The following is a 144,179-nucleotide window of genomic DNA, read 5'->3' as shown; positions in this document are numbered from 1 at the left end:
AGGTTTTCTTTGCTAGAAAATTACTTAGAACCCCCAAACATTATATATTTTTAAAGCATAGGCCCTAGCCTAAAGAATGAATTGGTGGGTTTTGCAACACTTTATATTACACGGTATTTGCACAGCTATTTTTCAAAAACAATTGTTTGGGAAAAATACACTTCTTTTAATTCTAATACAAAAATACACAATACATAGCCCAATTTTTTTGTAAAAGATGATGTTATACTGAGTATATCTATACTAAATATGTCATGCTTTAAAATTAAGCATGCTCGTGCAGCGGCAACATAACGTTTTACTATCCAAAGGCAACACTTTTAAAGCCTTTACAGGTTACCACTTTAGATTTACAGAGGAAGTCTGATGCCCATGGAATTATTGCCCATGATCTTATGTTTGCAGTGATACCTCACATGTGTGGGACGATCGCTGTTTGTGTGCGTGAAGGCTGACGCAAGGATTTGCCTTTGCACGCAAGCATGGGGGAGCAGGGGTACTTACATTTTGTTTTTAATTATTCATTTAATTTTTCATTAATTCATTTAATTTTTTTCATTAAATTTTTCTACACTGTTGCTTTAATGTTTTATTTCATTTTTATTACTTTTATTTCTGTCACAAGGATTTTTACATTCTTTGTGACAGCAATAAAAGTAATAAAAGAAAAAAAAAAAATAGGCATGTGACAAGTACTCTTTATGGAAGGATCTGGGGTCAATAAGGCCCCAAATCCCTCCTCTGGACTTAAAAGCATTCAAAACACCAAGATTGGTGTTTTTAAATACATTTGATTTTTTGAAAATGGTAATGATGGCATCCAGGTAAGCCGTAAGTGATGTCAGGTCATTGCTTCCGGGTTAGCACAGCGGAGACCCAATGAAAGTGGATCTCGCCTTTCTACGGCTGTCTGACCAGCCAGCAGCGGTGGGACGGGAGAGCACGAGCAAGCCATGGAAGTTGTTGGGGGGGCACTTAGTTAGCCGCTTCGATTGCTATTACAAAAGAGCCGACCACTGGCTCTAAAAAAATGTTACAATTTTGGTAGAATTGCAGTTGTTGATTGTTCATTTTAGTCCATTAAAAAATCCCACATAGTATTATTCTGCTTGCATGGTAGGGGTGTGGTACTGCCCAAAAAAGGGTTTGGAACCACATCTATAACTGTATTACCATGCAACTCATTTGAATTATGCCAGGGGGCTGTATGTTTATTCATAAAACACTTCATTTGAGACCCCTTGCACTAAACTGGACCAAGAGTATGTACCGGTATGTCCTCCTTTATTGGGTGCTCGTGTGCAGCCTTGGGGCCATACAGCAGCACAATATGTGATCACTGTGTCCAATGGACACAGGGGAACCCAGTTCAGGGTACAGGGCCTGTACCAAGTGATCAGTGTGACCAATCACAGAGATCACAATGTAAATACAGGCTGTAATGCTGCAGCCTGTAAAGTCTCTCCTTTCACAGCGATCAGCTGTGAAAGTAGAGAGAGTATGCAGTACAGTGCTGGGAACTGTACTACACACTGAAAATTGTAAAAAAAGAAAAAAAGAAATCTGCCAACATTCTCTGTCACTAGAGCAGTGCAGTGTCACTATGGTAACATTGTACTGCTCTGGTTAGTGATCACAGACAACGTGGAGTTGAGTTACTAAAACTGGAGAGTACAAAATTTGGTGCAGCTCTGCATAGAAATCAAGCAGCTTCCAAGTATTTTGTCAAAGCTTAATTGAACAAGATTAAATTAGAAGCTGATTGGCCACCATGCACCGCTGCACCATATATTATACTCTCCCGTTTTGGTAAATCAACCCCAGTGGTCATTGCAGCATACAGTGTATCTAATAATTGATCAGAACAGTGCAATGGAACAATGTCACCATAGTGACACTGCACTGCTCTAGTGACAATGTTTTTTTTGTTCAGTTACAGCGTGGACCCATTCACTTTAATGGGTACTAGGAGTATAAATTCTACTACGACATGTGTACACCCTTAGGTGCTACCTTCCCAACTAAAGAGGGGGCGGTTGAGGGGCACTAAAAATGTGGCTTAGCCGCTGGGTTTTATTGCTCCCAACCGCAAGTGTAAATGAGTCCTAACACACCAGACACAGTGTCACCATAAGGCCTCATTCACACGGGTTGTATCATTGTATACTCCATGCAAGGGCAGTGTTCACCCACAGGTGTTCTGTGCATCCCCATACAGGCAGTCCCAGCTAAATCAAATTGGGACACAGTGAGTGGCTGTACGGGCACAGCCATAGCTCCCAATGTGACATCCTGCCTGGATCTACCCTTTGCCTATTTATTAACCACATCTCTGCCTGCCGGTTGAACTGACCCATCCTGTGTGTTCCTGCGAGACACCAGTCCCAGCCTGTGGACAACTGCACTCTTGGGACTATATGAACTCTTTTGTTCAGCCTCTTGTGCCTCCTGCCCAGTGAACATTGCATTCCTGGGGCAGCCACATACCAGTAGGCTAAGCTTATTTGGCTTATAGGAATGGAGACTGCTATAGGAGACCCTAAACTAAGCTCTCTTCCCTGACCACTTGTACAGAGGCAACCACTACAGTACATTGTTTTTTAACACTTTGTTGATTTTTTGTGAAACGGGATGCAATATCTGGTACATAATCAGTCCAATATTGAAAAAAAAACAGGTGGTTTCACATACTTGGGAGGAGTAGCAGAATGCGTTTTGAGGTGTAATTGTAAGTATGCCCATGTCATGTGTGAAAACTATTTTATAGAGCTGACAACTTTGTATAAAAAAAATAATTTTCATTTTCTTGCAATAATCTGCATTTTCTAAAAACTTGTGGAAAAAAAAATAAGGTCTTTAAAAGACTTGCACTGCCTCTAAAAAAATACCTTGGGGTGTTGATTCTCCCCTGTCTCTCCTCTCCACCTATATGTGTGTGTCATACAGAGTAACGATCTCCCATTGTATCATGGAGCTTGGATCTGAAATGTTACGCGCCTTCTAGACCGGCTCCTGTGATAGACGACACACTGACCCAGTACTGGGAAATTGAATCAGTGTGATGTGTATCATAAGATCCGTTCTAGGAGGCAGGACTTTCTTACAGCGGCCACCCAGGCAATTCAAATTCAAGCTCCGTGACACAGCGGGAGATCACCGCTCTGTGTGATCCAGGCACTGGCAGGCTGCATTTAATGGGCCCTGGTAGGCTGCATTTGATGGGCACTGATAAGACTGCATTGATGGGCAATGATAAGGCTGAATTTGATGGACATTGATAAGGCTGCATTTGATGGGCACTGGTAAGGCTGCATTTGATTTGCACTGATGAGGTTGCATTTAATAGGCACTGCAAATGTTGCATTTGATGGACACTGATTAGGCTGCATTTGAGTGGCACTGAAAAGGCTGCATTTAATGGGCAGTGATAAGGCTGCATTTGATGGGCTCTGGTGTGGTTGCATTTGATGGGCACTGATGAGACTGCATTTGATGGGCACTGATGAGGCTAAATTTGATGGGCACTGATGAGGCTGAATTTGATGGGCACTGATAAGGCTGCATTTGATGGGCACTAATGCATTGATCTCTTGCTTCATGTCTGCAGTCTCTGACTATCTCTTGCATCATGTTTGCAGTCTCTGACCAGCTCCTGTAGTATGTCTGCAGTCTCTGACTATCTCTTGTATCATGTCTGCAGTCTATGACCATCTCTTTAATCTTGTCTGCAGTCTCTGAGCATCTCTTGCATCATGTTCTTGGTCTCTGACCATCTCCTGTACCATGTCTGCAGTCTCTGACCATCTCTTGTAATATGTCCCCAGTCTCTGACCATCACCTGTATAATATCCTTAGTCTCTAACCATCTCCTGTAGTATGTCTGCAATCTCTTACCTAAAATTAAAAACATTGCTATATGTATTAGCAATCTGTTTATTCTCAAGGAAGGACTGTGCAGGGGAGGCATAGAGTGAAAGGGGGCACTGTGAAATTTGTGAAATGAATATTCTTGAAAACATTGCAAATTTTTGTGGGTGTTTTCACATTTTAAAGTTGGGGGTGCCAGATATAGGATCCAGCCCGGGTGCCAAATGCGCTAGTTACGCCCCTGGCTCCAGGGCCTCCAAAATTGGGAAAAGTAGTCAAGAAATTAGATGCATAATATATGCTCCTAGAAAGCCTTAAGGTGCTACTTGGATTTTGGGCCCCCTTGGGCCCCTTTGTGTGGCTGTAAAAAAGCTTTGGAGATGGTATCCTTATACCTAGGAGGAGTAGCAGAATGTATTTTGAGGTATTATTATTATTATTATTATACAGGATTTATATAGCGCCAACAGTTTGTGCAGCGCTTTACAACATGAGGGCAGACAGTACACTTACAATACAAATCAATACAGGAGGGATCAGGGGGCCCTGCTCGTTAGAGCTTACAATCTAGAAGCGAGGGTCAAGTTGAATCAAAAGGTAATAACTGGGGGGGATGAGCTGATGGAGAAAATGAAAATACAGTTTTTAGGTGTGAGTAGGGTAGGCTTCTCTGAAGAGAAGGGTTTTCAGGGTGATCGTCTAAAAGCGAATAAAGTAGGAGATAGGCGGAAAGATTGGGGTAGGGCAATCCATAGGATTGGAGAGGCTTTGGAAAAGTCCTGGAGGCGAGCATGGGAGGAGGTGATGAGGGAGCTAGAAAGCAGGAGGTCTTGAGAGGAATTAAGAGAACGAGTAGGTTGGTATTTTTATTACTAAGCTAATGATGTAGCTGGGGGCGAAATTGTGGATGGCTTTGTACGTAGTTGTTAGTATTTTGAATTTAATTCTTTGGCCGAGCGGAACCCAGTGGAGGGATTGACAGAGAGGGGTAGCAGACACAGAGCAATTGGTAAGGTGGATGAGTCCGGCAGCAGCATTCATGATGGATTGAGGAGGTGATAGACTATGTAGAGGTAAGCCAATGAGAAGGGAGTAAGGATGAGCTGAACACCCCCCCGTTCGGTTTGCACCAGAACCTGCGAACAGGCCTAAACTTAAACTTCATGTGAACTTTAGAACCCTATTAAAGTCTATGGGACTCGACCGTGCAAAATCTAAAGTGCTAATTTTAAAGGCTAATATGCAAGTTACTGTCCTAAAAAGTGTTTGGGGACCTGGGTCCTGCTCCAGGGGACACTTATCAATGCAAAAAAAGTTTTAAAAACTGCCGTTTTTTCAGGAGCAGTCCCCCCCAAAGCACCATGTCCCCATATTGATGAGGACAAAGCCCTCATCCCTACAACCCTGGCCGGTGGTTGTGGGGGTCTGCGGGCGGGGGGCTTATCAGAATCTGGAAGCCCCCCTTTAACAAGGGGACTCCCAGATCCCGGCCCCTCCTCTGTTTGAAATGGTAAGGGGGTACAAAAGTACCCCTACCATTTCACAAAGAAAGTGTAAAAAATAATTAAATAAGACAAACACACTTTTGAAAAAGTCCTTTATTAAAAATAAAATAAAAATAAAAAAAGATTCCAGCGGTTGTAATCCACTCTTGCTATCCAGCGACGGATGATCATCTCTCCGGGGTCCAGCGATGGCTGATCTGATCCAGCGATCAGATGGATCGCAAGTGTGCAGGATCCCGGCAGCCTGACGTTTCTTATATGAGGAGGGCGGGGCCACCCGTCACCTGACCCTGCCCCCTCTGACACAAATGGGGAAGCCTGGCTTCCTCAATGACGTGTGGGTGACCCCGCCCCCCTCTGATGTAACAGAAACCTGCGTTACATCAGAGGGGGGCGGGGTCACCCACGCATCATTGGGGAAGCCAGGCTTCCCCATTTGTGTCAGAGGGGGCGGGGGTCAGGTGATGGGTGGCCCGCCCTCCTCATATAAGAAACGTCAGGCTGCCGGGATCCTGCAGTGTCTCCGCCAGTGGAGACAGAGGACGGATGGATTGTGCTGCGCTGCGCTGGACTGAGAGATCACCCGTCGCTGGATCAGATCAGCCATCGCTGGACCCCAGAGAGATGATCATCCATCGCTGGATAGCAAGAGTGGATTACCACCGCCGGAATTTTCTTTTTATTTTTAATTTTTTTTAAAAAAGGACTTTTTCAAAAGTGTGTTTGTCTTATTTAACTATTTTTTACACTTTCTATGTAAAATGGTAGGGGTACTTTTGTACCCCCTTACCATTTCAAACAGGGGGGCGGGATCTGGGGGTCCCCTTGTTAAAGGGGGCTTCCAGATTCTGATAAGCCCCCCGCTCGCAGACCCCCACAACCACTGACCAGGGTTGTGTGGATGAAGCCCTTGTCCTCATCAACATGGGGACATGGTGCTTTGTGGGGGACCCCAAAGCATCCTCCCAATGTTGAGGGCATGTGGCCTGGTACGGTTCAGGAGGGAGGGGGGCGCTCTCTCGTCCCCCCCTCTTTTCCTGCGGCCTGCCAGGTTGCATGCTCGGATAAAGGGTCTGGTATGGATTTTTAGGGGGAACCCCACGTAATTTTTTTTAAAAAATTTGACGCAGGGTTCCCCTTAATATCCATATCAGAGCTGAAGGGCCTGGTAATTGAATTTGGGGGAACCCCACGCTTTTTTTTTATCAATGACTTTCAATGAGTGTTCTCTGTATTACGGGAGCCGACAATTCATTATAGCCGCAAGTGATTTTAAATGACTTTTTTTCCTGCAGAAATGACACTTTGTGCAAGGACATGTTGAGGCCTGAGACCATCCTCCCATGTGGCCTAGTACGGTTCAGGAGGGGGGGGGGCGCTCTCTTGTCCTCCCCTCTTTTCCTGCGGCCTGCCAGGTTGCATGCTCAGATAAAGGGCCTGGTATGGATTTTTAGGGGGAACCCCATGTAAAAAAAAAATTTATTTGACGCGGGGTTACTCTTAATATCCATACCAGACCTGAAGGGTCTGGTATGGAAATTTAGGGGGAACCCCATGACTTTTTTTTATTTGATGCGAGGTTCCCCTTAATATCCATACCAGACCTGAAGGGCCTGGTAATTGAATTTGGGGGAACCCCATGCTTTTTTTTTTTATCAATGACTTTCAATGAGTGTTCTCTGTATTACGGGAGCCGCCAATTCATTATAGCCATGACTTTTTTTCTTGCAGAAATGACACTTTGTGCAGGGACAGTTCTAAACACGGGAAACATGTGCCCCTTCCCAGGCATACTATACACACCCCCTAGGTACGAAATTTAAAGGAATATTACACTTTTATTGTTTCAATTTAATCATTATTAAAATCACTGCTCCTGAAAAAAATGCAATTTTTGAAACTTTTTTTGCATTGATACATGTCCCCTGGGGCAGAACCCAGGTCCCCAAACACTTTTTAGGACAGTAACTTGCATATTAGCCTTTAAAATTAGCACTTTAGATTTCTCCCATAGACTTGTACAGGGTGTTCCGCGGCTTTTCAAATTTGCCGCGAACACCCCAAATTGTTCACTGTTCGCCGAACAGGCAGTGTTCGAGTCGAACATGAGTTCGACTCGAACTCGAAGCTCATCCCTAGAAGGGAGTTGCAGTAGTCAAGGCGAGAGATTACCAGCAAATTAATTAAGAGCTTTGTTGTGTCATTGATACATTAGAAAGGGGCATAGGGGGGTTAGAAAGGGGCATATTTTGGAGATGTTGCGGAGGTTGAGGCGGCAGGATTTGGACAGTGATTGGATGTGTTGCTTGAAGGAGAGTTCAGAGTCCAGGACTACACCTAGAACCTTGGCATGTGGGGATGGGCTTATGGTTGTGTCATCGATTTTGACAGTGAGATCTGGGGAATGGGCATATGGGGAGGAAAAATTATAAGTTTGGTTTTGGATAGAATGAGTATGAGGAAGTGGCGTGACATCCAGACTGATATATCTTATAGTAAATTAGTGATATGTGAGGAGACAGAGGGAGTGAGCTGAGGGGTAGAGAAATAGATTTGGGTGTCGTCAGTGTAGAGGTGGTATTGGACGCAATGGAAGGCTATCAGTTGACCCAGGGAGGAGGTGTAGATTGAAAATAGGAGTGGTCCAAGAACAGAACCTTGGGGGACCCCAACAGAGAAAGGAAGAGGAGAGGAGGAAGTAAAGTTGTAAGAAATGCTAAAGGTGCGGTTGGATAAGTAGGAAGAGAACCAGCGAAGAGTACAGTCACGGAGACCAAAGGTGTGGAGTTTTTTGGGAAGGAGGGGGTGGTCAACCGTATCAAAGGCAGCAGAGAGGTCCAGGAGTAGGAGTACAGAATAATGTCGATTGGTTTTGGCCATTAGTAGATCGTTTGTTAGTTTTAGGAGAGCACTGAAAGTAATGACAGCGACAATTCTGCAACTGAGCAAATTTCAGTATTTTTGATTTGATTACATTATTGAATAATTTTTATTATTATTATTATTATTATATTATTATTTGTTATAATTATTTATAGTTATTTATTATGTAATAATTTATGATTTCATGTTTCAAACTTTATCATACTCGGGATGTCTACAAGACTCTTGTTTGACAGATTTAAGTAAGTTATTCCTAAGAATTACAGGCCTACGATATAAAACGCCAAATTTTCATGCCAAATAATTGTACCGCTTTCAGCATCAAAAATGAAATAATCATACCGCCAGGGAGATGCTAACAGTTATATAGTTCCGAACCAAGACTTTCCTAAACAAAAAAAAAAAATGCTTTGGGACAGAAAGGGATTAAGAGAAAATAGGCCCTGGAACTCAAGAAGTTAATATTAGAAGGCATTATCGGGTTCCTGTATAAGTTTATACATTTTCTTCCCAGGTTTCCTATTGCTAAAAGTACAATATGTTTCCAAAATATTATTGCTTCAAGCAGACCTATGGCTTCCTGTTACCGGTCACGGCATTGTGAGCATGATTCCTGCTTCCCCAAAGTAGATAAGTGTACAAAATAGCCACAAACCACTTTTTCTTTCAATTAAAAAAAAAAGCTTGATTGTCCATAGAGGGTGACTCCTCCAGCCAGACTCCAGCTCTTTTCCACTGTCCTGTTTCATCCCATTAGGGAGTTAACCATAGAGGTCTTTATGATTTAGTCCCTAAAGATGACTGGGGTCTGACAGGAGGTGTCATCCTCTATAAACAATACAGCTTTTACAAATTGAAATAAAAAGTATACAGGGATGTGCAGCTACTTATACTATATGCTAGATGCACAAGCAGCAGTTATGGTCAGTGGTCTAATAAACAGTACAGTTTTGAATAATGTCCTGTGATTTCATACTGTGGAACAAGAAAATAAAGCAGATTGCTGCATTCACATTCACCCTACAGTCCATATTCATTGCAGTAGTTCCTTTTGTACACCCAAAAGTGGAACCTCCACTTTAAGTTCTTCTTACCCCCTGACAGGTAGCCAGCTCCCACTTTTGCTCGGGCCACCTAAATGACTCCTGCTCTCCCCCTAGGTGGCCTCTCCCTTCCTGCAATCTTCTGGGACATGTCACAGGTCGCAGAAGAATGCATGGCCATTCAGCACATGCAGTGCGTCTCTCGCATGTGCAATGCGCACCCGGCCACGAAGCCGCAAGCTGTCACAGACGTGTGCCCACAGTAGTAATGCCGGTGCCGCGAACAGGCGGGAGAGAGAAGTGAGACTTTGGGCACTCGAATCGCTGGACCATGGGACAGGTGAGTGTGTGTTTATTAAAAGTCAGCAGCTACACTTTTTCTAGCTGCTGACTTTTAATAAACACAGATTCGGGGTGGAGCTAATTTCTGGAGAACATTTTTATGAGCACCAATGATGCTTTATTGTGGATAATTGTTAATATGTTTCACAGAAATGTAATAGTAACTCAACTTTTTTTGAAAAAAAAACAAAAAACATTCCCCTATGGGAAATCAATGCACATCACAGGGATTTTGACAACCTTTATTGCAGGGTTCTACCTGTTTCTGATCTGAAGAAAAACCTGTTTGTAGTCTGCAGAGTGAATCTAAATGGTAGTGACTTTTTCATTATAATCGGCTGATGAAAGTGCAGTGTTCCAATGAGGAAAATGCAAGATCTGCATGCCTTTGGAAGTGATTAACCCTGCAGAGAATGCCTAAAATGTGACTTGTATCTTAGTTCAGACTTCTGGGAAAATAAATGTTCAAAGGAATGCTTCCAAGTTGACATATGGCATTGACTTTTACAGAAAATGACAGAGCTGCAAATTGAAAATGAAAGGTCATTTTTAATAACATTCGATTACAATTTGACTTGTGTAGCAATTGTATATGCTATGTTTTATTTGCTATTTTTTCCCACAAAAGTGGAGTAACCATTATGCTACTTTGACCTGCTAAAGAAAGTAAATGCTCTAAGGTTTGCAAGCCACTGTTACTAATGGATAAAAGATTTGTCCATGAAATTGTCAATGAACTTTATAACAGAGAAACATGTATCTTACTCTGCCTATCCTTTTTACCATACTTAATCCCCCATCATACATTCTATACCCCTGCAATGGTTTCATTATGCTTTTTATCATAGGCCACCCCTTCTCTTCTTCCTATTATATCTAAATACCAACCTACTCATTCTCTTCATTCCTTTCAAGACCTCCTCTCTAGCTCCCTTATCACCTCCTCCCATGCTCACCTCCAGGACTTTTCCAGAGCCTCTTCAATCCTATGGAATGCCTAAGGGTCCTTTCACACGGGGCGGATCAGTGCTGATTCGCCCAGTGGATATCCGCTTGCTCAGAGGGGATCGCCAGAGCGATCTCCAATGAGCAGGAAGATGACAGGTCTGTCTCTGTACACTGTGCAGGGATGGACCTGTCACAGCGCCACTCTCCCCTATGGGAGATTGGGTGATGACGGACCGCAGTGTCCGTCGTCACCTGATCCAATCTGGTGACGGATGGAAAAATAGCTTTTTCCTCCGTCACACTTTTTTGGATTGGAGCGAGTCGGATGTCAGTGGACATGTCACCGCTGACATCCGATGCTCCATAGACCTCTATGGAGCATCCGTTCAGGTCCGCCTGAAAAACTGACAGGCGGACTTGAACGGATCGTCCATGTGAAAGGGGCCTTACCCCAATCTGTCCACTTATTTCCTACTCTATTAGCTTTTAGACGATCCCTGAAAAACCCTCCTCTTCAGAGAAGCCTATTCTACCCACACCTAATAACTGTATTTTCATTTTCTCCATCAGCTCACTCCCCACAGTTATTACCTTTGGTTCCAATTGACCCTCCCTTCTAGGTTGTAAGCTCTAATGAGCAGGGCCCTCTGATCCCTTCTGTACTGATTTGTATTGTAAGTGTACTGTCTGCCCTCATGTTGTAAAACACTGCAAAAACTGTTGTCGCTATATAAATCCTGTATAATAATAATAATAATAAATGAAGAAGCCAAAAGCCACTGAGAAAATGTATCTCTATAGTTAGACTCCCATAGCTAGAGAAAAATGGGACATCTAGTTTTCTATAGTACAACTTTTTCTATCTGGGCTAGAAAACTACAGAGTTCATTAATAATAATAATAATAAAAAAAAAGAGGTTTTAATGTTTATTATCTGAACTAGAGATGGTAATTTTCCAGCAAAAGTGTCAGCTTGTGTAAAGTAATACAAAAAAATGGACAATACATTATTTAAGTGTTTGTTTGTGTTAGGTATCTGTTGTATACCATTGGGTTGAGGGTATATTTATTTTCTCTTTTTCATATTTTGCATGTGCTATGGTTGTCTGACAATCATCAAACATTTTTTTGAAGATCAAAGAAGGTCCAATGTATAAGTCTATTGAACGTCTTGTTGTAATAAGTGTTTACTGCATGAGTGACAAACATATTACATTTGACTTATAGCCAAAAAAAACCACTTCATCATAGCAGTTTAGACCAGAAATCATCCAAGCCAGAATCCTAGTGAATATGAGCTATGAATTGTTAACTGCTCCCTAATGCAGTCACCGCTTGTATAAATCTCTCATATACAAACCACTGATGATGTTATTTATGGCTTTGAGGCATGAAGATCGATGCAATTAGAAAAAAGACTGTTATATTCATCATGTTATGCATTGCCATGAATATTCAGTGTTCTCAAATATATGTGATCTTACTCATAACATAGACATATTGTATGTATTTACCAAAGAAAGAGATCAATAGAATAAATATGAAAAAAAAATGCACAAAATAAAAACAGGATTAAAAAATAAATAAATAAAAAACAGGATTTCTTCCACAAAAAAAAAGTTATTCTATTCAGTTCACACTGGTGTGACTTGTCATGCGATTTGACGGTTCAAAATTGCATGTCAAGTTGCACCCCATTGTTGGCAATGCAACCACTCATATCGCCGCGACTCGTGTCCCAACTATTATGAAAAAGGTTCCTACACTACTTTTTACAAATGTCATTGCAACTTGCATACACTTCTGTTTAATGAAACCGCAAGCCGTGAATAAATCGGCAGAGCAAATCGCACTGATGTGCGGCTTTGAAATCACACTGAAGTAGCGCGATTTCAAAGCTGCACCAGTGTGAACCAGGACTTAGGCCGCGTACACACGCGGGGACTGTTCGCTCAACTTTGTCCGCTGAACAGTGTTTCGGCGGACAGTCCGCTCGTGTGTGGGCTTTCAGCGGACAGTTTCAGCGGACAGTCTGCTGAACAAAGTTTTTCGGAAATTCCGAAAAACTGTCCGCTGAAACTTTGTTTCAGCGAACAGTTCCCTCGTGTGTAGGCTTGTTCGTCAAACTAAGTTCCGCGCATGCTCAGAAAGGATTTACACGCCGAAGTTTGCATTGCAGTGTATAGGACGTCGTTTTCTAGTCCCGTCGTACGTGCCGTTCACGTCATCGCGCACGGTTTCAGCGGACTGTTCGTTCGTCGTGTGTGGGCAAGTCCGTCCATGCTAATTTTGAGCGGACTGTCCGCTGAAACTGTTTGACGGACAAAGTTGAGCGAACAGTCCCCGCGTGTGTACGCGGCCTAAGTGTTTATATTTTAGAGAATAAAAATACAAAGCACTAGGTATGGGAATCTATTAGAAAGTGCCAATGAAAATAAAAACTTTTTTAATGCTGCTAAAATGAAAAATCAATAAAACCCTCATAGGTTACCTAACACTTTACCCAACACTACCTTGTCCTAAAATGGACAGCAAAACCTTTCATCCATATTTTATTTGTTCCATCTTAACAACTGTGGTCACAGCAAAAATAGAACAGTATAACCCTTTTACATTATGTAGGTTAAATTTTGCATTTCTCAGTTATGAAATGCATTACCAAGATTATTATTTTCAGTTATCTAGGGGGGAGGGGGGCAATTACTCTTGTGTGTTGTGGCAACTCATATGTGTTGCTACAATGCATAGCAACACACCTGCTCTATGTGTGGTGCTATTCATTGTGAGTGGCATCTCACCACATTGTACAGCAGAGTACATTGCACCATAGCACACTATGTGTTATTTTAAAAAAGAGTCATGCACATTTTTGCATTCATTGAAGTGTATTGGAAGTCCTATTGTTAAGAATAGGTTGCCTTAACACGGTGCTATAAAACAGAAAATTGTATACTCACCTTTCCTTAAATTTGATTCTTCCGCCCCCAATCAACTCACAGTACCACTTTAACTCTATAAATAAAAGAGTTGTTCCCCTCCACTGGTATTCTTGTAGCTAGACCTCAGAACATTAAGGATTATTGAAGGGAGAGTGTATGCTGCCATGGGTAGGTAGTGATGGACGAACTTCCGATGGAACGCGGCCAAAAGTTCGCGAACTGCAAAGTTCGCAGCGGGCCCCATTGACTTTAATGGCAGGCGAACCTTAAAAACCTCCAGGTCATATTTTCAGCCACAAAATACTTACTACCTGTGCACACATAGTCCCACCACATGGACACTGACATAACAAAAGTATTAAGTGAATCTGGGATCGACAACGACAAGCATTCTTTTTTTATCTGTGAAATTTTGACAATTCAGGAGTGCATGAAGGCCATGGAGGGTAGGAAAGGTCAGGGCTGGCTATGAAGAGGGTGCAGGAGATGATCACCAGCACCGTGATAGAGAGCACTGACACCAGCACCGTGATAGAGAGCACTGACACCACACCAGCACCGTGATAGAGAGCACTGAGCCCACACCAGCACCGAGATAGAGAGCACTGACACCACACCAGCACCGTGATAGAGAGCACTGACACCAGCACCATGATAGAGAGCACTGACACCAGCACCGTGATAGAGAGCACTGACTTCAGCACCGAGATAGAGAGCACTGACACCACACCAGCACTGTGATAGAGATCACTGACACCAGCACAGAGTTAGAGAGCACTGACACCACACCAGCACCGTAATAGAGAGCACTGACACCAGCACCGAGATAGAGAGCACTGACACCACACCAGCACCCTGATAGAGAGCACTGACACCAGCACAGAGATAGAGAGCACTGACACCACACCAGCACGTTAAAAAAGCCCACACTGCGGAGCCATGTGCCGGCATCCTGGGAGCGCCAGATGGGACCGTACATGGTTGATGCCCAGCTCCGGATACATTAGCAGTCTGCTTTGTCCCTCCTGTTCAATCTAAGTTCCGCCTGCTTCTCCTCCCTATGTGCTGGTTCATATCTCCCTCTGAACTCCCCTCCTCTTCCTCTCTTGTGGGCACCCATGTGACATCACTAGACACGTCATCTTCGACGTCCCCTTCCCCACTGCTATAATTAGAGATCTCGGAGTAGGCAGCAACAGCGGGGACCAACCTTCTCCTTGGGCTGATCTGTGTACTGTTGTCAGACTGCTGAGTGGCGGTTGTTGCTACCTCCTCTTCCTGATCCAATGCCAAGAGTGGCTGCGCATCGGCAATGTCTTGTGATGGATCGGAAAATAATTCCTGTGACTCAAGCGGAAGGTATATGGCGGTGGTGGTGTTGGTGGTAGTGTCTTTGGGGGTGCACACAGCAGAGAGTGAAGAGGGTGCAGATCGAGAGGATAAGGAGGGTGCAGAAGAGTAAGGCTGAGTGAGCCACTCAACCAAGTCTGGTGCGTCCTTTGACGTAATCGCACGCACCTTCTGCAATTTGCCACTTTGGTTCAAGTCTGTTGCTCCTGCCTTACCCCTAACAAGTGCAGTATGTATGTGGAAGAAGGTATATAACACCCTGTATCAATCTGTCATTTTTGGGGGTCACTGGTCTATCACACCAGTTATAATACTTTTTTTGATTTCATTTGTCACTCTTTGTAGTATCGCTGCAGAACCACTCAGCAGTCACAATGCTGCACAGTGGAAATGCAGTATACTATGCTTTCTATATGTGCAAGTATTGTATACGTGTATTACACACCTATATACTGCACACCAAATAGTACACCTTTACCAGTCCTTAAAAGGACCTTTGTGGACCTAGTAGCTAGTGATTTGCAGACTGTCCCTCAGTCCCTACACTGATAAAAGACAGCTGCAGAATCGGTCAGCTGTCAAGTATAATATTCTTTCTATATTTGAAAGAAAGTAGATTATACGTGTACAACCCTATATACTGTACACCTATACCAGTCCTTAAAAGGACCTTTGCGGACCTAGTAGCTAGTGATTTGCAGTCTGTCCCTCAGTCCATACACCTATACCAGTCCTTAAAAGGACCTTTGTGGACCTAGTAGCTAGTGATTTGCAGACTGTCCCTCAGTCCCTACACTGATAAAAGACAGCTGCAGAATCGGGCAGCAGTCAAGTATAATATTCTTTCTATATTTGGAAGAAAGTATATCATACGTGTACAACACTATATATTGTACACCTATACCAGTCCTTAAAAGGACCTTTGTGGACCTAGTGGCTAGTGATTTGCAGACTGTCCCTCAGTCCCTACACTGACAAAAGTCAGCTGCAGAATCAATCAGCAGTGCACTCAGCAATCATCACCAGCACAGCAGTCAGCAGCAGTGCACCAGCACCCTATATACTGTAAACCTATACCAGTCCTTAAAAGGACCATTGTGGACCTAATAGTAATAGCTAGAGATTAAACTGACTGTCCCTGTTCCACACAGCGTCCTATCCCTACACTGACAAAAGACAGCTGCAGAATCAGTCAGCAGTGCACTCAGAAATCACCAGCACAGCAGTGGACCAGAACCCTATATACTGTGCACCTATACCAGGCCTTAAAAGGACTTTTGTGGACCTAATAGCTAGCCATTTGTGTCACTACAGTCTGTCCCTGCTCCACACAGCAACCTTTCCCTACACTGACAAAAGACAGAATGTAAAATGGCCGCCAGATCAGGTCTATTTATAAGGTAGGGGGAATGTCCAATTGTCCATGTGCTGAAATGTCTCAATTGGCTGTCCTGTACCCCATGATGGATGTGTCATCATGGGTCAAAGTTCTTTCACAATGTAAACGCATATGTCCGCCGGGTGAACAGCGCCAGAAGTCTGCCGGTTTGGCGAATCACGAACACGCAAAATTCGCCGTGAACCGACTGCCTGGCGAACCGCAAGGCCATCTCTATGGGTAGGTACCAGGAAAGGAAAATTACGGAAAGGTGAGTATACAATCTTACATTTTCCGGGTGCCTCCATGGCAGCATAAAAATGGTAAATAACTCTCTTACAGGGAGGGTACTGCAATAAGAAATGAAATGAAAACTACAGCACAGATAATTGCAAGATCTTTTCCCCAAATTCTCAGGAAGCAAGAACTGCTGGATCTATACTATAGTGTGACATGAACGTGTTGAAGGACGATCAACTAGCCGTTCGGGAAATTGTCTCGGGGGAGACCTGCGCCAAAGCTGCCCAAGAAGAGGCAATTCCCCATGTTGAGTGAGCATTGACAGCATCTGGAACTGGAAGACCACTAGCCCGATATGCACTTTGGATTAATTTCATTATCCAGCTAGCCAAGGTCGTCTTGGATGCTGCCATTCCCTTTTTTGCGCCCTTTGGAAAAACAAATAGTCATTGCTCTTTTCAGAACTGTTGTGTCAAATTCAAATAGTGCCTCAGGGACCTCGCTACGTCCAACTCATGCATCCTAGAAGAGGTTGGGTCCTCCTTAAATTCTGGAAGAACCCATTCCTGGTTGATATGGTAGACTGAAGGCACCTTAGGAATGAACTGATGAATGGGCTGCAAAACCACCCTGTATGGAAAAAAGGTGATCTAGGGTTCCTGTGTTCCTAGCGCTTGGATCTCCGACATTCTGCAACCTGATGTGATGGCGATCAGGAAAACAGCCTTCAAAGTAATATCCTCCAAGCCGCATTTTTTCTGTGAAAGCAAAAGGAGGATTTGATAGGGCATTAAGAACAATAGTTAAGTCCCATTTGGGGTATAGCAATTCCCTAGGAGGTCGCAATCTTAGGACTGCCTTCAAAAAACATTCTACATGAGGGTTTAATGTCCACCATGTGTCCGTTAGAGCTGACAAGGCTGACACCTGGACTTTAAGTGTGTTCAGGCCCAAACCTAAGTCCAATCCACTCTGTAGGAAGAGAAGTACATTCTGGACTCCGGGTTCCAGGGTATTGAAATGGTTAAGCTCTGCCAGTTATGTAAACGTTCTCCATACTCTGTAGTAGGTGGAGTTAGTGGATGATTTTCTTGCCTGTAATAGTGTTTGTATAACACTATGCGAGCATCCTAACTCGCCCAACCTCTTCTGCTCAACTTCCAGGCTGTCAAGTCTAGGATCTCTGGGTGTGGGTGAAAGAAATCGTCCTGAGACAGAAGGTTGTTCATGCCTGGAAGGGAAAGCGGCTTGCAGAGGGCCATCCTGACTAGGAGCGCGATCCATGGTCTTTTCGGCCAGTACAGGATCACCGCCAGAATTGTGACTTTCTCTGTTGTTAGACGTTGGAGAAACCTCAGTATCAGAGGGGTCGGAGGAAACGCATATCCACTCTGAAAGTTCCATGGCTGGACTAGGGTATCCACCCCTGCTGACCTTGGAGATGGGAACCTTGTGAAAAATAGAGGCATCTTTGCATTGAGTGGGGAGGCAAAGAGGCCTATCAGGGGAGTGTCGCATTGCTGGCATATCCAGTGGAAGACCCTTGGATTCAGAGACCATTTGTTGTTGTTGCTGAATGAGTGAACCAAAAGGTTGGATGGCCTTGTCCACCAGATCAGTATCCTCTGTCCCAGGTGATTCTTCCTCCACTGTGCCAGAAAACCCAGCTGAATGCCACTTGGCCCATTTTACCATAGGTGTACATGAAGAAAGGGACCCTAGGAGTCTCAGACCGTCTGATGCCGACATGGAATGGCTCGCCAGTGCCCTCTTCACTTTCCCTATCAGTATAGGGGTCTTTTCTGATGGGAGTGAAACAGCTTTTTCTGAGGTGTTGAAGAATGTTCCCAGAAATGTAATTTGCTGCATAGGTGTGAGCTGACTTTTGGAATAATTAATCAACCACCCGAACTTGATCAACGTGTCTAGGACCATAGGGGAGCTAAGATTGCCACTAGCACTTTGGTGAAGGTCCTGGGTGCCGTAGAGATCCTGAAGGGAAGGCATTGAAACTGGAGGTGTAACTCTCCTACTTTGAACTGAAAGAACGGCTGAAACTGACGTTGGATAGGTAAATGAAAATAACTGTGTTTAAGAATTCCATCTTGAAATGCTCCACATGAATGTGTTCAGTCTCCTCAGTGTTCAGGCTCCCCAGGTCCAGCATGGGCCTCCACCCCCAAATTCTTGAGGACTAAAAAGACTGGGGAATAGAATCCTGAGTGTTTTTCCTAATCCGGAACTAGCACTACTGCCTGTTGAAGAAGAAGAAATTGAACATACTGAAGAAGCGCCTCTTTATTCTCCTTGGAGGTTGGAATTTTGGTGGGCTGGAAGGAAAAGGGTGGTGGGTGACTTCTGAACTTACAGAAATGTCTTTGAAGGACCGTGGAGACTTCCCACTGGTCTTTGCAATCTTCCACCCAAACCTAGGCAAACGCCCTGAGACAAGCTCCCACTGGACTGGTTTGAGTGGATAGGGAGTCAAAAAGACTTCTTGCTCTCAACCGTGGATGTTGAGGCTTTAGGCTTCCCCATCTTCAGAAAAGTGGCCTGCAAACCCCCAGCCTTTTCTGTACCCCCTACCTGGGTGGTACACCCTGGAATCCTTCGCTCTCTGTTGGACAGCTGGGTGTGTTGCAAATCTCTTCCTCTTGTGTCTGTCCTGGGGAATTAAACCTCTTTTCCCCCCTGTGATTCTGGAAATTGCTGCATCTATCTTATTGTCAAACAGAGCTTTCTCATCATATGGAAGATGACACCAAGTTTGTTTTGACGTTGGGTCGGCCGACCATGACACTCTTCTGACCGTGATGGAGTACAGCATAGCTCTGGAGGAACATTTTAGGGCATCAATGACCGCTTCTGCCATGAAATCTGAGGCCAATTTCAATTGGTCCAGTCCCTTGATGATTTCATCTGAGCCCACTCCTTGTCTGTGGGTTGTTTCGATGTTATCTGACCACACCCTAGTAGCGCTAGAAATCAAGGTCAGAGCATGGTTTGCATCTCTCCTGCTGCTTGATAAGTTTTCTTTAAGTCTGAATCAATTCTTTGGTCAAGGACATCCTTAAATGAGACTATGTCTTCTAATGGTAGTGTTATGTTTCTGGCTAACCTTATAATTGAGGCATCTACAGTTGCCTCAATTATAAGGTTAGTCTCTACTCTACTTTGAGAAAACGATTGTAGGCGATGGGCCTCTTGTCCACCTTCTGCCATTCATCTGTCACCACCTTCTTGATTTCTTCCATTAAGGGGAAGGCTGATAGCTTTTTCTTTAGGTGTGTAAAATATCTCTTTGTTTTAGATGGAGGCTCTGGATCTTCCTTCTATTGAATCGCATCCTTAACTGCGATGATAAAAGGTTCGACAAGAGAGAAGTCAAATACCGAAGCATTTTCCTCCGCCACTTCTGTCTCGTCTTCAGAATTAACTTCTGAATCAGGTTGAGTAGTGGGTGTATCTACTACTGTTTCGCTTGAGGGTGGGGGTTACTTGGTCTTGGGATAAAGCCAACTTCCGAATAGAATCCTTGATCATGTTTTTAATTGATTTCATGGATTTCTATTTGTCTCTTTCTTTGTCCTCTGTGGCTTCTAGGAGGCATGCGCTGGGAGTCCTGCCTACTTGAGGTATGTCGGGGTGACCTCCGATCACTGCGGGAGGCATGAGCCGAGGATGAGTGAGAATGACCCCTTGACCTCCTATCTGGAGAATTTCTATGGGATGACCTGCAGGATGATCCGTGGTGCGGGCTATAGTGAAGAAAACAAAAAATTTGAAACAAAAAAGATGCTTTAACTTGCCCGAAGTGCTCTTTTAAAAAAAGAAAAAAAGTACCTGATTGTTGCAGCCCTTACCTAGTGAAATGTTGAGGATCTTTTTGATGCGGCATCATGCTACTAGGGGCACCTGGGAATAAGAAAACATTTATTTGATGAAAACGTTATATATATATTAGACATGTGCAGAGTAAAATATTTCGTTTCGGAATTTAGTTTTCGTCCGAAAACTTAATTTATTTAGTTACTCCCGAAATTTGTTTTTATTTATTTCGTTTTTCGTTCAAAAATTGCATTCGTCCGAAAATCCACATGAATTACGGTCGAATCTGTCTTTGAAGGCTTATGGTGTCTGTCGAATGTATAAAGAAGATTCGACGGAGCTAGTATATAGCATACTTTAGAACCCCTGTTAAAGTCTATGGGACTCCAACATTCAAAATCTAAGTGCTAATTTTAAAGACTAATTTGCAAGTTACTGTCCTAAAAAGTGTTTGGGGACCTGGGTCCTGCCCCAGAGGACATGTATCAATGCAAAAAAAAGTTTTAAAAACTGCAGTTTTTTCAGGAGCAGTGATTTTAATAATGATTAAAGTGAAACAATAAAAGTGTAATAATCCTTTAAATTTCGTAGGGGGGGGGGGGGGGGTTGTCTATAGTATGCCTGTGAAGGGGCTCATGTTTCTGGTGCTTAGAACTGTCCCTGCACAAAGTGTCATTTATGCAGGAAAAAAAGTCCTTTAAAATCACTCGCAGCTATTATGAATTGTCGGCTCCGTAATACAGAGAACACTCATTGAAAGTCATTGATAAAAAATAAAAATAAATAAATAAATAAAAAAGCGTGGGGGTCCCCTAAATTCAATTACCAGGCCCTTCAGGTCTGGTATGGATATTAAGGGGAACCCTGCCTCAAATTTAAGAAAAAATTTGACGTGGGGTTCCCCCTAAATATCCATAACCAGAGCCTTCAGGTCTGGTATGGATATTAAGGGGAACCCCGCGTCAAATTAAAAATTTTTTTTACGTGGGGGTCCCCCTAAAAATCCATACCAGACCCTTTATCCGAGCACGCAACCTGGCAGGCCGCAGGAAAAGAGGGGGGACGAGAGAGCGGTCCCCCCCTCCCTCCTGAACCGTACCAGGCCACATGCCCTCAACATTGGGACCACTCGGGCCACCCATCACCTGACCCCGCCCCCTCTGATGCAAGGGGAAACCCGGGGTTCCTTGTGACGTATGGGTGACCCCGCCCCCCTCTGATGTAACGGAAACCTGCCTGTGTTACATCAGAGGGGTGCGTGGTCACCCATACGTCACAAGGAACCCCGGGTTTCCCCTTGCATCAGAGGGGGGCGGGGTCAGGTGACGGGTGGCCCCACCCTCCGTATATAAGAAACGTCAGACCGCCGGAATTCCTGCAGTGTCTCCTCCGCAGAGACAGAAGAAGGATGGATTCGCTGCGTTGGGTGAGATGAGCCATCGCTGGAGAGATGACCGTCCGTCGCTGGATAGCAAGAGTGGATTACCACCGCTGGAATCTTTTTTTTATTTTTTATATTTTTAATAAAGGAATTTTTCAAAAGTGTGTTTGTCTTATTTAACTATTTTTTACACTTTCTTTGTGAAATGGTCCCCTTACCATTTCAAACAGGGGGGGGCCGGGATCTGGGGGTCCCCTTGTTAAAAGGGGCTTCCAGATTCTGATAAGCCCCCCGCCCGCATACCTCCACAACCACCGGCCACGGTTGTGGGGATGAGGCCCTTGTCCTCATCAACATGGGGACAAGGTGCTTTGAGGGGTCACAGACCCCCAAAGCATCCTCCCAATGTTGAGGGCATGTGGCCTGGTACGGTTCAGGAGGGAGGGGGGGCGCTCTCTTGTCCCCCCCTCTTTTCCTGCGCCTGCCAGGTTGCGTGCTCGGATAAAGGGTCTGGTATGGATTTTTAGGGGGGCCCCCACGTAAATTTTTTTTTTATTTGACGCGGGGTTCCCCTTAATATCCATACCAGACCTGAAGGATCTGGTTATGGACATTTAGGGGGAACCCCACGTCAAATTTTTTCTTAAATTTGAGGCAGGGTTCCCCTTAATATCCATACCAGACCTGAAGGGCCTGGTAATTGAATTTGGGGGACCCCCACGCCTTTTTTTTTATTTTTTTTTTATTTTTTTTTATCAATGACTTTCAATGAGTGTTCTCTGTATTACGGAGCCGACAATTCATAATAGCTGCGAGTGATTTTAAAGGACTTTTTTTCCTGCATAAATGACACTTTGTGCAGGGACAGTTCTAAGCACCAGAAACATGAGCCCCTTCACAGGCATACTATAGACAACCCCCCCCCCCTACGAAATTTAAAGGAATATTACACTTTTATTGTTTCACTTTAATCATTATTAAAATCACTGCTTCCGAAAAAACGGCCGTTTTTAAAACTTTTTTTTGCATTGATACATGTCCTCTGGGGCAGGACCCGGGTCCCCAAACACTTTTTAGGACAGTAACTTGCAGAATCTTTTCTCTCTGTCAAATCTTTTTTCTCTGTCGAATATTTTCTCTATATAATCTTGGACTAATAGAGGTAAGGTTAGGCACATTCGACCACAGGTTCTATAGACACAGATTGTTATTGTCAGAGTCACGTCGAATCTCCTATTCTATATCGAACTGTTGTAACAATGAAAACGAAAATAAAGCATTTATTTATGTCGGATCTTTCGTTTTTCGGATTCTGTGCTTTCGTTATCGTTTGTCAAAACGAAAATAGCTGAAATTCGGACGAAAACGCATTCGGACGAAAACGAATGCACATGTCTAATATATATATACACACACACACATACATATATATATATACATACACCTGCACATGCATGCCAACCCCCCTCCCCCAAGTACCTTGGCTAGGCTCTATTATTTCTGAACAGAGGAGAAAAGCAGAGAAGACAGAAGATGTATTTCCTTTGGCAGCTGGCCCCCAAATGAATACAACACTCTCCTTTTATTCTGGGTGTACCAAAATGGCCGCCAATGGCCTCAATGCACTACTGAGCATGTACCACGATGTCACGCCGTGCCGCAGAGCATAGTCATGCCGCAGAGCAGAGCTGAACGCCCCCAAAAAAGATGCATAGAAAAAACGGCTCCGATATTTAACTGGTGCCTTTAGCAGCCCAAGCAATGGGACTCCATACTGCAGGAGAGCATGAACCTGCAACGGTCACAACATATAGCGATGAGGTAGGGCCGATCTTGATCCTGCAGGAATGAGGACAGAGAAAAGAATACAGGTGGAGGGGAACAACTCTTTTATTTATAGAGTTAAAGTGGTCCTGTGGGTTGGTCAGGACGAAGCAACCAACCCTTTGTATACTGCCATGGAGGACCAGGAATGTGCATTAAAAGATGTGCAATAACGGAGCACAGCAGAACACATGTGTGATTGGGCCCTCAATGTTAGATGCATGAGAAGGTGTTGTATTTTTCATTATAGCAAGCAACCAGAATCTTAATTTAATTTACATATTGTTTGATTTGATATTGTTGGGCTATACAGCATGCAAAAAAAGTATGATTTCACTGGTGTTTGCCTACAGCCACGTGCAGCAGTCTGTTCATATCAAGGATCAGCTGACAGATGGCTAAACATACTTTCTGCATGTGCAGTAGGAAACCGGCTGTGAAGTGGAGATGGCGGCGACAGCACCCAACAGCTGATTGAAAAATCGGCACAGATGAAGACACCGCTGGATTCCTGGACAGGTAAGTGTCCTAATATTAAAAGTCATCAGCTACAGTATTTGTAGCTGCTGACTTTTTTTTTCTGACTTCTGAATTTTTCAGAAGTCAGCAATGGCTGCACCCATGCTTCTTAACTACATATTGTTTTCAAGTTGTCAGATTGCCAGCCAGGGCCTAAATTTTATATTTGAAAGTGGGCGACCAAAAGGTTCCCTATCGAAAGTGACATATTCCTGAGGATCCCAATTAGCAGTAAATGATAGTAGGAAAATACAATTCTGCATTCCATTGGTGTTACATTTATCTAGACAGATACCTTAGGCATCTTACTTAAATCTGACCTACAGGCAGATGGGCAAAAACAGCAATTCATGTAGGTATGTGTTCATTCAAAATTAAGTATATCTTTGAAAGTACCCAGTCTAAGGCCTGGTTCACACCTATGCATTTTTTTTGTGTGTTTTCTGTTTTGCAGAAACACACTACAGTCCATTTAACTTGGTTTCCCATGAATGTAGTTCACATCTGTGCATTTTATGGAAAGGGCCAGGGACTTTATTCTGGTTTTTGGTTCCATAGACTTCAATGGATCAAAAGCGTGTATTGAAAAACGCGAAATGCACTTGGAATATGCAAACGGCAACCTGCATATGTGTGAATCAGTTCCATATTGTTCCATTTCCCCTCTATTACTTTTCTGGGGACAACCCAAAATTTGGAAAAAAATTTACTTTCACTTTTAATAATAATGGTAAACAAGACAAATAGAGAGTGAATCTCCTCTTTTAGGCACAGACGGCAATAAAAACTGGCAAATGATCTAATCCCTCTCTACTCTGTCCAAAACAAGAAAAAAGTTTTGCCTTTAGTTATACTTTATTGCATTCTCTGCAATAAGGTCAAAACCTTTTAACAGTATAACATCCTGCAGGCCCACTTAATGTGGTACTAAACCCAGAACCTGCATTCACTATATCTGGTCTACCACAGTACACAGAACATGGAAATGCAATTATTTTAGTAAATACAAACTGATATATACCTTTACTCATCAGTAGTATATAGCAGTCTTGTGACTTGTATCAGTTCCTAGTAAAGCTTGAAGGAGGAGTTTTCATTCTCCCCTAATCCTCTGTCTGGACATGTCTGGACAGTGCTGATTGGCCCGGTGCTGATCACATGTACCTTCCCAAGAAAAAAAAAAGTCTCTAGCAGTACACACCTAACTGAGCATGTGCAGCCGTTCCCTGGCTCTGTAAATATGGGGTTATTTTTTGGGGACAGTGGAAGAAGAAGAGGATCAGAGAAGACAGGATCAAACAGCATTTCTACACAATGCAAAGGATTAACCCCTTAGATTCAACAGTGAGTATAACAAGCATGCTTTACTGCATATACAGACTGATTTTACTGTTGTGGGTTTAGTAACACTTTAAATACACACCCAATCTCAATCCTGAGCTGTGCAGATCTGCAGCAGCTCTTCTCCCCTCTCCCCTGTCTTCCAAGTTTGGCTGAGAGCAGCTGCTTCGGCTGTCAGTTAAAAAGTTCTAAGCAGGGTGCAGGGGCGGTGGGGGTGCAAGCTGAGATGTGTGTCTGAATAGAGGCAACAGCCCAGTTTGGGATTGAGCACACACGTGCCCCTATAAGAAACGGCTTGCTATGGGGCACTGAGAAGGTCGGAGGAGCCAAGAATGCCAGTAGGGGACCCCAGAAGAAGAGGATGGGGGCTGTTGTGTGCAAAACTATTGCACAGAGGAGATAAGTGTACAATGGGGGTTATTTATGAAAGGCAAATTCACTTTGCACTACAAGTGCACTGCAGTTGCTGTAAATCTGAGGGGTAGATCTGAAATGAGTGGAGGCTCTGCTGATTTTATCATCCAATCATGTGCATGCTGTTTTTTATTTTCCTTGCTTATACCCCTCGGATTTACAGCGACTGCACTTCCAAGTGCACTTTCAGTGCAATTTCACTTCCTTTCGTAAATTTTCGTAAAGCCTTTCGTAAATAAACCCCCAATGTTTATTTTTTTCGATTTTTTTTGATTTTCAAAGAGTTTTATTGAAAATGATGAATAAAGTACAGATTGAGACATGGAAATTTTTTTCAATTTTTTTAAAGAAAGCTTTACAATCACTTTAAGGCCGGGTTCACACTGCTGCGGGGGGAGATCCGGATGTGATTCGCACCGCACTGCAGTGCAAATCACATCCGATCTCCGTAGCGATGCAAGTTCAGCCATACAGATAGTATGGCTGAATTCGCATCGCTCCCGCAGCAAACTCGCACGACACCCTTTTTTTGGTCCGCAACAGAATCAGATCGCATGGGTGTTCACACCATGCGATCCGATTCCTGTGCGAGTCGGCAGATCGCACTGCGATATGCGGACGGATCTGGGGGTGTCATTAACATATCATTGACACTCCCAGCCGTCCGCATAGGGCAGTGTGAACTGCCGGCGGGAGGTGTGCGATGCGGGAAAACGCCGCGGATTCGCGGCGTTCCCGCATCGCAGCGGTGTGAACCCGGCCTAAAGAACATGCTGTTAGGAGGATTGAGCAGAGGAAAAAAATGAGAGCTTATCAGTCTGCTGCTTCTTTCATTCTCCAGTCACAAATCAGGTCTCCAGGCTAGGTAGGACTGGGTAATTCTGAACACTAAATTGATAGGGAAAAATAATCCTTTCACACTTAAAACAGCTTTCATATATGTATTTTTATCTGTGCATTTAGCCGTTTGCATGCAGTTTAACTTTTACCAAAATATCCAGATTCTTGAGAGGCAGCAGGCCGCATTGCCTGAGATTTCTAAAGGGAGAGCACAACAGAAGCTGTTTGCCCGTAGGCAACTCTGAATGAAACTTCCTATGGAGCCCTAATAATAGGCACACTGGGAGAGGAATGAGCCATTATCCTCTGTAGACAGCAGAATTTTTCAACAGAGGAATTAGGGAGAGCCTGAAAAATGTATTAAAATCGGTCAAGGCCTCCACCTGTTGAGAAGCAAAGGCCACTTGTCCTGCAACCTTGAGTTTGCCTGGGATTTGATTATTTTACAGTGTCTCTAAAAAAAATAATAATGAGGGCTGCATATTAAACTTCTTTGTGAACCTTCCTCTTGTATGATGGATGAGATACCAGAGATGGTGACAAAATGCTGTTGGAACCGTTTGAGAAAAGGTAGATATTGCCAGACTTTTTCAAATATGACAGCAGCCCCAGTAGTCAAACCAGACATGAAGCCCTGTGCGATATTCATTAATACTGGATAAGCTACTGACAATGTAATCTGTGAGTTGAACAGAATTATTCTGTAATTAACACAATCATTTTACTTAAAGGCAATTTGCTAAAGTCCTCACCATTTATATGCCAAATTAATGTTTTAGAGGTCACTTAAGAAAAACAACATCTGGCATACAATGTGTGGTAACATTTTGACTCAAGCGTTTTATGCATGTGATATTACATGCTGTACTTTCATTTATTTTTCCTTTTCACCACCTCAAACACGTGAATACAACTGGACCATTTACAATTCACTCAGGATCAAACACTTTAAGCTGCCTTCTAAAGTTATTATTTCTTTCCCATTCATTTCCTTTAAAATCCCCTTGTGTGAAATGTGAAAAAAAAAAGCTGTCAGGTGACAATAAATTAACTATAATGGCAACAATCCAGGAGAGATGTGTTTATAACAAGGGGTTTGTTATTTGTGGTATTCAGAGCCATCAGTTTGAGCTGCTTTTTTTTAACATTTAAGCATTATCGGAGTTTGCTGTCCATCAAACGTACATTATTCATGCCTTAGGTTGTCACTTTTCTAAATGTAATGCTTTTATTCCTTATTCCTTGGTCTTGATATCACCATTTGTTTTCTCCAGTGCTAGTATATTTTTTCTTCCCTGACCTTAATGCAGCTGTTCTACTGCGAACGGGTCTTTTCTGTATGAAGACTGCCCAATGTTCTGTAACATATTGGTATTTCATTATTAATAAGGTGTTTTTACAGATACTAGCCATGTGTCCTGTCACCAGAGGTGTTAATTTAGGCAAACTACAGACTGAATGCTATTTTGTTTTTTCTCATAAAACCAAGCTGTGCTTTCTTTGTTGTAATTAAATAAAATAGAAAAAGTCTTTGTATTGAGAGAGAATACAAATTATTGTCCTTTTTAAAACCACAACAGGCTTCCAGTCAATGCCATGGTCAGTTCAATTAACAATTCTATAGAAAGTTGAAATTGTTACCGAATGATCTTTTAGGAAAAGTAAACAACTGGCGAAGCTAAACAAATGCAAAATGAATAGAGGTGATTGAAAGCAGTTTAATCTATATGAAGCAGCCAACTTATTTAAAAAGAAGACTATAATGGTTTGGGGTTATTTTACTTTGATTTTTTGATTTTTGTTTTTGTAAATAGTTACAGTGGGGGCGGAAAGTATTCAGACCCCTTTACATTTTTCACTCTTTGTTATATTGCAGCCATTTGACAAAATCATTTAAGTTCATTTTTTTCCTCATTAATGTACACACAGCACCCCATATTGACAGAAAAACACAGAATTGTTGACATTTTAGCAGATTTATTAACCACTTCAGCTCCGGACCAATAAACACCTTAAGGACCAGAGGTCTTTTTCCAATTTCGCACTGTGCTGCTTTAACTGGTAATTGCGCAGTCATGCAATATTGCACCCAAACGAAATTTGCGTCCTTTTCTTCCCACAAATAGAGCTTTCTTTTGATGGTATTTGATTGCCTCTGCGTTTTTTTTTTTTTGCGATATAAATGGAAAAAGAGCGAAAATTTTGAAAAAAAAAGATATTTTCTTCTTTTTGTTATAAGAAAAATCGAATAAACTAAATTTTAGTCATACATTGAGGGCAAAATTTATTCAGCCACATGTCTTTAGTAAAAAAAATGTCAATAAGCGTATATTTTTTGGTTTGCGCAAAAGTTATAGCGTCTACAAACTAGAGTACATTTTCTGGAATTTACACAGCTTTTAATTTATGACTGCCTATCTCATTTCTTGAGGTGCTAAAATGGCAGGGCAGTACAAACCCCCCAAATGACCCCATTTTGGAAAGTAGACACCCCAAGGAAATTGCTGATGGGTATGTTGAGCCCATTGAATATTTATTTTTTTTGTCCTAAGGGATTGAATAATGACAAAAAAAAAAAGTTGTCACTAAATGATATATTGCTCACACATGCCATGGTTATATGTGGTATTGCACCCCAAAATATATTCCGCTACTTCTCCCGAGTATGGGGATACCACATGTGTGGGACTTTTTGGGAGTCTAGTCGCGCACGGCACCCCGAAAACCAATCACCACCTTCAGGATTTCTAAGGGTGCAAATTTTTGATTTAACTCCTCACTACCTATCACAGTTTCGAAGGCCATAAAATGCTAAAATAGCACAAAACCCCCCAAAATGACCCCATTTTGGAAAGAAGACACCCCAAGCTATTTACTGAGAGGCATGTTGAGTCCATGGAATATTTTATATTTTGCCACAAGTTGCGGGAATATTACAAACTTTTTTTTTTTTGCACAAAGTTGTCACTAAATGATATATTGCTCACACATGCTATGGGCATATGTGAAATGACACCCCAAAATACATTCTGCTGCTTCTCCTGAGTACGGGGATACCACATGTGTGGGACTTTTTGGGAGCCTAGCCGCGTACGGGACCCCGAAATCCAAGCACCGTCTTCAGGATTTCTAAGGGCATACATTTTTTATTTTATTCCTCACTACCTATCACTACCTATCACAGTTTTGAAGGCCATAAAATGCCAAGATGGCACAAAACCCCCCCAAATGACCCCATTTTGGAAAGTAGACACCCCAAGCTATTTGCTGAGGGCCATGTTGAGACCATTGAATATTTTTTTTTTGTCCCAAGGGATTGAATAAGGACAAAAAATAAAAAAATTTTTTTTTTTTTTACAAAAAGTTGTCACTAAATGATATATTGCTCACACATGCCATGGTTATATGTGGAATTGCACCCCAAAATATATTCCGCTGCTTCTCCCGAGTATGGGGATACCACATGTGTGGGACTTTTTGGGAGTCTAGTCGCGCACGGCACCCCGAAAACCAATCACCACCTTCAGGATTTCTAAGGGTGCACATTTTTGATTTAACTCCTCACTACCTATCACAGTTTCGAAGGCCATAAAATGCCAAAATAGCACAAAACCCCCCAAAATGACCCCATTTTGGAAAGTAGACACCCCAAGCTATTTACTGAGAGGCATGTTGAGTCCATGGAATAATTTTTGTGCAAATTTTTTTGCACAAAGTTGTCACTAAATGATATATTGCTCACACATGCTATGGGCAGAAGTCAAATTGCACCCCAAAATAAATTCTGCTGCTTCTCCCGAGGATACCACATGTGGGGGACTTTTTCGGAGCCTAGCCACATACGGGACCCCGAAAACCAAGCACTTCCTTCCGGATTTAAATATAAAATGCTACCAAAAAAACTGTTAGCGATCGCAGGGATCAGGCCTGACTCTGCGATCGCTGCAGTTATGTGTTTAGTGTTTTGTAAGTGACAGTGATCGATCGATACTGCACTTGGGTGGGCTGGGCAGAGGGGCAAAACGCAGGTGCTAGCAGGTATCTGGGCTGATCCCGCTAACAATGCGTTTTTTTGGAACCCTAAACTGCTGGGGATGCTAGTATAGATCTGATCAGATCAGATATTGATCTGTTCAGATTCTATACCACTACGGGAGGTGTATGCTTTGCGCATGGGTGTTAGCGGTACTGGCACTAACCTAGCGCTGCCTGGGGCGACACAGACCCTGACCCTAAAACCTAATTGATATCACCCGCCGGGTGATCAGGGGGTTAAACCTTTATTGGGTAATAAATGGTGGGTGCCCTGATGCTATAAAAAGCAAACTAACCAGAGTCACCCGTAACACTTATACGGTGATCAGTGGTGAAAGGGTTAACTAGGGGCAATCAGGGGGTTCAAATTTTTATTAGGTAGTATATGGGGGTCCCTGGCACTATATAAAAACCTGATGGGGAACCTAAATAACTAACTGGCTAACCAGCGTCACCAGTGACACTTATACTGTGATCGCTGGTGAAAGGGTTAACTAGGGGCAATCAGGGGGTTAAAACCATTATTGGGTAGTATATCGGGGTACCTAGCGCTATAAAAACCTGGCGGTGAACCTAAAAAAATAACTAGCTACCTAGCGACAGTAGCGACACTGATGCAGCGATCAGAAAAATTATCGCTTAGTGACACTGGCAAAAGGGGGTGAAAGGGTTAACTAGGGGCAATCAGGATGTTAAAACCATTATTGGGTAGTATATCGGGGTACCTAGCGATATAAAAACCTGGCGGTGAACCTAAAAAAATAACTAGCTACCTAGCGACAGTAGCGACACTGATGCAGCGATCAGAAAAATGATCGCTTAGTGACACTGGCAAAAGGGGGTGAAAGGGTTAACTAGGGGCAATCAGGATGTTAAAACCATTATTGGGTAGTATATCGGGGTACCTAGCGCTATAAAAACCTGGCGGTGAACCTAAAAAAATAACTAGCTATCTAGCGACAGTAGCGACACTGATGCAGCGATCAGAAAAATGATCGCTTAGTGACACTGGCAAAAGGGGGTGAAAGGGTTAACTAGGGGCAATCAGGATGTTAAAACCATTATTGGGTAGTATATCGGGGTACCTAGCGCTATAAAAACATGGCGGTGAACCTAAAAAAATAACTAGCTACCTAGTGACAGTAGCGACACTGGGGGGCGATCGGGGGGGGATCGGGGGGGGGGGTTTGTGTACCTACGTGTACCTATGTGTCAGTGTAGTGTTTTGGTGCACTTACTTTGTGTCTTCTCCTCGTAGTCCGGTCAAAAAGACCGCCCCGAGGAGAATGACATCACTTCCTCCTTCCTGTGTAAACAATACACAGTGGGAGGAAGTTCGTCATTGGCCAGGAGCGATCGAGAGGGGGGGGCCAGAAACCAACGGCCATCCCCTCATCACGGATCGCTCCCGGACCCCCCACCCGCTGGAAGGCAGGCACGTACATCTACGTGCTTGTGCCTGCCTGTGCCATTCTGATGACGTAGAATGGCAATACGGCGGTCCTTAAGTGGTTAAAAAAGAAAAACTGAAATATCACATGGTCCTAAGTATTCAGACCCTTTGCCGTGACACTCATATATTTAACTCAGGTGCTGTCCATTTCTTCTGATCATCCTTGAGATGGTTCTACACCTTCATTTGAGTCCAGCTGTGTTTGATTATACTGATTGGACTTGATTAGGAAAGCCACACACCTGTCTATATAAGACCATACAGCTCACAGTGCTCACAGTGTCAGAGCAAATGAGAATCATGAGGTCAAAGGAACTGCCTGAAGAGCTCAGAGACAGAATTGTGGCAAGGCACAGATGTGGCCAAGGTTACAAAAAAATTCTGCTGCACTTAAGGTTCATAAGAGCACAGTGGCCTCCATAATCTTTAACCACTTGCTTACTGGGCACTTAAACCCCCCTCAGTCCCAGACCAATTTTCAGCTTTCAGCGCTGATGCACTTTGAATGACAATTGCGCGGGCATACAACACTGTACCCAAATGAAATTGTTATCATTTTTTTTCCCACAAATAGAGCTTTCTTTTGGTGGTATTTAATCACAGCTGGGAGTTTTATTTTTTGCTAAACAAACAGAAAAAGATGCAAAAAAAAAAAAAAATCATGTTTAATAGTTTGTTATAAAATTTAGCAAACAGGTCATTTTTCTCCTTCATTGAAGTGCGCTGATGAGGCGGCACTGATAGGCTGCACTGGTGGGCACTGATGGGCTGCATTGGTGGGCACTGATAGGCTGCATTGGTGGGCACTGATAGGCTGCACTGGTGGGCACTGATAGGCATAGTTAAGGCGGCACTAATAGGCACAGATAAGGCGGCACCGATGGGCACAGATAAGGCGGCACTGATGGGCAAAGATGGGCACGGATGGGTGGCACAGATGGGTGGCACGGATGGGTGGCACTGATGGGCACTGATAGGTACCACTGATAGATGGGACTGATGGGCACTGATAGGTTGCACTGATAGGTGGCTCTGATAGGTGGCACTGCTGGGCACTGATGGGCGGCACTGCTGGGCACTGATGGGCACTGGTAGATGACACTGATGGGCACAGATATGTGGCACTGGGGTGCAGCACCTTTGTTGAGGCAGATTGTGGGCACTGCTGGGTGGCACTGTGGGCACTGCTGGGTGGCACTGCTGGGTGGCACTGTGGGCACTGCTGGGTGGCACTGTGGGCACTGCTGGGTGGCACTATGGGCACTGCTGGGTGGCACTGACGGGGGGCACTAATTTTTTATTATGTATAGTTATGAGGGGGCAAGTGGGCACTGGCAGGGGGCAGGTGGGCACTGGTAGGGCTGGCCGTGATCGGGACTGATGTCTCGATCACGGCCGCCGGTGATCGGCTTTTTTTTTTCTCTCCTCGCGCTGAGAGCGCGAGGGGGAATAATAGCCGATTACCGGCTCCGTTATATCACATGATCAGCTGTCATTGGCTGACAGCTGATCACGTGATAAGGGTCGGGATCGACCCCTTGCACGGATCGGTGATCAGGCGAGTCTCATAGACTCACCGATCACAGAGCGCGCCACGCGCGCCCCTCAGTCGGGAGATGGGAGAAAGTTGTAAAAAGTCAACCATTAGACCCCTTTCACACTGGGGCGTTTTTCAGGCGTTTTTCAGGCACTTTAGCGTTACAAAAAGCACCTGTAAAGCGATTCAAAAGAAGCCTCATCTGCAATCCCAATTTGAAAGCCCAAGTGCTTTAAGGGCCCTTTCACACTGCCAGCAGCCAAAAAAACACTTGTAAAGTGCTGCTTAAACTAGCGGCGCTTTACCAGCATTTTTCTAGCGCTAGTGTGGCGCTTTTAACCCCTGCTAGTGGCCAAATAAAGGGTTAAAAGCGCTGCTGCCAAAAGCACTTTGCAGGCGCTTTTCAGGCGTTTTGCAGGCGCTTCCCATTGATTTCAATGGGAAGGGGTGCTTTAGGAGCGGTGTATTCACCGCTCCAAAAGCGCTGCAAAGAATCTGCTTGTAGGACTTTTTTTGATGCCCTGCCAGCGCAGCGCCTCAGTGTGAAAGCACTTGGGCGTTCACATTGGGATTGCAGTTGGGGCTTCTTTCAAGCGCTTTACAGGCGCTTTTTTAACACTAAAGTGCCTGAAAAACTCTTGAAAAGCCCCAGTGTGAAAGGGGTCTTACTGCAGCCCTCCACCAGTCGGGGCTTTATGGCAGAGTGGCCAACATTTCCAACTTGCCAGTAAAATTTTCCGACAAAATGCTCCAATCGGGCATACTCCGATCATGTGTAGCCTACTCCGACGGACAAAGTGTCACGCATGCTCAGATCAAATTCCTAGACCATTCCTGGCCGCATCTGCTGAACGCGGCCAGACGTCTTATACCAATCTACTGGAAGCAGACCAGAATCCCCACACGGGAAGACTGGGTCAAAAAAGTTAACGACATTAGAGAGGCCGAACATTGGGTAGCAACATGTAGAGGTACAAGGACTAAGTTTGATATCATATGGCAGTCATGGACTTGGCTCTTCTGGAGCTAGCAGAACCATCTCTGAGATTCCGCACAGGAAATGGCTTTATTGCCTAGTAACTATTTTTCACCTCCTTGCCCCCTGGATGGAGAGGCAAACCCGCTGCTAAGACTCGCCTGGCGCTGGACTGCTGCACTTCCCTGAGATGTCAGGTAGGCTCCTTCCCCCTTCCTCACCCCCCCTCCCAACCCCCCCTATATCCCTTTTCCTCTCCCTTCCACCCCCTTTACTGTTCTTTTCCGCCCTTCTTCTCTATATTCTACACTTCAAGAAGTTACTCTCTATTGATCTCTGTGGTATTGAGATGTGGTCGAGCATTAGGTTTCCTGCGGGCTAGATGGTCCTGCGGCCACCCTGCTTAGCTGGCGAAGGGGAATCCTTCTGTCCGGAGGGGCCCTTACAGACCCACCCCTCCTGGGCGGTGGGATTGCTGAGGGCCTGCTTCACCCCTGGGGGAGGCCCGGGAGAGGTAGATGGAGGCAATTTAGCCCCCCTCTCCTGGGTAGCCATCGGGGGTGGCCCCATGCCTCCCCGACCCCATGCATATAGGGGGGAGGGGGATTGGGCATCGGCCTATCCCCTACCTTGAAATTAGAGGCACTCTGGGGCAGGGCCCTAGCTCAGGGAAACCAGATTAGGCATGGGTATGCAAGAGACACTACAGGCGTTAGTTAGGAGTCGAGCACCAGACTTATGTGTCCGACTTAGACCACCAACTCTCTGCCACCCAGAAAAGGATCTACGGGTGTCATTGTTTCTTACAGTTTATTTGTCTTTTATTTGGTCCTGATACACCTGTCTAATGTATACTCAAGTGTATTCTTCTGTTAAAATGTTTCAAAATAAAGATTTTACAAAAAATAAAAAAATGGTTTGGTGCCCCCAACTATTATACATTATACATAACTCTGTGCAGTGGATATCGAGTGGATGATTTAACCGCATTGATACTCTGTTCAGGTCCTTGATATGGAAAAAAAGAGTAGCCAGAATAAGCCTTTCCACTCTGCAATATGGCAAAGATCAGGGAGGAGCCACAGTCCTTAACCCTAAACTCTATTTTTATGCTTTTCAACTACAACACTTGTGGCTTTGGGTTACTGGGCGAATCTGACTCAATCAAAAACCTATTGCGGACCGGAAAGCAGAAAATCTCAGTACTAGCGAGTTTGGAGGTGGTGTTACCTCACCTGCCACAAACGGTACTGTTGTTCTCCTTAAAAAACTCTGGACCATGGTCAGGTCTGGCTTGAAGATCTTAGGATTTCCGGCAGAAACTCCATTATGGGACAATCCTAATTTAGTGTAAGTATTCAAATTGGACGGCTTTCAGGCATGGAGATTGGCCGGAATTTTCAATATCTACCAATTATATAACCAAAACATACTAAAATAATTTCTGGACCTACAAACAGAATTTAACCTCCCCAGGCATCAATTCTATAGATACCTCCAGGTACGACATGCTCTCCAGGCTCAGAGTCAGACCTCCACACTCATACTTTCCAGTCATTCCCTAATAAAGGACGTTTTCTTCGCTCAGGAGAAAAAGCGCCTAATATCCCACATCTATTCCTGTCTGTTGTCATCCATACAAGATTCGGCAGCCCTGCCGAGTAGAAGGGGCTGGACAGAGGACCTTGGAGAAGTAAATGACAAGACATGGGATACATGCTTACAGGCATGGCCGATTACCTTGCTTTCACAATTGCACAGACTGTCTCATTTATTCTTGCTGCATAGGGCCTACCGCACACCTATACAACTACAACTATGGGGAAGGAGAGACTCTTCTATATGCCCCAAACATTGTGGGGAGGAGGGGTCTCTAATTCACCGGATGTGGCGCTGCCCCACGTTGCATCGGTATTGGAGTGATATCACTAAGGTTATTTCCTCGGTCTATCAGATTACGGTCCCGCTGGATCGCCTAATATGCATCTTGGGAGCGGTAGACGAAGCGATATATCCCCCCTATTAACATAGCGGTGATCAGATTATTGTATTTAGCTCATAAGCTAGTGGCAGGGTTTCGGTTATCTATACATGTTCCAACCAAAAAATAATGGATAAAACAGGTCAACTATATCCTTATTGAAGAGCACCTAACATATCAGCATAGAAATGCAGCTCGGAAATGTTATTCCATATGGCAACCCTGGCTGGAAACCCCTGGGTTGGCACCCCTGCGATTGATTATGCATCAGTTATTACAGGTATAAATGGTATTTATGGTATGGTAGAGGGCGGAAACCTGATTTGAGTATACACCAGATGGGCAAGGTAACATGCGCACACGCCCTCTGATTAAAGAGGGTGTGGGTTCATAGGGTTGGGCAAGCTGTGGGCAATATTGTTTACTAGATGGCCCATTGGCCATATGTTCGGCTGTGTTGGGTCGGAGGTTATATGCTTGCCCGTCTGACATAGCTCTCCTTTCCCTTTGTATTACGATGTGTCAAAGTAATTTTTTTTTTGGTGCCACTGTTTTACTGATCCTTATGCCGCGTACACACGATTGGACTATCTGGCGGACTTAGTGCGCCGGACAATTCGACCGTGTGTGGGCTCAGGTGGACTTTTTCTTCCCAAAAGTCCTGCGGACTTTGAAAGAATTCTTGACTCAAAAGTGTCTATGATTGACAGTGTTCCTCTTCCAGTGGTTCACACAGAACCCTCCCTTCCCTGAACATCACTATGAGAGCAGAGGAGGGTGTGGGAGATGTGCACAGCCACTTTAGCCCCATGGCAGCAGCTCCTCCTGAAGCCTGTACACTCCTACTCTATTTGTTTTAGCTGTTCTTCTACAGCAGCTCCTCTTTCCTCTTTCTAGTACTCTCTAGGTGGGGATAAAGGATCTGGGGGTGAGTGGACAGCTCTGTACTGGAAAGGAAGAGGATTGGGGGGGAATTTGGGGTGAGAGTATTGTACTGGGGGTTTGGGGAGAATTGGAGAATTCCCCACACTCCTGAGCTCTGCACCCGGTATGTAGCGCCTTCCTGAACCCTATGCTTTATATGCAATGCACTTCTAAACTCCACATCCTGTATGTAGCACACTTCTGAAATTTGCATTCTGTACATAGCACACTACTGTACACTGCACTCTGCACGTAGCACACTCCTTACATTTTTATCCTGCACATAGCGCATTCCTGGACCCTGCACCCTGTATGTATTGCACTCCTGAACTCTGCACCCTGCACATAGCGTACTCCTGAAGCTTACACTCTGTAAATAGTGCACTCCTGAACTCTGCACTCTGTACATAGTGCACTCCTGAACCCAGCACACTGTATGTAGCGCACTCCTGAACCCTGAACTCTGTATATAGTGTACTTCTGAACCCTGCACTGTGTACTTAACACACTCCTGAACTCTGCTGTCTGTACACAATGCATTAAAAAACCCTGCACTCTGTATGTAGCACAGGCCTGAACTCCAATGCACTCCTGGTATTTAGCAATGCATTTTTACCCTCCCACTGATTTTCCACAGCCACCCCTTGATGCAGTGCGCTTTACTCCTGTGGAGGGTAATGGGGGGATGGGCTTTGTGTGGGGGGGGCATGGTTGAATTCCTGCACCTTTTGTCTGGGACGAAAACCCAGGATATACTACTCATTGGTTAATAACTCCCAATCCCTTTTTGTATAAGCTTAACAGGCTGTGATTAACTGGTCTGATGGGTTTGCACTACTGGTAGCACTTGTCTTCATGTCCTGAGTTCCGAGAGGCAAGCAACCTAATTATGGTTTCATTTATAATACTAAAGCCCCATACACACGAGAGGACTTATGTCCGACAGACTTCCGAAGGAGTTCTGCCGGAGTTCTGCCGGAGTTCCGACTGACTTTTCGACTGAGCGGACTTGGCCACACACAATCACACCAAACTCCGACGGATTCGAACGTGATGACGTACGACTGGACTCGAATAAGGAAGTTCATAGCCAGTAGCCAATAGCTGCCCTAGCGTCGGTTTTAGTCCGTCGGAATAGCATACACACGAGCGAATTTTTCGGTAGGAACTGGGTCCGGCGGAGTTCCGTCGGAAAAATTTGAAGCATGTTCCATTTTCTAAAGTCCGTCAGACTTTTGCGAATCAAAAGTCCGTTGCAGCCCACACACGATCGAATAGTCTGACGGAATCATTCCGTCGGACTTTGGATGTTGAAAAGTCCGCTCGTGTGTACGGGGCTTAAGGCTGAGACAGATGGGAAGTCTATACTGCTAAGACAATATAATGTTCTAGTTCAACCGGTTCAACAATAGATACTGTAGATAGATAGATAGATAGATAGATAGATAGATAGATAGATAGATAGATAGATAGATAGATAGATAGATAGATAGATAGATAGATAGATAGATTGATTAATAGTAGATTTAATATAGTTGTCACTCTCATTAAATCTCATAAATGTTCACACAAGCTGTTTGGCTATCTCTCTATCCTATTCTTGCCCCAGGGATTCCTTTTAGCGTGTATGCACCAGTGAAGACTACACAGAATGGATTTAATAATACAAATTATATTTTAAGTACTTGCTTACTGGGCACTTAAACCCCCCTCCTGCCCAGACCAATTCTCAGGCGACACTAATAGGCACAGAAAAGGTGGCACCGATAGGCACAGATAAGGCAGTACTGATGGGCACAGATAAGGCGGCACTGATAGGTGGCATGGATGGGTGGCACGGATGGGTTGCACTAAGGGGCACTGATAGGTACCACTCATAGATGGGACTGATGGGCACTGATAGGTGGCACTGATAGGTGGCTCTGCTAGGTGGCACTGCTGGGCACTGATGGGCGGCACTGATGGGCACTGATGGGCACTGGTAGATGACACTGATGGGCACGGATATGTGGCACTGAGGTGCAGCAATGTTGTTGAGGCAGATTGTGGGCACTGATAGGTGGCACTGTGGGCACTGATAGGTGGCACCGTGGGTACTGATGTATGGCACTGTGGGCACTGATGTATGGCACTTCTGGGTGGCATTATGGGCACTGATGGGTGGCACTGCTGGGTGGCACTTTTTTAATTCTCTGGGGGTTACTGGCAGGGGGCAGGTGGGCACTGATACACTGGCCGTGATCGGGACTGATGTCCCGATCACGGCCGCTGGTGAACCGCTTTTTTTTTTCTCCCCTCGCGCTGTCAGCGCGAGGAGGAAAAATAGCCGATTGCCGGCTCTGTTTTGTCACATGATCAGCTGTCATTGGCTGACAGCTGATCACGTGGTAAGGGGTCGGGATCGACCCCTTGCTTGGATCGGTGATCAGGCGAGTCTCATTGACTCGCCGATCACAGAGCGCGCCGCTCGTGCATGGGACGACGTCAATAGACGTCGTCCCGGCAAAGGAGGTCCGCGTTGTAGCCACCATTCGGCTATAGCGCGGATCTCAAGAGGTTAAATAATTACAAATATATAGTATATGGTTGATATAGTTGTTATTATTCACATAGGTAGTAATATGCATTATACTGTATGTCCATTTTAGAGTTTAGTCTCAATATCTTTCCTGAAGAATCAGAGTTCTGTTTTGAGAAACATGTTGAGAGTATGTCCCACCCTGTCACCTATCTAAGCCCTTGTACACACGGTCGGAGATTCCGATGGAATGTGTCCGGTCGGACCGTTTTGTCGGATATTCTGACTGTGTGTGGTCTACATCGGACTGTTTCCATCGGAGTATCCGACGGACCAAGTTTTCCAACTTGTTGGTAAAATTTTCCGTCAAAATGCTCCGATCGGACATACTCCGATCATGTGTAGAGAATTCCGTTCGGACAAAGTGCCATGCATGCTCAGATCAAATTCCTACACCAAAGCTATTGGCTACTAGCGTGAACATAGTCCCGTCGTAACGAAATAACGTAATCACGTCAGATTTTCCGACAACTTTGTCCGACCGTATGTATGCAACAGTTTCGGACAAAATCCGTCGGACAAAATCCGACGGATTTGGTTGTCGGAATCTCCGACCGTGTGTACAAGGGCTAACAGAGTTGAAATGCATAATGTTTACAATTTTGAACCAAGTGTCATGCATAATGCCTATAAGCTGTGCATATAGATATTGGATGTTTATGGGTATGGGCCGTGGACAACAAAAATTATTGAGACTTAAAATCTGTAATTTTGTTGTGAGCACTAGTTTTTAATATATTTTAACTGTAATATCAATAAAATCCTTATTGGTTTTATAATACTATTGTTGTGATTTCATACCCTAAAGTTTCACCACAATGTGGTACCTGTCATATGTTAGCTATTGTTTTAAAATGTAAAATATGCAAAAGAAAAACTTCCCTACAGGTGCATTTATGACAATAGTTTTCTAAAGAGAGAGCAAAGCAAAGAGCTTTTTGCATTTGGCTCTCATTCTGAATGGAACTCTCTACAAAAGCCATCTTAATAGACAAAGTGGAATGGAGACAAAGTGGAATGGGGTAGGAAGAGGATAATTAACTGCCCCAACACGTTCAATCATGTGTGTAAATTTCAGCTAGAGCTACTCAGCTTTGTAAACACAATGCTTTTTTTTAACAGAGAGGAGTTAAGAAGAGATTGGAAAACAAAGAGCAAACCTGCTGGTTGGATATGAGAATACAATGTTTATAAGGTGATTTGCCAGTTTAAGTTATACACTGTGCATGAATATCTATATATCTATAATATACAGTATCTATAATCTATAATATCTATATATTCAATAAAATATTGAAATAAAAGTCTCAGCAACATTCAGAATAGTTGTAATGCAGTGAATGTTGAATGTTCCCAAGGTCATCCTGATGGCCTTGATTTCACCCTCCTCTCACCCAAGTCCTCTCTGGAATGCAGTGGTGCACAGACATGCACATATCCTCCTCTGACATTTCAGCTCTCTCATTGTGGAGAAAGAGCCTGGTTATGCCTACAAAGGTTAGGAGTGCAGCAAGGGGAGAGATAAATACATCAGCAAAAGTGATGATCCAACCCTTTTTCATCCTGTCCACATCCACTAATATAGATAGGTTGAAAAGGAGAGAAAGCAAACACAAGACCTCTGCAAAAAGCCTCCAAAACAGGTATTTTTAACTAACTTTTTAACTGTCTGTGGGCAAATAGGATTACAGCTTTCTGAATACTTAATACTTTTTCATTTTTCTTCTAGCCCCGCCAGCTAGTAGCTAGTATAGCAGGTATTGCTGGCGCATTAGGTAACACAGACTGGCCATAGATATCAAAGCGTAGCATTAAATGTGAGCATGGGCCGCTACATAAATAAATGCAAATGCTCAGGTGACCCGAGGATTCATGTTTATGCTGTCAAATAGGAAAGGCACATGTAAACTCTTATGCTATAAAGATGTAATCTGTTCCATGCTTAGACCTATAATTACAGCACTTGGGAGAGGAAAGTCTTTTAATACTGATGTACTGCAGCTCTAACATGTCCTATAACTTTATAAAGAGGAGTGGAAAAATAAGACACCAGTGACAGCAAAGCCACAAAACCTACTATGCCCTAGGGTATTTACAGTATGGCAGGTTAACCAAAATCCAAAGAGACTGAGAGGTTTCCACGCCATCATCTAAAGCCATAATGGGAAACATCTAAGCCATTCCAATGTAAACACTGCAGAACACACCAATACAACATTCAACTATAGCAAACTTTAGATGGAAGGGGGTGTAGATTGTTCTATATAACCAAGTTATCTTTTTAACGGTATTACTTGACATGGTGGTTGTGGTTTTATTTCACTGTGTTGCTGAATTAGTGCTTGCAATAGCTGTACTCATTCTTTACAATTTTGGGGAAAACCCCATTTATTTCCTTTCTGTTCTGTATCTTTTTTTTTTTTTTTTTTGCAACATGTTTCCTTGCAGAATTTAACAGATGCTCCAATTGCACAATTGACTGTACAATGTATACATATGCATTTGTTTGTTAAAGTGGTTGTAAACCCTTACATATACCCAGTGAAGTGACTGGTCTCAGGTGATATACAGAGTTGCAACAAATCCTCCTACATAACTTGTCTGAGCTGTCAGAAAGCAGAGGGCGGAGAACTGAAACTACACTCTGCAGAACTCAGTGAGGAGAGCTCTGATAGCTGATTGGAGGGAAGGGACCCCCCCCTTTACACAGCACGCAGGACAGAGCTGAGAATGTCAATCTGCTGGAGGTTCCTCCTCTGTGACCTTTTTTCTCTTGCTTTCAGGAAAACTTGTCAGAAGTGATTCATGCTTATAGCAGAGGAACAAAGCAGCAGACATAAATGACACTTAGTGCTCTTAACCACTTCAATACAGGGCATTTTCACCCCCATCCTGCCCAAGCCATTTTTCAGTTTTCAGAGCTGTCACAGTTTGAATGCCAAATGTGCGGTCATGCAACACTGTACCCCACAAATAGAGCTTTCTTTTGGTGGCATTTGATCACCTCTGTGGTTTTTATTTTTTGCTCTATAAACAAAAGAAGAGCGACAAGTTTGAAAAAAAACACAATATTTTTTTTTACTTTTTACTATAATAAATATCCCAATTTAAAAAAAAAATGTCCTTTGTTTAGGCCAATATGTATTCTTCTACATATTTTTGGTAAAAAAAAATCAAAATAAGCATATATTTATTGGTTTGCGCAAAAGCTATAGCGTCTACAAAATAGGGGATAGTTTTATGGCATTTTTATAATTTATTTTTTTACCAGTAATGGTGGCGGTCTGCGATTTTTATCATGACTGTGACATTGTGGCGGACAGATACAGCGATCAGTGCTACACAAATGCATTGATTACATTATAAATGTCACTGGCAGGGAAGGGGTTAACGCTAGGGGTGATCGAAGGGTTAACTGTGTGTCCTAGGGAGTGATTCTAATTGTAGGGGGAGGGGACTCACAAGGGGAGGAGCCTGATCTGTGTTTCTCTGTACTGGGAACACATGATCGGTCTCCTCTCACCTGACAAGACATGGATCTATTTACACACACAGATCCATGGTCCTGCTTGGTTAACGGGCAATCGCGGGTGTCCGGCAGACATCGCAGTCTTGGGTCCTAAGTGACGTGGCGGGGAAGCTCAGGACATCATATGACACCCGACCAGGATGGGAGATCCCTCCAGCAAACGTCATATGACTATATGCGGGATGTGAAGTGGTTAATTGAGACAAGTACATACTATGGAAGGATATGCTTTGTTATTATTTGATATCTGAGGTTTACAACCTTTACAATGCTGCTCCTCCATAGACACAGTATGCTGAATGATTGTTTTTATCATAGGACAGAAAGTATGTTAGTGGCAGGATCACCGGATGAAAATAAAAAATGTATTTATTTCTTGCTCTTAGGCCGCGTACACACGCGGGGACTGTTCGCTCAACTTTGTCCGCTGAACAGTGTTTCGGCGGACAGTCCGCCCGTGTGTGGGCTTTCAGCGGACAGTTTCAGCGAACAGTCTGCTGAACAAGGTTTTTCGGAATTTCCGAAAAACTGTCCGCTGAAACCTTGTTTCAGCGAACAGTCCCCTCGTGTGTAGGCTTGTTCGTCAAACTAAGTTCCGCGCATACTCAGAAAGAATTTACAGGGCGGAAGCGCTCGGTCTTGTAAAACTAGTGTTCGTATTGAAGCTAGCATATTCGTCATGCTGCTAATTTTGTGGTTTTTTAATATAGCCCGTTCTTTTCTTCTTCGTAATGCAAGAAAAGTGAAGTAGCTTTGCTGCTTATATTCACACAGAGTTATACTACATGTTTTTATTCATCCTCATCCTATGATTAATCTTCCAATTATAGAAAAAATATATTCCAAATTAAAAACAAAACAAAAAAAAAAAAAAATATATATATATATATATATATATATATATATATTTATTTCAGAAAAAAAAAAAAAAGAATTTATCTATTACTATATATTTTTGGAACTACTATTGTCATTTTTTTTTTTTTTTTTTTTTTGGTGGGGGTTTTGAAACAAGATGGACTTGCATTTTTTTGGGCCAAGCAGGACTATGCAAGTAGAGATAGATAGATAGATAGATAGATAGATAGATAGATAGATAGATAGATAGATAGATAGATAGATAGATAGATAGATAGATAGATACCCAAACCAGCATTTTAGCCTACACATGATTGCATGTTCAAAATCAGCAGAGCTTCCCCTCATTTCAAATGTTAAGCCTCAAATGTACAGCGACTGCACTTCCAAGTGCACTTGCAGTGCTTTAAAAATTGCACTTGAAGTTAGCATATTTACATGAACGTGTGTTTTGTAAATAACCCCCAGAGTCTTTTGACATGTATCTGCCTACTCACAAATAAAGTTTGTTTTTTAACCCAAAATTATACAAAAATATTGATAAAAAAAATAAAAAAATTAAAAACATACAAGATTTTTTGGAAATAATAAATTTTTATTTTTCCTCAGAACCAAAATAAATCAAGAGGGAGGCAACACTGGAGATAATTTTGACGTTTGTGAAGCCTTTTGTCCCCCAGGCACACATCAAGTGAGTGGACACCAAAATTCCGAACCTGCGTAGCATGTACATAGGGAGCACAACCAGGTCCTAGAATCCCAAAGACCAGGAACAGCAGCAGATGAGATCTATGTCCCCAGACTGTGGTACTACAACAGCCTGCGTCTTCTTTCAGAGCAGACTGAAGCCAGGCAGTCACTTGCGACTCTTCCGTCTAGCCTTCCCTCCACGCGCCGCTGGAGGCTGTGCCTCTGGTGGTGGAGTTGTGGTAGGAGGAGGAGGAGGAGGAGGAGGAGCAGTAGGGTCTGTGTTGTAAAGCCTAGTGGTGGGTGTGAGCTCACCCTTCAGACCCCGTTGTATGGCATCAAAAAAGATTGCCTCACACAAGTTTCTTTGTGGTTTGTCCATTTCTTGGAGCTTGCTAGCCAGATAAGTGGCATAGGCCTCCTCCGGATTGGGGGGTTTGGACAAAATCTGCGTGGCTTGCCGTATCAGCACCAAGGACTCCTCCTCTGTACGGCCCATCCTCCTGGGCCTTTTGCTGGCTAGGCGGAGGGGAGGGACCTGGCTCTCAGTCTGACTCCTGCTGGGCCCAGCTAGCTCTTGTGTGTGGCTGGTCCCGGCCTCCTCCTCCATACCACTGGTCCCGGCCTCCTCCTGGGTGAGCTCATCCTGTGTAAAAAAACGAAGCACTCAATAACTAAAATATGTCTATATTTAGAAATCATCAATCACTAACAATTTTACAGTTCTCACTTGCAAATACATTTGTCTTGAAATACAAAAGGCTATCATTTTGACACCATCATTTTTCCATCAGTTCACCAAGATTTGAGCCACATTTGTGGAAACTACTGTATCCTTCTATCTAATTTAATTTGTGATGAAATCCTAGATTTGAAAGCAATTCAAACATTGAACTTGACACCATTAATATTTGAGCAATCCAAACGTTAGAAACTAAAATATACCTGGTTCCAGCTGGGCGCATCAACTTCGTCCAGCAAGGAAGGGTCTGGATCTTCCAGGGATGGCTCACCTGAGGTGGAGGGAAGGGTGGAGGGACGGGTAGACGGAAGAGTCGAAAGTGGCGGCCTGGCTTCTGACGTGTCATCCAGAAAACGCAGCCTGTCATAATACCACAGCCTAGGTACATAGACCTGACCTGCTGCTGATCCTGATGTTTGGGACTGTAGGATCTTTCTTTGCTCCCGCCTATACACACTACGCAGGTTCTTAATTTTGGCGTTCACAAACTCAGTGTCTGCCTGGGGGAGTCGGGTTTTCACAAACGCCAAAACTGTCTCCAGTGTCTTCTTCCGGGCAGCACGGATTGGATATTGGGGGTGTTTTGTATCCCACAGATTGCTGTGCGACTCCACTAAATCTAGAAAGGTTGAGAGGAAGGCCTCCTCCTTAAAGGGGTCTGCAGTATACCTTTGCATTTTCTGAAAAAACAAAAAAACAAAAAAACAAAACCAAAAAAAAAAGAAAAAAGAAAAAAGAAAAAAAAAAAGTCAGACCAAATGCACACTATATTGTGACAATGTAGGCGAGACACACACTACTACACACGCTACCCCACACACACACACACACTACCCCCCCCCCACACACACACACACACACACACAGTACCCCCCCCCCCACACACACACTACCCCTCCCACACACACACTACCCCTCCCACACACACAAACACTCCCCCCCCACACACACACACACTCTACACACACTACTGCCCCATACACACACACACACACACACACACACACACACACACACACTACCCCCCCCCCCACACACACACACACACACACACTACCCCTCCCACACACACACACACACACACACACACACACACACTAGCCCCACCCCCCTATACACCCACCCCCACACTACCACACAAAACACCAAGCCCACTCAACCACCAACCCACATAGAAATCAAGTAAACATCAATAAGAATAAAATTCAATATGCACATCCCTAACGCAGGCTTTAAATTAACCGAAAATAAAATGATAACTATCTTACCGTCGCGTGTAGCACTCGCTGCTTCCGTTCGGACAAGCGTACGGCCTCGTGGTAACGCTTTATATACAGCGCATGCGCTCAGGCTCCGCCTGCGTCGCCCGCCCCTGACGTTCCTTGCGACCGTGTTTCCCCGCCCCTTTTACCCTCCTTCCGCTGTGGGTGTATGAGAGTAGAAAATGGCGGACGCAAATTCGAGGAGCAGCGTGAGCAGCGCGGAGGAAAGCCATGGGCCCCATGCTTCAGGAGCAAGGAGGAGATATAAGGCCACCAATATGGCCTTCGAAGAGATGGTGGAGATGGTGGCTATCTTAAAAAGGGAGGATTATGATGGGGAACATGGCCCTTACCCAAAACCTAATGTCCGGAAAAGCGCCATCTTGGACGAGGTAGTCACAGCCTTGGAGACAAAATTTGGGGTACGAAGAGGAAAGGACCAGCTGCGGAAACGATGGTCGGACATCAAGTCCAGGGAGCCGGACCAATATTACCGCATCAAAAAGGTCCTGAAAAAAAGTGAGTAAACTCCGCGTTTCTCGTGACTGTCGGACATAATCGTTTGATGTGATCGTAATCGTTCGTGTAGATAGTGTATGTAAATCTGGCGGATTTGATCGTAATTGTTCGTGTAGATAGTGTATGTAAAACTGGCGGATTTGATCGTAATCGTTCGTGTAGATAGTGAATGTAAATCCGGCGGATTTTATATTAATCGTTCGTGTAGGCGGTGTATGTAAATCTGGCGGATTAGATCGTAATCGTTCGTGTAGGTAGTGTATGAAAATATGGCGCATATGGTTGTTCGTATATGTGGGCGTAAATAGATTAGATTTTAATTAGTTATTATTTTTTTTGTATTGTTCATGATAAACTGAATTGTCACGCTCAGTTTATAGGATATAAATTTTTACTAAAGTTTCATAAATTTATTCAGTGCAATGTAGACTCAATTAAAAAAATGAGATAGATAGATAAAATGCTGGTTCAACATCTGGACTAGGAAACTTTTATAAGTGTAGTTTGGGCCTTCATAGAACATTTTTGACATAATCACACACAGGTACTCCTGGCGTTGATTCGAGTGTGTCCGTCTGTGAAACTTGGACAAAAGATATACAGTATCACAGTTTGGTTAAAGGCTAGGTTCACATTGCTGCAATGTACGAGATCAAATGTGATTTGCACCGCACTGCAGTGCAAATCACATGTGATCTCTGTGTGATGCGATTTCAGCCATGCATATAGTATGGCTGAATTTGCATCACATCCGGACCAAACTTGTACATGGCCCTTTTTTTAGTCCACAGCCGAATCGGATCACATGGGTGTTCACACCATGTGGTCCGATTCCTGTCCGAGTTTAAAGATTGCGCTGTGAAATGAGAACTAATTTGGAGGTGTCAATCAAACTTTACACTGACACTCCCAGCAGGTCACATAGGGCAGTGCGAACTGCGCATGCGATGCGTGAAACCACAGTAGATTTGCAGTGTTCGCACATCGCAGCAGTCTGAACACAGCCTAACTAAAAAAAAGTCATTTTAAGGATGTATTAAACTAGGAGCTTGTAATAACCAGCTAATAATTGTACACCACTTCAAACCAATGTTTCATATTCAAATTTTGGAACTCAAATATCACCATGCTTACAAGTATTTATTTTATTTTTTATTTTTTATTTTTTTTTCATTCTCATAGGGGAACAACAACTCAGACAAGAGGCGGAGCAGCCCAGGACCCCCCGACCTCGCCAGCCTGATTGGGCAATTAGCCCCAGCCCCAGCCCCAGCCCCAGCCCCGCGTCGCTATTGGAGCTGCCCAGCCCAGTGTCGGAGAGGGAGCAGCCAAGCTCGGTATCCTCCGCTGGACCAAGCTCCGTAGCTCCACTGGATGAGCCCAGCCCAGGGCTAGATGTGGAGGAGGAAGAACAGGTGGAGTTACACACCCCACAAAGTGAAAGTGAGTGTCTGACAACCCAGCTTAAGGTAAACAATTAATGGCTGTATATTTTAACCAATTTTTTATCTACACATGTTTTTAGGTGATGATCTGGTGGTGGTAGGAGAAGCTGCGGAGCCATTTTCAGCGGACAGTGCCCACAGGCTGATAGGGCAGATCATGGCCTGGAATGCCAGGATCGACTTAATGGAGAGCAACATCCAGGCCATGCAACAACAAATCCTGGCCACGCAACAACAAATCCTGGCCATTCAACAACAGCTGGTCCCTATGAGGCAGGAAATGAAGGACATGATCGATGTTTTAGGGAGAATATAAGCCCCTTTTCCCCTAAAACACAATCGATCATGTTCTTCATTTCCTTGCCAAAAAGTTTTTAATGTTTTTACTTGATTTTTAGAGGCCAAATTTTGAAGATGCACACGGTGTGTCAACATGTGCTATGTGCCATCAGAGGATCGCAATGGACGCATTTGGTGTTTGCAAACCCTTCCTCTAACTAGTATGTGAGAGGAAGGGATTGCACACACCAAACACGTCCATTGATCACTCATGATGGTACATAGCACATGTTGACATTACCAATTTTTGGTGTGCATCTTCAAAATTTGGCTTTACCCCTTGTTTTATGTAAATAGTTAAAAATCTGATTTTATTTTTTTATTGTTGTGATAATTGCATTTTTTATCTATCTATATATTTCTATGTTTACCAAAAAAGAAAAAAAAAGAAAAAAAAAAAAAAAGAATTTATAAAAAATATATATATATATAAATTTTTTTTTTTTTTAAAAAAACCAATTTCCCCAAAAAAAATAAAAAAGGAATTTATATATAAAAAAAAAAAAAAAAACACAAAAACCAAAAAAAATCTAAATAAGAGGCACTGGTTTGAATGTGCACTATTAAAAAATCATAAAAAAAAGGTGTGTGTGTGTGTGTGTCTACTTCTTTCAATGCACAATACCAGTTTGGGAAGTCATTTTGTGTTTTCTGTCACAAAGGGCCTTATTTCCTATTGTCAAAAACCACTTTGCTATACAAATGCACTAGCACAGGAATATGCAATTAGTGGAAATCCAGCTGTTGCAGAACTACAAGTCCCATGAAGCATAGCAAGACTGACAGCCACAAGCATGAGACCCAGAGGCATGATTGACTTGTAGTTTTGCACCAGCCGGAGGTTGGCCAATTGCATATCCCTGAATTAGGAGAATGTAGGATACAAGCAACGTGAAAAGCAAACAAGAACCAAACTTCAAAATTTGAACAGACAAGACATATTTCAAGAAAAAGATTTTTTTATTGGTCAGCTGGCATTGGAATAGTCCCCCTACCATTAAAATAGCTGACATAGCGGTCACGCACCTCACGTGCTGTTTGGGGGGCTAAGCCAGGAAGGGCATGATCCAGCCCTGTCAGTTCTGGAAGCCTGAGTCCGGCCTCAGGCCCAATAGGCTGCAGGTACTGGTTACCGGAAAATTTCCTTAGAAAATTGTGAAGAATGCAGCAGCACAGAATAACATAGTTGAGTTTATATTCTGCCAGGTTGATGGCTGTCAGTAACAGACGGAACCGGCTGGCCATAATGCCAAAGGCACTCTCCACAACCCTTCTTGCTCTGGCCAGCCGGTAATTAAAAATCCTCCTCTCCGGGGTGAGGGTCCTTTGGGGGAAGGGTCTCATGAGATGTTCACTCAGACCGAACGCTTCATCAGCCAGAAAAACAAACGGGAGCCCCTCCACATTTTCGGCATCTGGTGGCAAGTCCAGGCCACCAGTGGTAAGACGGTGGCAGAACTCGGTCTGCCTAAAGACTCCTCCGTCAGACATCCGGCCGTTCTTCCCCACATCCACATAAAGAAAGTCACATTGTGCCGACACCACCGCCATTAGCACCACACTATGGAACCCCTTATAATTCCAATAGTAGGACCCCGAATGGGGTGGGGGCACAATCCTCACATGTTTCCCGTCGATGGCCCCTTCCGCAGTTGGGGAAGTCCCAACGGGCAGCGAACTGGGAAGCCACAGTCTGCCATTCCTGTGGCGTTGAAGGAAGCTGGGGAGTCAAACACATGAAACAAAAAAAAAAATTGTCATTAAATAAAAACAATTCATAACAAATAAAATTCAAAAACATTTTGGAACAACAGTTAAACAGAAATCTTGCAAATTTGTTTTCTGCCAAAAAAAAAAAAAAGTAGGCGGACCAATTCACAGATTAATCAGCCCTCTGATGGACCAGGGGACATAAATTAGGTGGGTAAGTGGGGTGGGGGGGGGGGGGACTAATTACTAAGTATACAACCAATTTGAGTGGGGTGGGGGGGGGGACTAATTACTAAGTATACAACACATGAAACAAATTTGAGTGGGGTGGGGGACTAATTACTAAGTATACAACACATGAAACAAATTTGAGTGGGGTGGGGGACTAATTACTAAGTATACAACACATGAAACAAATTTGAGTGGGGGGAATAATTAATGAGTTGACAATCCATATCTCTATCTATATATCTATATATCTCTCTCTATATATCTCTCTCTATATATCTCTCTCTATATATCTCTCTCTATACATCTCTCTCTATATATCTATCTCTATATATCTCTCTCTATATATCTCTCTCTATATATCTATATCTATATATCTCTCTCTATATATCTATATCTATATATCTCTCTCTATATATCTCTCTCTATATATCTCTCTCTATATATCTATCTCTATATATCTATCTCTATATTTCTCTCTCTCGATATCTCTCTCTATATATCTCTCTCTATATATCTCTCTCTATCTCTCTCTCTCTCTCTCTCTCTCTCTCTCTCTCCACACACACAGGGTGTATACACAAAAAAGGTAAAAAGCTAAAAAAAATGACACAAAAAAAAAAAAAAAACATTTAAAGAAAAAAAAATGACACAAAAAAATAAAAATAAAATTGCATGCATTCATATAAAGGGGACATTCACATCATATTCCTGTCATGGATATTAAAAGTCATGATGAAATTAATACAAACATACAATGCAATATTAAAAGAACAAACTTACCTTCATATATTCCTTCTGCAGGACCCGAATAATGGCAGAACAGGTCTCTGGAATAATGATCCCCAGAGCCTGGGGGGAGATGCCTGTCGAGAACTTGAGGTCCTGAAGGCTTCTCCCTGTCGCCAAGTAGCGCAACGTGGCGACGAGCCTCTGCTCCGGAGTGATGGCTTGCCGCATGCAGGTATCCTGCCTGCTGATATAAGGGGTCAGCAAAGCCAGCAGACGGTGAAAAACGGGGTCCGTCATCCTGAGATAATTCCTGAAATCATCAGGATTATTCTCACGGATCTCACGGAGTAAAGACATATGCGAGAATTGGTCACGCTGGCGCAACCAATTCTTTGTCCATGAACTCCTCCTCACCCTGTTCACAGACTGGGCTCGGGTCAAAGTATTAACCCCAACACCGAGCCCCCATATAGCACGAACTCGTTCCCGAGTACGTCCACACTCCATGGCTTTGAAACGGTCGGCTGGACAAACAAGCTCAACTGAACGCACTGAAGAACAGCCAGACCTATGAAGAACGACCTGAAACCCAGAAACGAGCGGACCAGAAGCGCCTAATAACAGGTACAACTGATCCACGCGTACCGAAAGACAGATACAAACCTCACAGGTAGACTGCGCCGCAGTGAACGGACAAATTAAGCTGAAGTCTGAAAAGCGCGAATCGTCTCTAACCAAACTTCTACTAACGCAAAGTCAGCAGAAGGAGCCCAAAGGGTGCTTTGCTGTGTCTTGGACCTCCTATTTCTAGTCCCGTCATACGTGACATACGTCATCGCGCACGGTTTCAGCGAACTGTTCGTTCGTCGTGTGTGGCCAAGTCCGTCCATGCTAATTTTGAGCGGACTGTCCGCTGAAACTGTTTGACGAACAAAGTTGAGCGAACAGTCCCCGCGTGTGTACGCGGCCTTAGGCTTAGATAGGCTTAGATACACTTTAAGATACACCAAGGTCATGGCCTTGAGCATCTGCATTAGGAAATGTATGTGAGTATAAAGACAGCATACCTGATACAATAGATATTTCTGATAAATTAAAACTGCAAGCAGCAGAACCTTTAACAGAACTCTTCAATCAATTCAAGCTAAATTCTGGGCAAAAGTTGTTTTCGCAAGGGGCTGTGCCCACACTGCATGTGTTAATTTCTCCTTTTTTTCTATTGGAGAGTAGAGCAGATGTACGGTTGTGCTCATAAGTTTACATACCTTGACAGAATTTATGATTTCTTGGCCATTTCTCAGAGAATTTGAATGATAACACAAACACTTTTCTTTCACTCACGGTTAGTGTTTGGCTGAAGCCATTTATTATCAATCAACTGCGTTTACTCTTTTTAAATCATAATGACAACAGAAACTACCCAAATGACCCTGACCAAAAGTTTACATACCCCAGTTCTTAATACCGTCTATTGCCTCCTTTAACATCAATGACAGCTTAAAGTCTTTTGAGGAATTTGTGGATGAGGCTCTTTATCTTCTCAGATGGTAAAACTGCCCATTCCTATTGGCAAAAAGTCTCCAGTTCCTGTAAATTCTTGGGCTGTCTTGCATGAACTGCACGTTTGAGATCTCCCCAGAGTGGCTCAATGATATTAAGGTCAGGAGACTGAGATGGCCACTCCAGAACCTTCAATGACAGGTTGACTTGGCCTTGTGTTTTGGATCATTGTCATGTTAGAATGTCCAAGTATGTCCCATGCACAGCTTCCTGGCTGATGAATGCATATGTTTCTCCAGTATTTTTTGATAACATACTGCAGTCAACTTGCCATCAATTTTGACCAAATTTCCTGTGCCTTTGTAGTTCACACATCCCCAAAACATCAGGGATCCACCTCGTGGTTCACAGTAGAAATGGTGTACCTTTCATCATAGGCCTTGTTGATTCCTTTCTAAATGAAGCGTTTATGATTGTGGCCAAAAAGCAAAATTTTGGTCTCATCACTCTATGCCAGAAGGTTTAAGTCTTGTCTCATTTTGTAAGAGGGATACTTTATGGCATTTGGGTAGTAATGGCTTTCTTCTGGTGACTTGACCATCTAGCCCAGTGATATGCAATTAGCGGACCTCCAGCTGTCGCAAAACTACAAGTCCCATCATGCCTCTGCCTCTGGGTGTCATGCTTGTGGCTGTCAGAGTCTTGCTATGCCTCATGGGACTTGTAGTTCTGCAACAGCTGGAGGTCCACTAATTGCATATCCCTGATGTAGCCCATGTTTCTTCAAATTATTGTGCATCTTGAAACATCCACACCACATGTTTTCAGAGCATCCTGTATCTAAAGTTATTTGTTTGTTTTTCTGTGGATCCCGGACAATTTTCCTGGCAGTTGTGGCTGGAATTTTAGTTGGTCTACCTGACCGTGGTTTGGTTTCAACAGAACCCCTAATTTTTCACTTCTTGATTAGAGTTTGAACACTGCTGACTGGCATTCTTAATTCCTTGGATATCTTTTTATGTCCCTTTCCTGTTTTATGCAGTTCAACTACCTTTTCCCGCAGATCCTTTGACAATTCTTTTGCGTTCCCCGTGACTCAGAATCCAGAAACACCAGTACAGCACTGGATGAAAGATGGAAGGGTCTGTCAGAAGTCCAGAAACACATTGACCTTTTAAACACACACGCCAATTACAAGCAAACATATCACAGGTGAGGATGGTTACCTTTAATAGCCACTCCAACCCCTTTGTGTCAACTTGTTCTCAGGCCAAAATCACCAGGTTATGTAAACTTTTGATCAGGGTCATTTGGGTAGTTTCTGTTGTCATTATGATTTAAAAAGAGTAAACACAGTTGATTGATAATAAATAGCTTCAGCCAAACACTAACCATGAGTGAAAGAAATGTTTTTGTGTTAGTATTCATATTCTCTGAAAATTGGCCAAGCAATCATAACTTTTGGCAGGGTATGTAAACTTATGAGCACAGCTGTACTTACCTACTCCTCCGATCCTCCCAGCACAAGACTGGTCCATGTGACTGGATTGTGGGAGAGTGCCATTTGCTGCTGGAGTGGAGGATTAGGTGAGCATACAGCTTTCTGGTCATTCCTGCACAAAAAAGCAGTAAAACCAAGCAGTAGGGCTGTGCCCGAAGTCATTTTCATTATGTGAAAATCTTCCTATAGATTGAAATGTATGGTGACTAATAGTTGTTTTTTGCCATAGATAAATAAGCACCAGTGCTACTACCGCGTTTCTTGAGTCCTCCTTGCTATTTGTTACTTTACTTTGTACATTATCATTGTTCAATCATTTCCCAACTCCAGTCAGAAATTAAATGTAAAAAGCACATGGTACATCAATTATCTTTCTCCTCAGTCTTGATTCCAAACACATTCTCTAACTGGTCCTTTCCCTGCCCCTTTGACTTCTCCTGCCTCTGGAGCCTATGAGAGTGAACCCAACTGCTGGAAGTGTCACCTCCACTAAAAGGTGTCCACATCATGAAAGCCGTGATGTGGATACCCAAAGAAGAACCACCGGAAGTAAAAAAAAAGGCTAGCTGGATTGTAATATGGTCTGGCCTTAGGTAAATCAAATGGGAATTTGGATTTTTCTTTTTTTCATACCAATAGTTAATTGGTGGGGGTTGCTAATATCCTAGAATTGGGCTTTACATAAGCCTAAACAATGAAGTTACTATATGTGTAACAGACTGGTTACATTCAAATCTTTATTACCTTTAATGAACAGTCTCATACACAGCAATTTTACTATGAATTGTAACTCAAGCAGGTTCCTAGAAGCAGACAAAATTATGTATTTGTTACAGTAAATGGAGAAATAATCATTGACATTTATGTGCCCTGGTTTACAGTTGTTTCAGTCTGCAGGTTGGATGACTTCCTCTAGTGTCCCCCCCCAGGCGTGGGTGTGTGGGTGTTCCTTTATTTATACCGAGCAGAAGGGAATCCTTTATACACATGTACAAAGTTTACTTTCTGTTTAATATGAAAAAGATGTGGGTAGAAGCTTAAGCAGTTAGTAATATCATTACTGGTAAAGATTCTCTAAAGGGGGTTTTCTTAGTGTGGGGGTGTTTTGAATTGATATGTACCTTTCCAGCAATTACTTTATCATCAACATGAAGTTTGAAATACTCACAAATTAGTATAGCGATTGCTTCTGCCGAAGACAGGATGGAATATAAAAATGTAAGTTTAATTTATCATATACTGTACTTTTTTGATTTGATCTTTTGTTGGTTTACATTGTAATTCTTTATCAAATTATCTATTTATGAGTATAACATGGTTTTATGGTTGTGTCCTTTTACACTCATTGCTATTTCTATACAGTGTACATGTGCTTGTTTTTTATCATTAAAGTCGGTTGCTCGTGCATTACTATGTAAGCTTACATGCAATTTTTTTCTAGTTCAATGCAATCACATCCACGTGAAGTGTGATGGGTAGATAACCAGGGTTGGCTGATGAACAAACCATTTAATTTGCCCGCTCAGCCAACAGCAAGCAGCCAGAGTTGGCGGCAAACCCTATGTCCCCACAAAGCTGAACCTCATCTCTAGTGTTGAATAACGTGTAACATTAAATATACTTAGGGTGTGACAAGGTGCCTTCATTTTCCTCCACGTGTCACTTAATAGGTGATGGCATTTTCATCTTTTCTGTAGGCACACACATTCATGCCTGATTTAGATATTTCAAAACATGCTGCCAAGCTAACCTTTCAATCTCTGTGACTTTTTGGTTGGCATACTGATACACCCTGGCAGGACACCAAAGGGGTAAAAGAATGCATGTTTGGGAGGGTAGGGAAGGCACTGAGAGGGGAAAAAGAAACACAGTACAAGGATACATTGAAGGAGGAGGAAATAATATAGGGGGACTCAAGGTGAAGGAGAGGAACATTATAAAGGGATGCAATCTTTGGAGGAGGAGCAGTACATGGAAGATCATTAAGGTGGAGAAAATAAGCAATACTGCAAAAGCACACTGTATAAGGAGGCCCTGTAAATGGAAAGGAAAACCAGTACAGAGGTAGCTGGAAGTGGAAGAGAATTGCAGAAGCAGTATAGGGGATGGAGGCGCACTGTAGGTCAATGAGAGCAGTAATAAAGAAGAGAGGTAAACTTGCAGTTTAGATCATCCAAATACATTCCAGTTGTATGAGAACAAAAGGTATGCAATATATTACAGTTTGCTTTTCTTTCTAAAGCAGTTACAACATAACAAAAGCATATTCCTTGCCATTAGCTGCAGAGTGAGACCCTTGCTCTTTGTGGGGAAGAAGTACCGTATTTACCGGCGTATAACACGTGCTGGCGTATAACACGCACCCTAAGTTTAGGGGGGAATTTTAAAGAAAAATACTTTTAGGAGGGAAGTTTAAGGAAAAAAACTTACATTTAAATGCCTATCAAGGAAGCCTTGTCAGTGTAATTTGCAGCCTTGCATTGCAGCCTTGTCAGTCATTTGCAGCCTTTCATTGCAGCCTTACATGTCATAAACAGCCTTCCATTGCAGCCTTACATGTCATTAGCAGCCTTCCATTGCAGCCTTCCCAGTCATTTGCAGCCTTCCCAGTCTTTTGCAGCCTTCCACTGCAGCCTTGTCAGTTCCTTTTGGAAGGTTTTTGTTTAAAAATGGCGCCGCCAAGATACAGAGCGGATGTCCTGTGTATCTTGGCGGTACTCGGTAGCTTTTGGCCGTTCTCGGCTATTTTCGGCCACACTCGGCCATTTTTGGCTGTTCTCGTCGGCTTTCGGCCAGAAATAGCCGAGAGCGGCCGGAAATAGCCGAAAACTGCCGAGACCGTCAGAAAAGGCAGAAGAGCTCGCAATCAGCAGGTGATCGGCCTATAACAAGCTCCCACGATTTTCCCCTGATTTTAAGGGGAAAAAGGTGCGTGTTATAAGCCGATAAATACGGTAATCTCTCTGCAAAGGTCAAGCACACTGCCTATTGGGTCAGACCTATAGTTGTGCAATCAGCATAGCTCATACTGTCTACTGATTGTAGAGTTCTGACTCAGTAGGGTGTATGTCAGTTCTCTGCAGTGAGATCACTGCTTCTCCACAGACAGCATGGGCCCCATTCAGCAGCATGTTGTCAGAACACAGGCTTTGTATTCATGATGTATTTGCATTTAACTATAAAATATATTTTGTTTTATGCTCCAGGAATATATTTAGCTGATTTAAATGAATAGCTCAATTGAGTTTTAGATATGTTGCACATACAGACTGATAATGGCAAGACAGTAGATAGGATAGACAACAAAATTATGGAAATTTCACCAAAACCGAAATTGTCAATTTCACTCACTGAGCTGCTCAGATTTAAATTGTCTTGAAAAAAATCAGCTTAAAAAGGTTTGGTTCTTTGGGCTTTATTTGAGTTAGTTCAGTTTATTTCATTAAGTATACTTTGCATTTGTATTTTTACCTTTGTTTGGGTGTATTTGTTAATTGTGCACTTTAATTATGTCTTTTTTTGTTTAACTTTTCACTGCCTGCTTTTTTGTTCTTTTTCTGAAAAAAGTAAAATAAAATAAAGAAATCAAAGAGGGAACATTTTTGGGACAATGTCTAAAGCCTCTGGGACTTTAAGGGTAAATTTGAACCTCAGTGGATGCGAGTGAATCCTTGCAGGCCAACTAAAACCATCAATTTAGTTGATTGCCAATGGCCCGTACACACGATCAGAAAATTGTAGAAAATACAGCGTTCAAAGCGATCATACAATAATCTGATCATTAGTACACAGCTTTCGAGAGCCAATCATGACAATTCATGTGAAATTATCCGATGGGACTAGCACAAAAAAAATTCTCGTACGATACCAGATCTTACAATTTTCATTTAATGAGTACAGACATACAGTATATACATTATTAATGTAAGTGCTACCAACACATTGAACAGAAATGTACTAAGTATGTAGAATTATTTACATGAGATCATGTGCATGAAGCATCTCAAATCTACTTACCACAAGCACTTAATCGCATTAAGCCTGAAGTTAATATAGGAAGATGGAAGGTGCCTTATACTAGTGATAGGCAGAACACCCCAGGGTTCTGTTCTACTCCAGAACAGGGAAAAAGTTCTGACCAGAACCCTATGGGGCCTCTATGGGGCAGAGCTCAAAAAATCAAAAGTCCCAATTTTTAAGACTTATATGCAAGTTATTGGCCATAAAAAAGGGTATGGGGGCCCTGGTATTGCCCTGGGGGACATGTACCAATGCAAAAAAAACTTTAATGATGCTTGAAGTGAAACAATAAAAATTAAAAATTTATTTTAAATATAATGCCTGGGGGAAGCCCTTAGTCTGCCTGTAAAATAACCCATCTGTACCGTGTACAGTATAGAACCTGCTGCACCAAAACTGACATTTATAAAGAAAAAACTGACATTTAAATAGATTTTTCCTGCAAGTTTTCTTTCTTTTGTAAACAAGGGTTTGGGGAGCCAGTCTGTATGATGAGGTCACATTTTAGTGCACACAGATGCTGCTGGCCCCCTCGTAATGGCATGGGAACATCTGCTTATTACACAAATTTATTAGATAATAGGAAATGGGTGATTGGATGAACTATGGTGCACTATAAACTGTGTACAATTGCACACTACCACTGACACAAATTAAAAAAATTACTTTTTTTTTAAAGTTAATAAAAAAAAGGGGAACACCAGCATCACAGTAGGACAAACTGTGGCTGGCAATTTAAAAAAAGGGGACAGGGTAAAAACAACATTACAAAAAAAAAAAAAGGGACACAGTGACAAGAAAATTTTTTATTGTGGTGCTTGGTGCAATACAAACTGTGTACAATTGGGGACTGCCATTGATACTAATTGAAAAACAAAAAAAACAAAAAAACGAAGAAAAAAAGGGGGAACACCAGTGTCGCAGTAAGACAAACTTCGGCTGACAGTTTAAAAAAAGGGGAGGCAGGGTAATAAAAATAAACGCATGGACAAAAAAATTAATTAAAATAAAGTGTGTATACAGCACTGTAAAACAGCACTAAATGTAATGCTGTTAACCACTACAATACAGGACACTTTCACCCCCTTCCTTCCCAGCCCAATTTTCAGCTTTCATGGCTCTAGCGCTTTCAGTGACAATTGCGCGGTCATGCTAGACTGTACCCAAATGAAATTGTTATCATTTTGTTCGCACAAATAGAGCTTTATTTTGGTGTTATTTATTCACGACTCCGTTTTTTATTTTTTGCGATATAAGCGCAAAAAAAGCGGAAATTTGGAAAAAAAAACAATATTTTCTTTTTTCTATTTGAAAAGAAATCCAATAAAATCTAATTTTGTCATAAATTTAAGCCAAAATGTATTCTGCTACATGTTTTTGGTAAAAAAAATTCCGCTAACTGTATAATAATTGGTTTGTGTGATCACGGACATATGTATGCAAATGATCATGTACATATGTGTGCAGGTGATCACGTACATATGTGTGCAGATAATCATTGGGACATGTGATTTTAGTGGGACATATGTGGGGGACATGTTTTTATTATTAGGGACATGTGTTTTTATTATTTGGGGACATGTATGTTTTGGGGACATGTGTGTTTTGGGGACATATGTGGGGACTGTGTTTGTACTGTGTGGTGTGTTGTGTGTTGACACTAGACTGATGATCAGTGAGTAAAAAGCTGTAAAAAGCAGCCCATACTCACTGATCATCAGCCGGCTGCAGCGTTCTGCTCTCCTCTCCTCAGCGGTGACTTCCGTGTGAGGAGAGGAGAGCCGATTGCCTAGCAACCGGATGTTTGTTTACATCACATGACGGCCGTGATTGGACACGGCCGTCATGTGATCAGGAGGGCCAATCACAGAGCCCTCCTGCCGATCTCAGATGTGCCGTGTCCGGGTGACACGAGCACATCGGGATCGCGCCGCTGCGCGGGCACGCGCGCGCGCGATCCCGCTACTTCTGAATGACGTTCAGGAACGTCCTATCAGGAGTAGACGGCTCCCACCCGGCCAATGCATATAAACACTTCACTACACTGACACTACACTATACTCACACTACACTGAAACTAAACTATGCTCACACTATTCTGACACACACTCACACTACACTACACTACACTACACTACACTACACTATACTTACACTACACTGAAACTACATTATGCTCAGACTATACTGACACTACACGCACACTACACTACACTACACTATACTCACACTACACTCACACTACACTAACAATCTACACTACAGTCACAATAACATTAACTATCACTGAGCCCTGCTCTTTCTATCTCCAACAACACACTGGAAAAGGTTCCTGTTGGAAGGAACCAGTGTTGCCAACCTATGAGATTGAAATTTACTGACACAGCACCCAAAAGTTACTGGCGCGTTTTTACTGGCATTTCCAAAAGTTACACACTTATAGTTTTAAGTGCACATTTAAGTAGTTTGGCAACAAATAAGTACAATATGAAATTAGCAATGTGATATATGGTAGATATTAAGGCAAACAACATATTTATCCTATTTTGGAACACACACACGATACTGATTCTCACAGTGACACTGACAGTAGTGTGCAGCAGCACAGATCACGACACCACACACCCCCTCCTGAGTCACAGTGGCAGTCTCTTTCCACTCTAGGTGGTCCCTTCAGTCCACTCCAGTGCAAACATTTCCGCTACTGGCTTGCCTTGCTCCTATCCCGCAGACCTGCACACAAAGCTCTGGCCACGCCGCTCTGTTCCCTTGTACCATGACATCACACAACACACCAGTGCCCCCTAAACACAGGCACTGGAATGGTATCCATATTTTTTTACTAGCAACCTTTTCCTGTTACTGGCATTTATTGGCAGGAGAAAAGTGCCTGTTTTTACTGGCTGCCAGTAAAAATACTGACGGTTGGCAACACTGGAAGGGACCTTTTATAGTGTAGGGTGGGACTATGAGCACTGCATCTTGATTGGACAAAGTCATCATGACTTTGTCCTATCAGGGCTCTGACAGTGTTCTGGGTTCTTATTGGGCAAAGCCTTACACCTGACTAGCGACCAGGTGCATTACTTCAGCCAATCAGGGCCCTAGAATGTACTGTGCAGCACACAGTGCATTGTGGGTCGTTCCATGAGCAAATATCCTGCCGAGTGCCTCTCAGATTCAAACCAATGCTCAGCTCGAACAGCTCGCCCATCTTTACTTATAACCAACTAGTATATCCTGGCATTGTGGAAATAAACCAAAGTTCCTGCAGTGATAAGCATACAAATTACACTTATCTTTCCCTATGTTTGACTTAGCAGAGGAACAAATCTCCTTCCTGAATGCACACTGTCTGTGTTTGGGGCCATACACCTGCATCCACATGCCTGTGAAACTAAGACCTGCGGCTATGTTCCTACAGTTGCTGCATCCCCAAAGTGTAACATAGGCTACCTGCACACAGCTTTAACCACATAAAAAATAAATCTGGTCCACACTGTACAGACCGCATCACCCATGTGAATGAGCCCCAAGACCTCATTTACATAGAGAGCTTTCTTTATTACCTCTATACAGTTTTATCTTTTAGATTTAGCAGGAATTTTATGATGTGGAAAGCCAGGGACATTATGTTGTGTTTTTGCCCACTAATAATGACTTTATTGTAAATAAATATATGCAAATGAAGAGCTGAAATAACTCTTTAGCCACTTGGAGTATCTTGGCACATGGTGGAAGTATCTTGGAGCCTGGTGGGCCTTCTAGCTATGCCTCTGGGTACACACATTGATGCCTGATTTAGATATTTCAAAACATGCTGCCAATCTAACCTCTCAATCTCAGTGACTTTTGGCTGGTATGCTGATACAACCTGGCAGGACACCAGAGTTGAAGAAGAAATGCATGTAAGGGGCATTAGAAGGGGAAAATGGAGATAGTACAGGGGAACACTGAAGGAGGGGGAGAGAGAATGCTGGGGAATACAATGTGAAGGAGAAGAGCATTATGATGAGATGCTTGAGGTAAGGGTGAGGACTGGTACATTTATAATAAGTAAGGTGGAGAAAAGAAACAGTACTCTATAAGCACACTGTATAAAGAGGCATTGTGGATGAAAGGGAAAATCAATATAGAAGGGGTTGGAAGGGAAAGAGTAGCAGGAGCAGTATGGGGGTGCAGGGGCAACGTAGTTTAGATCAGCCAAATACATTCCATGTGTATGAAAACAAAAGTATTCATACCCCAACAAGTATTCATACCCCTTGAAATTTTCCACATGTTGTTCTTACAACCAAAAACATAAATATATTTTATTAGGATTTTATGTGATAGATCAACACAAAGTGGCTACCAGATTGCCCTGTATTTGGCTTCATCCATCTTCCCATCAACTCTGACCAGCTTCCCTGTCCCTGCTGAAATAAAGCATCCCGACAACATGATGCTGCCACCACCATGCTTTTAAATGTAAACTATATTTTGTTTTATACATTTGGAATATATTTAACTGATTTAAATGTATAGTTCAATTGGGTTTTAGATATGTTAAAAATATTTTCATGACAATAGATAGATAGATAGATAGATAGATAGATAGATAGATAGATAGATAGATAGATAGATAGATAGATAGACATTATACTAAGAACTTCAGAAAATAGACAGTCTGTCTCTGTATAAAATTGAAAGTGCAGCAGATAACCTCAAGATGGAGTAATATTATAGGGTGAGTTGAAAGCTTTAAGTTCACTTCCTATTGTTCCAGAAATAAACCAACTTTGTGTATGATGTGTAAGCCATCAGAAGACTGTTATGACCAGAAGTTACAATGCATAAAAATCTGGTAGGATGTGTGGCTAACTAGGCATATCTAGAGCTTTAATATTTGAAAGGTACACCTTCAGGCTGATACTAGCGTAATGAAATGTGTATTTTTTTTGTAGCCACTACACAAAGCAGAAAAAAATAATTTTCAAAGGTATGAACTGAAGATAAATGGAGAAACTGTGGACTCAGAGAGGTAATTATTTTTATGAATATCTATATATTAAAAAAAATAATAATTTAGCTTTGAAAAGAGTAAGAAAAGGGGTGAGGATGCCTGTCAGCCGAGGCATGTGTACACCTCCTTCCAGCTGCCTTTACAGCTTATAGGAGGGCAGTAAAAAAAAGTGTCTCAACTGCTTGGTTTTACCCCTCACCCCTACCCGCCAACCACAAATCTAAAAAAGCCCTAGGACTCTGCGCTGCCATATTTGTATGTGTGAAAACAAATTCTGCAAACATTTTCTATTTTTTTATTGATTTGAGCACATAAAGTTTTGATAACCTGACTAGATATTGCATATTGTTACAGTTCACCTGACCTCCTTCCCCTTTTTTAATTTTTAGTGTACATAATTTCTGAGCCAGGAATGCAATGGCCCCAGTGTGTGTTACGCGATGCCCTGTGCTCACCAGATGCCTATTGAATAACATTGGGCATCCTTTAGATGAAGAGGGACACAACTGTAGAACCGACCACTCAGTGGGGGGTAGAACAGTTTAAAGGGAAGCAGAAAAGAGTTTTTATTTTAAGACTTGGGCAAATTATTTAAATTTTTAAAGTGAAGCTAGAGATGAAGAAGCTAATTAATGCCGCATACACACGAGCGGAATGTCTGACAGAAAAAGTTCAGACGGGAGCTTTTCATCGTATATTACGATCGTGTGTATGCCCCATCTGACTATTTACGTCTAAAATTCTGACGGACCTAAAAATGGAACATGTTCTAAATATTTCCGACGGAACCAATTCCTATCAGGAAAACTGCTCGTCTGTATACTGTTCCGACGGACCAAAAACGATGCATTCTCTGAAGTACGAGACGGAAGCTATTGGCTACTGGCTATTGAACTTCCTTTTTCTAGTCTCGTCGTACGTGTTGTACATCACCACGTTCTTGACGGTCGGACTTTGGTGTGATTGTGTGTATGCAGGACAATTTCAGCGGAATTCTGTCGGAACGCCGTCGGAAAAACCTTCAGAGTTTATTCCTACGGGAAAACCGGTCATGTGTACAGGGCATTATTGTACAATGAAAGATATTTAAGACTGGCTAAACAGAATTACAATAATTGGTAGGTGGGGAAAAGGTCACATATACAGTATTTTAGTAGATGAGGCATATATAACAACGCATATGTTTTTCAAATGTGCCTTTGGTGTTTGTCTGGGCTTCTGCTTTCATTTTGTTGTGTTAAAATTATGATCTATTTCAACCAATTACATACTTGTTATATACAAATAGGTGTGAGAGTGCTGAACTAAATGAGGATATCAGAAGATGGATTCAGCAGAAAAATATGTTTGATAAAGCAGAGGAAGCTTTGCTTGTTTCTAGAACTCAAACCCTATACCAAAGGAACTCATGTCACTATGGAATGCCCACACAGGTAATGGCTTATTTTTATGTGTACAAACTTTCAGTGGCAAAGGTATTTTACATTGTATAAACGACTTTTTTGTTTACATGAACTTGCACTTAGACCATCTTCACGCTTGCAATTAGGACCGTCTGTGAATATAGGCAGCACAAATCTATGCAGCACTTGGAGTCATAGATATTTGCCAAGAACTGTGGCAGCTCAGCCAAAGCAGTAACAGGCTGACAAGAGTCAGAGATGTACACCGCTCTTCACATGTATTTACACATCCAATAAACTGCAATTAGAGACAAATGACTGGCCCTGGACACAGGCAGATTGCATCCATGACCAGTCACCTGTCCTTAACTGCAGGTAAACATTGAATGTGCACATACATGCAATCAGACACAGACTGTTACGGCTCCAATCAGCATGTCATTGCTTTGAACAGACTGAGCAGCCAGAGTTGTTGGCACTGTGAGTCCAGGTACAGATATCTACGAGATATTACCACAGGAAACCCTTTAGGCCCATTCACACGATAATAAAATTTGAAGTAAAATTTTGGCCGTTTAGCTGGTCGTTAGTATAGTGCTTTTGACAGCCATTTTAGACTTTTTGGACGACAAAACCTGAAGGTGCAGGTTATAACATTTTTATCGTAACGTTTTATCACAATGTCTAATTGTTTAATTAGTACAGTATTCATCCGAAAAAAATTGTAAGAGCAAGACTATGCGTGCTTGAAAATGGAAGAATACATTACAAAACAATTTAACACATTACATCATTTCCAAAGTTGTATTCTGTTGTACAATCATTTTCATACATTGAGTAACCTGTTCATTTTCTATATGAGACTAGCATTCAACAAAAAACTGATGATTATTCGTCTGATAATCTCATCGTGTGTACCAGGCTTCAATCACAATTTTGAATATGGCCTAAAAGTACAGTAAAACTTTGGATTGCGAAACTCATTCCTGAAACATGCTTGTAATCCAAAGCACTTGTATATCAAAGCAAATTTTACCATAAGGAATAATGGAAACTCAAATTATTCATTCCCCAACCATTTATTCATAGGTCCTTCCGTTTTTAGTCCATTTAAAAAGGATTATAGCAATGTGATAGGTTATGTAACCATAAAATGTCCATCCACAAATGGAAGCCTCCACAAGGGGATTAGAAGCAAAATCCAGCCGGAGCTACAGAGTATAAAAGAGAAGAGAGGTGCCTCTAAGTGTAGCAATATGTTTCTTAATGTTTTACCTTCATTAAAAGAAACCATATTACACTTAGAGGCGCCTCTCTTCTCTTTTATGCTCAGTTGTGACATGACGCTACTTGTATATCAAGACATCGCTTGCAAATGTAATAACAGCAATAATGCGCTTCAATCATAGTGATGCCCTAATAACCATGGTGCCGGGATAGTTGAAGTGCTAACATCAGGTCTTTGGAGTATCACGAAGTCAAAACGTTAGATGATTCATCCCTTAATACTGGAGAGGAATTATCTGCAGGCATATAGGATTTAGAGGCCCAAAGTTTGTGCTTGCACTGGGCCCCTCACTTAGGTTTGGCTTTGGCAAATTCTAGGAGAAACATAAGGATGTCTTTTGGCTTCAGCTGTATAAGAAAATTTTCCAATTTAAGCTTAGGCTTCTTCTGCTGGGGTAATGTGAAAACTAGATTCAAATGATAGTGCTTTTAAGGACAAAGACACATGCTTTTCTTCTTTTTAAGGGCTTTTCCTGCCCAATTTTATTAAAAGGAAGTTCAAGGTTCCAGAAAATTTAAAATGAACAGGTTTCCTTTTCAGGGGTTTTCAGCATTTCCATCCAAAGACTTACACATGCAGCACTCCTTCTCTGGCCTTACCCTTTATGCCTTTTTGTCTGTCTCCTACAGACAGCCTTTATATATAATTCTGTGCACATAACTTTCAGCCCCTTGCTGCTCTGGCTCCCACCAGTCTCACCTAGGTGGAGCCCTCCTGTCCTCTGGCAGTGATCCCCTCTGTCCACAGGGGTGGAGCATAGAACCATAGTCAGGTCATTCCTAAAAGCCCAGCACACACCTGCCAAATTAGTGTTTTGGAGCGTCTCAAAACATGGACCCAGAATTGAGATTTCACCCTTCCCAGATATGTAAGAAATCCCTGGGCTCCAGGTCCCAAACAGAGTTTTACCAACTGATGAGGAAACTGAAAAAACAGCTTTCTTTGAATGATACAAGTTCCCTGGAGCCCATCAACCTGCCTGAATGAGATTCCTGGGTCATTGATTCTTTTTACAGCATGGCAGGGCACAACATTGCTACAGGTAAATATGTACATTTAGTATGAGTGATATCCAGCAGAGCACCAAAAAGACATTCGCCATCAAAAGGCATGGGCAACAAGCATTTGGCACATTTCTGTTCTGCAGACTAATATTTTAGCCACTGAGGTCCCTTTATGTTGACAAACAGAAGGGAGATAAGTTGTATTTTTTCAGTTACACAACTTGCAAGCTTGCCCACTGTTCATGCAGGGTGCTGTAGTAGATTGGTGGATGGCACCATCGTGCAATGAAAGGAAAATAAGGATCTTCAGTCACCAGCAAACCTTAATTTAGTGATAGTGTTGGTCATCATGCACATAAAGCAACAGGCATCACAGGCTGGTGATTCAGGGCCTTTGATGATCCCTTTTTCAAGGCAGACTGACACGCTAACATCAGTCATAGAGCCTAAATTGTACACATGTACAGAGCATTGATGTTATAATGACCTCATAGCTTCTCCCTCTCCTCTTCTACACCAAACGGGTTAACTTTTGGTGAGAGAGGAGCAATGAGGTCATTTTGACATCACGACTTACTACATGTGCCTTTTTCTGATTGTCTGTTGGCATTATTTAGGCTATATGGGGTTGATTTACTGATGGTAAATAGGCTGTTCACTTTGCAAGGAAGCTGCATTTTGCACAGGAATTTACCACAAGCTTAGTGAATGAGGAAAAGCTCTGCTGACTTCTATCATCTAATCATGTGCAAACAAAAATGCTTTTTTATTTTCTTTGCATGTGATTTGGATATTCTTTACAAAGTAAAAAAAAAAAAAAAAAAATCCCCATTTTCACTAAGTTCTGGTGCAAATCCCCTTGCAAATGTTATACCTAGCTGGTCAATCGCCTTGTTTGGCTTTGCCAAAGCCTCATATAGGCAACTGTAAAACCAAACCCAATTGCCTCAGGTTAACATAGGTTGGACTTGATGGACTTGTGTCTTTTTTCAACCTTATCTACTATGTAACTATGTAACTGAATCCCATGCTCCTTGATATGGGATAAAGAAATATACCTTTTAACTTTTATTAACTTTTATCTTAGGTTTTTAAATAATGTTACCTTAAAGAGGAAGTAAACTCTCTCACTCTGATGCTTCTTTTCATTTAGTCCATTATAATAAGTAATTATCAGTAATTATCATTATAAGTATAGCCACTGTAATCCAGCCCAAATCGCATATTACTTACTGTTTAAAGAAACATTAAAAAACTTGTTTCCAGGGGTTAGGCAGCGCCATCTTAAGTATTGTTTTCTGAGTCCACAGTGGGGTATTTCCGCCCTTACATTGAGCACTTCCTGTACTGTTAACCAAGCATCCTTCTCAATCCAACGTTTCTATGGCAACCCTGCTTCCCTGTTCATAGCTTACTTGTTTATTTCATAGTATTTACTTGAGCCGATGTCTAATGTTTGTCTTTGTCAGACTTATCAGCTTCAGCTGATAAGACTGCAGTAATGGCCAAGTTTAGACTGTATGTGATGTCACATGGTGTGTAGGAGGAAGCTCTGAGTGATTAGCAGAGTTCAGTGGTGTGCCGTAGGAAGTCCTGATAACAGATAGATAAGACAGAGAGTGTGCCATAAATCAGGGGAGAGCTGGGCATGCTCAGTGACTTCATTCTACAGAACAACAAGGATTACAACAATACTAAGCAAGTAAGGAGATATCTACAAGCAGTGTTCATAAGGGACAAAGTTGTGGGGGAGGGTTTACAACCACTTTAACTGGTGGCTGCTGTATTGTTACGATCAGCTTTAGTGTTACAGACTAAAAATATTCACCTATTGACTGATAAATGTTATGGCACAGTGCAATAGACTTTTGCTTTCATGTGTTAAATCAAGAACCCCTAAATGATAGCTAGCAGATAACTATATGTATTTTGATTTCCTGTACGTATGTATAACAGTTATTCTATAAACACTATATGTATAATAGTTTAGATGCCCAGGTGATTTATTTCTGTGAAATAACACACTATCCTCAAAATAATCCTTTGCATGTGCCTTGTTTCCAATCTGAACCTTTATTTTATGAAATTACTGCTGCCTCAAAGAAATAAATGAAATTTTAGATAGAAATCTATGGCAGAAGATAGCATTAGCCACAGAAATGTGTTGACATCATGGGAAGTCCCAGTCCTGCCTACATTACTTGTTAAGAAGCTAAAGGAAACACTGCAAACTTCATAACGTTTAATTTGTTATAAGTCTCTCTTGCACCCTGCTAATTTTTTTAAATTTAATTTTAAGAAATAAGTGACTGGGTATAATATAGCATTTAATGAAACAAAGGTAAGTGCAAAACTTTTGTATGGGCTATTGCACTAAATAGCTCAATCTACATTATGCAGATATGCAAAGTATTTGTTTAGGAGTGTTTTTTTTTATTTTACATAGAAGACATAATGAATATAAAACTTCAGGATTATAAATTTGAACACTGTGGGGGAGATTTACTATAACGGTTGCACACAGAATTTGGTGCAGTTGTGCTTAGTAATCAGCCAAAAAGTTGGAAGCTGATTGGGCAATAAACTTTGAGTGCACCGATTTTAGTAAATCTTCAATTTTCTGTGATTTTTAATGACATTCTTGCCTACTATATTGTGTATGGAAATGGGGAAATCCCTCAAGGGTTGGGGCTATAGCGGCACTGGTAGATTTTTTTTTTTTTTTTATTTATTCTTTATTTTCAGGTTTTTCCAAATATACAGGCATAGACCATTCCACATAATAATAAATACAACACCTTTTCTTTAAGAATAATCTACCTTATCCCTCCCTCCCCTCCCCCCTCACTCGGTCCCCCCCTTTATTAGCAATCAAGCAGCTTTAGATACCCTTCAGTTTCTCTAAATTGTATCCAAAGTCGCCATTTATACTGATATCTCCCTTCTGAGTTATCCAGTTTATACATTATCTCCTCAATGTTTCGTATCCTTTCTAATCTTTCTACCCACTCCTTCATCGAGGGGGGGTCGGATTTCCTCCAGCTTCGCGGGATCAGTGCTTTAGCAGAATTCAATAAGCCCGGGACCAGGGATTGCCCATACTCTCTCTCACTTTTTTCAGAATCATGGAATAAGCAAACCCATGGGTCTCTTCTAATCCCTTCCCCAGTTATTTCAAGGATAGCTTTTATAATCTTCTCCCAAAATACCTGTATCTTAGGGCACTCCCACCATATATGGGCGAAGGAACCCACTACTGAACAGCCTCTCCAGCATAATGGGGAGGTCTCACTGCAGATTTTATTTCCTTGCTGTGGGGTTATATACCATCTTGTTAAAAGTTTATATGCCATCTCCCTAGTTTGGAGGTCTTTGGCAACCGAGTACGTTCGTCTAATTATCCTGTTTCTATGAAGGTCGTTATCTAGCGGTCCCAATTCACTTTCCCACTTTTCTATATAGAGGGGGAATTTTTGTTCTTCTACTTCCCCTAAAATTTCATATATTTTTGAGATCCTTTTTACCAGGCATTGGGGATTCCCTATCCACTTCTCCAGAGGTCTAAGTTGCTCCTGTCCTCGTAGTGGTTGTGGTAGAGACTGAGTAAAATGATATAGTTGTACATATCTCCACCTATCTAGGGGCTTGTGGCCCCACTTTCCTATAATTTCCTCATATGTGCATACCCTATTCCCTTCCATAACCTCTTGTAGTTTAATTTTATCTTTCTTAGCCCATCTACTATAATATATATATTCCTCTTGACCTGGTGGAAAAGTTTTAGTGTCTAATAGTGGCCTAAATGGTGAATTGTGCTCCCACTTATTTCTCTTATTTATTGTATCCCATATTCGTAGTACCCCTTTTGTCAATAAACTTGTGTTAATCCCTAATTCTCTATGTTTTGCAGGTATCCATATTATCTCCCCTAGCTCCCTTCTACTTAACCTAATTTCTAATTCCACCCAATCCTTCCCTTTTTTGTTATGTGTCCAGTCTGTGATTCGTGAAATTACTATAGCCTCGTGATACCTTTTAAAATCGGGCATTGCTAATCCTCCTCTGTCTTTAGTTCTTGTCAAAGTATTGAGGGCCACCCTCGCCATTTTTTTTTCCCATATAAATCTTTTGATCATCATATTTAATTTATTTAAATATCCCTGTGGTAATAGAATGGGGACCATTTGACAAATGTAAGTAAACATTGGTAGAATGAACATTTTTACTGTGTTTATTCTCCCTATCCAAGATAAAGCTTTATATTGGGTCTTATCTAAGTACTGTTTGATTTTATTAAGTAGGGGGATGTAGTTAGCTTCAAACAGGTCTTCTCTCTCTGCCGTAAGCTTTATACCCAAATAGGCCAACTCCCTCCCACACCATCTAAAGGGGTATTTGATTTGCAGGGTTCTTTGCTCTTCTACTGGGATATTTAAGTTTAGAATTTCAGATTTAGTTGCATTAACCCTAAAGTTGGAGACTTTTCCGTATTTTTTTATTTCTTCCATAATCCCTGGTATAGAGGTCCCCGGCCTAGAGACATAGAGCAAGAGATCATCTGCAAAAGCAGCAACCCGATACTCCCTCCCTTCGGCCCATATTCCGTGGATATTTTGGTTCTTTCTAATAGCCGTCAGGAGAGGTTCTAGAGCCAGAACAAATAATGTTGGGGAGAGCGGGCAACCCTGTCTTGTCCCGTTGCACAATTCAAGGGGGCAGGACAGGGCCCCGTTTATTCTTATTTTGGCTTTAGGTTTGGTATACAGAGCTTCAATCCACCCTCTCATCCTCACTCCTAATCCATATCGCTCCAGCACTTCGAATAAGAACCCCCAGCTAACCCTGTCAAATGCCTTTTCAGCATCTATAGACATGAGTATCGTGGGGGTCTTCTGTCTTATGGATTCCTGGCTTAGCATAATAGTCTTTAATGCGTTATCCCGACCTTCTCTCCCTTGAATAAATCCAACCTGATCCTGCTGTACCCACTCTGGCACGTAAGGTCTTAATCGTTCAGAGATAATTTTTGCAAAAAGTTTAATATCTGAGTTTAGCAAGGAGATTGGCCTGTAGCTTTCCACTGCAAGTGGGTCCTTTGCCTCTTTCAAGATCAGGACCACATGTGCCAGTAGTGTCTCTTCTCGAAATTTTTCATCTCTCCCCACTGCGTTGAAATACTCGCATAATTTTGGAACTAGCTGTTTTTGGAATTCCTTGTAGTATGAGATCGGGAAACCATCTGGCCCGGGGCATCCTCCCTTAGCTGTATTTTTAATAGCCCATTCAACTTCCATCTTTGATATCGGGGCTTCTAATGCTTCCATTTCTATTTGTTTAGCCCTGGGGATCTCTATCCCTTTCAGATAGTCCTTTATTACATCTCGGCCTCTATTCTCTGAGCTATCCTGTTGGATATTGTATAGGGTCCTATAATATGTAAAAAACGTATTTTCGATATCCTCCGGCATATTTTGTATGTCCCCTACCTCATTTCTTACCCTCGGGATAAAAGTTCTACTTTTCTTATCCTTCACTCTCCTGGCTAGCCATTTACCAGCTTTGTTTCCCCATTGATACCTCTCTGTTCCCAAAATATAATAGGCGGCCATCCTGTCCTGCTCTAAGTAATCTTCTAGTTCTCTTTTTTTTGTTACTAAGTCCTGAGTGTCATAGAGTCCCCTTGGTCTACTACCCATCTCCAGCCTCTGGATTTCTTCATACAGTAGGGTTTTCCTCCTTTCTCTCTCTCTCTTTTTCCCCGCTCCGATCCCTATAAAGACCCCTCTAATTACCACTTTGTGCGTTTCCCACAATATGGGGCTGGAGATATCAGGTGTATCGTTTAATCTAAAAAATTGTTCCATCTCCCTCTCCACCCTACTTACAGAGTCCTTATCCTGTAACAGAGATTCATTCAATCTCCAAATTCCCCTCGGTCCATGATCCTCCCCTATCTCCAGCTTAATCATAACTGGCGCATGATCTGACACAGTTCTACTTTTTATTTCCGCCTTCTTTAGTGCTTTCAGGAATGAGTGTTCCAGAAAAATATAATCTATTCGAGAGAAGGAACCATGGACCGAGGAGAAGCATGTGTAGTCCCTATCCTTTGGGTGAAGTGCTCTCCAGGTATCCTGTAGCTGATATAGAGCCAGGGCCCTTAAAAACTTTTTCTGCTTATGTACCGATGTCCTGGGACCTCCCGTTGAGGTATCAATTTTTGGGTTTATGCACCAGTTAAAATCTCCAGCAAGGATTAATTTTCCCTCTTTGAAATCCTCTATTTTATTCAATGTTTTCCTTAGAAAAACTTCCACATTCTCATTTGGGGCATAAATATTTACGATTGTACATTTAAGGTTAAACAACATTCCCTTTAGACACAGGTATCGTCCCTCCGGGTCCACCAGTCGCTCCTCTAGATTAAACCTCATTGTTTTACTAAAACCTATTGCAACCCCTCTGGAGTATGAGGATGGGGAATCCCCATAAATCCATAACGGAAACTCATTCGAATTCATTCTAACCCCAGAGGTGCAAGTTATATGCGTCTCCTGGAGACATACTATATTTGCTTCCATGTGCTGTAACTCATCATTTATTCTGTATCTTTTCCTTTTTGTGTTTAAGCCCCTTACATTATAAGTAATAACGTTAACTATCCCCATACCTCTCTTCTAGTGAGGGTTTCCCCTCTTTTGTTGGAGCCTCTAGTGAACCCGTTGGAGACCATACCTACTGCCCCTATAGGGGGACCGAGTGAGAGCCCATAAAAAAACCCCACATAGCCAAAACCTCCCTCCCCCCCCCCACCCCCCCCCTGTCCTATAACAAAACGTCCCGTAGGACTGGGTAGGACTCCCCTTTTCTTGTTAAACCTATGGGGCTGGAAGGCCAATAACAGTGGTCTCCTCTCCCCCATAGTATCCCTGGGGTTCAGCCCCATGTCCGTCCGAGTCCCCCCAACCCCCTCCCTCTCCTCCCCCCCACCTCCCCTTTTAGGCCCCCTTCCTAATTCATCTCAGCTTCAGATAATTGGATTCTTTCGTCTCCAATCACTCGGTCTGTCCTGTCTCTTATTTCTTTGGGTCATACTCCCTGCTCCTTCTAGATCCTCTTCACTGTCCCATTCTATCTGTGGGGTAGGGTGTATTCCTAACTGTTCACAGAACTCTCGGAGATCCTCCGGGAAACGTAGAACCGCAGATCGTCCGTCTTTTTTCCCTATGAGACATGCCGGGAATCCCCATTGATATGGGATATCGGCTGCTCTCAGTAGTTCCGTTAATGGTTTCAGTCTTCTCCTTCTTCCAAGCGTCTCTCCTGCTAAGTCGGAATAGATCTGCAATTCCACGTCCCCGTAGGTCACCCCTGGCTGTGTTCTAATTTTTCTCATTACCTGCATTTTTTCCGCTACGTGGTGAAATCTTGCTATGACATCACGGGGGGTTTCTGATCTAATTCCAAAAGGACGTGTCATCCTGTGTATTCTATCTAACTTTAATGGGGCTGTGACTTCTCTGTCTAATAGGGGGTTAAAAATCTGTTGAGCTATCTCTCCAAGGGTAGATGCGCTATTTGTCTCAGGGAGACCTTTTATTCTTAGGTTCTTTCTTCTGCTTCTATTCTCCTGATCTTCTAATTTATATCTAATTATTCTATTTCCCCTACGGAGAGCTGATACCTGTTCTAAGATTCCATCTATTCTATGTTCCTGGGCCTCTATTTTGTTTTCCGCCTCCTCTACTCTCCCCAAGACCAGGCCTATATCCTCTCTTATAGTTGCGATGTCTGCCCTTAAAGAGATCTCCATTCTCATGAACATCTCTGATAGCATCTCCCTGATCTGTGGGGACTGGGGGGTTTCTCCGTGTCTGTCCAGACTCCTTTCTCCTGCCCTCAGATGTTCTGACCCCTCACTTCCTTGAACTTCATTCTGACTAATATCGCCACTTTGTGAGTTTGCACTATTTTTTTTTTCAGTTGGCTTAATAACCGAGGTTTTTGTCCCTCTGCTATCTTCTCCCTTCTGCCTACTTGGGCCCGAGCGGAGCAGTTTTTCCATCCTGGGGCTACCAGTCTCTTCACCTGCCCTTATACTGGTGTTGGCGGCCATATATTTTTGAATTCCGACTGGGCTTGCAGCAGGAGTTGTTTGTTTATTTGTCTTGGCTGCTTTCCCTCTCATCCTAGCGGAGCTATCAAAGCTTCACTCCCTTCCCTCTATATCAAGATATCAATATGAATCTTTATGGCCGCCTTATATAGCTCTCCTTCAGAAGGCCCCCCTAACCCCAAAAACATCAACCACTGTGTTATTACATTCGTTTGACTGGTGATCAATACCAATCAAATCTCATCCACCAGAATGTCCACACACAAAAAAAAAAAAAAAAAAAAAAAAAAAAAAAAAGGAAAAAACACAGGGAGGGGAGGGGGCTATTGCTCAATAACCGGTAAGCCCTCTATCCTAATGTCTCAGGTGTTTGTTCAGTTCCAAGTGACCACAAAAAAAAAAAAAAAAAAAAAATATTTTTCTTTTCTTTTCTTTCCCTCAAGACGGCCGTCTGATGGAAAACAAGATTTTTTCTCTTCTTTTTTTTTTCTTAACTGTTCCGCTACTTCCACTTCCACTTTTCTGTATTGGATAAGCGCTATTAATTAACAGGGACTATTGGATATGTCCCTATCATACATTCTCGAGACCATAGAATATATTTCCCAGTCAATCTCCAAAAAAAGAACTCAGGGGGGTATGAATCCTTTTGTCAGCAGCCGGGGCTGTTAGAGCTGCATTTAAATTCCTCCAGCAGCTGTTGTTCCTAGCATCCCGGCATTCCTCCTGTAGATTTTATATTACTGGATGTATACATAAACAACTGTCCCTTTAAGCCAGGGGGGTAGGGGTTAGCAGAGAAAACCCTCTTTAGATATCGATACCTTTTCCTTTTCTCTCCCCAGGTAGCAATACAATTAAGAGCCAGTTCAAACAGTCATTCCATGTGAAATTCTGTCAGACCAAAATTTTTTTTTTTTTCCTTAGACAGGAAAAGAGAGGCAATGGGGAAGGCTCCAGTTTACCTAGGGGTATATCCCCTTATCTAGTATAGTGTCTATATCCTTGCCTCTCACCAGACCAGCAGAGACTTCCAACAGAAACTCTCCCGTATCCCCGTCCCACTGCTTGTCTTACCGCTCTGCCGCGTGTCTGTGGGGACTTGTGACAGCCTCTCCCTATGCTCCAATATCTCCTAGCGGGGATCCACTCCTCCCTTCAGGGTAAACCGTCCAGGTCCCGTCCCGCCATATATCGGCGTCTTACGGTGCTCCGCCGCTGTGCTCCTGGGCAGCCGCTCCAGTAGCGTGGGCTGCAGCTGAGTCTGTAGTTGGATTTGGCAGATCCGTCTCTCGTTCCCTGGGGCCCGCAAGACCGGGGAATCAGCCCGAACCAGTATAGCGTCCCGGAAGCATGAGCGTGCGGTTCAGGCTTTGGGGCTGTGGAGAGGTGCGTGGCGGGGGAGGAAGAGCGAAGGCATCGGGAGGCTCGGACGGACGCTCGGATGGGCGCCTGTCTCCTACGTCATAGCTCCGCCCACCGGAACGCAGTGCTATGTCAGCGGCACTGGTAGATTAAAGTCAAAGAGGTAGTAAGAAATATAAAAATATCAGATTCTATTGCAAACTGTACACCTCTTGAGGGATTTCTCCATTTCCATTATTAGTAATATATATATATATATATATATATATATATATATATATATATGTGTGTGTGTGTGTGTGTGTGTGTGTGTGTGTGTAAATGCCCACTGTTCATGCAGGGTGCTGTAGTAGATTGGTGGATGGCACCATCGTGCAATGAAAGGAAAATAAGGATCTTCAGTCACCAGCAAACCTTAATTTAGTGATAGTGTTGGTCATCATGCACATAAAGCAACAGGCATCACAGGCTGGTGATTCAGGGCCTTTGATGATCCCTTTTTCAAGGCAGACTGACACGCTAACATCAGTCATAGAGCCTAAATTGTACACATGTACAGAGCATTGATGTTATAATGACCTCATAGCTTCTCCCTCTCCTCTTCTACACCAAACGGGTTAACTTTTGGTGAGAGAGGAGCAATGAGGTCATTTTGACATCACGACTTACTACATGTGCCTTTTTCTGATTGTCTGTTGGCATTATTTAGGCTATATGGGGTTGATTTACTGATGGTAAATAGGCTGTTCACTTTGCAAGGAAGTTGCATTTTGCACAGGAATTTACCACAAGCTTAGTGAATGAGGAAAAGCTCTGCTGACTTCTATCATCTAATCATGTGCAAACAAAAATGCTTTTTTATTTTCTTTGCATGTGATTTGGATATTCTTTACAAAGTAAAAAAAAAAAAAAAAAATCCCCATTTTCACTAAGTTCTGGTGCAAATCCCCTTGCAAATGTTATACCTAGCTGGTCAATCGCCTTGTTTGGCTTTGCCAAAGCCTCATATAGGCAACTGTAAAACCAAACCCAATTGCCTCAGGTTAACATAGGTTGGACTTGATGGACTTGTGTCTTTTTTCAACCTTATCTACTATGTAACTATGTAACTGAATCCCATGCTCCTTGATATGGGATAAAGAAATATACCTTTTAACTTTTATTAACTTTTATCTTAGGTTTTTAAATAATGTTACCTTAAAGAGGAAGTAAACTCTCTCACTCTGATGCTTCTTTTCATTTAGTCCATTATAATAAGTAATTATCAGTAATTATCATTATAAGTATAGCCACTGTAATCCAGCCCAAATCGCATATTACTTACTGTTTAAAGAAACATTAAAAAACTTGTTTCCAGGGGTTAGGCAGCGCCATCTTAAGTATTGTTTTCTGAGTCCACAGTGGGGTATTTCCGCCCTTACATTGAGCACTTCCTGTACTGTTAACCAAGCATCCTTCTCAATCCAACGTTTCTATGGCAACCCTGCTTCCCTGTTCATAGCTTACTTGTTTATTTCATAGTATTTACTTGAGCCGATGTCTAATGTTTGTCTTTGTCAGACTTATCAGCTTCAGCTGATAAGACTGCAGTAATGGCCAAGTTTAGACTGTATGTGATGTCACATGGTGTGTAGGAGGAAGCTCTGAGTGATTAGCAGAGTTCAGTGGTGTGCCTAGGAAGTCCTGATAACAGATAGATAAGACAGAGAGTGTGCCATAAATCAGGGGAGAGCTGGGCATGCTCAGTGACTTCATTCTACAGAACAACAAGGATTACAACAATACTAAGCAAGTAAGGAGATATCTACAAGCAGTGTTCATAAGGGACAAAGTTGTGGGGGAGGGTTTACAACCACTTTAACTGGTTTAACCTCTTGAGGGATTTCTCCATTTCCATTATTAGTAATATATATATATATAGAAAGGCCAGTATGCTGGCCTGAAATTATGGGAGGAGCCCGGTGGAATATATAACCAGCCATTCGCCTGTCCTCCTCGTCGGTTCCGGTGCGCGATACCCGATACGTCAGGTATCAAGCGCCGGCCATTCAGACCAGACGCAGTGAGCCCGTTCGTCAGTTCCCGCATTTTTCGTCCCCGTCTTGACAGCTCGTCTTCTCGTTCAGCAGCGTCCGTCGGTTTCGCCGTCGGAGTGTCGCCGTACCCATCGAATTTGTCGTTGCACGTCGGGCTGGCTGTCGCAGGTAGGGCTTCGGCACCCCCTTTTTCAATTCATGTATTCGATGTACCGTCAACATTCCCTGTACTCACGAGCCGCTCGCTGCTTTCAAATCGAATGTTTTCTGTGGCCCTCGTACGCATGTCGCTGTTTTCTACTTTCGATGCAGTCGTTATCACTTTTTCGACACGTTCGATTACGCCACGTCAGGCGATTCATTCGCAGGTACGGCATTCGAAACCGTTCGACTGCCCGAGCATTTCTATTAGTATCGGTCGAATCGTTCGACTCACAGCCAACTGCTTGTTACGACAAGGCAAGCAGTCCGCACGTTTCGCTTGCCCTGCTTCAATTCGAAAATCCCTTCATTCATGCAGTTATGTTATGTATTTCATTCGATCTCATTCCAATTCATTTCACTCCCAGTCATTTCTTCCATTTCGAATCATTTCTGTCACTAGTCGCGCTCCGGCGCGAATCCTGTTGCACCTCTGGTGCACCGATTCGCTTTGGAGTGCCCCCAGGGTTTGGCCTCATTTCTGTACATGCTCCAGAGACTGAATCACTCGCAGGTTCACGCATGATCCCTGATTTTTTGTCTTTGTCATGGCATATCATTTCTGTCACTTATTACGCTCCAAATCGAATCCTGTCGCATTCTCTTATGCACCGATTCGTCTTGGTGTGCCCAGCTGCTACGCCTCATTTCGGTACATGCTCCAGAGACGGATTCTTTGTAACCTACAGTCCAGTCGTTGAATCCTGTCTCTGTCATGGGATATCATTTCTGTCACTTATTACACTCCAGTTCGAATCCTGTCGCATTCTTTATGCACCAATTCGTTCTGGTGTGCCCAGCTGCTACGCCTCATTTCAGTACATGCTCCAGAGACGGATTCTTTATTGTTACCATCAGTCCAGGCGTTGAATCTTGTCTCTGTCATGGGATATCATTTCTGTCACTTATTACGCTCCAATTCGAATCCTGTCGCATTCTTTTATGCACCGATTTGTTCTGGTGTGCCCAGCTGCTACGCCTCATTTCAGTACATGCTCCAGAGTCGGATTCTTTGTTGTAACCATCAGTCCAGTCGTTGAATCTTATCTCTGTCATGGCATATCATTTCGGTCACTTATTACGCTCCGATTCGAATCCTGTCGCATTTATTTATGCACCGATTCGTTCCGGTGCGCCCAGCTGTTACGCCTCATTTCAGTACATGCTCCAAGGACAGGACTCATCTGTTTGGTTCAAGGGCTCGTCCTCCGATTCTTGTCTTTGTCATGGGTTTCATTTCATTTCACCTATCACGTTCCGGTACGAATAGTCACATCTGTGTACCAAATTCATCCCGGCGTGCCCCAGGAATGGCCTCATTTCAGTACATGCTCCAAGGACAGGATTCATCCGTTTGGTTCAAGGGCCTCGTCCTCTGATTCTTGTCTTTGTCATGGGTTTTCATTTCATTTCACCTTATCACGTTCCGGTACGAATAGTCACTTCGGTGTACCAAATTCGTCTCGGCGTGCCCCAGGAACGGCCTCATTTCAGTACATGCTCCAGAATCCGTTTCGTGCTCAGTCGCAAAGTTGTGGCATGGCGATCCGGATCTCTGTCATGGCAGCTTCTCTCATCTCACTATCACATGCGGTCTGGATGCCTACCAGGGGGGCCTTGCTCCTCGGCCTCATTTCATTATAAAGTTGCCTCAAAAGGAAAACAGCTTCGTTTAGGCGTGTTGCGTTGTTTTTCTCCACATTCAAGCGCAGACTTCCTGCAATCGTCGTAAATACACATCCAAGCACAGACTTCTTGCAGTCGTTGCAAGCACGCATCCAGAGATAGACTAATCGCAATCGTTGTACCAGCACGCATACGAGCAGAGACCTCTGGCAGTCGTCGCAAGCACGCATTCGAGCCTAGACCTCTTGCACTCGTTACAAGCACGCATTCGAGCATAGACCTCTTGCAGTCGTCGCAAGCACGCATTCGAGCCTAGACCTCTTGCACTCATTACAAGCACGCGTTCGTGCATAGAGCTCTTGCAGTCGTTGCAAGCACGCATTCGAGCATAAACCTCTTGCGGTCGTTGCAAGCACGCATTCGAGCACAAACCTCTTGCTATCGTTGCAAGCACGCTTTCGAGCATAAACCTCTTGCAATCGTTGCAAGCACGCATTCGAGCATAGACCTTTTTCAATCGTCGCAAGCACGCATTCGAGCATACACCTCTAGCGATCGTTGCAAGCACGCATTCGAGCGTAGACCTCTTGCAGTCATGACAAGCACGCATTCAAGCATAAGCCTCTTGCGATCATTGCAAGCTGATGTCCGGGCTCAACTTATGGCAATCATTGCTGGCAGGCACTTCTGCCTGCTCAATAGGTTGCTTTGGGGGAAGCCTGGATACCTTCCTAAATGTTCGTTGTATTACAGGGTACTTATACTTATAGGCATAGTTGATCCAGGGAAAATCCGATTGCCTCTCGAGGGGTCAGGAAGGAATTTTTTCCCCTACTGTAGCAAATTGGCCATGCTCTGTTGGGGTTTTTTGCCTTCCTCTGGATCAGCTGCGGGCGTAGAATTGGGGTGTCGGGTGGTGTGATACCTTATTATTTCAATTGTGGTTGGACCGGATGGACTTCTGTCTTTTCCGGCCTGGCTACCCACGAAGCCTACTGTAAATCCTTGCAATCGCTGCAGGCACGCGTCCTAGCATAACATCTTGCAAATCATGGCAAGCACGCATCCTGGGTAACATCTTGCAACCGTCGCAAGTACGCGTCCTAGCATAACATCTTGCAATCATGGTAAGCACGCATACTGAGTAACATCTTGCAACCGTCGCAAGCACGCGTCCTAACATACATGCAAGCATAACTCCGCAGTCTTCGCAGTGCACATGCGGAACGCGAATTGCTCGCAGTCACCACGTACACATCTCCTCCGACAAACTCCCGGGCAATTGTCGCAAGCACACGTACAAACACAACCTTTAGTCATGTCAAGGCTCGCGACTTAGCATAACTTCTTGCAATCGTTTGTTGCAAGCACGTTCTCAGTGGTACGCTAACTGGCTACACCTCATTTTCAGCAGCACTTAATTGGCCACTCGTCTCCTGTGGCCTTTCTTACAAGCCACTCACTGTCGCCTGTCCGGCTGTCTCTTCCTTGGGACAGTTGAGTTCAACCTCCGTCCGCACCAGGATCATGTTGTCACACGCGACTGGCTTCTTCCGTAGCACGCCCAGGCTATTTCTAGCCAGCGTTCAACATTTCTTATTCTTACAATGCTCGGAGAACCATCTGTTGTTACAGCCCATACAGCAAGATCCCCACTACGATGCGTCCAGAGGCATCAGCCCATAATCTTCGGCCAATGCTCGCCCATTACAACTGCCATCTTTACGGACATATAATACCCTCGCATATTCCCCAGTTTAGTCATCCAAAAGACACCTACAGTCCCTTCACGGCATGCCGAGCGTCCCTATGCACGTCATCCCTCAGGGGTCGCGCCTCTGTGTCACGCCGATTGGTCTTACTGTCTCTCTCACAGGATCCGGAGCAAGTCCTCAGCCGGGTCCCCGCGGCAATAGCAGTCCTTGCTATGCGGGAGGAATTCCTATCGTCTGGGAGTGACGTCTCTCTGTTCATTCCCTTCGCGTCTTCCCTTTTCTCCCCAGGTGATGACTGACGCAGCGGCCTCCACGGGCTTGCCGCTGATTTTTTGGCCACCTCTGGCTCGCAGCTCCCTGGCCTCCCCAGTTACTGGCAATTCCTGGCTGCGCCAAGGCGCCCTCTCTGGTGGTATGTACTTCCTACGTCAACTGGTCCAGCTCTTGTTGTTGTTTCAGTTCAACATCCATTCTTCCTTTATCCCCGGTAAGTTCAATCAGGCAGCGGACGCCCTCTCCCGCTTTAACCTTGTCGCGTTTTCATTCAGGTACCCGGAGCCGGACCAACATCAGCAGCTATCCCGGACTGGTCTCAACTGACCCTGGGTTAGCCCCTCACCTCCTAGCGGCTACCCAACTCGTTTGATCACTCCCTTTCCCGCAATACCCTCAAGGCCTATCAATCAGCCTGGAGGGCCTTTAACCAACTTCGTCACGTGTCACAGTACAGAGACGTCCCGTGTCAAGCAAATCACAGCCTTCATTTCCTACTGTCACTCGCAGTTGGCGTCATCCTTTAATACGATCCGGCTATACATGACCGGTGTACAACATCTTACGTCCCTCCAGGACCCTACCGTACCCTTCCTATTTTACCACGCCGTTCGGGCTGTTACGCGCGGTATCCAGGAAGCGCCAGCCGATGACCGGCACCAAAACGACCGCCTATCACAGGAGACGTTTAGAAATACGTCAGACTTCCTGGCTACTTCACCTTTTCGGTCTCCACGTTGGTGTCATTTACAAGCAGCCATACACCTCGCCTTCCCCGGCTTCTTACGGCCAAGCAAGTTTACTTGTTGTAGCCTCACGGCACGCATGCTGTACCAGCACCTCCTGGTCCGATACAAAGACCATTTCGCCTTACACTTAGCAGTCTCCAAGACGCAGCAGCTTGGCTCGGGTTCGGACATACACCGCTATAAGTCCAACAACCGTCGGTACCCGGTCGCCATTTTCACGCGCCTGTCGGCCCCTTTTGGCTGATCAACCAGGAGTTAGTCCTCTTCTGCCATTTCTCACTAAACCTCTGAACGCTGCCCGGTGCAACGTGTCAGGATACTCCCGGGTGTCCTTCACCTCTGTCCTACTCACATTATCAAGAAGTGGGGCAGATGGAGGTCCACCTGTTTCGCCCGCTACATACCCAATCCGCAAGCGGAGATGACCCAGGCCTTTGTCGAGCGCACCCAGTAACAAACTTGGATCAATAAAATACAACCCCTACCTGAATGATTTTGCCCCCTTATTTTGGTATACCGTACGTTAGACCAGGGCACACTTTCAGGTCCATTTCAAGTAAGCGAGTTTATGTTAACCTTGTTTGTCATCCTTAACCGTATCGGTCAGAGGGCTCCATACCATAAATAGAAAGGCCAGTATGCTGGCCTGAAATTATGGGAGGAGCCCGGTGGAATATATAACCAGCCATTCGCCTGTCCTCCTCGTCGGTTCCGGTGCGCGATACCCACCCACCCATCCCCCTTTTCAGGGCATTTCTCAAGCATCATACTCCTCATGAGAGTACTCTTTTCTCCCCATTCATATTCATTTCATTTATCACCCACTTTCTATCTAAGGTATGCCCCCTTATTTTGGTATACCGTACGTTAGACCAGGGCACACTTTCAGGTCCATTTCAAGTAAGCGAGTTTATGTTAACCTTGTTTGTCATCCTTAACCGTATCGGTCAGAGGGCTCCATACCATAAATATATATATGTGTGTGTGTGTGTGTGTGTGTGTGTGTGTGTGTAAATTTTTTTCTTGTTCAATCATTAGGGTGTATGTTATCACAAGTATATTGCTGATGTACTACTATCTGTCTTTGTACAGTTGGTAATAAAATTAGTTATTTTTATAATTCTTACTACCTCTTTGACTTTAATCTACCAGTGCCGCTATAGTCCCACCCCTTGGGGGATTTCTCCATTTCCATTATTAGGGATGATGGCACTCATCTACTGCAGCCAAATTCCAAATTTACTATATTAGGTATGTACTGTATTCCAATGATATCTACAATTAGATTCACATATTTCTAAGGACATTGTGGTTTTAAACAAGTACAGAAGTAAAAAAACTTACATAACTCAAGTCACATTATTTTTAGCAATGTATTAAAAAGAATTAAAGCATTTATTTTATTTTATTTTATTATTCGTAAATTATGAAAGGGTTTATGCTGCTGCTTAGTTTTTATTAAAGTATGGCCACAACCACAAAAATCTCTCTAGAATCTGCCAGGGGACCAAGTGCATGTATCAGTTGGTTTTGTTCTGATTTGTAGCTTCATTGTGCATTAAAAGCACATTTAATTTCTGTTCAGTTGGTTGTAGCTCCATTCCCCCAGGCAGAAGCCCATTTCATGGGTCTTCCTATGAGGGGAGCTACAGCACAGAACTACAGCACAAGCCACCACCCCCTCTTCAAGATTCTCAGTTACTGTATATTCTGATGTCTGTCCATTCACAGCCAATCCAGTGCTGACTGATCCATTACTGTTGTTAATTAATGGGGAGTGTATACTACCACTGACAGTCAGCACCAACTAGGCTATGTCATTTATTTTCTGGCTGGTTGTAAACTTTCCCTCAAACTAAAAATAGTAAAGGAATGTTAAATATAAAAGGAATATTCAGTGCAGGCCAGGCTGTGTGATTGATTTGCTGGATGTAAATGAACATCCACTGCATTGGCAGATAGATCACTAAGCTATGCCAGCATTCATTTCTGGCTGCAGGCAGGGCCAATGCAGTGGAAATTTACCAGCAGCTGATAGATATGATTGTCCTACCAGCAAAGATTGTTGACTCAAATTAGTAACTGATTAATCAATGTTGGCAGGGTTGTGAGGCCTATTATGTTGGCTGCTAGTAAACATCCACTGCACTGGCAGGTACCTACAGAACAGGATGGAACTAAGTGCTCCATGAATTTTTAATTATCTCTCCTGTCTTATACTTTCAATACTTCTATTTGATACTCTGTAGTTTACTTTCTATTTTGTAGGTGGTTGCCATAAGAATTAATATGTGATGAATGTGCTTTTGCTAGCAACAAAGCTTAGCAGCTAATTTGTTTGCAGGCTTTCATCTTTTGTAATGTTTTAGTGTAACTTGTAAAATAAATGTTTTTTAGGAGCTACATTTTTTTTCTTTTTTTAAATTTAAAAACATATAAAACATTTTCAGTCTAGATATCAGCAAATATGTGGCATGCTAAAATACACATGTAATATTACATAAGGTCAAGGTTAACATATCTTTCTTATAAATTAGACACAGCATTATATAGCTTTCTTTTTTAACTGTGACTTCTATGGAATTTCAAACATAAGTCTTCCTAATTTTTTACTGACAGTCTACTGACTGGAGTGGTACCAGCTGATTGGCGAAAAGCCAATGTAGCACCAGTATTTAAAAAGGGTCAAACATACCTAGGAATTACAAACCAGTTAGCCTAACATCAATAGTATGCAAGCTCTAGGATTGGATGATAAGGGACTATATACAAGATTTTAGTAATGAAAACAGTATCATTAGTAGTAATCAGCATGGATTCACGAAGAATCGTTCTCACCAAACGAATCTATTAACCTTCTATGAGGAGGTGAGTTGCTATCTAGATAAAGGAAGGCCCGTAGATATGGTGTATCTGAATTTGTCAAAAGCATTTGACACAGCTCCCCATAAACGTTTACTGTACAAATAAGGTCCATTGGCATGGACCATAGGATGAGTACATGGTTTGAAAACTGTCTACAAGGGCAAGTTCAGAGGGTAGTGATAAATGGGGAGTACTCAGAAGGGTCAGGGGTGGGTAGTGGGGTCCACCAGAGTTCTGTGCTAGTACCAATACTTTATTTTGTTCATAAATTACCTGGAGGATGGGGTAAACTGTTCAATCTCTGTATTTGCGGATGATACCAAGCTAAGCAGGGCAATAACTTCTCCGCAGGATGTGGAAACCTTGCAAAAAGATCTGAACAAATGAGGTTTAATGTAGAAAAATGTAAAAGAATGCATTTGGGTGGCAAAAATATGAATGCAATCTACTCACTGGGGGGGGGGGAGAACCTCTGGGGGAATCTAGGATGGAAAGGGACCTGGGGGCCCTAGTAGATCCCAACCTAGTAGAGGCATGCAATGCCAAGCTGCTGCTAACAAAGCAAACAGAATATTGGCATGCATGAAAAATGGGATAAACTCCAGAGATAAAACGATAATTCTCCCATTCTACAAGACTCTGGTCCGGCCGCACCTAGAGTATGCTGTCCAGTTCTGGGCACCAGTCCTAAAGGGTCTGGAGGATATTAGTTATGAGGAAAGGTTGCGAGTACTGAACTTATTCTTTTTGGAGAAGAGACACTTGAGAGGGGATATGATTTCAATTTATAAATACCGTGCTGGTGACCCCACAATAGGGATACAACTTTTTTGTGGAAGGGAGTTTAACAAGACACGTAGCTACTCAATAAAATTAGAAGAAAAGAGGTTTAACCTTAAGAGGTTTAACTTTCAGTGCACTTGCCGTGCAAAGTGGATTTTCCTTTAGTAAATAACTCCCTATGTAACTATGATAGATTAGTTATAGAAAAAGATCCTTAAGCCTAGGTTCACACTTGGGCATTGCAGGAACCAGTGCAATTCCAGCGCCAGTTCCCGCATCACATCTCTCCCGCAGGTAGTTCACATTGCTTTCTGTGAACCCCTGGGGGTGTCAATAGAATGTTAATGACACCCCCAGATCGGTTCACAGATCGCAGTGTGAACTGTGGATTCGGACAGTAATCGGATTGTGAAAACACCCATGCGATCCGAATCCAGTCTGGGAAAGAATGGACCCTGCACCTTTTTTTTCTGCAAATCCAATTCGAGTTCAGCCATACAACTGTATGGTTGAACTCGCATTGCACAGATATTGCATGTGATCGGCACCTGCGTTGAGGGTGCGAATCACATGCAATGTCTGCGTTTGCACTAGTGTGAACCTGGGCTAAGCAGAGAAAACATAGTTGATATAAGCCTTTTTTAGGCTTTTATCACCTATGTAAATCCAAATACTTTACTAGTCCAAACAAACTACTTACGTCACTAACAGACGTGCCTGCTGGGAGCTCTGTATAAACAGAATCAGCTATTTAGCAATGTATTCAGCGATGTGTTCAAGGATGCTAAATCGAGTCGGACTGAGCAATGCTCAGCCATTACCAGGAAACCTTGTATTTCATCAAGTAATACAGGGCTTCTTCTGGTTAGTTGAGGTGAAGATTGTGACCGCCTGCCTCTCCACCTCAGCCAGAGGAAGCCCTGTATTCATCAATGAAATACAAGGCTTCCTGTGAATGGCTGAGAAACCTGACTCAATGTTCTTCTGGTTATGGGGCAAAAGTCCCCATCTTGCTGCCGGAACACAGAGCTGCATAATGTATGTAGCTGATCCTCCATACAGTTTATACACTCCCAGCAGGCACATCTGTTAATGAAGTAAATAGCTAATTTGGACCACCTTGGTTCATACAAACTATTTAAGGTCACAAGTTAGGCTTTAAAATAAGGCTGAAGTTCCCTTTTAAAGCCGCATGAGCCAAAAAACCTTCTCTGTTCAACAGTCCCTCAATCACCCCTTAACACTTACCTGAGCCCCTCCCCTACATGTGACGACACAGGGCTAATCACGAGTCTTCCTCAGGGGGATCTGATGAGGAAGACACGTGATTAGCCCTATGTCGTCACATGTAGGGGAGGAACCAGGACAGTGGAGGAGCTTGGATGCATGCTTGTTTGTACAAGCTGTTGACACATACAAGTTTGGAAGTCGTTTGGAGAGGAATCCTATGCTTAATGGTTTTATAGATTGGTGTGCTGGAAGCACCTAAAATGTGTGAGTACCCTGATGTTATGTTTTCTAAATACATTTTTAAACTAGCGATAATGCACTATCCAGCCTCTTTCTTGTTTTAAAATTGAAGACAACTTCTCTGGATTTTCCTGTGGGATCCTGCTGAGCCAGTTTCACTTAGAGTCCAGGAGTGGTTTAACTGCTTATGTTGTCTAAAGAACTGAACAGCTGAAGACCAAAATACATACAATTGAATCCGTTAAAGAGTAAGGCAATGTTCACACTATTGCGAATTTGATGCAGGTTTCACCTCATCCAATTTGCAAGTCAGGAGATGGTGCTGGGTCACACATTTCTGGAGTGGCTCCGGTGCGAATTGCACAGGAGCCTTGTGTGTCTTCTGGTCCATTTCAGGTCCGAATTCAGCCAAAAATTCAGACTGAAATTGAACCTGAAATGGTGAATTGGGAGGCTCCGTGCTCAAGTGTGAACCCTGCCTGACTCTTCCCCCTTCCTTCCTTTCTTCTATTTATGGTTTTGTATGATGTTTCAGTTAGACAAAGTCTCAAAAGGAGAAGTTCCTACATGCTTTTTTAAAAATGTGGAATGCTTTGCAAAATCTAATTTTATGTGTGCACCCCATGTTAAAAGTTTAGTTGTCCAGCATAGATTTATATAAGTAATAAAATATATATAAAAAATATGTGTAAAAACAGCATGACAACCAAAATAAAATACAAAATAGTTATATTCTGACAAAATGTTGCAGTCTAACTAGCTTCTGCCTGCAATGCCGCATACTCCCTGGTACCTAGTGTTTTTTTGTCTCCATCTTCCAAATGTAAAGACTTTTTTGGATGTTTATTCTGCCAATGTTTGGTAGTTTTTGTTATAATGTTATATGATATAACTACAGCCTTTGTGGAATTACTCAAAAATAGCTTCACTTAAGTGACTAGACAACTATTCACTCACTGTACTAAAGTCAAAGCCCATGTCTACTCAATTTAACCTATTCTGAGTGTTATATAGCCCAGTGCATCTCTTGGTTGTGTTTTTTTTCTATGATATGATCCTGTGATGTACATTGTAGAACTACTGTTACTTTTGGAAGGCGATAGTAAACATAGCTCCCAACTATCCTTGATTTTGAGGGACTGTCCTTGACTTGAAACAATGTCCCTCTGTCCCTTTTTCCTCCTCATTTGTCCCTCATTTTGGAATGAAATATATAGTTGTATATAAAATGCACTTTTTATCTTTCAAAAAAGTTTTTTTTTCCCAGTGCTAAACCTTTCATCCAATTTCTAAATTGCTGCATTTGTAAATTTCAAAAGCCAGTATAAAGGTAATGGTAAAAAAAGCACTTATGGGTTTAACTAATCATTTTTTGTATAGGTCTCCTTCAAGGGGGCATGGCAGGGTGTGTGTCGTATGTGTACATACTTTTGCTAATAGGTGTCCCTCGTTCCTATCTCAAAAAGTTGGGAGGTAAAGAACGTTGGGAAGAACTGGACTTGACTGTACAGTAAGCACTATGTTCTCCTAAAGTACCTGATAAATACTGACAATGCCATTTAAAGTACAGGGAATGGATGCAGGGCATTACAGCTATGATAAAAAAACTATAGCCCTGACAAGGTAGGCTGTGTTTCTGTGTGCATTTCACGGCCTTATTTTCAAAATTGAAAAAGAACTGAAGAATTATTTTCTAAAATTATCAGACCAAAATGTGCATTGGCTCAAAAAAGATCATTTTCTTTTCTGATGCATCAATGCACATTAAAGCAGAGCTCCTCCCAAAAGAGGAAGCTCTGCTTGTCTGCCTCCTCCCCCTCTCTGCTGCAACATTTGGCACGTATTTGGAGGGGAGCAGGTACCTGGTTTTGACAGGCTGCGGCAAACTCAGCTGGAAGTTAGGCCTCCCTCCTCCTTTTCCCTATAGCCGGCCCATTCACAGAGCACAGTGTGATTCACGCATGCGCAGTAGGGATCCGGTTGTGAGCCCACAAGGCTTCACTGCCGGCTTATCTTAGTGGAGATAGTGGCAGCAGCACCCGACAGCTGATTGAAAAATCAGATTGGGTGAAGACACTGATGGATTCCTGGAAACTAATGTTAAATGTCAGAAGCTACAGTATTTGTAGCTACTGACTTTATTTTTTTAATGCTGGAGCCTAGAACTTCACTTTAAATTGATATTTGATGGGAAAAGGCAGGATACAGATGAATAAGTGTGAAGTCACCCTTAAAGTAAAACTAAAGGCAAACTTTTCTCATTTCAGATAGAGATAAGGAGGATTATAACCCCTATTAAATGTTATTTTTGCCATCTGTGTCCTATTGTAGAGATTTCCTTTACTTCCTGTCCCAATAGTCACAACAGGAAGTGAGAAGAAATTACTCTGAAGTGAGGGAATCTCTTGTTGTCACATGGGGTGACCAGAACCAGTGTTCCTATTTGGAGATTTACCCTCTTTTTTTTTTTTTTTGGGTGACAATCCAAAATGTGTGATTTTCTTTCACTTTCTCTTTCGATGCAAATGATAAACATAGCAATTAGAGAGAGCGAATTTTCTCAATAAGTCAGCAATAAAAAATGTGAATTCTAATCCTTCTACACACTCTCCAAAACTAAGAAAAAATGTTTTACCTTTAGTTATAGTTTAAAGATCTGGTTTATGTTTGATAAATATATTTGCTTAATTATATATATTTAACATGGAAAGAAGCACTATCACAAATGTACGTATGAACATTTTTTTGGGGGGGGGCAGGAATAATGTTATGTATCCTTTTACTATATTGAGTTTGCATTATCTTTCCTAAAATGAATATCTGGTCTCTTTTACATTGTAGTGCTTTTTACAGTCAAGAAATCAAAACATTATGTCAATAGAAGCCTACAAGGAAAGGATACAGAAACTAGAAAAACAAAGAGCAGAGGTAATGGTTCTCACTGCTGTTGATGTCAATACTCATATTATGAAAGCAAAATAAGTCAATTAATACTAGTTCAATTTAATTGACTTCACAGAAGAGAAAGTTCTCTGTTATTCCTTTTTATTTACTTCTTTTTTTTTTTCAGACAGGATTCTTACATCATATTTTCATATACTCACACTCATCCTCCTCTTGTCTATGTTGTTAGTGGCAGATTTGACCATGACCTTGGGGGATCCATACGCTTTCCACATTTTCCAGAGAAAAAAATATCAGCTTTTCACATCTCTTTCCTTTAATCAGCATTGGTAGCAAATCTCATTTCACCGACCTGTGGAAAAATACCATAGCGACCCACCAATTTGGCCATAAGTAAGGATTTGTTTGTCAACTCAGTCTTTAATTGCTATGTAGGAGTGAGATGAAAATTCATATGATACCTAGTGCCATCTAGTGGTCAAACGCAGTGTATTCCGTTTTAAAACAATAAAAAACATTTGTCCACTGCAGGTAATAGCCTACTGTGTGCAAAACGATATTGCGCTATGTGCATATAAAATAAATAAATTAATGAATAAGTGACACAGATGACCCATGACAGACAGCAGCCCTCACAAAAATGTACACCTCATAACAAAAAATCTAAATCAATGTGTAGCACTGTCAAACACTGAATAAAGTGAAAAAATCCATCTATTATATTAAAATAAAGATGAAAGTGAAAGAAGAAAAAAATAATAGTTCAAATATCCCAAGTCAACATCCATGGAGTGAACATGAAAGGTGTGTTGATCAAATATTCAATTAGTGAAGACACCCGATGCTCCCCACAGAATAGATAGGACAAGTATACCTGCTTACCAGATTTTAAGACCTCCCAAGGTCTATATGCACATCAGTGAGCTTTCACTCCTCACTATGGGTATATCAGCTATCCAGCCTGCTTAGTTGGATTCAACAGATGTATCCCCCACAGCTATCACCAATCAAGGGAACATCAGAGTCCGGTCACACAATGTACATATGGAAGAGGAAGAAAAACTCAGTGTGCAACATTCTTTAAAAGCACACAGGAGTTTATTAAAGGTTCTACTTACAACAAAATCAATAAAAAAGGCTCAAATGGAAACATTTGTTTGTCCAGCACCCTCCACGGGTGCTCAGACATGCCTTGCCTGGCCTGACACTTCATCCAATGGAACTTCTTCTGTGACGCAATAAGGGGTAGCCTAAAAACATTTGCTTTTTTTAAGCCACATTTGCACAGATCAAATGTACATGAATTTTCACTGAATTAACTGCTATGCAAATTTTTATAAATACACCCCTTAGACTACCCTGCTTTTTATGCATTTTTGCTGTGCACTGCAGTCCATTATGTCATAATAATGAAGGCTTGAACCAATTAAAATATTTCTTGTGAAAACATGTTTTTTATATTTTAGTTACTGGACGTAAACAAGCAATGGGACAATCAATTTAGAAACATGAAACAAGCTTATGAAAAAAAGGTACTGAAAATGTTTTATATGTATATAATGTGTGCAATATACAGACTCATGACAATTTGTAAAATGCTCTCCTCACCCACCACATGCCATCAATATTTATATTTATCAGTACCCAAATGATTCCTCTATACCTCCAGGATTCAAGCAGCCTAAATTTTTAAAACAAATGGACCTTACACTGACCCATATTCTTGACCACCCAACTCTGGATTTCAGTTGCTTGGCTGAACTTTGAGAGAGTGCCTCCCCAGCCTACACACCGGTATCTACATGGTGTTATCATGTCAGTTCATTAAATGGTATAAGATTTAGGCCTTTGTTAATTTTAAGGCGTCTACTTATGGTTTGAAATAACAACTTTTTCTATTTTGGGCAAGAGCACTTTTATATTTCAGCTATAGACATTGTGAATTTAAATTTGACATTATTTATGGCACAAAAATATAACAAATATTGTACATTTTTGGACAAAGCTCAATGTTACTGGTTTTGTGTTCAAATAATTGTTTCACGTTCTGAATATCTTAAGGCAAAAATATTTGCAAAAAATGAAATGTAAAAAAAACTTTTCCTTGTTTGACCAGCACATTTGCAACAAGAATTGCTATGCCGCATACACACGACCGGAATCTCCGGCAGACTAGGTCCGATGGTCTTTCCGACGGACTTTCGTCTGAGTTCCGACGGACTTTCTGAATGAACGGACTTGACCACACATGAATGGACTAAGTCCATTTGAAAGACCGTTAGTTTTGAACGTGATGATGTAAGACAGGACTAAAAAAGGAAGTTCAGTAGCCAATAGCTTCCCTTGTGTTGTATTTGGTCCATCGGACCAGCATACAGATGAACGGTTTACCCGATAGGAATTGAGTCTGTCAGACAGATTTGAAACATGTTCTATTTCTAGGTCTGTCAGATTTTTTAAACAAAAAAAATCAGATTAGCCCACACACAATCGGATTGTCCGGCGGACTGATTATTTTGGACCTAATCTGCCGAAAAGTCCGGTCGTGTGTACGCGGCATTACTGTAGGTGTAAAGGCAATATTTTGTGATTTTCACAACCCTAAATCTACATTTCTGCTACACTGTATAGTAAAAGTATATTGTATGTCAATGAGTTTTTTTTTTTAAGTTTGTATAGTTATGTGAGTTTTGCTTTGTACTAGTTTAGTGTTTTTTCTAAAAAAAATTCTAGCGCATCAGTTCATAGCTCACTTCTTTTTAAAAACCTGGGAAAATGGCTGACAATTTCTTTCAAATGAACAAAATCAAAATGTTAGGATTTGGTTTGGACCTCTTTATCAAAAGGCCCCAATGGCATTTAACCTAAATGGCTCTCTAAAGCTGCCTTTCTTGTGACACCTCCACAGCTCACGTCTCTAAAAAGGGGCACATACCTAGGAGTAGTTTATCTAAAAATTGTCTCATTTCAGAAATGTTTTATACCACCACTGACTTCTGCGATTTAGCATAAAATGATCCTTTGGGTCCCTGACCCATTTATTTCATATCTATGACATTAATCCAGTCCGTTGTTAAATATGAGCATAGAGGTTAATCTTCGTAAGGTGTTAAGTGTTTAGATAAGAGAAGGTTATGTGTTTGAGGAGTGCTTTAGTGTAGGAATGCTTAATTAATCAGAAAAAGTTACAGTAATATTCATGTTATTATTAATTTCCAGGAGTCTTACATCAAAAATTACCAGGTGTTATTGTAGTCTTTGTCTTTTTTTGGGTGGGGTTGCTTCACTTTCTGTGTGGTCATTGAGTCAGAAAGTAAAAGAAAATTTGCAGCACTGTCGGCACCCAAGATCGAACCATCCCTCAGTTCTCGGATGCTGCCGCCGACATCTTCGGTTGGGGAATCAGGCAATGAAGCCTTGCGGCTTCACTTCCTGGTTCGCTACTACACATGCGTGAGTCACGCTGCTCATCCTTACGGATCCCTGCTATCTCCTAGGAACCCGTGTGGCGGGACGGGAAGAGGCATAGACTTCCGTGGGAGTATATGCCTGGAAATGGGTGCAAATACCTGTCTTAGACAGGTATCTGCACCCCCCTCCCCCCTGAAAGGTGCCAAATGTGACACCGGAGGGGGGGGGGGGGTTCCGAAAAGCAGAGGTTCCATATTTGTGTGAACCTCCGCTTTAATCAGTACTCACACAAAAAGTATCAGACTTGATAGACCAATGGGACTCTTTCTACTATCATTCTTCTACCTTTCTATGTTATAATTGTCAGACATAGGGAGTCATTTACTAAGATGAATGTGCTGCGCCGGTTCAGACCTTAATTTGTGCGCCAGATAAATTATTAATTGAGTGTGTGAACCGGCGCATGCATAAGCGCAACAGATAATATGCCGGCACACACGATAATGATATGCCATTGATAATAGCGCATGCCATATCATTAACAGTCCATTCACACAGGGGCAACACGACTTCCAGTGTGACTTTGGGAGGCAACTTGGACACGACTTGAGTATGAATCACAGCGCGACTTGGGGCGACTTACAACACGACTTTAAGTCGCCCCCAGGCCAGGCAACTTCAAGTGCTTTGGTTCACTGCGCCGGAAAAATCTTAGTAAATGTCAAGCCACATAGATGCATTTGCATAATTTGAACAGGCGCACCTCTCAACTTTTTTTTCTTTACGCTGGTTCACTTCTATGGGGTTTTTTTTAAGGCTATTTGCACACAGGTCATGTTAGCATTAAGAAAAAAAAATGTGTGGGAGTCCCCCGAAATTCCATACCAGGCGCTTCAGATCTGGTATGGATATTAAGGGGAACCCCACGCCACTTTCTTTTTTGCCGTGGGGCTCCCCTTAAAATCCATACCAGATTTGAAGGGCCTGGTATGGAATTTCAGGGGACCCCCACGCATTTTTTTTTCTTAATGCTAACATGACCTATGTGCAAATAGCCTTAAAAAAAACCCATAGAAGTGAACCAAAAAAAAAAGTCAAGTTGAGAGGTGCGTCTGTTCAACTTATGCAAATGCATCTATGTGGCTTGACATTTACTAAGATTTTTACGGCGCAGTGAACCAAAGCACTTGAACTTGTGCAAATGCCGCTTGTACATGCACCGTACATAAATTGACCTCGCGCAGTTTCAAGTGTATTTGCAGGCGCAGCAGGCTTGTTCAGAGAAAGTTACTTTTCCATTCTATTTAGGGCATGTTTGTTACTTGGACAGTTATAACTATACTTCCTCATATCACACACATCACCCCCATAATATTGGCATTTCCAGCTTCTTTTAATTCTGAGTTGAATAATGCGTGCGCCATGTCTATAGCGCCACACCGATCGCCACCTCCCGTGCGCCGGCATGATAATCATAAATGGGGAATTGCGCTGTGTTACAGGAGCTAATGCTTTGTGAATACGAAAACAGCCGTTGCGCATCGGCGTGCACCGCAACTAATGGCGCAAACCATTTGTAAATCAGCCCCATATTGTAATCTTCACTTTTAGTGCTAAAAGCCCAACACCTAGAACAAACTGAAAGACAAGCCCAGAAAGAAAAGCATTTATCTTTCCAAACAATCCACAGCAGAGTAAATATTCAAATATATTTTAATAGGTTAGATTGATTTAAAAAGCTCCAAAACGTTTTTTCATTTTTATTATGATGTATAAATGTTAGACCCTTCAATGTTCCCACTGGGGAGACCACCCTTCCTGCAGTGTTGACATCAGTATATGACTGAGCTGAAACTCCTCCTTCTTTTCTCTGGAGGGTTTTCTTAATATATTCCAAAGAAGAGTTACCTAGGGAGTCAATGACATCATTATCAACCAGTAAGGAACAGGATTTAAGGCCCAGCGGGTTGACGAAAAAAAACTGACCCCATTTCCCCATCCACACTTTTGATGTAGATGGGGGGAATTCTCCCTTCTGAACTATTGCATTCTGGCAGCAGGGAGACTTCCTCGCCATCAGAATACACTGACCAGCACTGCTGAATCTTGCAGCGAAAATCCTTCTGTACAACAAGCCTGTACAACGTCGCTGCCCATATATGGATCAAATTACACGTATGGCTGGCCTTACTGTCAATGACATTCCTTCAAGTATTTATTTACAATATGCTATTGATTTAGGTTGCAGAATTGAGAATGAAGCTGTCATTATATGAATGCAGCACCAGAGAAGGATACAAGGATCTAAAGAAAGATGACTGTCGGCATAACTGGAAAGACCAGCACACCCAACAGGTATTGTGTAGCTTTTTCATTGAAACAGCATATGCATTACTGGTATGTGAAATGGTGTATAAAAAATATGCATTAAAATCATAAGCAGTGTGATACAATTTTTACTCTTTTTAAATTGTGATTATTGGTTTTAGCCAAGCTCTGCAACCCACACCCCAACCCCAATTCTAGCTGTAGCACTGACCCCCGAAGGAGCAGCTGGTTTTGTTGGGCTTACCGTTTACCTTCTCCACCTTGTTGTTCTTGTCTAGGGGTTCCCGAGGTTGATGGCCCAATAACTGCAGAGACCGACACTTGAATCCCTTTTGAGGAATTTCTATTTGCATAAAACATTGAACAAAACACAGTCTCTCAGGTGGGAATAGAGGGTATGGGTAAGAAAGCTCAGGTACTTGTTTGGAAACTGCTGACACTTGAAATGTCTCTCTCTGGACAATCCAGGGAATAGCCCTTCCTAACTGGATACTTCAGCTGTTGGATAAATCCTGGTTTATGGATTTAGCAGCCGACAAGTGATTCAAACTTAGCAAAGTCTCTGCCACAGACTTGATTGTAAAACTTTAGATGAACACGGAAAGTCTCTCACAGGAACTTAGTTGTAAACGAAGGATGAAATTAGGAACATTCTTACAATACCAGAATCTTGCAGCCGGTCCAGCAATACCGTAAGAATGCAGATTTACTTGGTGTCCTTTCAGCTCAGCTTCCAGGCTCTTACCGAGAAGCCAGCCTCGTGCATGGCCCTCTTCTGAAGAGTCCTCCCCTGGTTGCGTTTTGAGTTGCTGGGCCTCTCCAAACCCAAAACGGCACTGGACCACCTTGATATCCCTCTTCCAGTTACTGTGCCTCGGACTAGCCAGTCTCGAGACTCGGAAACGGATGGATCCGCACCCCAGGCCATGAGGGCCTATGGGGGCTGGTCAGGAGGACCAGGACCATGGAGTCAGAACATACTTCTGGACCGGAACCCAGAACCACGTGACCTCAACTGCTTAAGTACCCTCTCCCGGAATACACAGCGCCCACTGACTGGCTCCCAGAGAGAGATTGGTACCCAATTCATCCAACCACACTGCATTCCAGAGATAATACGTACACCTATGACCAGGCAGAACAGTATAGTACAGTCTAGCCAAACTGATGCCAGAATCACAATTTACATAATTTAACCCTAAGACCCAACTATGGTCTTAGAAAAAACAAAATTTACAAACATAGTGCGTACTCTTTAGGAGTACCGGCGCTACATAGCACACTCACCACAGTCAATCATTCCATCAGAAAGTATAGGATTATGAAAAATTTATATTACAGTGGCACCAGGGGCGTAACTAGAAATCACAGGGCCCCATAGCAAAATGTTGTATGGGGCCCCCCTGCAAACAGCCCCCCCCCCCCAGTAAATTCATTCATCAGTGACCGTAACCAGTAAAATCATTCGACCGTGACTAGTAAAATCATTCATCAGTGTCCGTGACCAGTGCAGGACATTAATACAATTACAGTGACCAGTGCAGGACATTAATTCATCAGTGCCCGTGACCAGTAAATTTATTCATCAGTGACTGTGACCAGTAAAATCATTCCACAGTGGCCAGTAAAATCATTCATCAGTGACCGTGACCAGTAAAATCATTCATCAGTGACCAGTAAATTTATTCATCAGTGACTGTGACCAGTAAAATCATTCGACCGTGACCAGTAAAATCATTCCACAGTGACCAGTAAAATCATTCATCAGTGACCGTGACCAGTAAAATCATTCGACCGTGACCAGTAAAATCATTCGACCGTGACCAGTAAAATCATTCGACCGTGACCAGTAAAATCATTCGACCGTGACCAGTAAAATCATTTATCAGTGACCGTGACCAGTAAAATCATTCATCAGTGACCGTGACCAGTAAAATCATTCGACCGTGACCAGTAAAATCATTCGACCGTGACCAGTAAAATCATTCATCAGTGACCATGACCAGTAAAATCATTCATCAGTGACCGTGACCAGTAAAATCATTCATCAGTGACCATGACCAGTAAAATCATTCATCAGTGACTGTGACCAGTAAAATCATTCATCAGTGACCGTGACCAGTAAAATCATTCGACCGTGACCAGTAAAATCATTTATCAGTGACCGTGACCAGTAAAATCATTCATCAGTGACCATGACCAGTGAAATCATTCATCAGTGACCGTGAACCAGTAAAATCATTCATCAGTGACCGTGACCAGTAAATTCATTCATCAGTGACCGTGACCAGTAAATTCATTCATCAGTGACCATGACCAGTTAATTCATTCATCAGTGACCGTGACCAGTAAAATCATTCATCAGTGACCGTGACCAGTAAATTCATTCATCAGTGACCGTGACCAGTAAAATCATTCGACCGTGACCAGTAAAATCATTCATCAGTGACCGTGACCAGTGCAGGACATGAATACGATTACTGTGACCAGTGCAGGACATTAAAGTGGTTGTATACCCACATTTTTAACTTTTACCTACAGGAAAGCCTATAATAAGGCTTACCTGTAGGTAAAAAAAATATCTCCTAAACCTGTACGGTTTAGGAGATATTCCCCTTGGTATGCGCCGCTGACTGCAGCGGCGCATGCGCACAAGGGGTTTCTCGCCGTCAAAATCCGGCAGCAGCCGAGCGGCCGGACTGAAATCTCCCGCGCGCATGCGCGGGAGTGACGATATCGCGGCTCCGGCCACTCACAGCGCCGGAGCCGCGATACCCGGAAGAAACGCAGAGGGAGCATGTCAGCTCCCTCGGCGTGGATCGGGCCAGATGTCGGGGCCTCGTTCTAAGGTAAGTATTTCATAATGAGCTAGTATGCGGTGCATACTAGCTCATTATGCCTTTTGCTTTGCAGGTTTAAAAAAAAAAAAGTGCGGGTTTACTACTGCTTTAATACAATTACAGTGACCAGTGCAGGACATTAATTCATCAGTGCCCGTGACCAGTAAATTTATTCATCAGTGACCGTGACCAGTAAAATCATTCATCAGTGACCAGTAAAATCATTCATCAGTGACCATGACCAGTAAAATCATTCATCAGTGACCGTGATCAGTAAATTCATTCATCAGTGACCGTGACCAGTAAAATCATTCATCAGTGACCGTGACCAGTAAAATCATTCATCAGTGACCGTGACCAGTAAATTCATTCATCAGTGACCGTGACCAGTAAAATCATTCATCAGTGACCGTGACCAGTAAAATCATTCATCAGTGACCGTGACCAGTAAAATCATTCATCAGTGACCAGTAAAATCATTCATCAGTGACCGTGACCAGTGCAGGACATGAATACGATTACTGTGACCAGTGCTGTGCAGGACATTAATACAATTACTGTGACCAGTGCAGGACATTAATACAATTACAGTGACCAGTGCAGGACATTAATACAATTACTGTGACCAGTGTAGAACATTAATACAATTACAGTGACCAGTGCAGGACATTAATACAATTACTGTGACCAGTGCAGGACATTAATTCATCAGTGCCCGTGACCAGTAAATTTATTCATCAGTGACCGTGACCAGTAAAATCATTCCACAGTGACCAGTAAAATCATTCATCAGTGACCATGACCAGTAAAATCATTCATCAGTGACCAGTAAATTTATTCATCAGTGACTGTGACCACTAAAATCATTCCACAGTGACCAGTAAAATCATTCATCAGTGACCGTGACCAGTAAAATCATTCATCAGTGACCGTGATCAGTAAATTCATTCATCAGTGACCGTGACCAGTAAAATCATTCATCAGTGACCTTGACCAGTAAATTCATTCATCAGTGACCGTGACCAGTTAATTCATTCATCAGTGACTGTAACCAGTAAAATCATTCATCAGTGACCGTGACCAGTAAAATCATTCGACCGTGACCAGTAAAATCATTCATCTGTGACCAGTAAAATCATTCATCAGTGACCGTAACCAGTAAAATCATTCGACCGTGACCAGTGCAGGACATTAATACAATTACAGTGACCAGTGCAGGACATTAATACAATTACAGTGACCAGTGCAGGACATTAATACAATTACAGTGACCAGTGCAGGACATTCACCCCCCTCCCCCCCGCCATGCTGCATATTATAAAAATCAGTTAAACTCACAGACAGTTCAAAATGTTTAGACTGCAGTCTGGCCCCATCATTGCATCAGCTTACTTTAGCTTGTACAGTACCTCTGTCTGATTGCAATGAATGGTCTGCAAATTTTGCAAGTGAGGGTGAGTCTGGTTCCTCCTCGGCGGTGCTGCCTGGTTCCTGTGTATGCAGGCTGCAGTAGCTCTGCATTGACGCTCCGCCCATCGAGCCTCCGGCCGAGTGACGTCACGACGCTGGGAGGGGGCTGACGCCGGTGTTCTGGGCAGGACAGAAGCTTGCCAATGCATTGCCGAGCCCCGGACCGCTCGGCAGCGGCCCCCATTCGGCAGCAGTTCCACTAGGCTTTGGGCCCCATAGCGACTGCGGGCCCCATAGCGACCGCGTGGGTTGCTATGGCGGTAGTTCCGCCACTGAGTGGCACTCAGAGAAAACAAGTAAGAAACACTTAGGCTACTTTCACACTGGGGCAAGCGGTGCTTTACCGTCGTTTTTAGCAGTGCTATTCAGCCACTAGCAGGGTGCTTTTAACCCCTGCTAGCAGCCAAAAAAGGGTTAAACCCAACCGTAAAGCGCTGCTGCAGTGGCTCTTTGCCAGCTGTTCGGCGGCGCTGCCCATTGATTTCAATGGGCAGGGGCATTTTAAGAGTGGTGTGTACACCGATCCTACAGCGCTGCAAAGACTTTTTTTACCATCCTGCAAGCGCACTGCTCTAGTGTGAAAGCATTTGGGCCTGTAAAGCGCCTCCAGTGTGAAAGCAGCCTAGAGATGGGCTGAACAAACCGCCCCCCCCCCCACCCGCTCGGTTCACACCAGAGCTCCCAAACAGAGAAAAAGTTCTGACCCGAAAGACAAACCCTATTAAAATCTATGGGCCCCGAACTTGAAAAATCAAATGTCCCCATTTTGAAGGCTTATATTCAAGTAATTGGCCATAAAAAGGGTATGGGGGTCTGGGTATTATCCTGGGGGACATGTATCCATGCAAAAAGTATTTTTTTTAAAAGATTGTTTTTACAGGATCAGTATTGACAAATCTAAAGTTGTGCCTATTGTTTTGTGACAGCTGGCACCCATGGCTATAAGAATACCCAATTAATGGCTGTATCTCAATGGATGTAGGTGCTGTTTAGTTGAGATTATTCTGCCTGGCTCTGTTGACAATAGAGGTCAATCCAGGTCAATCCAGGTCATGTCAATAGGGCAGTAGTAGAAATCTGTCAAAATTAGATCCATGTATGGCTAGTTTAAAGTGATTGTAAAGTCTCTTTTTTTCCTATCCTGTAAAAATAACAAACATGTTATACTCACCTACTCTGTTGCAGTGGATTTGCACAGAGCAGCCGGATCCTCCTCTTCTCAGGTCCCTCTTCAGTGCTTCTGGCCCCTCCCTACTGTCAAGTGCCTCCACAGCAAGCAGCGTGCTATGGGGGCACCTGACCTGAGTCACATCTCCCTGTGTCCATTCAGACACCGAGCTACTGCCCAGCCACCCCCTCTCTCTCCTGATTGGCTGACTGACTTTGATTGACAGCAGCAGGAGCCAATGGTACCGCTGCTGTATCTCAGCCAATCAGGAGGGAGAGTCTCGGGCAGCCGAGACACTCAAGGACATCGCTGGGGAGAAATGGGGCTCAGGTAAGTATTAGGGGGGCTGCTGCACACAGAAGGCTTTTTAGAATGCATTAGATAAAAAAACCTTCTGCCTTTACAACCCTTTTAAAAAAAGTATGGCAAAAGCCACAGAAGTCACAGAAGCATGATTATTTCTGTAATCCTGTAACCAAGTCAGCTGATATCAGGCTATTGCCCACCATAAACTGACAGAACAGAGTTATGCCAGACTTTGGAAGGATCCTGGCAAAATTGTTAGGATTCACCCCACTGCCTGGTTGACAGATAGCACCAACTTTCAGTGCATGGCTGAAAGCCAGAGCCAGCGGTGGCTGCCACCACCCCAGCCTAGCTCTATATTGAGCGCTGGAGGAACAGAGAAGAGAGGAGATGTACAGTGATCACTCTCTGCTTGGAACAGGCCGAGAGCTGAGTGATCAGTGGTCATGTGATCGCACAGTTCTTGGTCTTCGAGCTAGTGTGGGACAGTGCAGTATCACACAGAGGTGAGTATGAAATGTTTGTTTTTTGTATACATCCCATACTTCTCATTTAAGAGTCTGTCTTATGAAGAAAGATCAATTATGTGAAACAGTGAATGGGAAAACACACAGAATAATCACAGGCTTACATATAATTATAGTTATTTAGGCAAAAAATGTGCATCAAGCTCAACCAAATGACAGGAAAAAATATACTGTATGTATACTTTTTTTTTTTATCAGTCCCAAGACTTACTTACTCTGGAAATCCAAACTATTAAGAAGGAAAACTGGATGTTGAGGAAGCAAAACTATATTCTTTACAAAAACAAAGAGTACTACAAGGATGAAAGAGACCACCTTACCAAGGTAATAAGGCTGTGGCATCACTGCACTTTAAACGGCTGACATACATTCATGAATATGGTACATAGAGAATTACAATTTATACAACTTTTGTAGTTATTTTATTTGTGCAGTCAGGTGTGTGATCTTATGGTGTAAGGGTGGAAGGCAATAACCATCATTTAGAGCAGTCTTTCTCAACCTTAAAGGAACCCTTAAAATATTTTTTATGTCTTGGGGAACCCCTGCTTAATTACTATTGTAGCATCCTTTGACCCCCAGAGACAGGGTGGTAACCCTCATAACAAGGTGGGCTGACATTTAACCTCAAGGTGCAGATTACTTAGGCAATAGTGGGATGTAAACAGATAGGTGCCAGTCACTTTAATATTCAAAACAAGGATTTATTGACTCTCCCATTAAAAACACCAGGGGGAGAGGGGTAGGGAGTTCAGAACACCCATTACTGGCCTGCAGACTCAATAGCACAAAAAAAAAAAGACACCAGTGCAGAAAGGAGCCTTTAAGCTGATTCCAGCAATATGTATCTTCTTACTAGCAGCTGCCTCCATTAGCAACCAACCCTGTCCAAGTGGCAACAACTGTGGTCTCGGATTCCATCGTGATGCTTTCCCAGGCTCTCAACAAGTTCATCACCCAGGATCTCATGTGGTAGAGTAACCCCTGGTACTTCACCTCAGACAACATCTGTGTGATAAAATCACCCTGGACAGGGGCTTTTGGAGAGAACTGGGAAACCTTTGTTTCAGCTCTCAATATCCAGCCTTTGTCTAAAAGGACCCTGTGTCTATTAAGGGCACAGGGTGACCAAGCAAATAATGGGCAACTACTTAATGGACACTGAGAATGTGGTTTCGATTACTTCAAATGGGAGGACTCACTGGGCAGGAAGACTTCTTCTGCTACAAGCACATATAAAAACCCCAGACTTCAAGTCTAATCACTTAGCTGCTCCTCACACACACACACACACAGGCTAGAGCCTGGGTGGAAGAGAAGATCACTTCAGATGGCTTCAGATATGTATACTCCCATCCAGCATACACCATTCCCCATAAACCTCCTACTGGTTGGCCAGGGGAATTATGAATATTCATACGTCTGTTTTACTGTAGTTTCTCATACTAATTCCAGAGGTACCAGTGACACCTTCTGACAGAAGGGAGAACCCAGAGCTTCAATGAATTAACCAAATGAACAAGTAAACAATAAGTCAGCTAGGTTGTCTACCTTCCCGCAGAACTAAATTTAACCAGTAGTCCCTGTTTAAAACAGGGTGGCTATACTATAATTACAGCTCACAGTACAGTAGTGTAAACAATAAGTTACCCTTAACGTTAGTGTTCAGTGGAGACATGCACTCTTACATTGATAAATTACCCCTTAATTGCTGCTCAATGGGAAAATGCCTCTGTACATTCAAAAAATTCTCCTTACATTGATAGTCAGTGGAAAAAGGGCCTTCTAACATCAGTGATCAGTGTAGTGGTCCCTTACATTGGTGGCCAGTGGGAGAAAGACCCCTTTACATTGCTGGTCAGTGGGAAGAATGTCACCTTACAGAAGGCTAAAAAGATTATTGATGTCAGTGGTTACTGAGAGACAGACATTGTTCTTTGCTCAAGGGACTCTTAGCAACTTTCGGAGGAACCTTAAAGAGTAACTTCACTTTTGTTGAGGAAAAAAAAAACATTCCACTCTGGGTCATCAATGTCAATGTCATCAAACTTTGTTGCAGATTTCTATCTTTTGTTATTCTGAAGACATAGCTGTTTGTCTGTGTTCATGCCAACATTAATGTGAATGGAGGGGATTTCCTAATTATCAATCAGCTGCTGCATTTGCAAGGCTTTATTGAGGAAAGTTGCAGGGTCTGCTTTCCTTTAGATGTGATTTCCCTTTGGGAATATCTCACCAAAAACATTTTTGTTGCAGTGATGCCAAGAATCTGACTTGTAACTTAGTGCAGACTTCTGGGAAAATCAGCAAGCCAATCAAACAAGCAGGAAATTACATTTCTGGGGGGCGTTCTGTACACCATCTGTGTGCAGAGTACCTGCAGTTTGTCATATTGCATTGCATTTTACAAAAAAAGAAAGCTGCAGATTGCAAAGGAAATTTTTACTAACATTAAACTACAATATGATTTGTGTCGCAATTGTATATGCTATATTTATTCTTTTTTTATTTGCTATTTTTTTTTTACACAAAAGTGGAGTTAACCCTTTATGTTCCACAGAACCCTGGTCGAGAAATTCAGGCTTGGAATGTGTTAATTTTATTAATTTAACCACTTACCGACCGCCTACCACAGATATACTGCGACAGGTCAGCTCTATTGCAAGACAACAACGTACCTGTATGTCATTTCGTGCAATAGACATTGGGGGCTTATGCGTGTGCCGATTGGACATAGGGGGAGCCAATCAACAGGTCCAGCAGACGCGATGCCCTCTGGCCACCTGTGATCGCTCCCCGGAGAGGCAGAACGGCGATCTACCTATGCAAACAAGGCAGATGGCTGTTCTGACAGGGAAGAAGATTTTCGCTCTTTTTTAGTTTATAGCGCAAAAAATAAACACTGCAGAGGTGATCAAGTACCACCAAAAGAAAGCTTTATTTGTGGGAAAAAGGACATAAATTTAATTTCGGTACAGCGTCGCATGACCGCACAATCATCAGTTAAAGTAGCGCAGTGCCGTATCTTAAAAAAATGGCCTGTCATTAAGGGGGTAAAACCTTGCAGGGCTAAAGTGGTTAAATACACTTTACAGACTGGTGGAAATGATCAATGGGCAACATCTCCATCATTCCTTGCCTTTTAGTTTTTATACATAACACCCTTTAACTATCCACTTTGCCACCTGCAGCTCTGGTGGACCTTTAGGGCTAGTTTACACTTACTTCAAAACATGGTTTTGGACAGGCTTTGATAAAGCTCTCTGAATGCCAGTCAAAGTTCCTGTCACTAAATAAAATGGTTAGCTTACAGTCCTGTTTACACCTTGCTTTTGTTTGCTGCTTTGACGAGGCTTCGATGAGGCTTTGGTGGGGGCTTTGATGAGGCTTTGGTGGAGCTTCGATGAGCCTTTGGTGAGTCTTCGTGGGGCTTCAATGAGGCTTCGGTGGAGCTTCAGTGAGGCTTCAAGCGAGCTTTGCCATTGACTTCTATGGAGGCTTTGAACATGCTTTGAAGCATCACTAATGCTACATGGGGTATAATTTTTTTAAGTAAAGCCGAAGCAATGCAAAAGCAAGGTGTAAACTGTAAGCTAACCATTTAATTTAGTGACAGGACAGAGAGCTTTAACAAAACCTGTCCGAAGCCTTGTTTTGAAGCAAGTGTAAACTAGCCGTTTATGTGTGTTGAAGTCGAAGCAAATGTAAATGAGCCCTTAGAAAAATGTGTTTTACACCAACACTTATGAAAGTTTTATTTGCATAGGCATAGGCTTCAAAACTCCATGTGAAATGTCAATTGGTTGCCCAGTTACCAAGCACTGCCTGGTAGAAGGCAGGAACTCCAGTGCTATTTTGGGGGAGCAGTGACTAATTAAAGGGATGCTGAAACATCATATGGCGCATTCTGTTCATCAAAGTCTAAATCTTTTATCTCCAACATATATTCACTTTAAATAAAATCCTGTTTATTAGCTATAGTATCCATTAAATGTAATATGTTATGCAAGTTTACAGCTTTTATTCTGTAAATCTGCCCAAAAAAATAAAAACACACAGCAGAAATAATGTGCTGTATGTTCTGTATTTGTACACAGAGGAGACATAATATGTGTAAAAATAGTGTACAGAGGAAGCCAGTTAATAGTAGCACACAGCTTTTCTAAAATTAAAAAAGAAATCCCCAAACATGGTAGGCAGAGGCAACCAAAATCTATCAGTAAACCACAAAGACTTCCTCAGGAAACACTCTGTACTTGTTTGAAACAATAATCCTTATACACTTCCTTCATTATGTATAATCTGCAGCTTTGCAAAACTGGGCTATTTTCGCTTGTGCTTCTGTACGATTTAACATGGCAACTAAAGATAGCAAGGGGCACAACAGATAAACCTCACATATAAAGTAACACAATCACAAGACAAAAAGAAAAGGAAACATTTTACACAAATGGATAAGAAACCAAAACAGTTTCATTTTGCTGCACCAACTTTAAAAATTCTAGCTTGCAAAATGCTAGCAGATACTGTATTTAAAGAGAACCTTTCAGAATGGAAGCGGACTTGTTTCAAAGGTGCATGCTTCACCCCTGTCATACTTATCCTTCTTTGATTTATTTAATGAGCAGTTTCAGAAACCTATAATATACCTACTTTCAAAAAGTTACTTGTGAGTGAAATATCAAGATGGTATCATCAAACATGCAGGTATAATTTCCCCTTTCACCCTAGTGGTAGCCCAGTTTCCCCAATAAATAAACATGTACTTAACATAACAATTTAAAGTTCAGGCTACTTATCTTTTCTTATATATTCTAATCCATTTTACATTCTAATTTAGTGAGAGAAAAAAAGATGGTAAACAGTTTGGTGCAACAGTCAGAAAAGAAATGGCATTGTACACTCCTACAATGCAAATCAGTGGCGGCCAGTGGAAAAGGGGGCCGCAAACAGTATACTACACCCCCCCCCCAGTTTGGTCAGTCAGTAGCACTTACCCCATCACTATTGGCTTCCCCTGCTTGGCAGCAGCTTCCCTTGCTTAGTGGCGGCTTACCGTTTTTCTGCTGTTCTCCTGCGGTCTCCGGTTCTCCGGGGTCATCACATTGGCTTCCTCTGTGTCCTGAACCCACCCGATTTTGAATCCTATTAGAGCCTCTGGCTCTAATCAGGTACTTCAAAAAAATCCCTGCTGCTGTAATTTATGCACCCAGTGCTCTGAAAGGGGCCAGATGCATGAATAGGGGGTGGCTGCAGCAGCCATGGGTAGATTCATGCTATGCATGAATCTATTCATTACCATATGGGGGGGTGGAGTGGAGAGAGGGGGCAGAGCCCGGGAATCCTTAACCACTTAAGGAACGCCTCACACCGATGTACGTCGGCAGAATGGCACGGCTGGGCACAAGCATGTACCTGTGCTCTGTGAATGTGGCCATGGGACCAGTGGACCCGATCGCCGCTGGTGTCCCAAAATTGGGTCACAGAGCTGAAGAACGAGGAGAAGTCTGTGTAAACAAACCTCTTCCCGTGCTTCCCTGTGTGGCTGTCACCGATCGTCTGTTCCCTTTTATAGGGAAGGACGATCAGTGACATCACATGCCAGGCCACACCCCTTACATGTGTCAAAAATGTCCGATGTGTCCGCCATAATGTCGCAGTCACAATAAAAATCACTGATCGCCGCAATTACTAGTAAAAAATAAATATTAATAAAAATGCTATAAAACTATCCCCTATTTTGTAAAGGCTATAACTTTTGCGAAAACCAATCAATAATCGATAATTGCGATTTTTTTCCAAAAATATGTAGAAGAATATGCATTGGCCTAAACTGAGGAAAAAAACGTTTTTTTATATATTTTTTGGGGGATATTTATTATAGCAAAAAGTAAAAAATATTGTATTTTTTCAAAATTGACGCTCTATTTTTGTTTATAGCGCAAAAAATAAAAACCGCAGAGGTGATCAAATACCACCAAAAGAAAGCACTATTTGTGGGGAAAAAAAGGACATCAATTTTGTTTGGGAGCCACGTCTCACGACTGCGCAAATGTCAGTTAAAACGACGCAGTGCCGAATCGCACAAAGGGGCTTGGTCCTTTGGCTGCAAATTGGTCCGGGGCTTAAGTGGTTAATGGATGGGCCACCACTGATGCAAATGAATGATAAAATCTACATTTTGCATGAACCATTAACAAATTCAACTTCCCTTAAGACTAGGTGTAATCTACAACTTGTCCTATACCCAACAGAAGCTTTTACTATACTTTAAACATAATGCTTTTTAACTTTTTGGAGAGTGGGGAAGATTTTAATTCCTGTTTACCTATTAGGGATATTTACTTTTACTTCCTGTCCAAGTAACAAATGTCTTCAATTCAAAAATAAGGAAAAATCTCTCTGACAGGCAATCAACAGCAATCATTTTTTTTTTAATAGAGTGAAGTAATACTATAACCTTCATCATTTCCACTACTGTGTAGATACTTCCTGAAAGTGAGGAGACATCTGCCAGTAAAAACCCAATAAGGCTATTTTTTTACTTAACCTATCCAAAAGTTAAAAAAAAAAAATTTGTGTGGAGTTATACTTCCATTTCACTTTCATTTTGATGAAGTTAGAAACTTCTGCAGATTTTGGTTGCACCCAGTGCTCTGAAAGGGGCCAGAAATAGAGTTGTAATGCTCACACACTTGAAAATTTCAGTTAATGTAAATATAAAAGTGGCCATTGAAGTTATTCTAATCCAGTGTTGTTTTAAGGGATAACTGTGATTTCTGCCTTGTCTGGAAAACTCTATGCAAACGTAGACCTAGATTATCATTTCTTATGCCGCTTCCCCCACTACTACACCAGTCAAATGGCTAGCCTAAGCATCACGCTAACAAGATCAAACATTATAGCCACACAAGACACAAATAGCCTGAGAGGCTTAACAAGACTGTTTGTTCACTCTGTATCATTACACGCAGAACCAACAGCTGGGACAGCAGACAAATCTGTAACCCTAGCAGTTTGAGTCTAGGTGTATAGCAGCTTCTCTCTCTGGTCTACTCTACAGAACAGGAAACTCCTCTCCCTGAGGAAGAACATTGTGTAACAAAACTGCTGTGACACATTGGGTGCGCACACGTGCGAATGCGCATATTACTGCTAATGGAATAGTGCACAGGTGAACAAATATTCGCATATGTGCCAATGCTCATGTGCCAAAGAATGATTGCGCTCTCGCGGGAGCATGTCCACAGTCCCCATTGATGTCAGACGGTCTGTTTAAAGGGTGCTCTGACTCCTGCTCAGTGCTAACTGAACTTCAGCTGTTTCCTTGTGCCTTGCTTCAATCCTGCTTGATATCTATTACTGACCTGGCTTACTACTGACCTGACCTTGGATTCTGTTTATGCACTTGATTATCGGTTCCTGATTTTGGCTTACTCCTGACCTTGATCCTGTCTGATGCCCTGGTACCCTGCTGCCTGCTCGCTGCTGACTCAGACTATCCTGCTGACCATACTTCTGTCTCCTGTTTGGCTCCACATTATCTTCCAGTGCCTGTGCTGGCTGCCCCTCATCCCAGCCCCAGTGGACACAGTGTACCCCTGTCTCCAGACTATGGGAACATCGGCAAGCAACATATCCTGAACCTGCAAGTCTAGTAGAGTGACCCTTTAACTGCAGCTGATCTACCCTGCATCATTGCAGTTCCTGACCTGATGGCCTGCCTGAATCACGAGTCTACAACTCCTGCCACAAGTTCTGCAATCAATAACTACATGTACTAGTGTTCCTCCTGTCCCTTGGCACCATCCGTTCCACTCTCAGTGGGGGCCAAGGCTGGAGATGCAAGCAAGGCCGACCTCATCATTTCAGTCTCCTACCAGATATGTGACACATTATTATTGGGTTGCATCACTAGGACTGCGCTTTGGTAGATTCCACTGCTCATCATTCTAAGTGAGATGTGTGCCCATCTAGGTATGTTCATAGTAGTGAGTTCTAGTCAATCTGCAGTTTTGGCAAAATATTACAAGACAGATATATGTTCATTTTCATACATTATTTTAATAAAGTGTCTCTTTAAAAAGACCCAATATGGTTAAGCAATGTATACACTATACCACTGCCAATAAATCCCACAAACTGTATTCTACATATACAGTATGTATAACTGAGTATGTGTACCTTTTAAATTAGTGTTGAAACTAGATCTTTAACATTACATCAACCCTCAAACATCCACTAAACACAAAATTGTGGTATTCAATTTCTAAATTAGAAAACCACACATTTTATGAAGGAATAATAGTGTCAGATGAACAGTCAGAGTTCTGCTCTTCCAGTGTGTAATTTATGTAATTTGGTCATAAAAGTGATATTCCTAAACACAACCCAACATTATGGCATTGTGTGCATTCTATGGCATATTTACACTATATTTAAAGTTTTCCATTTTCAATACAAATAGCGTAAACCACCAAAGTTGTAGAGTCCTGCCTCAAATTAATTTTTTTTTTTTTGTGAATTGAACAAAAAAAACCTGGGAACAAATTTCTGCTTATTCTTCAAGTTTCCTGGAAAAAAAAACAAAGTTTCCATGGTGCATCTGATAACAATCCTTGGTATTTTTCGATTGGTAGATTGAAAGGCTTAAGACCGTCAACTGCAAAAACTATAAACCATTCTCTATAAAATGTTCATGGAAACATCTGTGCTAACCTGTCAGATGTTGCATTATGAGTACTGACCTCAAAAACAATTGACCTTTAGTTAACTGAAAGCTTACATTATGAATGTAATCAGGCACATTCAATCTACAGTGTGGTTGTTCTACAGGTTGCCTTAGAAAAATTGGTACCAGTTCCTTCAGTGGAAATGAACTGACTGATTTACTTTTTAAATAGTCCTCTTGATCATTGACTTGTAGGGCAGGAGGGCTGATAAGGTTCTGGTGGTATTGTCTCCTTCAGTCAGTCAGCTACAACATCCAGTGCAATTACCCTGTTTTCAGCAAGTTAGCATATTCAGGAGCCTCTGAATTGGGATGATTCCTGACATTCTCCTTGGGTAAAAGCCCTGAAGAACTCAATGTAGCTTAACAACACATTCTCCTAGGGCCCGAGTCCAGGACAAGGAAGTATGCTAAATATTTAACAACTCCCTAGAACTCATCACCAGGCCACCAAATTCTGGTTATTGATTTTTTAAAACTTGCCTGCTGGAACTTGCTAAATCCTTCTACAAACTACCTGTAAGTAGGTATATTTGCTGGTAGGAGAACAAACCACCGCATGTGTTTTTCCTACCTGGCCAGTGAGAATAGGATTTGGTGTCAATTCGGAACTATAATAGATAAAATATAAAAAAATAAAAAAAAACATATAAAGTTATAGATAAAGTTTCACCATTCACTAATTCATCTTTCTAGTCTAAGGCCGCGTACACACGGGCGGACTGTTCGCCCAACTTTGTCCGTCCAACAGTTTCGGCAAACAGTCCGCTCAAAATTAGCATGGACGGACATGGCCACACACGACGAACGAACAGTTTGCTGAAACCGTGCGCGATGACGTGAACGGCACGTACGACGGGACGAAAAATACGACGTCCTATACACTGCATTATAGCTTTCGGCGTGAAAATCCTTTCTGAGCATGCGCGCAACTTTGTTTGACGAACAAGCCTACACACGAGCGGGCTGTTCGCTGAAACAAGGTTTCAGCGGACAGTTTTTCGGAAATTCCGAAAAACCTTGTCCGTCCAACTGTCCGCTGAAACTGTCCGCTGAAAGCCCACACACGAGCGGACTGTCCGCCCAAACACTGTTCAGCGGACAAAGTTGGGCGAACAGTCCGCCCGTGTGTACGCGGCCTAATTCATCTTTAATTCTGGTCTATTAAAGTTTCAAATTTTTCACCTTCAGGACATCTTCTGAGCCTTGCCTTTTCTCTGAAATTGTCTCCCATGTAGCATTTGATACTTGTATTTCCTATTCAATTTTGGCCAAAAAAATAACATCTTTCAAAAAAAAAAAAAATCTAAATGTGTTTCACTTAGCTTAAAATGGCTGTAACTAGGTTTTAAAGTGTATTTCACTTTTGTACTTTAATTTGAAAAAAAAACAACCATATATTCCTTATGTGTAATTCACACAGCATACCTAAAAAAAAAAAAAAACTTAAAAAAAAATATTTTACCTTGTAGATGTTTTTTAGGAGAAGGTGTCATGGCTGACTGCAGGCATATGTGAGTACATTCAGTTTGATCTGTCCCAATAGAAGCGCTTAGGACAGGCTCAGTTTCCTCAATAACATACAAAACAAGAAGACTGGGTTCTAAATATTTAACCCTTTGTTAGGACAATGTTGAAAGTCTACAAATGAAGATGAAGATCTGAAAGCACAGTGCATCCTTCCACCTTAAACAGATAAAACGAAATAGTAGTTTTTAGTCCAGAGTGTCAAGAAAAGTGCATCCAAAATGGTGAGTGCCAATATTTAACTGCCCACCGCAGTTGTACTGAGGCAAGTTGGCTTCCCTGTGCGAATTGCCGTCATTGTACGTCAGCCCGCGCAGGTGCAGTTGCGGGCAGGCACGCGCAGCCACTGGAGCACTCTCGCTCCCGCTGCTCTGATCCCGATGTCACTGGTCCCCAAAAAGTGTCATCTGGGGTCGAATTTGTCCACCGCAATGTCACAGTCCTGCTAAAAATCGCAGATCACTGCCATAACCAGTAGAAACAATAAAAAAGCCCCTAAATCTATACAATAGTTTGTAGACTTGATAACTTTTGTGCAAACCAATCAATATATGCCTATCGCAATTTTTTTTTTTTTTTTTACCAAAAATATGTAGAAGAATATATTGGCCTAAACTGATGAATACATTTTTTTGGGGATATGTATTATAGCAAAAAGTATTTATTTATTTTTTTTCAAAATTGTTGCACTTAGTTTTTTTTATAGCGCAAAAAATAAAAACCGCACAGGTAATCAAATACCACCAAAACAAAGCTTTAAAGTGACGCAGTGTGGTATCGCCCCCCATGCAGTTTTGCTCTCCACCTGCTCTGAGACATACAATAAATAGCAGCTAGACTCGAAATTCAGTTTACTGAATCAGATCAGGCAGCTATTGTGATTGGTTGCCAGAGGTTACAGTGTATCATTACCACTCACTGACTGGTAGAGGTTACAGCACACATTACAGCTCACTGCTTAGTTGCTAGAGGTTACAGCACACAATTTCTGCATGTTGCTTGGTTGCTAGAGATTACTGTGGATATGACCTCAGGGGGGCATGATATACATATGAATGCCGTAGCCCGCCGCTATTTACATATGAATGCCGTCACTATTTACATATGAATGCCGGTAATTCACATGTAAACACAGGGTCTACAGGTGAGTCATCTGTACACAACAATAGGGCAGAGCTGGGCAGCATTAGTAGCAGCACTTCACACTGAGATATTGGGACACAGCAACGGACTAAAACCTCAAGGGACAAGGGAATTTAAACCAGGATAGTTGGCAAGTATGATGCAGCTGCTTTGGGCCCCACAACAATGACAGGGCCCAGGACAGCTGCCCCCTTTTGCCCTGCCTTAAAAACGGCCCTGATGTGAAGGAGAAGATGAAACAAATATACAGTAAATGTTATCCCAATTTACCTACAAAAGTGGAAATACACTTTGATGTTAATATATTCGTTTCAAGCTCAGAAGGCCACTTCTTCCCTATTTTCATAATTTAAAAGTACACTCCAGTCAAAATTGTAATTTAAACTTAAGATGAATAGAGGGACTTTAGCTCTCCTACTTATAAGTTCAGTGTTTTTTCCAGACAATGCTGCGATGCACCAGTCCAGTCATTTTGCCTGCAATGTTGTGATACTGAAAAACACCTCCAATACCCTTCTTATTGCCTAGTCATCACACATAGACAGTACAAATTTCTTATAGTCATCCATCTGCTTCAAACCTGCCTTGGAAAGAATATACAACATTGAATTAAATAAGTACACTCCTACTGCCATCGTACTTACTTACGAAGGAGCTGTGTGTTTATTCCAGAGGGGATTACACAGGATTCAGAAAGAGGCAAGCCGGTGAGCTTTATATCTGTAGCACAGAGTCTGTATTTTTCCACAACAAATTTTTCTTTGGAAAAAAAATTGAGTGTACTATAAGTATAAACAGTAATCATACAATTAAGTGCAAAGAACAGGGTAGCATGATAGATATATTCAGGTTGACTATGCATAAATCAGCAAGGGTGAATGTGATCTTGACTCGGTCAATCTAGGTCCGTACAAAAAGGTATAGGAGGACCAGATAAAGGGGTCGCCCAAATCCTCGATAGAAGAGCCATGGTCTGTGTAGAACTTTGGGCCACAAGGCCTCCCCTATTTCCCTAAAAATAAGACCTAGCGTGATTGTCGTGATGGCTGCAATATAAGCCCTACCCCCCAAATAAGCCATAGTTAAAGTCATTGTAGGTCTTATTTTCAGGGTAGGACTTATTTTCGGGGAACCATGGTAGGGCTTATTTGGGGGGTAGGGCTTATATTACAGCCATCACCGACAATCACGCTATGTCTTATTTTCGGGGTAAACAGGGTATAACCCAAGCATGTGGTTGTGCTGGGAGATCCAGCACAACCACATGCTTGTGCTGGGAGAGCCAGAGCCACGTATAAGCCTACATGCCTGCAGGGGCCTTTTGTATTGTCATGTGGTTCTCAGGGTGAGGATAAGTCGTTTAACATAGATTAGGAGTTGAGACATACCCATGTGTATAGATGGTTGCATTGCAATTTGGCAGATGGTAGGTTATGATTAGGCATAAGATTGTGGTAGATACACTGTTAACAGTTTTGGTGTAGTAGAAGAAAGGTGGGGGGGTGGAGAGGGAGGAAGGGAAAGGGGAAAAAAAGAGCCAGTATAAGGTGAAGGTCTGAAGGCCAGGAACGTAATCTTAGCTTGTGGTAAATCCAGGTAGGAATTGGTTAGGGTATGGAGTATAATCATTCTGTAGTTAAGTGGTGGGGGTTAGTCAGTCAGGTGAATTCTGGAGTTAACTGGAAGTGGGTCCAACAGGTCCATTTGGTTGAGAATTTATTTTGTGGGCATGTCTTGAGCTATGAAGGTCAGTTCCTCCATCTCTGCTATTTTATGAAGTCTAGTAAGCCCTTGATTGGGCGGGGTGAGAGGAACCCCAATTTGTTCTGTTTTTCGGCGTTAACCATGGCTAATGACTTATAATAAGTTGTATGTGGTAAGGAGAATGGTAAGGAGAATGGTGTAGGAGGAGGAATCGGTCTCGGAGGTGGTCAAAGTCATAGGCAGTCATGAGTGAAATGATGCAGTGCACCACAGTTCAAAAGGCTTGGATATGTAGGCACAACCATCAAATCACAGAGTCTATATTATACATTACTGTGTCATCTATTCATATCACAGTTGTTTCATATTTGTTTTTAATATTAGTCTTTGTTTTATACTACTATATGTTCATGAGTTCTTTCCTTTCAGGTCCTTGTGAAAGCCACTCAGAAAACCATGGATGACAAAGCACAGACAAGAATAAATATTCCCGCAAGAGACTTTGCTTATGCAGATATGAGAGCAGATATTGCAGCTCTTTTGCAGCAGGTGAATTCATTTTAAAACACAAATAAATGTATTCAGTTTTAACTCATGGGCCCTAAGAAACTAATCTAGAGCATTCCTACAGCTTGCAAAATAGTTTTTTTGCTCTCTCTGTACCATTGATTTGAATAAAAATGTTTTTTTTAGCTACAAAACCTCACCAAATGTAAAGCTTTTTTTTAGGTATGCAATACATATGTTTAATAATGTATGTGAGAATATTGTTTTTATTTAAAGAAAGTATCTGTTGTACAAGCGTGTACTCAGAAATGGCCATCGGGAGGAAAATGGAGAAAAAAGTAATATTTAACAGCAAACAGTAACATTTTATAAAATAAAGGTGTGCATATAGTAATTTGGTTTTGTATGAGAATTCTTAGAAAAATAATATTTAGCTTTCAGAAAGGAAAATTACCTAACCGATGTCATAAAATGCCCCTTTGTGCTAAACGGCCCTCACCACCATAATTTTTAAGGAATAATAAAGTCCAGTTTTAGTAGCCACCAACAGGTTTCCAGGAAGTATTTTTATTCGATCTAGTTCATATATTCCACATTACCCATGCTGTTTATATTACCGATGCCTCAGCAACATTAACTTTTATTGCCGATCACAACTAGGTTAGCAATGTAAAACTTGTAGGGTGCCACCAAATCCTGGATATTCACATCTATTAACTATTTATTAAAATGTATATTAGCACAAGCAATGTGCATTCTTCTAGTAAACCCCACTGATTTCATATCAGAAACCTGCCCCCTTCCCTTTCTTTATGCAACTTCTGCTTTCTGCTTTGTAAAATCTGCTTTACTGCCTAATGTATTGGAAAGTGGTTCAGGTATGTGGATAATATAAAGCACAGCGTTGTCTGAGCAGGGCCTGAGCAGTTCTATCTGCTGCTTTTATTGTATCCTGTATTTACAAGCAGTACCTCTACAGTGTATGCTTTAACCTGGATGTTCTGCCAAACACTAACAAAACCAACAGTGGTACCCTTTCATGGCTTGGGCAGATTTTCGCTGGATAAATAAGTTACACCATATGCAAATTGTGCCATGGGACCCCACCAGAGTGGAAATGGTGAAAGGTGGGTATTTCTAAAGTACATGCACATAACTCCCAGCATAAGTTTAGGCATAAGCTAAAAGTGGCTCTATTCATTTGGTCACCAGACTTCTCAGGGCTGCAAAATAGTTCACGCCAGAAAACATCCTCTGTTAAATCATGTGATTGCAGTTCTAAACAAGATAGCTATATAATGCTCATCAGGTGTTACTCACTGAGGATCTTTTTCTGGTTGATGTTTGGATAGTAAGGTAACTCCACTCAGGGCAATCCTCCCAGCATATTTTCTTAGTGATGGCCAGGTTGGGGTGTTGGTGTGCAAAGGCCCCCCATGCCCCCAGCCTTGTCTATATCTGGTACTATTCTATCCTATAAAGAAATTTTGCTTGTAGACCAATGTATATATATATATATATATATATATATATATATATATATATATATATATATATATATATATATTTAACATTGCACCAATATTCATAAATCCACTGTGCTGCACCACTTCAGTGCCCATAAACTCACACTGTAGCACAGTATATAACACAATAATAATATGTCTAAAGGGTCTGTACTTGTGCAGTAATATGTGAAATTACACTGCAAACACCAAGTCCAAAAAGTGATACTATGAACCCCATGCAAAATTGGTCTCCTTCATCAAACAGACACAGAGTAAAGCTTACCAGAGGAATAGAGAAGTTATATAATGCTCAATGTAATTGTGGCCATTAGTCCAACAATCTTCCATCCACTAGTTTGGCACTCCTGAGGGAATATCACTTAAAAACCTCCAGCTCAAGTTGTTGCTTGATGCTTGCATGCATTTCAGGAAAAAAGGAGACCAAGCGCTCCAGATAGTGTAAAACCAGATATGCTATTTTATTAAGATATAAATAATATTCACTTACAAACATGCAAAATGGAACTGCGCTGTGGGTAAACCAATCATATTATTCAGCCCACGGCCTAAAATCTTTACATGTATGACTAGCTTTTATTTACCTAGCTAGACAAGGAATCTTTTGCAGGGAAACTATTTTAACCACTTGCTTACTGGGCACCTAAACCCTTCTCCTGCCCAGACCAATTTTCAGCTTTCACTCTATGAATGACAATTGCACGGTCATACAACACTGTACCCAAATTATTTTTTTACAATTTTTTCCCCCACAAATAGAGATTCCTTTTAGTGGTATTTGATCACCTCTGGGTTTTTTATGTTTTGCTAAAAAAAATGTAAAAGACTGAAATAAAAAAAAAAACCTTTTTTTTATATTTTGATAATCAATTTTGCGAACAGGTAATTTTTATCCTTCATTGATGTACGTGGATGAGGCTACACTGATAGGCACTGATAGGCTGCACTGATGGGCACCGATAGGCTGCATTGATGGGCACTGTTAAGGCGGCACTGATGGGCACTAATAGGTGGCACTGGTGGGCACTGATGAGGTGGCATTGGTGGGCACTGATGTGTGGCATTGGTGGGCACTGAGAGGTGGCACTGATGGGTGGCACTGAAGGGCATTAATAAGTGGCACTGATGGGTGGCAGTGATGGGCACTGATGGGTGGCAGTGATGGGCACTGATGTTTGGCAGTGAAGGGCACTGATGAGGCAATGGTAGGCGACACTGATAGGCAGCACTTCTATGTGGCACTGATGATGCACTGATTGGCACCACTGGTGGGCATTGATAGGTGGCACTCATGGGCACTGATAGGTGGCACTGATTGCTGATACTTATGTACTGGTGGGCACTGATTCGTGGCACTGTGAGCAGTGATTTGTGGCAATGACAGGTGACACTGGCAGGCAGTACTGGTGGGCAGATATGAAGTGGCTTTGCCTCTTCCTCTTCGGGACTGATGTCCGTTCAACAGAAGGCGTTGATTAGCTTTTTTTTTCTCCTCACGCCGTCAGTGCGAGAAGAAAAAAAAACGATGACCAATCTTTTGTTTACATCACGTGATCAGCTGCCATTGGCTGACTCCCTCTTTTACAATTTTTTTACATGTAAGAATCTTTTTTGTTCTGCCTTCAATATGAAATATATCAGATGAATGTACTAGATGCTGTGAGCAAACTACTAAGATAGAAGAGGCAGGGGATGTAGTAAAGGAAACAGTTATGGTATTTTAATACTTACTGATTTATTTTCACATAAATCACACAACTTTAACCTAGGATTCACATATTTTTTAAATTTAAAACTGATTGGAAAAAGTGTGAATCCTGGATTAATGTTATGTGTGAAAATAATTTAAAAAGACCCATTAGTGTACTCATAGGTTATAAAATAAAATGATGAACCAACCTATCCTCCAAACATACAAGCAAATCATATAAATTAGCGCGAATCAGGCCAAATCTTAATATTTTGAGTTTATTATTTTTTAGAGAATATTTGTGCTGCACAAAGATAAATACCTTAAACACATACGGGTTGAATAGGCTGTTTATTTTGAAAAGCAAGTTGCACTTTGCAAGGGCATTTTCCCAAGAGCTGTGTATGTGTGAATGCTGGGAAGTTTCACTTTGCAAAGAATACCCAATCATCTTAAAGCAAAAATTTAAAAAAATGTTTTGCTAGCACATGAATGGATGATAAAGTAATCTTCACTTCATTCCCTAAATTCCGATGAAAACTCTCTTGCAAAGTGCAAATTTCCTTGCAAAGTGAACGGCCTATTTGCTTTTAATGAATCAACCCCATGGCATACCAAATGTTGTGATAGTATTGAAATGCAAAGGTAGGTTAAAGAAGAATGGGGCCATAGGCAAGGCAGAAACTTTGCTCTCCCCCACCCCATCACTTCAACTGACATTCATTCAAAGAATAGTAAAAGACACAGAAAATCTGCCCCACCTACATTGTCTGTAATGGCATGACCCAATTGTATCAGACACCGAGGGGCTGTTTTACTAAAACTGGAGAGTGCAAAATCTGGTACAGCTCTGCACAGAAACAAATCAACTTCCATTTTTTTTTGCCAAAGCTTATTTGTACAAGTTGAAGTTAGAAGCTGATTGGCTACCATGCACAGCTGCACCAGATTTTGCGCTTTCCAGTTTTAGTAAATCAAACTCCAACTGTCTATGAGTATGTACTGCCTTGTGAAGTGACAGCCATTTGCACAGCTTTGACCAGCTGGATCACCCTTGTGACAATAAAAGTTGTACCTGAGCCCCTGTGACATTTTTTGAGTTATAGACTCCTGTGTAGAGAGCTTGTGAATAATGCAGCTCTACGTGAGAGTATTCCGATTTTTGAGTCAGAATAGGGATGATCCTGTAAAAAAAAACAAGTGTAGGACAACCAGTTATGGTCAAATGGGGGTGTGGCATGGTCAGATTAAAAAAAGCTCTAGCATTTCTCAATTTTTAGTTTTGTGAATTTGAGAAGTATACTGATGATATGTTAAAATTCTTTCCAGATCAAGATATATGAAGAAGACTTCAGACAAGAAAGAGCTGACAAAGAGAAGTTACGTCAAGAGAAAGAGGAACTAGAGCAAACGAATCAGCATTTAAGACTTCAAATTCAAACAAATAATAAAGTAAGACTGTGAATTAGATTAAATAAAACCTCCCAGGTCAACGATGCACACTTTCCAGTTTTAAAGAATTTTAATTCAGGTTCCTTTCCGCTTCTGTTATATGCAGAAACAATATCAGTTCAGCTGCTGAAATTGAACAAACTGTGCCAAGATGGAATTTCAGTTTAAATTCAGTGATATTTGAAATATTGCCTTTGCCACATCTTTCATTAAATTTTGTATTACAAGAAAAATGTTAAAATAAAAATATATTTTCTTTGACAATGTGTCTTAATTCCGGATTCCAGCAGTTTGTGTTTTTAGGACTTCCATAGCTGTGATTAATATAAATCTTCTATATAATGGATCTATTATTCATTAAATGATTTCTTAGAACAAAGGTAATGTGTACCTCATGCTCTGGCATACTTTTCAAGTACCAAAAGATCCACTAGTTGACATCATATGCCTCTACTCTCTGCCAAGTGCCACAGTCTCTGCTATATATAGGTGATAGCACCAAATGTATGAGAGCCATTGTATTTTAATGGAAAGACCTTGGTCTCACATTCACCGTCAAGAACAATTTAATGGGAGTCATACAAAGGTGTTGTAGTAGGGGATGCTCACTACATATACAGTAGGTGTCAGTGTGAAACAGAGATCCATATTAAACTTTATAGGTAGCACCAGTGTTTGGAAAGAACTTTCAGGCATTCTTAATTATTATACTGTAGCTTAAGGATTATTGCTCTCGATCCCATAAACTGGTAAATGTTTCATGCCATCAAAAAACAACTTTTCACACGTTGGTATGATGTCCCTCTATGCTTAGCAAAGAGATTGCCAAGGTGTTTCCCTCTAATGATTGGAAGCTGTGGCCATATGGGATAATTTCTCCATTTTCGCATAAGAGGTTTCTGGAACAAAATCTTTCAATTGCTACAGAAGGTCACAGGGACTGCAATCCCCAAAACACCTCAGATTGCCTTACTGAAAAAAAGGATAGACAAAAGCCCCAAGAGCATGCAGAAATGTATCAACTTTATTTTGCTAGGCGCTAATGTCTCTATTGCCCGAGCATGGAAGCAGCCCTCTGTCTTCTTTGCTGCAGCAAAGCGAAAGATTTCATGGATAATGGACTCCGGAAAAAGGCTCTAAGGACACTTTATGACACAGTCCAGAAATTGGAAGTTGTCTGGGATCCCTGGGCCAATTATATATAAACACCTTTGTAACTCATATTTTCACCTTCAGTTTAGTCTTCTCTTTGTGTCTGATCTCTCTTTGACTTGACTCCACTTATTTTCCACCAACGCTCTTTTTTATCTACCTCCCCCTCTTAGTTTTGTTAAACACTTGGATACTCCAGCAGACTGTTTATAGTAGGAAACAAGTTTTTTCCATTAAAATATTTTTTTTGGGACTTTGCTGGGGCCTTGCCTCCTGGTTTTACTCCCCCCCCCCCCGCCCATTTTTATTTATCCCTGAAGGCAGGACCACACTGTGCCTCTGATACACTCATCGATTACTCACTACTATTGTTGGATGACTTTTAACCCCCCTGACGGTATTCCCGAGTCTGGCTCAGGGTGCAATTTTTATACCAAAAGCGGTATCCCCGAGCCAGACTCGGGACTGCATCGCTGGATCCAGGAGGATGTTTACTTACCTTCTCCCTCGGATCCAGCCGTGTCTCGCTCGATCTATCACGGACCCGATCTCCGTTCCCTGCGAGCGTTGCGACGCACAGGGACGGAGATCGGCGCCAAATTCAAAAAGTGAAACACACAGTATACATACAATATAATGTAATCTTACAGATTACATTATATTGTATGTATACTGTGTGTTTCACTTTTTGAATTTGGCGCCGATCTCCGTCCCTGTGCGTCGCAACGCTCGCAGGGAACGGAGATCTTACAGATTACATTGCTGTATGTAAATATTTCACATCCCCTTTGTCCCTAGTGGTCTGCCCAGTGTCCTGCATGCAGTTTTATATAATAAAAACTGTTCTTTCTGCCTGGAAACTGGAGATTGTCCATAGCAACCAAACTGTCACTTTACATCAAAAATGGTTTTAGACCAGCTAGAAAACAGCGATAATAAATTGGAATCACTCGCAGAATTGAGCGATAGTGATTTGTGGGGAGATCCGTCATCAAATACTGAAAAGTAATGACAGTGACAATTCTGCAACTGAGCAAATTTCAGTGTTTTTGATTTGATTACATTATTGAATAATTTTTATTATTGTTATATTATTATTTGGTACAATTATTTATAGTTATTTATTATATTATAATTTATGATTTCATTTTTTAAACTTTATCATACCCGGGATGTCTGCTAGACTCTGGTTTGGACAGATTTAAGAGAGTTATTCCTAAGAATTACAGGACTACAATATAAAACGCCAAATTTTCATGCAAAATAATGGTACCGCTTTTAGCACCTAAAATCCGAAATAATCGTACCGCCAGGGAGGTTAAGCCATTGCAGTTGTACTCCATTTGTTTGATTTGTCATGCTTGTATACTTTCTTTAGGAAAACTTTACTAAAAAAGATTGAAAGTAAAAAGCAACTTTTGCTTTGGAAATTTGTTTCTACATCACCTTGTTTTCGAAAAGAAAAAATATGTCTGACCTGCAAATTTCTCATTATAGGTTGAGCTTATTACTAAAACTTTATTCAGAAATGTGGGTATTTTTTAAGAGGTAAAGCTGCCACCTGTAGCATCACCCATGTTTTCCCTTATTATTTCAAACAGTCTAACTCGATCTACTGCTTTCAGATGTGTTTTGAGAGAAAAATTTCACCAACTTCGAAAATTGCAGGTGTAAAGCCACCCCCAGAGGAGCCACTTGGTGATTTTGGGTTCTCTGATCTCTGGCTCAACTCCAAGAATGACAGAAAAGTGAATCTATTGTATCATCACAGGGTGACGCTGTGGATACACAGATAATAGTGTGCCAACATCCTGGTAGTTTTGAGAAAGGTAATGGTTGGCTAAAGATAGACTTTAAAGGCAATCTTATGTGCACCACCCTATCACGCTTGTCATCGTGCGTCTATATTGAGCTCATGGTGTTTTCTGATATATATACACATACCGTACTTTGTTTAATAATCCAAATAGCCTTATTGATGCATAGATAGATATATGGTGCTTTTCTAATATCTTAAGCTAGAGACACTGGTCATGTAGTAGCATATATTAATGTATGGACATGTATGCGTATGCGTACATATGCTGTTATTATGTATACTTTTCTTTATAGATTTACTATAACTTATGATTCAAATCTTTGGGACAATTATTTGACCCTCAGTACTTTACCAATCTCAATACCTTCTCACTCTAAACCTTCCTAGCTTTGTAAGTATCTATTTCCTTCAACATATACTAGCTATATATACCTATGCATACTGCTATTCTAGTACACTGTATCAATATATATGTCCCCACAGTCAGGTTTTGCTTCTTGTCCCCTTTATTGTCACTTGTTCTGGCCTACTTGCTTTGTTGGACCTTACCAAATTGGCTAGTTCGCTGTTTACTTATGTTTATGTTTTATCTGTACAATATGATCTGTTTATACATTTTTTATATACATATACTAGATACTCAAGCTCCTGAAGAAGTGCACAAACGCGCTTAACATGTAGAGCGATCCCCATGAGCGATTTTTCATCACAACTCAACCACCTCATGTATCAAACAATTTTGGATTTATATTGATACTGTATATTTCAACAATTGTACTAATATATTTATATGACCTATTCTGTGTATAATTACTGGTAGTAGAGTCAATGAGGTCATATATTTACATGTCTTTTTTAATATGTATTTACATACATTGTTTTTAACTTTATCTGATTAAAATATAAACAATTTGATGGGGGCGTGGCTTGACGGCTCATGCGGATGGCTGCCTGATACCTCAGCTCCGCAGAACACCAGCCACAGCGACTTACATAGCGGCACAAGATAAGGGAAAACCATCTCCCCAGCAGCCTGACAGTCCCCTCACACTCAGCGGCCATGCTTAAAAGAAGGAAGGGAACGTCTCTCCCCAGAAAGCTGACGGATTACTTCTACTCACCTGACATGCAGAACGGCCAAAATGGCGGCGGCGGCGGCCAAGAATCACAAGCGCGGTTCTCCTCCTCACAGCAGCATCAGAGCTCCCTGCTGCCTTCGGGACCTCATCATATGCCTGCTACACAGGGTGAGTGCTCTCCTCCTAATTTGCCCACCACATCCAGCCCTGCAAAGTCCAGGCTCAGAACGGAAGAGCCTTTACAGCCTCCCTCAGCTCCCAGCTTGTTCTCCCTCCCCCCACCGCAACAAGCTTCTGTCCTAGATGCCTTTCCTGCCTCAGACCAGCCACTGTCTGAAAACTCTATGAAGAGTATGCTGCTCTCACTGAGACAAACACTGTATACTGACTTATCCTCTGTGGTCTCATCCCTGTCACTTGTTGTGAATCAGCATGATAATGCTATTACTCATATAGAAGCTAAAATGGGGGATGTGCTTTCTGCACACAATTAATTGGTTGATGGCTTTGCAGATCATGAAGATGAACTCCAATTAATCAATCTAAAAATCGCAGATTTGGAAGATCGTTCCAGACGGAACAATATTAAATTCCGCAATGTCCCCGAATCGGTTCAACAAGCTGAGCTTACGCAATTTATACAAGCTTTGATGCGGGCCCTTTTACCTGATCTGACTACCCGAGATCTGGAAATTGATAGGGCACACAGACTCCCTAAGCCTTCCCACCTCCCTAACTCTACTCCTAGAGATGTATTGGCTCGCATACATTTTTTTTCTGTCAAGGAAAGAGTCCTGAGTGCTGCCAAACGAGCAGCAAGTCTTCCAGACCCTTTTACTAACATTGCGCTCTATGCTGATCTATCCAAAGCAACGATGAACAATCGTAGACAGCTGGCGACAATAACTAAAGCGCTTCGAAACCATAACATACCCTATAAATGGGGCTTTCCTACTAAACTTCTTATTACACACCAAAACAAGACCCATGCAGTGCGCACCCTCCCTATGGGGCTCTCACTCCTGAGACAATGGCACATCATCCCAGAAGACACACCGAACCCTCCTGCTCACATGCCGACCCTCATGGATACCGGAGGAGATCCTTCAAATGGCCATCAGTCGTAATCTTCACCCTTATCTTCAAACGCATTATGGCTGGCTAACTGCAGCGTCATTACCCAGCACTTGCCTGCCTGTTCAGAGATCCCTGTCCCACGTTGTGGACACCAGATCTCTTTCCCCCACTGTATTTTTTGCAGTAGTGTCTGCACATTGAGCTCAGGCCCTTTTTGTTACTGAGCTATCCTTTTTTATTCACTGTCCTCCACCCAAACCCAGCATCAGTTACTCCTCTCCTACTTTTCCAAATAGTTACACCAGGAGATATACTTTAAAATCTACGCCGATCTTACCTTTGGAGCTGGACTTGTAATTAACCCCGCGTCTATTGCCACTCACCCTCCTCTACTGACACCCGCGCTACTCTCCATCCCGGAAAATGTCTTTTAAAATAGTCTCTGTTAATGCTAGAGGTTTAAACTCCCCGCAGAAAAGATCTGCACTTTTCAGAGAGGCTAACAGCCAACAAGCCGACATTCTCATAGTGCAAGAGACTCATTTTGCTGCTGCAAAAACTCCCAGATTTACCCTAAAAAATTACGACCAGGTTTTCCTAGCCTCAGGGCCGAAGAAGAAAAATGGAGTCCTCACTGCCATACAATTTACTCTACATCACTCAGTTGTCGATCCCCATGGCCGATATTTGATCCTCATCTGTGACATTAACCAAGTTACCTACACCCTGATCAACGTATATGGTCCGAATACTCGTCAGTTACAATTCCACAAACTTCTTTACAAAAAAATCACACAAATCCGCAGAGGGAGGCTTCTCATGGGAGGAGACTTCAACATAATTGCAGACTCTACTTTGGACACTACCTCTACATCAAAGACTCAGCGTTCTGTTCTGAACCCCTTTCTTCAAATGAATGACCTTTACGATCCTTGGAGATGCTATCACAGCTCCGAACGAGACTTCTCATACTTCTCCTCTTCTCAACTTTCATACTCCAGAATTGAATTTTTTATTGTTGACAAACTCACCCTTCAAGATGTGACGAAATCTGAAATTGGCAATATCACGTGGACAGACCACGCGCCTGTCTCCCTTACTGTGGGAAACAGTAGACTTAACACTAATAGACTGTGGAGACTTGACTCATCCCTCCTCTCAGACCCTAATATTATTCAACGACTCTCTAATGAACACCAACTGTATTTTCAGATCAATAACCAACCTGACACAGATAAGTTTGTACTTTGGTCAGCCTATAAAGCTTACATGCGCGGCATATTAATTAAGCTACATAGTAATATTAAATGCCAGAGGTCTAAGCAAGTTGATGAGGTCCTCCTTCAAATTAATCTTTTGGAAAACCAGAATAAAAAATACCCCTCCCAGAAATTTGCTACCGAGCTTTACGAACAGCGACAAAAACTCTGTTCTCTTTTACTCTTTAAGTTTGAGAACAACCTTAAACTTACCAAAGCCAAATATTATGCCTTAGGCAATAAAGCTGGAGCTCTACTAGCCCGACAAATTAAAGCCCAACGCCTTAAAAGTAAGATAATATCCCTTCAGTACCCCACCTCCAAACAACTTCTGACAAACCCACAGGATATTTCTAATGCCTTTAGCGACTATTACTCTTCTCTTTACAACCTATCCAGTGATGTCAATACCCCCCAACCGACTGACCAAAATATTCACAATGTTCTATCCTCTATTGATCTCCCAACTATAAATCACGTCCAATTAGAGGAACTCTCTCGACCATTCTCTACTGATGAAATTTTGAAAGCCATTCACTCACTACCGCTTCACAAATCACCGGGAGAAGATGGCTTCACTAATGAATTCTACAAATGATTGCCTCAAATATTGCCCCCCATCTTACGGACCTCTTCAACTCTGCTGCCACCTCTGGTTCTCTACCGGTAGATATGTTGCATTCTATCATTACCACTATTCCTAAACCAGAAAAAGACCCCACCTCCACAATTAATTACAGACCCATATCTCTCCTTAACACAGACGTAAAAGTATTTGCCAAGGTTATAGCCTCAAGACTGTTAGAATTTCTTCCCTCCCTTGTACACCCAGATCAAGTTGGTTTTATGCCAGACAGACAAGCCCCAGACGCCACTAGAAGAGTTCTTAACTTGATTCACCAGGTTGCCCAATCTCGAACGCCTTCTCTGCTGCTATCATTGGACGCAGAGAAGGCGTTTGACAGGGTACATTGGGGATTCCTGAGAGAGGTATTGTCCAAATTCGGCATCACAGGCTGGTTTCAAACGGCCATTCTCTCCCTGTACTCAAACCCTTCAGCCAGAGTTTGACCAATGGCACACTATCTAAACCCTTTGAGATCTCTAATGGCACCCGCCAAGGATGTCCGCTCTCCCCTCTCATTTTTGCCCTAATAATGGAACCCCTTGCGGCTAAAATCAGAGAGGACAAGCGAGTCTCAGGAATTATACATAACGACATGAAACATAAAATCAGCCTCTTTGCTGATGATGTCATTTTAATGATCACAAACCCGACCATCTTCATGCCTGCACTCCAGGACATCATCGATCAATTTAGCTCTGCCTCCTTTTACAAACTTAACTCCTCTAAATCTCTAATCCTTCCACTTAACCTATCACGTAGGCAACAATCTCTCCTAGAGAGTACTCTCCCCTACTCTTGGTCAAACAATTCCCTTCCGTATCTTGGAATAAACTTAGCCCCATCCATATCCCAACTTTATGATCTCAATTATCGTGCCTTCCAAAAACGACTGCCCCAACTATTAAATCAGCTTCGTACATCAGGCCTCTCGAAACTAGGTCGCATCGCGTCTTTTAAAATGCTAATCCTACCCAAAATACTTTATCTTTTCAGGACAGTAATCTTGCCAATTCCCCACTCCTTCTTTGCCTCCATACAAACACAACTTTCCAGATTTGTGTGGGAAACTAAACCACCCAGATGTGCTCAATATATCTTAACTAGGCAACATAGGAAAGGGGGGACCAACCTTCCCCATATTCAGAACTACTACCATGCTTCCATTCTAGACCAACTATGCTATTGGTGGCATCCTAACCCCAATAAGGCTTGGTCTATCTTAGAATCCTCGTCCTTCCGCCCAAACTCCCTAAGTGAATTACTTCTCGCTACATCAGCAGGCTTTCCTCCCACTTCAAAATTTAAATCACCATCAATAACGGCCTCTTTAACAATCTGGAAGAAATTCACACAGACGAAAATTTCAGACCAACCCTATCGTACATTGCAAACTCCTCTCCGATCACTAATGTCACAAATACCAGACTTAAATCTTCGAAACTGGACGACACGAAAAATAACTACTCTATCAGATCTTTATAATGCTAACCACATTCTGAAAACCTTTGCTAATCTCCAAACTGAATTTGGCCTCCCTCCCACAGAAACCTTCACGTACATGAGGATCTCGCACCTTCTCCACTAATTTAAAATTTCTACGACGTCAACTATTCCAGAGACAATACAAAAATTTTACACTAACTCGACATATCCGAAACATGGTATATCGGTCATGTACTCTATTCTGAATGATAATCGGCCTTACTCGCAAATTCCGTCTCTCTCCAGATGAACGGAAGAACTAAACATTACGGTCCCACCCGACATGTGGACACGTGCCTTTCGACATACCTACACAGCTTTCCACTGTTCCAATCATTGGGAATCATATCAAAAGACAATCCACAGATGGTATCTCACACCCTATCGTCTCTCTAAATTCTTCCCGGACCTTCCTTCTACATGTTGGAGGTCGTGTGGAAGTACCGGTACTATAGCGCACATCTTATGGTTTTGCAGATCCCTAAGCTCCTTCTGGAAACAAATTTTCGCTTTAATATCCTTTCTATCACTGATTCCAACATCCCCCAACCCCTCCCTGGCCCTACTACACCTTGGTGTTGACAAATTTCCGCCACACACACGAGTAGTGATAATTCACCTTCTTCTTGCAGCAAAATTAAACATTACAAAACTTTGGAAAACCACTGATTCTCCATCTATCACGCATACGATCTCTGATCTAAACTTTCAATGCGAGATGGAAAGACTAATAGCTCGCAAAAATCTAAGTATGAAAAAGTTTTTATCTGAATGGCATGTATGGCTTACCCATCCGAAATGTACTGTAATCACATAAGTTTCTTTCCCGCTTGTAATTCTTTGTCATTATTACTATGCGCCCGATTTATTCTCCTGTGTACCCAACCCCTCTGGTGTAACTAATATAATGTCTAGCTGATGCTCTCCTTCCCACACCCCTTTTCCCTCCGACTGGAGATATTGCATTAATATGTTACAATTCTAATGATCACCATTGAACCACCTGTAGTTAGTCTGCATTGTGGACTGGTTTTGCGTGACTTAACCCTAGTTTGTATTCTTTGCCTCTGTTTGCTCTAGTCGGAACATCTGCTATGCTGTTTCAAGTGTTTATCTTGTTTACCTTATTGAAAATCAATAAAGAAATATTGAACTAAAAAAAAAAATATATATAAACAATTTTTTACATAAAGTCAATGCATATGCCTTTAAAGTCCATATCTTTATCCAACGATTCCCTTTCTCAACTCCAAGAATGACCCTAGCCCCTCTGGCACACCTGGTTAAATAAGATTAAGCACTACAAACACATTTAAGGACATAAGAGGATAATACCGTTATCCTGGCTGTGGATTGGATCACCAAAGAAAAACAAACACACACCTGGTAGTTTAACACATGTGGAAACTCACAGCACTGTTAAACCTTACTGCAGAGTATCAATACCAAAGTCATGACAAAATTCTATATTTAGCAACTGTAAGTATAAAAAGAAACAGTAATCTATGTGCCCTATGAACGGGCACTGAGAGGGAGGAGAGAAGGTTTCTCAACTTCTCAGCTCCTTCTGGACCACAAACACCTTTGAAAGTAACAACACAAAAAGAAGAAAGGGGTTAACAGGTACATTAAGCACAGTTACAGGTCCTGGGGTGAAAAGTACTAGTATCTTCTGCTAGCAAATGTTGGGACCCTTTGTAAAGACCCTTTGTAATCCTGAAAAATTGAGACAGAAATCACCTAGGGATCCACCAAGCTCTCTGTCCTCTCCTTCTCCCGCGCTGTGACAGGAAACCGGGGGAAGGAATATGAACTGACAGCCCGCACTCTCCCCTTGTCACAGAGTGATAATCCACTGCCCGGGGGACTCGAGATGAGGGGGGGGGGACAGAGTGCGGGCAGGAGAAAAGCAGCTTCACTCTCCCTCTCCTAACTTGCAGGAACTCAACCTCGGTCTTGTGCTGTGGCAGTGGGGGCCTGCAGCTGTCCACAGCACAGCCTCTCTATTGTCCCCCTGCGGCTCTTATCTGTCTGTGGGGGGATGGGGGACTCACTTCACAGGTATACGCACAGAATAATTTTGGATTTCAAATGTTTACTTGCTGTGTTGTTTTCTGTCCATAAATGTTTTTCATTTTCACTTACAATATACCCTTGAACTTGCTAGAAAATTTGAATAATCCAGGAAGAGTCATATCCCTAGCATATTCCCTTCCCCTCTTTGCATGGCATAGCTCTCTCATCTTCTGGGAGGGTCTACTTACTGCTTTTCCTGGCCTCTCTCACCTCCTTATATAACCATTTATGTAGCTGCAGGGGAGGGGCATATTCTCTGGGGCTGCTGACATCACTTCCAAGATGGCACCCAGCAGCAGTCTCTTGATTTTTTGAATGTCTACAAAAGGGAAGAGTTTACAGATAAATAACTTGCAAAAAATGTGTTGCACAGAAAACTTTATGGGCAGATTTTTAATTAAATAAATGATTTGGCAACAGGGTCTGTTTATGCTCCCTCTTTAAAACCACCCTCTCTTACAACCTCTCAGTGTAAATGTCAAAGGTTTAAATCTGACTGACAAATATGATAAATGTCCTATTTCTGACACTTGGCTTTCTGTATATGAGCAAGGAGAGTGCAGTGGGTGCATTTGGGAATCTCTACTGACCTACTGATCACAAATGTACACAAAAGTACAGACAATAGGGAATGGAGTGAACTCGTGCACTACAGATATGTCTGCATAAAAAAACTGAAACCCCCAGGAAGCTGTACTCTCAATTCATTTCAAGAATTAAAGCAGAACTCGAGTTTTGGTTTTCATTGCAAAGTTACATTGGTCCAGCTTGGACCAACTAAGTATACATAATCCAGGGAGGTAACATCCTGATCTCCACTTCGTCCAATCAGAAAGCTCCTTACATTCTATGAATGGCAGCCATGCTAAGTAAGCGTTTCCCTGTGTTTACTATGCAGAAGGACTATGCAGAAGGACTACCACTCAATATAGGACCCAGAAGACCGCACTGTGGAAGTGGCCACTTGTACAGTGATTCCCTATTTCCTCAAAAGTCCCAAAGGTATGGATTATGTATACTTACATAGTAGCAGGTAGGCTTGTGCAATTTGTTTCATAACTAATCTTTCGGATATTTGGATGCATCCGAAAGTAAGAATAAAAAAATAACGAATTTCAAAGAATTCAACTAATATGAAAGAAATTATAGCGGATATAAAAAATTAATTCTACATGATCCGGTAATGTGTTAAAGATCTAATGAAAAAAAAGTCAACTCAAAGTAAATCTTACAATCCAATCAGCTGATTAATTTTGTGCTAGAGGTTGGATTACTGGCAAAGTGAATTTCTGAGATCTGAGTGAGGATTTTGTATTGTATTTGAGCAGAGGAGAATAGATATTGTCATTGTGTGTGTTAAAAGATTCAATAAACAAACGACTTTCCAAACTATAAATCACTATAACGAATATATATATACATACATAAATATCGAATTTCAGCGAATGCGAACAAAATTATAGTGCATATAACGAATTAATTCCTCATGATTTCAGATTTATTATAATGAATATCAACACTCTACAGAAATAATGAATTATCCGAAAACGTATTAACGTAACATAACGAATATAACGAAATGATGTCTTTTACGAATGACAACGAACCGAAACTAAACAAAATTTTCCATTGTGCACAAGTCTAGTAACAGGACCAATAGCAGCACCAATGTAATTACACTATAAAACCATACATGGAGTTCAGCTTTACCTTTTAAATATTGTCCGCTGGCTTCCTTTTTTGATTGAAAATGTATACTTTATTTTTCAAGAAAATATACAAAAAACAAAATACTTTTAACAGGGTACATTCCACACTGTACTGCGGCGCAGCGCATAAAATACACTACATAACAATACAGTTCCAAACATACAAATAAATTACATTCATTCTGCGGTATGATGCCTGATGTGTTGTGCAGAGTAATAATACCCCGAAACATCACATCATGCATGACGCCGCATTACCCTGAAAGCATTACCAAAAACCATTACCAAATACATGTCAAGTCATACAGTCTTAGTCAAAGTCAAAATCAGAATGACATTTCAATGAGCAACAGGTGTGATGGGGGGGGGGTTGGAGAAGGTGGGGAGGGGAGGGAGAAAGAGTTCACAGGCCCGAAGCTTTATTGAACTGCCAAAAAGGGTACATAGTGGTGGGGGAGGGGGGGGGAGGGGAAATCTTCAGACCTCCTCTTCCTCCATGTTGTCCATCAGGTGATAGTCTCTGAGCAGACTGTGAATCAGTCTGCGGCAGTCCTGGATGGACATCCTCTCCCTCTGGTGGATGAGGCGCTTTCTGGCGCACCAAACAGCGTCCTTAAAACAACACAGCACCCGCCAGGCACTATCAATGTCCTCTTGTGAGTGAGTCCCACAAAAGAGTCCGTTTAACACACCAAAGTGTGTTATAGCAGTCTGTGGAACAAAGTCTTTGAGATCAGGTTCCAGAGCCCTCAACAGGCCCTGTGCAAAGGGACACTCCCAGAAAACATGCAGAGCAGTTTCCTCCTGGATGATGCAAAAGGGGCAGTGTCTGTATCTGCACAGGTTTCTGGCATGCATGAATGTCCTGAGTGGCAACCCCCCTTGGATTGCCATCCATGCCAGATCTTTGTGCCTGTTGGTAAGTCTCTTTGAAGAAACATTCCTCCAGACCACTTTGCAAGTGGCTGAAGGGAGGCCTGGAACAGTCTCAACAATGTCTGATGCTCTGATCAACTTGTGGATAGTTTTTGGCTTCCACAAGTCGGGCTTCACTCCATGTAGCCCCTGCTCCTTAATAAACTTGAAAGTATCCAAGTAATACCAAGGAGTGTCCCAGTTGTAGGGGATGGAGCTGTCCCATTTGTCCCATCCAAGGGACCTCCAGAGAGGCAGGAGGAAGAAACGGGACATGGAGTTACCGCCAGAGTCTACAGTTCTGTCCACCAAAGTTCTGCGGATGCAGTTACAGGCAAAGAAGACCCTCAGTAGAGTGGCGATGTCGGGCACGCCCTTACCGCCCTTGAGGGGTTCCTTGAACATAACAGCCCGCTTTACTCTGTCCATTTTGGAGCTCCAGATGAAGTGAAACACTGCCCTGGTGATGGCCTTGCAGGTGTTAACCCGGGGGGGCCAGGCCTGGGCGAGGTACTGCAACACAGGGAGAATCTCGCTGCGGAGTACCAGTGTTTTACCTTCGATGGTGAGTTCTCGGAGGCTCCAAAGTCCAAACTTCTGTCGCATCTTTGCCAGTCGTTCTTCCCAGGACTTCAGAGCTGCGCCCTCTGCTCCAAACCAGACCCCAAGGATTTTGATGAAGTCTGCTTTGACGCTGAAGGGCATAGGTGCAGAAGAAGGCAGGAACCACTTTCCGAAGAGCATGACTTCCGACTTCCCGCAGTTGACTTTTGCCCCTGAAGCTTGGCCGAAGTCCTCACACGTCTGGGCGAGTGTGACGATGGAGTGCCGGTCGGCACAGAACACCGTCACATCATCCATGTAGAGCGAGCACTTGACCTCCCGTCTGTCTGGTCCTGGTGCGGTGATCCCTCTGATCTCTGGGTTCCGTCTGATGCTTCGGGCGAAGAGCTCTATACAACAGACAAAAAGCAGAGGTGAGAGAGGGCAGCCTTGTCTGACCCCAGACAACACTGGAAAGGGGTCAGTTTTCCAACCGTTCACCAACACCACACTACAAATTTCATTGTACATTACATTTACATATGAACAGAACATTTCCCCAAGACCAAACCTGCGCAGAGCGCTGCACATAAACTCATGGGAGACACGGTCAAAGGCCTTCTCCTGGTCAAGGCTGACCAGGGCCGCGTGCACACGGCGGCCATGAATGTACTGGACCGTGTCCCGGACAAGCGCGAGGCTGTCCGCAATCCTGCGACCAGGAATGCCACAAGTCTGATCCGGGTGGATGATCTGTCCGATGACAGATTTCAGCCTGTTGGCCAAAACCTTGGCGAGGATTTTGTAGTCCACGTTCAGAAGAGAGATCGGACGCCAGTTTTTCAGGTCCGATCTCTCCCCCTTGTGCTTATACAAAATCGTGATCATCCCCTCCCTTAGGGTCGGAGGCATTCTGCCCTCCACCACCATCTCCTCGTACAGCTCGAGCAGGTCCGGGCCTACGAGATCCCACAGCGTTACATAAAGTTCAACTGGGAGACCATCGCAGCCCGGGGTCCTGCCTTGCCTAAAGGATTTAGCGGCAGAGTGCAGCTCCTCCAACACCAAGGGGGCGTTGACGTCCGACGAACCTGCAGGATCAATTTGGTTAGAGATACCTGACAGGAACCTGTCGGCTGCCTGTGCATCTGTTGTTTTCGGGGAGTAGAGGTTGGTGTAGTAGTCGCTGACCACTTGCATCACAGCCTCCTTTCCCTTCTGGAGTGTTCCGGTCTCGTCACGCAGCTCAGACAAGGGTGTGTGTCCTGAGTGGAGTTTCCTGAAAAAGAAAGAATTACACTTCTCACCTTTCTCAAGGTTCTCCACCTTGGCACGGAAGACAACGTGCCTGGATTCTTCCTCAAAGTGCCCTTTCAGGCTCTTCTTGGTGTCCTCCAGGTCCTGCCTAACGTCCCAGCCACAGTGGTGAAGGTCCTGCAGGGACTGCAACTGACGTTGCAGTCTCCTGAGTTCCTTCTTCCTGGCACACACTTGCTGTCGCCCCCTTGCCTGAAAGAAGCTGCGCAGCTTGACTTTCACCAACTCCCACCAGTCACTTACCCTTCCGAAGAATCGCTTTTCCTCCTTCCAGGTGGCATAGGCCTCCCGGAGTTCCCCCATCAATTCCTCATTTTCCAGCAAGGTACTATTCAGCTTCCAGGAGCCTGGTCCGCGGGCAAAGCCCTCGCCCAGGTCACCCCGAAAGTGAATAGCCCTGTGGTCAGAGAAAAAGCAGGGGATCATGGAGAAATCGCGATGCTTGACTGCTCTTGAAGTGAGCACGAAGTCGATCCTGGAACGCACTGATCCGTCGGGACGGCACCATGAGTAGTTCACGGTACCTCTCCCTATGGATCCCACGGCGTCCTGCAGGGAAGCCTCCGAGATCATCTCCTTGAGCAGCCTGGATGTAGCATCGAGTTTTGCGTACATGCTGGAGCTGCGCCCATCCTCCTCTATCGGACAGTTAAAATCACCGCCGATTACTACTGCCCTGGTGGTGACGAGTTGGGTCCGCAGGGTCTGGAAAAGTTCCAGCCGCTCATTCTTATCTGGGGGGGCGTACACGTTGATGAGCCTAATTGGCTCTCCCGCCCACGAGCCGTCTATGACCAGAAGACGGCCACAGACTAGCTCGTGGATGGAGTCAACCGCGAAGCGCCCACCCCTGACAAGAATGGCTACACCTGCAGACTTACAATCGCCACCCCCGGACCAGTAGGAGGGACCGAGGGTCCACTGGGAGGTCAGATGGGTGTACCTCCTCAGAGGAGGAAGTGCGCACTCCTGGAGCATGTAGACATCACTCTGCTGTGTGGCAAGAAATGTCAGTGCCGCTTGCCTTCTAGATGTATCCTTGATACTCCTCACATTAATGGAAAAGATTGAGATCTCTGCCATAATGAAAAAGGGGTATGAGGTCTAGTCGGCAAGGGACCGAACTTACCTCCCCGGAGGGGGGGCTTCCGCTGCCTCTTCTGCTTGTCCTGTGTTCTCGGACAGGCCGAGCTCCTGCAGGACAGCATCCATCATTTTCTGGGTGATGGGGACGTGGATGTCGGAGGGGAGGTCAGGCTCAGGGATGGCCATGACCTCCTCCTCCCCCTCCACGTCCTCCTCCTCCTCCCCCGCTGACTCGAGGTCCTCCACTATTGGCTCTGGTCCCTCGCTTTCGCGCCGGTCGCCAGTGGGCCTTTTAGTGGAGGAAGCGGGTTCCTCTGCTGTTGGACTACTAGGCTTCCGTTTCCGGCTTCCTGAGAGTCCACTGGTGGGGGTGGAAGGGAGGGTGGGGAAGTCCTCCAGGGAGGACAGGTCCGGGGTGGGTGGGGGGAGGGTGGGGAGGGTATCCTCCAGCACCGGGGTGGCGGGTGGGGGGGTGCTGGAGGTTGGGGCCGGGGTCCGGGCTGGGGCCTGGACAGGGGTGGGGGTAGGGGTGTGCTTACCCGTGGTCTTCTGTGGCTCTTTTTCCCTTTCCGGTGGCTTCTTCCTGGTGCTGGAGGATGGTTTGCCCTGGATCAGGGCGCCAGCATAGGACCGGGACCGCTGGGGGCAGTGTTTAAACACGTGCTCAGCCGCTCCGCAGAGGTTGCAGGCTTTGGACCTTGGACAATCCTTGGTCTCGTGGCCTGCAACCCTACAGAACCTGCAAGCAGGTTCTTTGCAGTCCTTCCCCATGTGTCCGGTGTTGCTACACCTGTTGCAGGTGAAGGGTATACCGGGGTAGAAAAGGGTGCCTGCGGAGTTGCCCAGGGAGAAGCACGGCTGCAGGTGCAGGATGTCCCCCGAAGGGTCTTTCCTGAACTTGCAGAGTACTGACCACTTACCTATCCAGAAGCCGTTGGCATCGAGGATTCGGACGGGGTCCTTCACCACGGTGCAGAACCTCTGGAGGTAAGTGGCTATATCCTTACCTGAGGTATGGGGGTTCCTCATGGCCACCGTCACCCACTTCTCGTCCCGTGTTATGGGGCAGTTCGCAGCGAACTTACGGAAGGGGGATTCAGGACCACTCGCCTTGACCATATCCCAGTATCTTCTGCAGGCCTGGAAAGACACAAAAGTTACAAAAAATGTACCTCTTGTGAAGGCCTGCACTGAAAGCGTTTCCGCTTTGCTGAACCCCTGCTCCAGGATCATCTTCTTGCCGAAGATCTCCGGGGTCATGTCGGGGACCCTTCCGTCCACCTCCTTCAGTTGCAGCACGACCGTCTGCTTCATCCAGGACTCCAAGGTAGGGAGCCCGTCTGCAGGGGGGGAAGGCTTGGCTGGTCCCGGCTGGCAGGTGCTGGCCGGGGTGGAGGTAGAGGTTGAGGCAGCGACATCCTCGGGGACCTCGGTGGAAGTGGCTGGAGCGGGGTTCCTCTTGCTTTTGCTGGTCTTTCTCTCGCTCTTCCCCATCGTCTTGGAGAGGGAGGTCGCTTCAGGTGTTCTTTCGGCGGCTTCCTTCTGGATTCCTCGACGTCTTCGCTCTGAAGCCTTTATAAAGGCTCTTGCATCTACTGCCCGAAGGTAGTAATGCGGAGGGGGAGGGGAGGAGGGAAGACCGCAATCTCGTTCCTTGTGGGGGCTAAGCCTCTGGCCCAATAGCAGCAAGTAGGTGAAGCTGAATTTAATCAACGATCCTACAAGGCCGAGCAGAGGGTACCCCACAAGGACCTAATGGCTTGGATAGATACAAGTGGTTCTCAACGTCCTAGCTGTGAAGCAGAGACACCCCTAAGGGCTATAGTCGATACTACACTTGATCTTAGCCAAAAGGCCGAGAAGCGAGTCCGCTGGCTTCCTTTATAAACTTGAGGCTAGCCTGCCATGGTTTCACAGGGCATTTTCTGTCTTCACCATGTCCCACAAGCCTATCTCAATTTGTTTATTCCACATTATGGAGAATACATCAGGAGCGTGTGACATCATCATTTGGCTTTGTAGAAATTCAAAGGAAGTGAGAATCCTGATGGGGATACTTCACCAGCAGAATTCCAAGCATAAAAAGCTAGCCTGGGATTCACCTTACCAGCAACCATTTAAAGCTGACATATTAGTTTTATGAGGTTGACCATTGATATATCATTAGAAAAAAAAGATTGTATAAATAAATAGATTAAAAAAACTGTGGGTGACATTATCATGCATTTTAGCATTATTTACTATACTTACCTGAATTTTTAGTATGTAAAGACGGCTTGACATCCCTGGAGGGATTCAGTTCATTGTGTGCTAGCATATACATCATTAGTTGTCTGTGATAGGAATAACAACTTATCACTATAAAGTTACATCCCACGGACTGGATGTAAAATGACCTCTGCTATTTTACTTCCAGTAAATAAGCTTTCTGACAACAGTGTATACTGTTTTATATATGTGGCATAACTATCCAAATTGATCCCACTGAGTAGGACACTGCATGCAAGTTATTTATGAGAGGTTAGAAGCAGCATGCTGTCTTATTGCCTCTTCTTTCCTATGCTATTAGCTCACTCTTGTTTCCTGTCCTTGTATTTCTTTTATCTTTAAGTGAGACGTTTATAGTTTACAATCACAATATATTCTTATATTTAATGAAGTGATGATCAGGCGGCATTCAAACTACAGCATTTTGTGAAGGAATGCAAAACTGTGTAGATTTGGTGCACATGTACAAAATGCATCAAAAACGTGTGTCGCTCTTGCAGTGCCAATCACTGTTATGCCACGTACACACGATTGGAATTCCGGACAGAAAATGCGACTGTGTGTATGCTCCATTGGAATTTAGCTGTCCGAATTTCCGCCAGCCAAAAATTGATAGCATGTTCTCAATTTTCCCGACGGAAAAACCTTCTATCGGAAATTCCGATCGTGTGTATGCAATTCCGACACTCCAAAAATCACACATCTTCAGTTTCAACAATGAGACGGAAGCTATTGGCTACTAACTATTGAACTTCCCTTTTCTAGTCCCGTCGTACGTGTTGTATGTCGCCGCATTCTAAATGATCGGAATTTGGTGTGACCGTGTATAGGCAAGACAGTTTGAGCGGAATTCAGTCAGAATTCCATCGGGAAAACCATCAGAGCTTTTCCGACGAGAATTCCAATCGTGTGTACACAGCATTAGTGGCACCCTAAATGAGACAAGCAGACAATCAGTTTTTCCCACATAAAGCTCCAAGCTGAGAAAGGTACATAAGATATGTTGCTGCATCTATTGAACATAGGAAAACCCCTTGAAATTAATAGACTGCACTAGGTAGGTATAGCTACAATGTGTGAAAAAAAAAAACATATGAGCATGTCATAGTGTGAATGGGACCTAAGTAACTTAAAAGTAACAACCAGGTTTATTCAGTAAATCAGTTAAAAGTCTCATCATGATGTGTACAGCATTCTGGGCAATGTTGGGGTTCTCTACTTAGCTCAATTTCTCAATACATACACACACACACACACACACACACACACACATACACACACACATACTAGGGCTGCGAATCATCCATTAATTTGTCTACAGTTTGGAAAAAAAAGGAGTTGTTTTGCTGCTGTCTACAAAAGTCAATAGACAAGAACAATGCCAGCAAAAAAGTCCCCTGCTCCAGTACATAAACACTGCTCATGTGCAGTGTTTATGGTTTGGATGGCTCCGACATGTGACATCACAGGTGGCAGTGTTGGAATCTGTTGAGCACCACGGGTCTTTTAAAGTCCACCAGCTTAAGGAGGGACCCGTTTAGATACCTCTGGATTTCTACCTAGTTAAGGTGCCCTGCCTCCCTCGCCTCCTCTCTTTATCCCCCCCTTCCCTCTCACTCTCTCTCCCCCCTTTCCCCTGCCCTCTCTCTCCCTTCCCCTTTCTCTCCCCCCCCCCCTTCTCACCCTCCTCACTTTCTCTTCTCCCTCCCTCTCACTCCCCTTCCACCCTCTCTGTCCCCTGCCAGTCCTTTACTTGGGATTGGCTGAGGCCCTCATAAATATTCTACACAGCCCCTCCCTACTTCCATCTACTAGCTCTAGAAGTTCCTACAACCTTCTAAACCAGGGGGAGATGGTTCATCCAGCCTGACTCACTGAATCCTGACCTAGAGTAACAGCTCAGACTTAGCCCTGAGCGAAGCTAAATTTTTTCTACACTAACAGACCTACACTAACAAACCTACCTTACATCTAGCACACACTAGAGGTTGCTACACCTCTATCTCTCCTCCCTCTCCCCATTACTCACTCTATTTCACTCTCTGTATCCCCCTCTCTCTCCTTCCTACATCTCCGGGTTTCTCCCCTCCCTCTCTTTCTACCTCCTCCCCTTTCTCCCTTTGTCTTTGCTCCCTCTCGCCCCCCCCCCCCCCCCTTTCTCCTCCTCATTCCTCTTTTCCCTGCCTTCCCATTCCCCTTTCCCCCTCCCCCTTCCCTCTTATCAGCAAAATCTGGTTTTGCTAGTTTATCATTCAATGGGCTATTTATTTTTATCTTAATATTTTATACTTAATTCTGTTTTAAATGCCCATCTACATAGAAATCATTTCAAAAAAGGAGATTATGTAAGGTTACTGTATTTCTCCTTGTGACTGTTGTTACCAAGGCCAAAATGAAAAATCCCAAATTTTAGAGCTAGCCAACTCTTCAGATTCTTCAGCCAGGATAACAACACCCTGGACAACCTAACCGTAACTGTGATTTTAACCTGTTTTGTTTTCAACCTTTTTAAACCAAATTACTTATATGTGTAGAATAGAAATTTGTTCACTTTTTAATATCTTTATGGTTTGTATATTTATTAGACCCTACAGCAGTGATTTTCAACTAGGGTTCCTCCAGAGGTTGCTAGGAGTTCCTTCAGCATTGGGCCATTTGTGCCTCTCGGAGAAGCTCCCACTCACACCATTGATCTTTTTAGCTATCGGTAAGGAGGTAATTCTTCCCAATGACCACACGTGTAAGGACCATTCTTCCCACTGACCATCACACTAATGTATCAAGAGTTGTAGATTTCTAATTTTTAGCAGGGGTTCCCCGAGACTGGAGAATCATTTCAAGGGTTCCTCTGTGTTGAAAAAGTTGAGAAACTTGCCCTACAGGGTACGTGTAAAGTTCCACTTGATTTTGTTCTAGTATAATATATGTTCTCTATGGCATGGTACCTTTGTAAGGTCATAATTGTCTCACACTAATCCCCCGCACTTCTCTATTATGCAAAATTTTAGTGCTGTCACCCAAACAAGAGGCAAATGTAAATGTTTAAATAGTGACACCTGTTTATGTAACAATTGTCTAAGAGGACAATTTCCCTCACCTTGTAGAGATTTCAGCTCACTTCCTGTTGTGTCTCCAGCACAGAAAGTTAACCACTTCAATACAGGGCACTTTCGCCCCCTTCCTTCCCAGCCCAATTTTCAGCTTTCAGCACTCTAGCGCTCTCAGTGACAATTGCGCGGTCATGCTACACTGTACCCAAATGAAATTTTTATCATTTTGTTCGCACAAATAGAGCTTTATTTTGGTGTTATTTATTCACGACTCCGTTTTTTATTTTTTGCGATATAAGCGCAAAAAAGCGGAAATTTGGAAAAAAAAAAACAATATTTTCTTTTTTCTACTTCAATAAAAATCCAATAAAATCAAATTTTGTCATAA

General features: G+C 42.7%; 2 protein-coding genes across 4 annotated transcripts; one reads left to right on the top strand and one right to left on the bottom strand.

Moving 5' to 3' along the window:
• Nucleotides 1-41,642: 41,642 nt before the first annotated feature.
• Nucleotides 41,643-122,595, top strand: TNIP3 (TNFAIP3 interacting protein 3). 3 transcript variants are annotated; one of them, XM_077478571.1, is made up of 9 exons: nucleotides 41,643-41,769; nucleotides 64,145-64,221; nucleotides 65,492-65,636; nucleotides 91,939-92,025; nucleotides 93,468-93,533; nucleotides 97,654-97,767; nucleotides 104,250-104,375; nucleotides 117,586-117,705; nucleotides 122,209-122,595. In XM_077478571.1, exons 3-9 carry the CDS (start codon nucleotides 65,547-65,549, stop codon nucleotides 122,341-122,343), a joined length of 738 nt encoding a protein of 245 aa, XP_077334697.1. In that variant the 5' UTR covers nucleotides 41,643-41,769; nucleotides 64,145-64,221; nucleotides 65,492-65,546; the 3' UTR covers nucleotides 122,344-122,595. The 3 variants fall into 3 exon arrangements, with proteins under 3 accessions (XP_077334697.1, XP_077334695.1, XP_077334696.1); XM_077478569.1 differs by lacking the exon at nucleotides 41,643-41,769 and adding an exon at nucleotides 56,131-56,396; XM_077478570.1 differs by lacking the exons at nucleotides 41,643-41,769; nucleotides 104,250-104,375 and adding an exon at nucleotides 56,131-56,396.
• A 7,929-nt stretch (nucleotides 122,596-130,524) lies between these two features.
• LOC143975887 (uncharacterized) lies at nucleotides 130,525-140,334 on the bottom strand. The gene is made up of 2 exons (XM_077478438.1): nucleotides 138,927-140,334; nucleotides 130,525-130,680 (listed from the first exon to the last, which is right to left on the bottom strand). The coding sequence occupies exons 1-2, from the start codon at nucleotides 139,965-139,967 to the stop codon at nucleotides 130,525-130,527; spliced, it is 1,197 nt and encodes a 398-aa protein (XP_077334564.1). The 5' UTR covers nucleotides 139,968-140,334.
• Between the last annotated feature and the right edge of the window lie 3,845 nt (nucleotides 140,335-144,179).

The sequence above is a fragment of the Lithobates pipiens genome, unplaced genomic scaffold (genome assembly GCF_037356315.1).
Source record: "Lithobates pipiens isolate NorthernLeopardFrog02 unplaced genomic scaffold, aLitPip1_a1.2 Scaffold_13, whole genome shotgun sequence".
Taxonomy (NCBI): Eukaryota; Metazoa; Chordata; class Amphibia; order Anura; family Ranidae; genus Lithobates; species Lithobates pipiens.
This window is presented reverse-complemented; position numbering and strand designations above follow the sequence as displayed.

Excerpts from the sequence above, each read along its gene's own strand:
- TNIP3 (XM_077478569.1), top strand. Across the intron at positions 97,768-104,249 it reads AAGACCAGCACACCCAACAG|TCCCAAGACTTACTTACTCT; the intron begins GTATTGTGTAGC and ends TTTTTTTATCAG. Across the intron at positions 104,376-117,585 it reads AAAGAGACCACCTTACCAAG|GTCCTTGTGAAAGCCACTCA; the intron begins GTAATAAGGCTG and ends CTTTCCTTTCAG.
- LOC143975887 (XM_077478438.1), bottom strand. The coding sequence starts at position 139,967 with ATGGGGAAGAGCGAGAGAAAGACCAGCAAAAGCAAGAGGAACCCCGCT. Across the intron at positions 130,681-138,926 it reads CCCCCCCACCCGCCACCCCG|ATTGTTAAAGAGGCCGTTAT; the intron begins GTGCTGGAGGAT and ends AATTTCTTCCAG.